Source organism: Strongylocentrotus purpuratus, unplaced genomic scaffold (assembly GCF_000002235.5).
Source record: "Strongylocentrotus purpuratus isolate Spur 01 unplaced genomic scaffold, Spur_5.0 spur5_scaffold_10, whole genome shotgun sequence".
NCBI lineage: Eukaryota > Metazoa > Echinodermata > Echinoidea > Camarodonta > Strongylocentrotidae > Strongylocentrotus > Strongylocentrotus purpuratus.
In genome coordinates, this window is record NW_022145595.1 from 26,771,073 (window position 1) to 26,915,251 (window position 144,179).

The 144,179-nt window shown below is 37.4% G+C and overlaps 1 protein-coding gene and 1 non-coding gene across 7 annotated transcripts; both read right to left on the bottom strand.

The window, feature by feature from the left end:
- Nucleotides 1–953: 953 nt before the first annotated feature.
- LOC756368 (protein eyes shut) lies at nucleotides 954–65,821 on the bottom strand. 6 transcript variants are annotated; one of them, XM_030979925.1, is made up of 12 exons: nucleotides 65,632–65,821; nucleotides 64,730–64,842; nucleotides 37,763–37,943; nucleotides 34,243–34,508; nucleotides 27,891–28,002; nucleotides 26,224–26,363; nucleotides 22,226–22,331; nucleotides 14,375–14,503; nucleotides 8,672–8,730; nucleotides 5,310–5,412; nucleotides 3,360–3,510; nucleotides 954–2,158 (listed from the first exon to the last, which is right to left on the bottom strand). In XM_030979925.1, the coding sequence occupies exons 1-12, from the start codon at nucleotides 65,787–65,789 to the stop codon at nucleotides 1,400–1,402; spliced, it is 2,277 nt and encodes a 758-aa protein (XP_030835785.1). In that variant the 5' UTR covers nucleotides 65,790–65,821; the 3' UTR covers nucleotides 954–1,399. The 6 variants fall into 6 exon arrangements, with proteins under 6 accessions (XP_030835785.1, XP_030835784.1, XP_030835786.1 ...); XM_030979924.1 differs by lacking the exon at nucleotides 8,672–8,730 and adding an exon at nucleotides 8,988–9,073; XM_030979926.1 differs by lacking the exon at nucleotides 8,672–8,730 and adding an exon at nucleotides 8,988–9,073 and having other exon boundaries at nucleotides 34,324–34,508; nucleotides 65,632–65,820.
- Nucleotides 65,822–138,993: 73,172 nt separating this feature from the next.
- Nucleotides 138,994–139,212, bottom strand: LOC115922016. Its single transcript, XR_004063277.1, has one exon. It is a non-coding gene; the product is annotated as a small nucleolar RNA U3 (small nucleolar RNA).
- Nucleotides 139,213–144,179: the final 4,967 nt, after the last annotated feature.

A 144,179-nucleotide genomic window follows, 5' to 3' on the forward strand; every position in this document is an offset into this window, starting at 1 on the left:
ATTTTTAGTATCGAAAAAGGCGTTGTTTTGAAATGTAACTAAGTACAAACCAAAACTCATCATCATCTCTGTGTACATGTTCAATGTTTTTTTCAATTTTTGTTTTTCCATAGTTGATAGTGGGTAGCCTTATCAAGGCTTGCAAGAGGCTTAGCTGACATTGCATCAAAATGATACAAACCTTGCATCCGATCAAAGGTTCATAATACTTCAACATTAGAGGTTCCTAAACGAAGAATCAATAACTTTTCTTGTTGAATACAATACAAATTGTCAAGTAGTACCAAATATTTAAATGACTGGATAGCAGATCTTAGAAATAAATAAACCCAACAAAACTTTAGGTAGCAAACCAAGCTACCCTGCAATCTATGAACAAGCCTCATTTACATCAGTTGCCAACGTTTGATTTCTGCAGTACTTCAAAATAATGAATAAAATCTTTTCAACATATCGTTTGTTCAGTGTCAGAAAGGCATTAACTCTGTGTATCAGTAGATGAGCTCCTCTAGTTCCAAACAGATGATACAAACAAATAGTTTACTAAGTTTGAATATTTGATAAGCTGAAACCAATAAAATCTTGTCAAATTACTTGCATGCTTATTATGATGGCTTTTACACAACATATCTTCACCTCAAGAAATATACAAAAAACATTGGCAAGTACAAAAGCTATCTTGAAATACCAATTCCAGACATATTTAATATGCAAGTAACATGATAATGATATCAGTTCCAACATGTCAACAAGTTTGGCCAAGATCAAAATGAATAAAACTTGTGATTATCAAATTGTTCTTTACATGGGATAGCAAATCCGAAGAAAGCTATTCACCTAGAAGCAGAGTTGAAACTACTGCTATAGACTGCATATTTTTCCAAAATAAGACTTTGATTTCTGCAATCGCACAAAACTGTGATTGAAAAAGCACCTGGGATGGGCGATTTTCTTTCTAACATAGATTTTTAGCACATACTTGAAATATAACAGTACATGCATAAAAACTGTAACAGATTTTGATGCAGAATAAGACAGAGAAACAATTGAAATGAGCTTTGAAACTGGAGTGTAACCATCGTCATATATCTATAGATAAATCTCAATGACTTCTGTAGATTTTTTGTTGCAACCTGAAATTCATTGATCACAAAAGTCTCACTGAATATCCTCATCGAGATGACTTGAATAGCTACTGACAAGACAGACAAAAACACAGTTTATGGTGCATTCTGGTGCACTCAAGTAATATCTTTCGTACAATGACAAGAAAATACGCCACTTGCTGCGGCAGAAAGTTATATAATAGCTGTGTAAAGATCAGAGACAATAAATAAGTTTTTATGATTATACAGTAAGTTATGTACAACATTTTGAGATAATAAGGTCTTTTCGTGCATTAAACAGCATGCGGTGGGCTACTCCTATCAATTTCATCTTCGTACCTGTTGCCATAGTAACCATCATTACTGTAGAGTTTGTTTGTAGGTGATTTACCCTGCAAGCTGAGCCCATCTTGGAATGGGTTTTCATGCAGGTTCACCTCATGAGGTGACATGTTCGAGGTCATGTGACCTCGCGGCGAGAGAGAGGGAGAGTCATCTTGTGCATAGGGGTTTGAGAAGTGGACGTTGGCATTCACCACGTCGGCACTGAAGTCTCTGTCGACGTTGTCATCGTAATCCTCGCTAGGTTGCGCCAGATGCTTCTCGATGGCCGAGATTTGAGGATTTGGCATATCGACCCCATCGTCTGGCTCCGAGGAGCACTCGCTCTCTCCATCACTACAAACTTCCTCCCTTGGTAACATGATGATGCTTGCATCCTCACAAGCCGCTGTATCGCCATGGTACTCTTCTATCCTATCCGCCGGTTCATTCATGGGTACCGCCTCATAGCCCAGCCTTCGCCGCTTCCCCGATACGGGACTCGACCCATTTGAACGGTGGCTTGATGCCGACCGATTTGAATGAATGCTCGCCTGAGATATTTTACGAGCGGAACCATTATGTATCGTTCTTGCAACCACTGGATTGGCTTGGACCGGTACACTGCTGTAACGCACATCCACAGAGTGACTCCTTTGGCTGGGCGTTGTGTGACCACTGCCCTCGCTCTCTACTCTCATGATAGCGGATGGAGCTGATGGTCGTCTTGGCTACGAGACGGAAAAGAGAAAACAAATGTGTGCATTAACACTTCTGAATCATCATGGATGGTGATTACCGTATTATTTGAATGAACTGGTAATGATTTGACATTGAATTTCAAATATCGATTTACACCATGATTGAATTGGATTGCATGGCAGCGCTTCAGCAAGAAGAGCTTAATGGAAAACGTTCTTACACCAGTCAATTCCATCCCTCACACTTGGACAAAACACTATTCTCATACCTAACCCAAACTAAATTCCAACTGCAACCATAACCATAGCCCTAACCTTACATGTATATCTTTGACGAAATGCCAGAGTATCAAACATAATCTTTGTTGAATGAAGACATTCTCAAAAATTCTTTAAAACTCTCTGCTTGATCTGTGTTGAATTACAAAAACTTCATTTGATCGTTAATGATTGATTTCCAATTCCAGCGCCTCAGTCAGAATACCTTCCAGACAATCACATCAGTGTAAAGAGTAACGATCAGAGTATATACAAACAAAAATTAGTCAAAGCATTTTGGTCATAATTTTTCCTCTCTAAAATGATGTAGATTCCTATTGTTTCTTTTATTCAGGATGAGGGATCTTTGCTGGAGAAAGAGAAAAATAAGTCCATAAAAAGTTTTTTTTCTTCATATTATGTCTGTTGAGAGCCAGGTGAATGTTAATTCCTATAGTTGGCAAAGTCATAACACTCTTCTGGATCTTAACAGATGATTGGTTCCAACTCATCCATCCTAAGCAGTAATTCTTATACACCCTGTTTTAAAGCCTGTCTGCACTAGTTTGGCCAGGAGGGACTAGACCTCCCTGCATAGTCACTGAGAGGTGATTATCTCATCAAATCAGCTCTCAATTAACATACCGGTAAGAACAAGGGGATCATGGAGCACCAACGGGTACAGCTTAGGTATTGTTTGCTTTATAGAGGGCGCAAGTAGCTACATGGAAAGAAGAAGAGGGGAAGATCTCGTAAAGGCTTTCTAGATGATGTAATCACAGAATGTGGAACAACAGGGTATGAAACGCTGAAACGGATGGCTCAAGACAGAGGAACTTGGAGAGACACTTGATATAAAATTTTGTTTGGGTCACTGAACCTGTCATAAACTGACAGATCACTATTGATGATGAAGTAGCTACAAGTAGTGCAGACAGGCTTTAAGATATCGTTGTTTCTTCTCCTGACTTACTTCCATTTCCAGTTCCTGTATAGTGTCCCTTGAGGTGATTCCAGCCTGGTTGTTAGTGTTCTGATGCAGAGGATGGCTGGCGTTGTAGCTGGGGGGTCGCAGAGGATTCCGACTTGTCTTGACCCTCTTACGCCTCTCTTCTTGATAATTCCTAGAGAAAACAAAGATCAAGGTTTGTTTGTTTGTTTTTATTTCCAAAATCCATATATACATAAAATTTCAAACATATAAAAACATTTCAAATGATAAGAAAGTAAGTAAATGTGTAAAGTATAGAACAAATGGTTGGATAGCCCATTTCAGGACCTGTTCTTCCATGGGGTCCAAAAGCAAGGTCATAGATGATGGCGCATTATAAATGGATTCTATTTCTATTACTTTTCCTGTCATAATCATGGGAATGTCTTAATAATACCCTCTTGTGCCTCTCCTTTTGAAATTTTGGATAACTTGTGAAAAAAATTGATAAAAGAGAGATGCAGAAACAAAATTATACTCCAACAGGAAAGAGGAAGCAGGAATAAAAAACAGAGGAGGCTAAAGATGAAGAGAAACCTACATGTACTTTCTCTTTGTATTTTCTGATGGTAGAGATACTAGAAAGGCATAAGATTCCTGCTGGACCCCTTGATGATGATATAAAGCTTACCTTGAGGTTTCATCTATCATTTCATATCAGTCTTTACACAATGTTAGTTACATACACCTTACAAGATCCCTACAATACAATCTCCATACATCATGCTTTATGGAGCACCTGCATGAACCATCCATCTTCATGCATCAATAGATTCACATCCAAATTCTGACTTCATGGCTTTCAAGTCATGAATACTAATTTTTTTAAATATATTTAAACAAAAAAAATGTAGTATTTCTAGTATATCGTCTGCTGGGAGCCAGAAGGGTATTAACCTATACTTTCACAAACAGTTACTGCCCTCTGGTTCTCAACAGACCATATGCCATAGTCAAACACCCACAAGAGCTGTGTCAGCCAGCCAGCATGGATACTCATGGATCTAAGAAAAGTCCAGTCCCTGTAATAATAATAATATGCCGTTCTTGTATAGGGCACATCACATTACGAGATAATAACTCTATGCGCTTCCACAGGACTTAGGATATTATAATCCGGGCTTTAGGTCGGATGTAGCTAGTTCTCCAAGGCAGTCCAGCATTAGTTACACATATTACTGTAAACATTATCCAGGTATGTATAGTTGGTATAACAAGCTCTACCCTGGTTATGCATCTATGTAGACACATAACCAGGGCCCGTTTCACAAAACTTGTCATCAGTGACAAATGACAGTCTAAGTTATAAGCTACTGAAATCCTTGCTTCTGATTGGTTATCAGCAGAGTTGTCACTGATTTTTGTCATTTGTCATTGAAAATAGGCTTTGTGAAACAGGACCCTGAATGGCACTTCTGAATCTATCCAGGTGATGGTCCCAGTGCGTTATGAAGCTGGACAACTCTGGAATTGAACTGGATCAGATTACATTGCTCCAGAAAATAGACATGCATGGAAATATGCAATGGTCATGAAACATGCACTGGAGGGGGACCGGACTGGTCTAGATCCCTCTTATTATTGGACGTGCCTTGGAGTGTGCTTAGGGACAGGACCAGTCCAGATTGCTCAAAACATTTCACACGCTTGGAGAGCCTTATGAGACTGCGTGAGACCGGACTGGTCTAGATCGCTCCTGTCATTGGATGTACTTGGAGTGCACTACGGGACTGGACTGGTCTAGATCACTCCTGCCATTGAACATGGGTTGGAGTGTGCTACAGGACTGGGCCGATTTAGATCGCTCCTGCCATTGAACATGGGTTGGAGTGTGCTACAGGACTGGGCCGGTCTAGATCGCTCCTGCCATTGGACATGGCTTGGAGTGCACTACAGGACTGGACTGGTCTAGATCGCACCTATCATACTCACTTGTTCTTGATGTAGATGAAGACTACCAGAAGAAGAACCAGGAGAAGACTGATGAAGATGACAGTCAACGTGATGATAACCTTCATAGAATTCTGCTCAATGCCTGGTTGAGGAGGTAAAATAATGGTTTAATCATCATAAACTAAAAAACTCCACCCACCCCATCCCTTGAACACCACTAGAGATCATCTTGAGAATCAGATTAAACCAAGAGACACATTATTGGGATGCTAAGGTTCAAATCACAATTATATTGGTTCTACAACACATTCTTAAGCAACAATTGCTCTCTGATAAAGTTCCAATGCTAACCATTTCCCCAACTTTTGGACCAAACACAATAACCAAACCCAAACCTTAACCTTAAACATAACCTAAAACCCAAATGGATATCCTATAGCACATGTTGTGTGAGCAAATTAACATGAAGTCAGCATAACTTCCTAACCATATTCATGAAGATCATTTCATACAGATAAAATACAAAAAGTACCATATAACAGTATGGGGGCAGTGACAACTTACAACACCTTTACTGATGAAGACATCTTCTGAAAAAGCCAAATATCTTGAGGCTCAATCAGTAAATTTTCTGAACATAGGAATGTCTTCAATCCACTGATGACAGTTATAGTTAATCTCAACATTCATAGGTTTCCAGCCCCTTGGCCGATACAGGGCATCAAGCCAAGAGGATTTGTTTCATTTCCCGCTCCTTTCCTTTATTGCGCTGACCCCTCTCTCCATGCCTCTAAACGGCCATCTGACCAAATATGTAGCCTTACAGTACATACGATGAGTAGGAACTGGTTTGATATTGGCCAGACAAGATTTTGTTTCAAGTTTTACTGACTGATTGAAGCAAAATATAGCTTTAGCATTGTATGAAGTATGTAATGACTGGTCAAGAGGGCTATTAAAAACTTATAATAAGAATTAGTCGAGTTTAACAGGGCTGATAGAAAAAGACTGTTCCTAAGAAGAAAAAACTTTCCTGAGCATATTTCCTTAGCCTCATTTAAATCTCCCTTAATGTCAAAATAATAGATCTTTGAAAGCTTGCCATCACTTTTATTGATATAAATTTAATGTCACATGTATGAGACAAATCTGTTGCTATCTTGCTTTTGCATCTGAAAGATTTACATCTGTTAAGAATTGGGGAAATGTTCAAAACAGTCCCCTACAAATAACATACCGAATACTCTTGACACTTTCTCTGTCTATAAATTATATATTTGAACTTGGCGAAATGCCTCACCCTCTCATGTTATTTCCCCTAGCTAAGTGTCCTTTGAAATCTTGCCCAAAATGTTAAAACATAAATTATCTAAAAGTTTGTTTGAGCTGCACTCACAACCCACATCACATCCCACTCTTGCCTGGCTGGGCATTTCTTTCTTTAAAAGAAATGTCAATGGAAACAGATTTCTGTTTACAGTCCTGAATGTTACCATAGTTATTCTTACAGCCATTCCCTCCCATTGGCCAATTAGAACAAGCTGAAAGTAGTAATAGAAATGTTTTTGTTGTATGAAATAAGGTATTGATATATTGATATATTTATATATATGAATTGAAATCCAGGAGTAAAACATATCAAAGCGAAGGCAAATTCCCAAATAAAATATTTATAGCTAAATTTGCCACATTGCTCATTCATTACCCACAATCCCCTTGTATTACCCATGATACTTGGTTGTACCCACAATACATCACCACTGACACAGACATTGAATAGAGCATGCTTACGACTGACTCCCTCTGTGTTCTACGACTGACATGCAATACCTACTGCCACAAGTAGGACTTGTACATCTAAGGAGATTAGGGTAAGGGGGGGGGGGTGTTGAAAGGGATAGAAGCTGATTAAATAGATGGGCTCTTTCTCGAGGAGGGGCACTTTGAAGATAGACAAAGCTGAAAGTGAAAAGGGGGGTTCAATATACACTGACTGAGTTGACTGTGATACACATTTATTCACCAAGTACCTTGTTTCTATACATCTAACACTGATTGTGAACTTTCTGGAATTTGTTGACTCTTTATGGATACTCTGCCAAAGTGGGAGGTGGGGTGTATTCAAGTGTCTTATGCATTCAATTATCTAAACAATTTAGGAGGTAATGTTTTAAGTATTGCGTTTATTTCTTCATAAATCCTCTTTTCAACTTTGAATTATATTTCAGATGAGTGAATATACTTTCTTTTTAAAAATTCCTAACAAAAACTGTTTGAAAGTGACTTCCAGAAGATGGTAAGGATGCTCTCCCATAAAAATTAACTCCTAAAAGTAGCATGACTTTCAAGAAACATAACATATTCTACTCCAAAACCAAAGTCACTTTTTCGGATGTGTCAAATCTTTCTCTATTTACCCTAAAACAAAATCCAAATTTAGTCCAATAATATGTACGATTTCTTTCATCTTTTGAAATGTATTGCTAAATGTCACCTCGTTTTATTGTGTGATGTAGACTTGTTTTGGTAAGTGCATGCATGAGAAATAGCAACATAATGCAACAGGCAAGATAGAGTTTGGTGAGATTGTGATGTCATAGGGTCAAAGGTCATGACATCTGTGTTTCAGATCTCATCCATGTAACCCTCCAAGTCACCTATACATGGATCTATACCCTTGGGACTGAAGGCGGTTTACAGCTGAATCATACATACAACAATGGTTTGCCCACAACTCGACCCATGTCTTCTCTTAGAAATTGTGAATTTAACTAAAGCTTTCAGCTTAAGATATGAACATATCGGCCAAAATTCATAAAAATGGTCAAAGTGTTAAAAGAAGATCAGTACCCTGATTTATGGAATGCCAAATGTAATCTCCCCATTTCATCCAAATTCTATATTTTTGTCTCAAAATATTCACGCAACATGATTGTAATCATGAAATAAAAATAAGCAATTTATTTGATTACATCAATTAATTTTTAATTTTGTTCCAGAATGATGTTCATTTGTACAGGATGATAAGGTTAACCCTTGGCACTTAAAACCTAAAAAAGAATTAATATATTTCAAATATTCTTTTGCTACTGACTGTTATTTGTGACATGTAGCTACCATAATTTATAATCTTTTTTCTCCTCTACTCCCCCAAAGAAAGTGTTGTTTCTTTTAGTCAAGTGTGGGTTTGTACAATTGATGGACGTATGATTCTCAGCAATAGATATATAGTCTACGGATGCTACTGACTGTACAACCTGTATGCACAATGGGGCACAAGTTAGCACAAGACAGAAAGGGTTGTAGAGAGAGATAGAGAGAGAAAGAGCCGCAGGTCACATGGTGCCGAAGGTCATCAGGCCAAAGGTCACGGGGGTCACAGGCGGGTGTTGCCTACTTACTGGTTACGTGTTGTGGCTTAATAAACTGACATCGGGGTCCGCCATAGTTTTGCAAACAACTGTACAAGAGATAATAAGTTCGGAAGGGGAGAGAGAACGAATATCGTCACATTACTCTTGTTAGTGCAAGTTTCAGTTAATACAACGTATACGAAAGAGGGCAGCAAACCAGCACAAATCACCAGCCATTTGCAAATGTCTCCTATAAACTTTGACGAGTCATTGAAAGTTTAAAAGGAAACACTTTGCGTGGCCGACTGTTTGCGCTGATTTACTCCCTGTGTCTTTCTTACGTGGATGCTTATCTCGTACTTACTCGGGTGGACTACAGGTGGCGCTTTGCTCGGATTATAATTATTAATATACTGGCAGCGAGAGGACCCACGGTAAAGGTCGGGACAGCTATACGAGGCGGGAAATAAAACAAAAAAAATAAAGAAGAGTGTGGACCACTTGCAGAGGAGGAGGAGGAGAAGGACGACAAACAGACGAACGAAGAAGAGATGGATAGACGAAACAGAGAACGGATGACACAAACAAGATGAGTAGAGAGAAGAGCACAGACAACGAGGGATGAGGAGTGGTGAGAGGGAGAAATAAAGAGAGAAAAGAAAGCAATATAACAATGTTTTTTTATGAGTTAAAACAAAAATAAATTATTGAGAACACCACAGAATCTCTGATTTTGGTTCACTTTCAAAAAATAGATTTGAGATTAAGATGGTCCATCAAAATAGTTATTTCGATATTTTGAACTAAAAATAATGGGGAAGATTTTGCTTTTATTCATCTGCCTGTTAACCCCACTAATGAACATTGATTATATCTTGTACTACATAGTCATAAAAACATTTTAAAAACGGACCTACATCATACATTTGAATTGTTAATTTCCATCCAATTCCAAATTTTGTGTGAGATTTTAACCATACAGCAATCCCAGTGAATACAGAATAAGATAACAATGCTTGTACTTTTGGACCATTAATATCATGATAATGGAATAATGAGATATTAATTCCTCTATTTCCCAGGAATAGCATTTTTATACATGAAACAAATGGAATGGATACACATTTTTGCAATGTTTCAAACATCTTGAATTCCAACTTGAAAACTTAATAAAAATGAGACAAAGCATGTAATGTTGCACACATTGTATTTTATGATTCAAAATGTGAAACAATGGTTTCTGATACAATATGGAAAACCTACTAATAAAATTCATGAATCCTGTGGTTATACAAAATGTCAACTTTGTTATAATGTTGATAATAGAGAGATTCAAATAAAATTTGGGATTGAAGAAACACTAGCTGTCTCTACATTAAGCAAGATATTACACATATACATTTAAAAAAAATACATATTCAAATAGCATTAATCATAGAAAAATGAATTAAAATTTTGAAAATATTAAATATCAAGATGGGAAATTTTAGCCCCTCATTAGCTTTTTAGGTAGAGCCTGCTTGTTAAATATATACACATAGAAGTGGATATATAAATATATATATATATATACATCATTCTCATTATTAGATATGTTAATGCATCTATACGTGTTATTCTAAATGCTACAGCAGCAATTAGTATTACTTGATGGTTCTGGAAAGTAAATGTACATAGAAGAATATATAAATGTATAATATATTGAAGGAAAAAGAGAAGAGAAGAGAAAGTGAGAAAGAAAGGAAGGATAAAGAGGGAGAATTAAAATTGGAAGAGAAAAAGAACAGTTTAAGAAACAGGAGATACATGAAGCTGTATCAAGGTTACGATTGATCAGCTGAAAGAGAAAGATATACATTGATATATTACATATATCAGGATATATATGAAAGTTGATATGTATACAGATGATGAATGAAATCATGCATGGAGTTATGAAGGCACTGTCATACTGGTAGCTGTAAAACACTTCAGCAAATTAACCCAAACTTGTTGATAAAACAAAATAATAATGCAAGATGTTGGCATTAAGCAGCATTGAAACTTTGCTAGCAAGACAGCAGGTAAAATGGCTACAGGTGGGGGAGTTAGAGGTGGGGAGTGGTGAAAGGGGAGGGGGAGAAAAAGGAGGGTGTGGCTCTTTGGGGACCACACAAAGCCACAAGGACATACCATTAGGCATATGGGTACAGGAAAAGGGAACGTTGTTACAATTCAATTTTTTGTATTGACATTGCAATAAGACAACAATGTTTACAGTACCTCTTAAATCATTTAAAATTTCATTGAAAACAAAAATAAAGTTGGGATGAAAACATTACATTTCAATAACTTAAAGTACAATAGATAATCTACTATCGATGGTGGAAACATCTTATTTACTTTCTTTTCTACAAATATCTATAACTTGATACATTAGTGAAAATGTCACTATATAAATTCATTACCGGTACATTTTTTGAAAGACAGACAATCTTTAATACAACTACATTGGACATTGCATCATAAAGTTCATTTGTTATTACTATAAGGATTAAATGATTACTAAGTGTTTTACGCTCTGAAAAGAATGCTAATATTTTCGAATGACATTCCATACAGAATGTAAGATCAAATAAGTTTGTACATTATGTCAAAATGAAATTGTTAAAGTCCCCTTTAGAGTCTCAATGTCTATATAACTATTCTAATTACCAATAGAAACATTCTTTACATGATACTGCTTAAATATCCAAAGAGGACATAAGATACTTTAAAATTAAACCATGTACTGGACATCAGTCCCGATTGTTATTACTTGGCATCTCTCTAGAGAGTGAATATCCTGTTTATAATTCTATAGCCAATTCTTCTTATCACATGATATCAATGTATAATGTCACAGTTTGTTTTCTTTTTTCAAACCAAATTTCAGAGTAGAATCTTCTTTAGTTTGTAAATTTCCACACTGATAATAATTTCAGGGATTATCACCAATGAAAAGTACATGACAGCCACATGAGTATATTTCATATGTTAAAACTGGCAATAGAAATAGTTTCTTTGGTATTTGTAGCTAAGAATGTTGCATACGGATCTGCTACCAACAAACAAATTTTTAAAAACATTATTTTATGACATCAAATTGTTTTATAAGGATCTTGTTGCAAAAAGGTAGAAAGAGATTGCAGATTTGGAGAATTTTCCCAAAATATCCCTTCAGACAATTAGAATCACAGCTTTTGTTGATGACTGTAGAACAATGTAATTCTGAAGGACTGCAATTGATTGTAATTCTTGAACTAGATGTAGTCACCTAAATAGCCAATCACATTCAAACCTTTTGAGTTATGTTGCTCCCTATTCATAAGTGACCTGTGATTGGTTCATTTGGTTATTCATTTTAACCAACAAAATTTCTGATTTGGGTGGGGTGCAACAAGGCCCTATAACATTACATTTTAATTGCCATATTTGGCTGATGGCACTTTGTAGATTGGAGTAGAGGGGTAATAGATGGGTAATAGAGGGGTAATAGAGGGTAGTAGGGGGTAAGAGAGGGGTGGTAGCAGGGTGTGGTAGGGGTATACAGCTGGTATCAGGTGAAATAATAGGCATAGGGAATGAAAGGAAGATATAAAGTGAACAGGTGAATGGTTTGAGATGGGAAAGGGAGGGTTATATCCCTACACCATTTAGAAGACTGAGATCCCATTGTGTTAAATTACACTCAACACACAAAGAGATAGCACCCAATTTGCTTTAAGCTATATCTTTTTAGATTTGAAAAAAAAAATGCAAAATGAAGACTATTTCATATATTTTGATCAGCAAAGAATCATCTTACATTTGCTTCTAACCTAGACTCAATTTTGAGGTTCTAACATTTTTCATTTAATGATATCTAAAGCTCATAATTCTTCTAAAATTCTAAATTTCTATAAATGATTTCTTACAAGAATTAAAGCATAAACAACTTTTCTTGAACTTTCTACTTTTTATAGTTTAAGAGTAATATATGTTTAAAATGTTCATAGCTTCTGAACGCATAGGGTACGTTGTTTTCTTTGCTTTTTAATGGGATGATTTTTTTTGGGGTCTTATTTACACAATCAAACACTACATTGCATATTGATAACATTAATTGAGTTACCAGTATACTCACGATAGATGCTGTACATATATCTTTTGACTTATCATAACATGATTATCGAGAGGCAATTTTCTCTATAATCGACTGAAAACAATAAATTTGTAAGGATTATTGGGCTGACCAACAGCTACAAGATTCAGTAGTCATTTCATTATTTTTAGTGTACATGCACTTACAATGCAAAATATTCTTGATCAAATTTAGTATACAAGCTGTCCATGATATAGGACTATAATATATATTGTGAGTGTGTGTGGATGGACTGTGACATAAATGCTTATTTTCAAACACATAATACTTGCAATTAGGGGTGGGTATGAGGAATTTCGGAAATAGGTAAGGGGTTGGGTAAGATTGGGTATGTTAAGAGTTTGTATCATTTTCTCACGGAAAAGATCCCACTGTAGCATTAACATAGAGGTTTGTCATCTCAACAAACTCCTAATATTGAACTGACTCTTGCTTTTATATAATGTATGAATGTCAACCAGATGGCAGATTTAACATATCCCATTTGATAAGCATATTTCTACTGATTCTTAAGCTCACCAACAATGATATTTTTATCTAGTAAAGAGTACCAAATAAATTTATAAACAGAAATGACTTTATGGACAAACCTATTATGAGCCAGAAAGAAGTTTCTATCTATACTTAGCTCATAGTTTCTCTAGCCATTCTCTACTTTGCTAAGTCTTTTTCTTTTGTATTAAAAAGAAGTATCTTTATTAAACAGAGAAATTGTATCTATTCTTGAGTATTAAAGCATCATATGGTTATGATGAAAATGTCCCTGATAGTGAAATGCATGTCAATAGATTTTTGATGATGATGATGATGATGATGATGATGATGGTGTCTGGTGTGCATGAGCTGTGAATGTATTTAATGATTGTTCCTTTGGTATCTGTATGTTAAGCTTGAGTAGGATGAGGAGGGAGGTCAGGAAAGGAGGGGTATAGAAGCTCCAAAGAGTCACCAAGAAGACAGAATCATCTAGGAGCTGGTCATGTCAACATATGTCAACTGCTCAAGAAGTAAAACAACAAATATTAGATTGTCTTTCCTTTTGTCTCAAATTGATGAGATTTTGGATTAAAACCTGTTTGTCCAAACCGATTCAAGATCCTTGCATCATAAAAATCAACTTGGCATGAATGAACCTTCATCTGTCTCTTTGGTGACGTTTTAAAGCTTCTTTAGAGGGGTAATGGGGAATGGTTGAAAGGGGTGTGACAGAGGTGGGCGGGGCACGGAACAGGTGTGTTACTGAACTGGTCCTTCACAGATAAACTAACAAATTAATGAGAATGATCCCATTATAGTTCACAGATTCACAATTAGGAATGTCAACAACTTTTCCACAATTCTTCAAGAGATGATTTGTATGTGAGGTGAGACATATTCTCATACAATGTTCGTAAAAATGTCACAATAATATATTTTGAAGTTAGACACCCATCACCTAGCAACCTTTCTATTCTACGTTTTATATTCATGAGAGCATTACAAGATGAAGCAAATATAACTGGTCTATATGGTTTTAGACTTATTTTTTGGTTTATTTAACACATTTTTGGTAAAAAATGGCCCACTTCAAAATGTCCTCAGCTACTCACATGCATCTGCGTTTGTCTCGTTTGACGGAATAACGACATGTTCCGTTATTGAGACAGTATCCTGCGTAGCATTTGTTCGGTTCAATCACGCTGCTTTCGCACCTTTGACCGCGCTTATTGTCCGGACACCTGTATTCATAAAGTGGGTTTGGTTTGATGGGAAGGGTAGGGTTGGTTGTGAGTTTCGTTTTCAAATCAAGAGGGGTATAGGGTTGTTACAAACATAGCAGGACAATCGGGGGAGGTTACAATCATTCACACTGACTCCTACAGGCATGACAATAAAGCAAACAGAAGCAGCAAAAACAAAAATATAATTTGAAGCACGGAACATCCATTTGAACTCAAACTGGATCACAATCAAATGACATAGATGGAGAATGCAACAACAAAGCCAAATGATGTCATTTACAGATGCCGATGGACAGACATGAATAGCGATTTGAGCAATACACAGCAGAACATAGGGCTGCAAACAACAAAGCAGGAATCTTACATTCAGTGAAGAAGTGATTATTAGAAAATACAATAGCAACAGGGTGAGATGTGTTCGACATGATGGTGGTTCAACAGAGTATTGGAACATGTTGTTCTTTGATTTTTCAACCACTAATATCTTCAAATAACTATGTTGCGGTTTATCTTCATTAAAAGCATACGTAACGTAAAGTACATTGATTAAACATAAGTTCTATAGAACTGATGGGCATTGTAGGAAATATTATAATATTTGCCAACATTCCATAACATCACTCCATAACTTCACAGTATAGAAAAAAGTATCTTCTTCGACAAATTTCCCTAAACAAATGGTCTCCTACCTTTCAAATCTATGATTACAAATCATCCACATCTTTTTTAAAACTGCATATAATACCTTCATCAACAACATTCGCACACTCCGACTAATTTTTGACACAATTACAGTGTATATTCCAAAGGGGTGTCCTTTTTTTTTAAAGACTTTATTTTTTGACATATATTGCTAAATGAAAATCCTTTTACAAAGTTTATATGACTTCTTCAACAAAATAACTCGCAAATTCTCTAAATCACAGAATCTAAAAAATCCCTTTAAAAGTGGAAACTTTACACCGATTCTGCATTTTAGCTTTAAGGTAAATCCCCGCTAATGCTGCCTAGTTGAGTATGTGCATCACACTCTGCAAACATACAGACGTGTTGGAGGGTAATTTCAAACACCTTTCTATGTCTGTTCAAACTCCTACTCCCCTCTTAAAGCAAAGGAGAAAGGGAGAGGAGGAGAGATAGAGAGAGGAGAGGGAGAGAAGGAGAGATAGAGAGAGGAGAGGGAGAGAAGGAGAGATAGAGAGAGGAGAGGGAGAGGAGTTTGATAGAGAGAGCAGAGAGAGAGGAGGAGAAGGAGAGGAGAGGAGGAGAGGAGAAGGAGAGGAGTTGGATAGAGAGCAGAGGGAGATGATAAGAGGGAGAGTAGGAGAAGGAGAGGAGGATAGGGAGAGGAGGAGGAGAAGGAGAGGAAAAGAGATAGAGAGGAGAGGGAGAGGAGTAGGACAGAGCGAGCAGAGAGAGGAGAAGAGGGAGAGGAGAGGAGGAGAAGGAGAGGAGGAGAAAGAGTGGAGGAGAGGGAGTGGAGTAGGATAGAGAGAGGAGGAGAGGGAGAGGAGTAGGACAGACGGTGCAACAGATTACCTCAAATAATAAGCTTGGCTGTAATAAAACCCGGCCTTCTCCATAAAATTGGATGATTGGCCGCCGGTTTCGCACCTAAAACGGCTGCCCTAATTGGTGATGCGGTAAAGATGCTAACATTACGGGTCCTCATTTCTCTCACTTTGAAAGCATCTTGTGTGGAAATTAAAGGGATAGTAGGTCAAGTAACCCAGAGTAAAGATCAAATCTACCTTCTAATAGGTTAAGTTCAAATATGTTTTTACAGGGAAGGACATTTCATTTACAAGCTATGAGGAATAGTAATTACAGAAAATTATCTCACATTTGTTTAAATTAGCTATTGTACTCTCAAAATGTCAAACCGTTGGTGGTAGTTTATATTCCTACAAAGTCTTATTTCCTTTGATATATAAAATCTCTCATATGAATCAGTACCAGTCATTCAAGAATAAACCTCTAAATTAAAAAAAATCCAACCTAGATATATGTCTCGTCGATCTAGGATTCCAACACCGGAGAAATATTCACATTTTCTTCATGGCCTTATAATCTTACAAATCCTATTGTTATCATCACATTGATTTCCTTTCAGTTTTATACCTTTATCTAAGACATCTTGGATTAAAGTCCATTTGCACCCATGATGAAATCAATGAAGAGTTAGACTGATGTATGAATGATTTTAATGCATGCAAGAGAATCAGGTGGAATACAAGAAAGAGATGATTTTACATTTTACAATCTGAATCTCAAGACGGATAATAGACAGATAAAACATAGAATAGAGCCGACAATAGGAAGGAAAGAAAGAAAACACAAACACGATGCCTCCTGCCCCTTTAACCTTACGCATAAATTTAAGAAAGTGGAAATAAAGGAATATGTAATATTTCCCAGTACAGCTTTTTTTGCGGCTATTAAAAACAACTGGTTTGGAATGGAAACCTTTGGACCAATTTTAGATAAAGGAAAACGAAAAACCCACCTCAAAACACAAAACTCAAGGATTTCACATAAACACTGAATTGCACGATCTTTATGTACTTTTTTCTCATTCGAATGTATTTAATTTAGATCTAATTAAAGTAGGAATATGATTAAATATATTCTATATCTATTATTTAAAATGTAGAATATGAGATCAGTTATCAAGTTAACTAAAAAACAGCTAATAATATCATATGACATAGAACTGGGGAGTGTTTCACAAAGACTAAGATCGACTTAAGCTAGACTTAAACTATGGCAGGGCATTCATGCCACTGTTTGCTCTAACCATTGTTGAAGAAAACAGTCTTAAATATAACTCAAGTATACAATGTAAGTACCTTTTTTTCTTCCACAATGAACAATCAATAAATTTAAATTCTGTAGATTTGTGACGTCCCTTGAGGGAGACCAATGGTGAGAGCAACCAGTGGCATGAAAGGCCTGCCATAGTTCAAGTCCAACTTAAGTCGATTTTAGTCTTTGAGAAACACCCCAGGTATATATTTTTTTTAAAAATCACTTCAAGAATTTCCAAAAGATCTTGTCAGCCATTTTAAATTCAAAATTCAAAATTTGTATTTGCATCAGTGTTTGAGTGAAATCCTCTCCTTAGTCCAAAGACATTTGTAACCATGGTAATGAGATGAAAAAGATATGAATGTGCCATGATCAACATATTCTCTCATTCATATATATATATAAGATGAAGTGCAGTATATACTTTATAAAATGTGAAACATAACAATGCCAGCAATAAAGAAATGCATTTAAATAACGTGATTCACAGTAATTCTTCAAAATATCCATAAAAACCACCATTTTCAGATACAAGCATAATGTGATAAATGTATGCATATAAATCATCAAAATCATACTTAATGCTTTCCTCAAATTGCCTCACATCATTTCCCTTTCAACTGAAAGAGTGTAAAAAGCTGAAATCTAGAATGTCACCATATACACAGCATACTATGCCAATACACAATGTATAATGCAGATATTGGGTAAAATTCAATGTTGTTCAAAATATTCAAAGCATGCAATGTAGTGCAAAGTGGTATATTTTCCTGACCAATAGCTATACCAGTTTTGTTTATATTTTTTAAATCCCACACGCACACACCCAAAGATAGATTTCACATAAAATAAGCTGCAATTGCAGAATAATCATAGTCATACATGCAAAGTTGAGCTCAAACTGATTAATATAATGTCATTTTTGACCACAGCACAATGAGAAGGATTACCATGCAATCAAATCATAGATGTTGTACGTTCACTGCAAACAAAATAAGCTTTTTCAAGACAGGAAAAGTTTTAAAGCTGCAGATAAGGTTGATTTAGATATCTCATGAACAATTGAATTAAGAAAGCATATATTTCTGCTTTGAAAATATATAATAACAAAATCTAGAGTAAATGAACACAACAAAATTAATTTCACTTTTATATATTTTGTTTCTTTCGGACATTGCTATAATTTTGAGAGGTATTACCTCAAGTAGGTAATTAATTGCTTGAGCACAATATGAAGATTGCTATTTAAGTTATTGACCATAAAGTACAATTCCACATTCAATTCATGGCATCATTTTATTTTGCAATATTTGAACCTGAGCAAAGAGGAAGTAAAAATGCAGCTATATCACGATGGGGGAACACATCCCAGCTTAGATTAAAGGTAAATGTTTATTACAATTTAATAACTATGTATAATTATACACTATTAAAGAGAGGAAATTTAAAAAGGAAATGTGTATAGGTACAGTATTTCACAGGTGAGGCTAAGAACAGCCTAACAACTGTTCTATACTTTGGGTGGATCATTTTTGCCAAGAATGAAGATATCTTAGCAACCTGATAAATTTTCTCCATTTTCAGGGAGGGGGGGGGGGGTCGAAAAGGTGGAGCAGGGAGGGGGAGGGGGTATACTGGTGTATAGTGGAAAGAGTGTGCAAGGCCTATACAATAATACAGTGCATGTGCAAGTTACCCTAGAAAGATGGTGATGTGAAAGGGTGCAGTTTATGAAATAATGATGGACATTAAAGGCAGTGAATGAGAGGGAGAGAGAGGGAAATAAAAAATCTCTCTCAAGGAAAAAATGAAGATGGAGGCCATAGTCTCCTATGATGTTTAACAAAATTGAAGTCAGGAACTTTGAGAGAAAAGTTTAATCTTATCCAACACAGAGCTAAAAGATTATCAATTCTGTTCAAGAGTCTTCCTGCCATCAAAGAGGTTTGGCGATCTTCATTCTTTCCCATAGTCCATAGATGTGGACAGACAATGTTATCATATCCCGTAGATAGCACACTGACTCACCTTCTTACACCAATGTCTCACTTATTATCACTGTTATCTTTAAAGAAATGAAAACAAGTTCCCGACCAGAGAGCAGCTCTAGCTCATCTCCTTGGACACTGCTTTGAATCCCTCCCTCCCACTCTCTTTCCCCAACCAATTACACTCGCGCTACCATTGTAATCCTGACATAGCGGCTCACTAATGTTGCAGTTTGTTTTGCTTTCCAGCCATCAAATCCCCAGCTCATCATCGCTCTCCATTTCCTCAATCGATGGGGGTGCTATGATAGTACATGACTCATATGTTAGGTGTCCTCATTTCAATAGCTGAGCTATTCTAAGAATTATTTCCCAATCCCTGTTTTGGGTCTTCATCTCTTGGCGTCATTTCTATATACATTCATTCATCACACTATACATTCAGTCCCTTGTCTGCTCCCATTTTTGATGATATCTCTCTTCTTACTTTCTGGTTTCTACTTTTACTCATTAAATCTCTCTCTCTCTCTCCCCCCACCCCCTGTACACTACCCCCTCGCTCTCTCTCTTCCCCCTCTCCCTGTCTCTCTCAGTCTCTCTCTCTCTCTCTGCTTTTTCTGTTTATTCCTCTTCCATACCTTTCTTCCTCATCTGTCTCTTTCTTCCTCTCTTTCTGTCCTGTTAACGCCATGGTTACTCATCTGTTTCTCTATTTTTACTCTCATTTTCTTTGTTTTTCTCTTAATGTCTCGTTATCTTTGATGGTTTGGTGGTCTGTTTTTCTCACTTCTCTTTCTCTTTTGCTCACTTACTCACTAATTTCTTCAAAATTTCTCAATTTGTCACTTATTTATCTGTCTCCATAAATCTCTGTAATCTCTCTTGCTTATAATCCTTTTCTTTATCTGCTTTCTTCCATCCTTCCTCCTCCACTTTTCTCTCTCTCTCTCTCTCTCTCTCTCTCTGTCTCTGTCTCTTTCTCTCTCCCTCTCTCCCTCCCTCTCTCTCTCTCTCTCTCTCTCTCTCTGTCTCTCTCTTTTCCTTCCCATCTCTAAGTGATCATATTTCTCATGTACATCATGCATCCCAGGAAACGAGATGCAAAGAGAAATTTGTTATTTTCCATTCTATTGTATATTTCACTTCCAGTTGCAAGTCATTACTGCCCATTGCTCTCTACTAGACCTATCTCCACTTGTAAGGCCTGTATTTGATAGGCTCAGATTCAATCATCTGGTCCAATTTAAGAGAAGAAAGATTGAATGAGGTGTAGAAACATCAGAGTTGTTTCCTTCCCTAATCATTATCTGAATATCACAATCTGTTCACTACTGAATTTTCTCATTACCATAGGTGTAATACATGAGCCACTTGATTCTCATAGGCAAGGGGTTAACAGTTAGGCTGCTGTTTCTCTCTCTCTCTCTCTCTCTCTCTCTCTCTCTTTCTTCTATCACTCTTCCCCCCTCTCGCTCTGTTTTTGTTCTCTCTCTCCTCCCCACTCTCTCTCTCTCTCTCTCTCTCTCTTTCTTTCTCTCTCTCTCTCTCTCTCTCTCTCTCTCTCTCTCTCTCTCTCTTCTCCCCCTCTCTCTCTCAAACAAAATTCCTTTTCATTAATGTACAGTTTGTGTTGCCTGAGATAATAACCGGTATAATCTACAATGTACCATGCAGAAGGGGCATTAATTCAATGTAAAATGATAAAAGTTAGCTTCCTCCTGGCTGCATGATGTACCTGGAGACTTAATACACCATTGAAACTGAACATTTTTTTCTTGGCCCATAAATTCAATCCCACAGGGTCTTCTCATTCACCTTTCTACCATTTCTATCCTAAAGCTGTAACTCAAAGCCCTGGTAATTGCCCCGCTACAAGAGAACTTCCCCTTGGAAAGGGTTCAGTTACCATGGTAACATTAGACAGGTGTTTCACCTTGATCTTGCTAATGGACGGATGAGGAAATACAATCTATATCTCTGAGCATCTTAGAAACACCCCCTCCCCTCCCCTCCATGCTATGCTAGCTTTTTTTTACAAGTTTCCTGCAATCAGAACATTTAAACTGCATATCCAGTCTCTAACATTGAGGAATCCGTTCCCTGTCAATTATTTTCCTCCTTTGCTGGAAAAGAATGAAATTTTCATCAATCTGTTGCTGTCAACCTTCTTGGAGGTAGTACATCTTTTACTTTACTTATCAGTGCCAACAGGTGCATAAATATGCATTTGACAGTGAAAGAATTTTTCAATGTCAGGGCTTGGGCAATTGGATCTCGCTTTCTTTCAATTTGGATGAGAATTGGAAGAAGTTTGTCCTATGGTGTGTTGACAGATGCTTATCACAGCCCCATCAATATATACTCATGTCATGAACATCACTACAGAGCACTGCACTCTAGATGATCCAAGGCCCTCTTCTTGCACAAGGAACTCTAAACAGTCCAAACATTACTCTAAATCAAGTCGAGATGTCATTCATTATATAACTTATCACTGCACAAGTTTGCAATTTCCACCCCTTAAATGTTATTTGGGGGGGGGGGATTATCAAAAAGGTGGTGATGATAGTAGCAATGTTAAGGTAGAGAGTATGGATTTATCTGTAATGGTATGATTGCACATGCACTAGTAGTCTTGTAACAGCACTCCCACATTCAACCCACGACATGCATTGGACCAATGGGAGAAGGGCATGCAATCTGGACTCTACCATGTTGATATCTAGGGTAGATAGCTGTATTCTGGAGGGAGGGGAAACAAACTCTGTTATAATGGATGGTCTATATTTTCATGCAGTTTTATTTTTCAGTGATATTGCAAGGTGATGAGGAATAAACAAAATAATGTTGGTGCTTAAGCCTTTCAAAAGAAAAATAATTACAGAATCAGAAAGGATTTTGTATTTTTGTTAGAATGACTTACTTGCAAGTTGGTCTATTGATCCCTACGAGTTGATGGCAGGTTCCTCCATTTAAACAGAAGTCCTTGTAGTCTTCATTGCAAGGTATTGTGTGGTTGTCACTCAAAACTGTAGATAAAAATATAAATGAAATGAAATATAGATTTTTTTTTTGTTAGTTTAAAAAAAAAAGAAGCTAATACCAGCCCTGACAACATAATATTCTAGAGCAAACCTAGTACATTTTTGTAATTACAGGACACTGCAACACATAACAAATAAGAATGGACAAGTGTACATATTATTTGCTCTCTATGTCATAGATGTCATTGGAATATTGGTGATATTTAACAATTGCTATTCATTAAGATGGAAAAGACTAGGAAAAAGCATTTAAGAGAAGGTTGAGTTCTGGGAAGAGGTGAAAATAATTTGTGAGCATTACTCATTCTTATTATGCAAGTGTGGAAGAACATCAGTTAAGACATGTTCCCTGAAAAGCATGGCTCTTCAAATGCCTTCATATTTTAAATATGCATGTAACATCGTAAAAATCGGGGGGGGGGGCGGCTTTTTACGCCACGTGTTCGTGTAGTCCCATATACATCTTTCTGTGCAAGTGTTTGTAACTTTACCAAGACTTGGCCAAATTTCGTATCATTTTGATGATTCCAGAACCTTGCAATACACACAAATTCTTATATGTTAGATGATCGACCTTTTCTGGTCGGTTCCACATCGTTTCTTTCACAATGCAATCGCATGACCAGAACTCAACTTCATCTTTAAGCGGTTTCATGTGCCAATACTGCATAATCTGTCCTTGCAGGTCTTTTGATTGTCTGCGTGTGCTTCAGAAATTCAGAAAAACCCATTGCTAAACACCATTCTAAAGAGGTTCTTTTCTTATACACAGGGTTTCCTTTATCTTGTTTATTACTTTTTTTTGAGACTTAATGCCTAGAGACCCTTATTGTTTTCATTGCCACACATCAATAAAAATCAGTTTACAAGTGTCTCTGGAAATGCTCTAGGCTAGCTCCTACACCAATCTCCACCACGTAGAGTATCAAGATGAAAAGAACCTGTCACTATCCCTCCTCTCCCCCATACTCCTCCTGAACCCTCCGGCTCATCAGCAGATGATACATAGATCGGAAGGGAAGAGATACCTAAACACCGGTGCAACATTACCATGGCGATCGTGATGGATGCCCGATAACTACCCAAGGCATGGTGGGTAATATGTACCCTCTAGCGAGAGATTCATCACAGAGTTAACATGTGAAGAACATGACAGAAGTAATCCATTGCATTCAAACTTATAATCTTTTTTATTCAATAATACCTGTTTACTGCATAGATTTAAACCGAGCGAAATATGCCATGAAAACTTGTAATATATATTTGAAGCCAAAAGGGCGGGAAGTTGTTACCATATATTTTAACACAAATTTAATGCCATTAAAGCCCCTCTAAAGTGTTTGGAGCTCCCAAAAATTTGATGGCAAAATTTCACTTAAATTGTATCAAAATGTGAAAGAGAATGTCATTTAAGACAATCTTCTGCAAGGATTTTCAAAAGAAATGTGTTTGGAGTCCAATACTGATGAAAGAATACAAAATGTAGATTTTCTGCGTACAACAGAAAACCCCAATGATGTTTTCTTTCATCAATATTTGTCTTCAAATACTTTTTTTTTTTTTTTACACCTTAGGTTACATACATTCTATGCTCTATTTTGGAAATATGAGTATAACCTGAGAGATATGATGAGAACATTTTCCTATAACAGGTTATGATCATTATTGTACTGAATATTTCAATATCTATAAAGCACTACATTTTCAATTTAAATTTTGTATAAACAAAGAATGTCCTTCCGCTGGTGGTGAATATCCTGAAGAATTTACATCTCCTAAAAAGACACTCCAATTTCCCACATATTGTGAGACTTTCTGAAACAATTACATCAGCTTTCTATTATTTCCTCAAGTATTATTAGATTGTACAAATCAAAATGGCTGCCTCTAATTCCAACGGTGGACTTGTACAATATACTTAAGCCTGTAGGCAGCAGGAGAATGACATGATACATCGATCTGTTGGTAAGCGGTTACCTGTACAGGGTTATTAGTGGTCATTCTGATTGAGAGTTTGATTACCACGGAAACGCAAGACCTCACGAGGAGGAGGGGCTAAGATACAAGAGTATCTCAATGCTCAACTGTGGTTTAGTACACTGCCACATAGCTTTGCACTAACATGCAATGTATCTCATAGATGTAAACTACTGTGAACAAGCAGCTCTATATTTTGATGTTTGAGGAAATTTAATAAAAATGTATAAATACATATAAAAAGAACTGCTGAAAATTTCATTATTTTGAAAGTATTCGAACATTGTGTCCTTAATTCATAACATGTTCTTGATGATAAATATTAATGCTACCATAAATAGCCATTAGTTCATTTATGTAATGCTCTTACAGACTGTATTGATACTAATTCACAGCATTTTACATTTTTTTATTCAATTCATTTACACACAATGCATTAACATTATTTGCTAGAATACTCATAACATCTAATAGAGTTAAAGTTTTCAGTACATGCATTTAAACAATAAAGCTTGGTTTTTAAAAACAAAGTGGATTCATTCAACTTTCCAAGCCTGTAAGGTGGTCAGGATTTATCTTTCATCTTCTTGACTTCACTCACTGGATTCCAAAGATAAGGCACTTCATTTGAGATCTGCGGTAGAAGCTCACTTCACAAAATATCTTTCATTACACACAAGAGCTGAGATCTTGCATGATATCACCACAAGTAATTGATTGAAGAAGGATTTCCCCCATTTTCTTTATCTTTTACTACTAAATGACACTTGAATATCCATAAATTAATCCAAGATAAACAAAACTCAGTTACTTTTACAATTCTAATGATTTTTTTTGAGGGGGAGGAGTGGGGTATAAAACACAATTTCATTGAAATCTTGTTTACCAACATACCAAATTCATAGAATACAAGTGATTATTTCAATTTCATACACCAATAAAGTCATGAACTATTCTGTTTGATCATGCCTATTTCCTACTTCTTCATTATCACATAAATAACTGGGCAAGATAAAGACAGTAGAGCCAAGAACAGAGAGTGCCAATTGTGAATTTCAGTTTGCATCATTACTATCGTTACAGTCCAGACAGAAATCAATGTTGAATTCAAGGAAGAGTTCTAATAGAGTTAATTTCCTATCCTCAATCGTGCAGGAATGTGCTTTTTCCTATTGTGAAAGCGGGATATTATGATAGCGCTTCCCTGGGAAAATTGCACATATCCTTAGCAAGGTATATTGAACAGGTCTGTCATCATAACATCAAACAACTGGATTTCGATCATTGCTCTCATTAATTTCTACTTATAGACTTGTTTGTTTCACATCCCATAAGAACCCCTCCCATCTCCCCACCAAGTGGTTAAGGCAGACTAGATGTTCAAGCAGAGTCAAGTTATTGTCAAAACGGACAATTATGCAGGCATGGCACGTTTTCAAATTTCGCAAGTGGTCCAGCTTTGCAAAATGTTCATGTCGCAAAATAATTGAATTACAACTGACAAAACTGAATTTTTTAAATTCATGAATGTTTCTTGAGAAGTTTCAGTTACAAATTAATTCTCATTTTACAGCATGATGTTAGATATGACTCTATTTCCTCTGCCTCAGATGCTCATTCTGACTACCGTAAAAGATCATGTATGCCATTTACTTTAATGGAAGAAACAGCAAAATCATATAACTTTTGAGGTTTTGAATGCCATGGATTTTAAGGTCACATACATGAACATGTTGTGCCTTCCATCAGCATGACTGTCACTGGGATGGGTTAGTGACTAAAATCCGGTAATAGACTGAAAACTGGTATCCCTAAAAATGTGTGTGATTGTGGGCAGGTCAGGCATTATTAATAAATGACAATTTTGGTCAAGTAAGTTCTGAATGGCTTTGTGTCTTACCTGAACATGTTAGTCCGGAGTAATTATCTTCACAGATACAGGTGCATTCATCAGGTGACAGATTTCCGTTAGCTCCGCAGTCTAGATCAGGACATCTTACCTCTATCTCACACAGCTCACCAGTAAAACCATACGGACATCTACAGACAGAAAGATCAAATCGAATGTGAGACGCTTTGATGTACTTCAAGAGCACAGAGTCAAACAAAAATCACAGGGATATAGGAGAAATACACAACAGTTTTATCATAATGGTATGATTACTTCAAATAATCATTTAAGATTCCTCATTTTTCAACTGTTTATAATTGGGGACACATGTCAGAGTCTCATTTATGTTAACATTTTGAAATATACATTCAGATGTTCTGATTTAAAGTTAAAATAAAAACTGGTATATTCAAAACTGGGACATAGATGTTATTGGTCTCCAGCCTCTCAAAACCAGCAAAATAATTTGCTTCACAATTTCTTTCGTTCCACTTAAAAGGTATTCTTATTTGAAAGACCAATTCCACAGCACATCAATATATCTCAATGTATAGTGCTTTCACTCTCTATGCTGAATGTTAGATAAGCATGTGGCAATGCTATCATAAATGGCTATTAGGAAAATTGTCAAGTATTTTACTAGTGTAAACTAAAAACAGATTAGAAAATAATTCCAATTTGGTTTTAATTTCCTGTTAATCTGTGCACAGGAAATGAAATAGCATAGCATATGAAATGGGAACACATGTCACAGATCGGGTAAATATTTTCGCTTGTTTACTTCAGCCAGTTTTTGCAAACAAGCTGGAAACATTCATTCTCTCGCTGGCTGGACTGAATTTGATTTTGTTTCAACGCACAAACAAATTGTGACGTTAGAAGACTCCCTCTATCTCTCTGAACAAGTCAATTCTAGGTTTCTATCTGAAGAAAAGGCTTTCTTGACTGAGTTATTGATTTTTTTGGAGAGGTTTGGTCGTTGGCTCCTATTTTCTAGCCATCATTCTTCATTTAGAGAGCAGGGTAAACTGACCCCACATGAACTTTCTTTAATCAATAGACCGAGCTGAGGAGGTTTTTAACAGCCGTCAATGAATGTCACTCTGGCTTTCTTTTTTTTCAATTTCCTTCTCAGACTGGAGGGATGGCGAATGATGAGATGAGAGCAGTAATACAATAAAACCATGGGGGTAGTGGTATAATTGAATACTGACATATAGCAACAGCCATATGAGACACACGCATCAATGTATTTACAAATCCTAAATCTTTGTACTAATATACTGAGGTACAGATAAATATACTGTATGTGTATGAGAGGTGAAAACACAACAAAGTCATGTAGACAATTAATAAATACATATAATAAGGAAAGTGACATTTGTATTGAAAGATAATATTTCATCATCATTTCAATATTAAAATTTATTTCTTTATATTTATTTCTTCTTCATCCCTCTATAAGTGACCTATATATCTTTCAATGTCTTGGACTTCCCACCCTTAATTTTTAAAAATTTCCTTCATTCAGTAACAAAATTATTTGACTTTTTTTCCCCACCTCATTTTCAAAAATCATGAGTCATCTGGTCTCTTTGTAGAATGAAACCCAAAACGAGTGAAAACAGGTTAAAGGTAGAAAGCACTTTCTCATCAAGACCCAAATGTAAACTTACAAGCAATTTAGCGAGGCTCTGCTCCCTGATTGGCCGTCTGTGTTTGGAAACGTTTCGCATGTCCCTCCGTTAAAGCAGTACGTCCCTTCTTGACACGACGCCACATCGTCATCTAAAACAAAGCAAACACGAGTCCAGAGTCAGTGGATGAAGACGGTACTTAGGTCTGATCAATACAGCTTTAGACCGCTAGGCAACAAGCAGGAAACAAACTTGACACAAAGTCTACCGAGAGCCAGAAGGCTGTTCACTCATATACCTTTACTTAGAGTCTATGTCCTTCTTGCGCTCAGCAACAGATGAAATTTCCCTTTTCTATGCCATCAAACGTATTAACACTTCTAAAAGGTAAACCTAGGCATGAAAATAGCTCCCACTTAAATAACCTTCACAATGAACTCACCTACATCTGTCTCAAATAGAAAAGAATCAAGACATTTTACATTGTATAAAATCAAATACTTGATTGGAATTCATAGCTTATAACACAGAAGACCCAGCATCCCAACAATAATAATTTAACAGTTGAGAGCCAAAAAGACGTTAAAGTCTGTGGTAAATTAGGGCTTCACACAAACTTTTTGGAAGGGAAGGGGTCCAGATTTTCATTAAAAAGGATACATGTATAATTTGTATATACTACAATCCAACCATTATCTGTCACATCTTAATATGTTTCCTATCGTCTGTCAGGAGCCAAAAGATCAAACAGTTCAGAAATATTTGAGTTAATACCCTTCTGTCTCTCAACAAACCCATCTACGTAAAGAACCAGGATGTTCCATATCATCTGCCGAAAGCCAGAAGGACATAAATATCTTTGTGAAAGAATTACCAATCTCCTGGCTTTCAACATTACTCCATTTCACAAGAGAAGTTCTAATAATTGACATTTATAAGCTACTGAAATCACTGCATTTGACAAGCTAGGAGAAAAATTGTCATAAATACATTGCAGTTGTTACATATATTGACGTCAAATTTCATGAAAACAGACGCAAGGTATGACTCAACTTGCTTCTTACACTAGAAACGACAAAGACGTTTTTCCAAATCATTCTGACTTAGCTTCTCTTTTGATCTGATATCTGAGATGGTATCTTAGTGACCAGTATGAATAGATACAAATGATTAGAATTTGACGTCACGATGAGGTGCCACTATATTCCTACACCCACTCCTTCTGATGTTAAAGGTAACGCACATTATTGATAAAAATCAAAGGGGAAAATCTCTTTACTTAGTTTTCTCATGGACACACCTATGAGGGAAAAACATAACCTCTAGAAGATTGGCTTCAGAATGCCTGAATTTTTAAGAGATGCAGTGTAGCTTCCTCAGGGACAAGTGGATTAATATATATATATATATATATATATATATATATATATCTGAAATATAAATAACTTTTGTTACAGCTGATTCATTCCCTTATATCTCAGTCACACAGTGAACCAGACTCCACATTCCACAACGATTAAAAATGGACAGTTTCTTGTTCATTTGATCCCAAACTGACGCCAAACTGGTTGCTCTTGTATGTGCGAATGGGGCATCAAGAATATCTCATGGATGAAATGGTTAAATCTTAAATTTCACAAGTTACATTTTATCAATGTTGATAAATTTCAAAATTATGTAAAAAGTAGGAGTTCAAAAAGAACATTAAAATTAAAATATTAGATGAAGGGCAACATATATTGTCGGGGTGAGATGAAAGCTTTCAAGATTTATTGATGCAGAAATATTTCCAATTTGGCTTCAGACTAACTAGATGAAGGAAAAAAGCACATAGAAAATCAGACCTACAATCTCCTTACCGACACTGTGTTGTACTTTTAAGAAACTAGAGAATCATACGGTATCCATGTGTCTAGTCATCTGCTTCAAACATGGACCTGATTTCTATCACAGATAGGTATATTTCAGAATTCTCATGAGACAGTTGCCATGGTAACAGCTCAAATGAAGTTGGAATATGAATGCGATTACGATCACATGATTGTAATTGAAGGACTTGTATTGAGCAGGGTTCCTTTTGTGAGTCATTTATGAAAGATTAAACTCAATAAACAGTTCTCCCTCTCCCTTAATTCTCTCTCTCTTTCTTGCATCAAGGTTACACAGGCAAAGGCTGACATATAAAAGATACATTCATCAGAAAAATAGGTATTTGCTGGAAAAAATGTACAATAAACATGAAATAGCTTGACAAGAAGTGTAGTTCGTGCACTGAAAATTTTCAAATTCATTGTGAAATACTGGAATATTTCATTTGAATTGTTTAGCTTGTAAGCTTGTCATAGAACTAAACAAACTTAAAATGGTATAACAAAGGAGTAATTGCAATGAATGGAATCATACAAAATTATCATATAGATATACCATACAGTAAAATTTCAGCAGTTTGATAGAATTTCTCCTTTAAAAATAGACATCAGATCTTCCCTTTAGAGCGATTAATCTGAATAATCAGAAACTTAAGGAGTTGATCAGAGATAAACATTCTGAAAGAGAGGAGACAATTAATACTCGTTTGATGTTTTTTAAGAGAAACATATGGGTCCACATGTATTTTATAAATCATAATCATTCCTCCTCCTTCCTCCTCCTTCCCTTCCTCTTCTTCCTCTCTTACTATCCTCCAGAACTATTGAATTACAAGTCCTTAATCTTTATTTCCTCTTACTGATACCAATTATTAGTGCCATATGATGTAATCAACGATGTACAGACTCCCCTAGAATGAACTGACTCATACGTCATAGGATTTATATACACACAGCATGTCAGGAATACCTGACATACCACCATCTATAGGGGGAAGTTACACAACATATTTGAAATCATCCCTTTCATTCTTCGCTCATGATACGTCCACCACTTTCATACCTATGCCTAAGCTAGGCTGAATCAGTTCTCATAAAATCAAAATCTGAATTGTAGGAACAGTTCCTGCAAAAGCTTGTGTGTTGACTTCCAGGTATTTTTTTTTTTTTTTTTTTTTTGGGGGGGGGGGGGTTATATTAGTGTAGTGTACTACTAATAATAATTGAGTTGTGAAGTTCTTTTTTCCCCTGAGGATATTCTGATAAGCTGCTCAAGCAGTCAATGAATTTCTTTCTCTTGGGTACACCTTCACCTGGGTAGAGAGTAGCAAATGCAGACTAACCATTAGTATCAAGCACACATTCAACACATCAATGCACATTGCACATCTATTGTGCAATACCAATATACGTACAAAACATTACTCCTTATCATGAATCAATCTGGATTAAACCCACAAAAAAAAACATAGATAACATCATTTTCAAAGACTGAATCTCCATTACTTAAGCACTCTACATAATTAATAACATTTTATGCATGCTCAACCGATGTATGTATGTATGTATGTATGAAAGAAGCACATTCAACCCGTAGATAAAAGGACTGTGGTTGAGTTCTCACTAGTCCTTTTTTTTTGGAAGGTTTCCCATTTGGCATACCATCACGATGCACAGGTCTACAACCTTCAGTCTCCTGGGAGATGGTTTGTGTTCCAGTCAGGAGCATCACGCAATATCTTCAAAGCACTTTCAGCTTGAGTTATCCCTTACAAGTCCTATCAAGTAGCTACATTGTCTGCACACACAGACTCTTAGTTGACATTAAAAGACAATTTCATTAAGTCTTGAGCAGAGCCTAACTTTGTCAGTCTTTTGTTGTGTCAGGAGCAGATACAGTACAGTGTCTATTGACTGCGGTCTCTGTATAGTCTCTTTGCTCAGAACTTCTGTTATGCATTACAATTAACAAGGGCTCATGTGCTTGCAAACGAGTAACCACATTTCAATCTTCTTGGTACTGCTGAGTATTTAAAAGAAAAATGATGGATACTAAATTTGAGATCTTAAATCATGATTACTCTTAATTCCTGACTGATCTCGTTTTCTCTTTTATTTCTGATAATTTTTTTTTATTATTTAAGGCAATTTAATTTGAGATTAGAATTGAAATCCCTGTTGATGAGAAACAATAAAAAAAAAATGAAAAAAATGAAAAGAATAAAATCATTCAGATTTGTATAACAATAATTATATAAGATATTTTGACTGGGTAATGCTTTAAACAGTTGAACAAATACAGATCCTAAAAACATAACAAATGCTAAATACCAATATTCTTTAAAATTATTCTTTCATGAAAGCTTTGTTGTAGATATCTAGCTAGAAAAATAAGTTCAAAGCAATTTCCTTGTACTCCCAAGTGTTGAACAATTTCATTAGATAAAATATGTCAAGATAAAAGTTCTTTGTTTGATGATTAATTGAATAACTTGAAATTCTATCACCACTTTCATATTCTGAAAAAGGTCACACAAACCAGTAGCAGCATCTGATGTGTTTAAATGTACATTCACCTTAAGAATGTTTGTCTGCCTGCGTCTCTCATTCTGACACATATTCATGTACACAATGAATGATATGCTGTTAGTTAAATCAGTATCGCTGAGAAACACACTGTGTCGCTTATTATCCCTGCTTGGTACCAATTACATCGGCATTGAATGGGAGCTGGAAATGCCCTTTAAACTTCTCAAGTTAGATGTCAATATTAAAGTCTGTATTCCTTATAATGATGGTTAAGTGAGGCTCTATGAGTCATCGCATTTTGCTCACGTAGTGCACTTTAATGCCAGCTTGAACTTCAAGTCCTATTTTAATTTCCTCTCTTTCTCTCACTCTTTCTCTCCCTTGTGGACGTTCTCTAATTTTGAACATAAAAATGACTTTGTCATCTTAAAATGCTACTGCTCGAAACAGTCATGTTAAATTCAACAGTGACAAATAGAGGTAGAATTAGGTTAATTACATTAAAATAGAAATTACTGACATGAACCATTCTCCTTTCTTTAAATCATTCTAAAAGGCAATTTGGTCCCAGTGTTAGAATTTAGCAAATGGCCATTTAAATTGCCCTGAAACACAAAATATTCATCAGATATGAGTCATAACATAAATACATGAATAAATCATAATTGCACAAATGAAGAAATAATAACTTTAAATTCAAATAAAACTGAATCTTAAAATCAAATTAAGAACAGAACATGAGTTCATTACATGAGAATCAACATCAATTTTGTTTCTAGTTTTAAAAGTGCAGACACAAATCACTTACAGCCATCAGCATTGACTACTGGTTACTTTTGGGTTAACGCTGCCTTGTGATTGGCTCATCTATGGGGTCATGTGACATTGTGTTATTAAGAAGAAAAGGAATGCTATAGATACAAGTAAAGAAGAAGTTAGAATCAGTATTGGAATTTAGACAGGTTAATGAATTAGCAATTGATGTTTATTTTGAGAGGCTTCATATTAAATAAATATTTGTTTGTATGGTTAATGGTGGAAAGCAATACAGAATGCTTCATTAAATGGAAAGCGTTCTGAATATATGTGGGGGAGGCATATCATGGTATTCATCTCAATGACAGTGTGACCTTTTATCTTTAACAAAAAAGTCTTTTCAATCGACGATTCCACAGATTCAGTTTCATTACTTTGTAGCACGTAATGAAATCAGCGAAGCAATTGATTAAAATTCTATCTTCCAATTTTTTTTTAAACATTACTGACATATAATGTCATTCAAAATTTCCAGCATGAAATAAAATGTTGATCAAATTAGAGGATATTGATATGCATTAAATGAACAAATTGTGTGTGAAATTAGACACATGAAAATTAATGTGGGCAATAAATGAACTTTGTTTAAAATACATGAATGTAAAGGTTAGCATAAGTGTATGAAGAACTGAAAAGTTAATTTTGAGGGGGTGGAGTTGTTAGTGGGAGGGTGGAAATGAAAGGAAGAATCTAAAAGCATTGGAGGTTACGTGACAATAAAGATTTCTGATGAATTGATGAATCAGTAGAGCTCTGTGATAACAAATCATATCATCTTTTCTTGACTGACTCTCTCTGTTCTTATAACTCTATAATCAAATCATGCTAACAAACAAAAGTGATATCCAACTTCTCGTCAAATATTTTGAAATGTTCAAAGATTTCATAATTAGTTTCCCCCCTTTTAAAAAGAATAAGACTTTGTTTTTGTTGTAAAATCTACATTTGTTTCTCTCTCAAAACATCTGACCAAGCAGGAAGCGCTATTGTTTTTAACTTGATATGATGCCAGATTCAAAATATTCATTACATTTCAATTTGATCTATCAGTCAAGAAAGTCATATGATATGCCAGCACATACTGATCATCAGTCACATGATTCAGAAACTGCTGTGTCACATGATAGATCACATGATTCAACCACATGACCCAATCACAAGCGTTAACTCAAGAGCACCTTGGTAGTCACTGCTGCTGCTGGAGCTGATGTCATTGTCAGATTCCTCCCCGACATCGACGACAGTGGAGGTGAACTCACTTGCACAGGTGCTGCCGCTGTAACCCTCGTCACACAAACAGGAACAGCTACCTCTGACCATGTTGCCATGGTCACCGCAGTTCAGTGTACAATTGTCTGGACTGATTGGCTGAGGGGTACGACCTGTAGGAAGTACTTCTGAACAACTTTGACCTTCAAAACCAGGGTTGCAGTTACAGAAACAGCTGAAAAGAAAATGAGAAACAAAAATCAATAGCGATGACTTCATGTTATTCCATAGTACATCTACCTAACTAAACTAGTAGTGCAACTGTTAAAAGGATAAAACATGACTTTCATTACAACAGTGTATTGTGTAAGAAAAACATCAGGCTGCTTGTTTAAAACATACAGGTAAAATATCATTTACATACTGTTGTACTTAATATATTCTCTTGAATGATCAGTATAGCCTTTGATATAATAGATGTTATTAGTATCTGGCAGGCGCGTACGCAGGATTTTTTCAAGGGGGGGTTTTAACATTTATAAATCGGGCCGAAAATTTCGCAACGACTCAGCCAGCCGCTGAATAAGCGGGGGGGGGGGGGGGGGGGGGTAAGAGGTCACTTTTTTTTCTTTTTTTTATTAAAAAAAAAAAATCCAAAAAGGGGGGTTTTTTAGGAAAATTTAGGGGGGTTTACACATATAAAAATACCAAAAGGGGGGTTTAACCCCCCCAAACACCCCCCCCCCCCTGTGTACGCGCCTGGTATCTGGTATGGTTTCTGATCGATTCTTGAGATAAGACATAAATAACATACAATGTGCTTGAAATAACAGGGAATACAATTTTTCTTTCTTATTTTGACTTGATTGTTATCGCTTTCATTTTCTCCTCACTTTATCCATTTTCTATCTCTTGTTCTAACTTTTTTATTGCCAAAGTAGCCAGTAATAACTTTGCAAGTTATGCTTCTTTGATTCATATTATCTTCCCCCATCTCTCTCTCTCTCTCTCTCTCTCTCTCTCTCTCTTTCTCTCTCTCTCTTCCCCCTCTCATTAGTCTATCATAACTTTACTTCCCCATCCTCTCACAATCTCGATCCATTGCTATATTCCTCCCTCCATCCATGTTTACACAACCAATAACAACACTGTGCCATCGTAATTGATAATTCCGATCAGATAACCATGCTCCTGACATGACACCATCCTTTTCATTAGACGATAATCAACCAGCAAATATGCACCCATTTCCCTCTTGACTTCAGAGGCAGATATGCCGCTGACAGTTGCGCAAATATCAGCAGCAACCCTAAACTTATGGCAAACAATAAACCCCAAATATGCTTGGATTACAACATTGATGGTGGGGTTAGATAAACAAAATGAAATTGAAAAAAAATCTTGTTACATCACAGACTGCCATGAAAATTTAATTGATTTCTCTCTTGGGGGAAGGTCAATGTATCATGAGCATCTGTATAAATGTGAAGAAATAACAGGTTATTTAACAGGATGCGATCAATAGCCGAATAGGATTCTCTAATGATATAAAAAGATAATTGATTTTCAAACTGAATCTTAATCATAAATGCAACTTACTTAGGGGAAACTTTATTATATGATGATTTTTAAACCATTGATATAAAGTTTCTATAGGCAAGGAGTAATTCAATCAGTTATTCCAAAGTGCAGAAATAAACATGCATTTTCCAATCACATTTCTACAAATGTGATATTTAATCCCTTAATTAACCTCTTGAATACTAGATTTGCGTATACCCAATAGGTTTGGTGCAGAAACGAATAAGTTCTGGTCGGCAATGGGTTAAAGAATAAATGGGATTATGGGGTACAAATGTTTCCATAGATATCCTCGCTACAGAATTGAATTAAATGGTTTATTTTTCTTTTTAATTAAGGCAATATCCTTTCATCTCTATTTAGACATTCATCACCTTTGGCAGTTTGGTAGCAATTATCCACTTATGTGTGGAGGGAGATCTGGGAGTTAACATGACACATTCATTTCATTCAGACACACAAACAAACACAACATAACTGAGGGGTTGATAATTTGTTTTTGAGACTGCAATTTTCAAAATATTTCCTGCTTGGAAAGAGGGGAATTTTGTGCAAGGCCAGACACATCAAAGTAGGTTTCTAGAATGAGATAGCTAGAACACAAATGTGTATCTTTTAACATGAATAATAGGGATCTCTCAAGGAAAAAGGATGTATCTTCATCCTCTTCCGTGTTCAGTAAATGACAGGGCACGTCATAATAATTATTCAGCATAATGGGGTTTTCAATTTTAGAAACTGGTAAAACAAAACTCCCTGTAACTAGATTCATATTTTTTTACACTGTATGTATATAACATAATAGATTTCAAATTAAAGGTAAAGACCAGTTATGGTCATCCGATTGCATTGTGAAAGAAACGTTGTGGAATCGATCAGAAAAGGTTGATCATCTAGCATCTAGCATCTGCAAGGTTCTGGAATCATCAAAATGATAAGAAATTTGGCCCATTCTTCGTAAAGTTACAAGCACTATACACAGAAAGATGTATATGGGACTACCCTATATCTCTCAAAGACCATGAGAGAAACAAATTTACCAAATATATGAATTAGTAGGCGGTTTCCCGGCAAATTTTTTATCATCATGTATTAGTCAAAACATATTCTTTCACATGATTGGTAATGAGAGCTTCCATTTCATTTTTTGAAATTGGGGCGTTACCTTGAAGTTTACAATTGATTATAAACCTTCCATGTAATTTCCATATCAGAATATACTCCACACCTTCCCCACGCCTTTCATCATTCAAGTTTTCTTAAGAGGCCATTTCTGGATCTGAAATAGAAATCATGACTTATGCCATTTTTAGTCAAGGACAGTAAAATAGACTTATAACAGCATCGATCAAGAGGGCTGGTGGAAGCAGTGTAGAGCCATTTCGAGAAGAAAATAATGATTTCTTTGTGACGAAATCGGAAAGAATGCTTGGCACGTTGCAGTGACGTCATTTGCACTTCTGTATATAAACCCAGCGCTGCATTATGCTATTGTATTCAATGCTCCACATCTCAAAAAGTACTGTCAGACCATAATGCATCAGCAGTGTAAATAAATCCCACTTACAATGTGCAGATCATTTGCCATTGCAGTTGAAGTGATTTCTTTTTACATCCTGACACAAACATTTGCAGTATGTTATATGCCAAAAATGGTCACAAGATTTCATATTTTGCCAAAAACATCTATATTGTTGGATATGCTGATGGTATCAACCTCTAATACCACCCAAAACAATTTCAAAAGCTTACTTTTTAGGGGTGAAATAAATGAATACATTGGGGTACGAATTGTTATCATCTTATTTTACACCAGAAACTTTAAATGTGGAGAACAAGAAGAGTGTTTAGCTTTCAACAGCATCAATTTAACATCATTGTGACTCTTAGAAGTAGACGGTTACTTACAGGATATCATCAAGGGTACCATTGGATCCACAATCTAGGTCGCATGGAGTGGGTGTGGTGGGCGGAGAGGGCGTGGTTGGATCTGGTATCTGACACAGGTCTCCGCTATAGCCTTCATCGCAATCACAACGACATTTCCTTGGATGACGCTCACCATGCATACATTTTATGGCACATATGCCTGTGAGAAAAATAATACAAGAAATGGAAAGGATTGTTAATTAAGAAATAGTACTGGAAATAAAGGTTTGAATATCTAAAAATAAACCTGTGAAAGGAAAGAAAAACCCTCTCCAAAATAATCATTATCAATAACAACAAAAACAATAAAAATTCTTGTCTTTTATGAACCACATGTATATTATTGATACAAAATGCTTTGACTGTTGGATACTCAATGCAACAAAATAAATGTCACAGCTGTTTGATTATAAAACAAAAAATTCAGAAGTAGAAAAAGGAGTCTTTTATGCAGTGCTTGAACTGCAAAGTTATCAATATAAATCAATGAACCTGTTAATATAATATACCAAAACAAAATTTACTTAACAGACCTCTTAAGAAAAAAAACAAGCCCACTGCCTTTCAGCAAGGCAACTTAAATACATTACAGCATCATACCACAAGCAGGTATGGGCCTCACAGATGCTTTATCAAACCAGAATTCATATCAACATTTCTGTTATCTATTTTCATTCATTAAAAAGGGAATGACCAATCATCAACTCATTGAGGAATTCATTTCAAATTCAGAATGGAAAATCAGTGACCAGGGCCCCATTTCACAAAACTTGTCATCAGTGACAAATGACAGTTTTTGTTATAAGCTAGTGAAATCCTTGCTTCTGATTGGTTATCGGCAGATTTGTCACTGATTTTTGTCGTCTGTCATTGAAAAAAAGCTTTGAGAAACAGGTCCCAGGAATTGGGTTAGCATGGAGAGCATAGAGATGCAGGGTCTGAAGTACTAGTGACACCTTAAAAGCATGTGTGGTGATGGACGACTGTAATCTATTGTAAGATTGCTGGTAGGGTAGGCAAAGCTTCAACATGGCGGATGGTTTGTGAAGACAGGTTGAAGTATGTCTCAACACCACCCTTATGAAGGCACTTAACCCTCTAGCCCAGAAATATCTGGTCTAACCAAATCTACAGTTTGTCATTTCACAAATTTCTTTCTGATTGTCAATAACATACATTGCTCTGCATTTGCAAGATGGTCTGCAGTCTCAGTCATCCCTAGCTTCTTCACTCCCTTTGTTTGTCCATATTGATGTACATTTACCTTCTTTTGAACACTTCTCTCTATCCCTCGTCTATTCTCTGTTATCTCTCTTTCACTCTTACACTTTCTCTCTCTCTCTCTCTCTCTCTTCATATTTTCTCTCCTGTTTTTCATTGTATTGCTTTTTTGTTCTTCCTCTCTCTTTCCTGTTGCCACTCTCATCATTTTGCCCTCTCTCTCTCTATTTATGATTATTCTTCTTTTCTCATTCTCTCTCCTTCCTTTTCATTCTCTCTCTCTCTTTCTCACAGTATCACTATACATCTATCTATCTACCTCTATCTCTCTCTATCTCTCTCTCTCTGCCTTTCTACATTATATTTCTCCCATCTCTCCTCCACCATCTCATTCTTATGACCATGCCAAACACCCATCAATTCTAAGCACTACTTGTGTCTGATTGCCTCCCCTGACCTGTGACCGCCATCCAAACACTACTCTAGCTCCCTCCGTCTTTCTTACACGCAGATGTACAACCGCTCAAATGTCTTTTATCTCTATTCCACATCCCATACCACTTAACAGAGATGTAACCGACCGCTGAGCGCTATAAGGGCACTAACTCTGTGTTAAAGTATATGAGTTATTGTCCTTCTTGCTTTCAGCCGATGATACATGCCATCAAAGTCTGCCACCATCTTATTTTTGAAATCCCTTTATGGTCGGGTATTTGGAGCGATTGCAATTCTCAATATAATACCTTTCAGCCTCTTCTCTTCTCGGGTCTATTTCCCTCAACCCTAGTACATACTGAGATGCAGACCTGTAGCCATATTTCCTATACAATGTTTTTCCAGTAATACTGGTACATTATCAGGGGTTTCTTTCATTCATCATTCAAAGGGTATATAATTTGTATGTAAATTTGGTAAAATCAAATCTGCAAAACAAAACAATTATTATTTTGCTAACAAATCCTAACAAACACTATGCATCACCTATAATAATCAGATTGATAAGAAAATGTAAACAGACCTGCACTTGAAATGCAGGCATTTTCATAATTATGACTTTAAAAAAAATGACTTGTGCAAGTACAAACAGGCCACCATGGTAAAGTACAGGATGCTATCAGCTGTTTAGAACCAGAAGGGAATTAGCTTGCATACTTCACCACCTACTAATTCATATATTTGGTAAATTTGTTTCTCTCATGGTCTGTGAGAGATATAGGGTAGTCCCATATACATCTTTCTGTGTATAGTGCTTGTAATTTTACAAAGAATGGGCCAAATTTCTTATCATTTTGATGATTCCAGAACCTTGCAGATGCTAGATGCTAGATGATCAACCTTTTCTGATCGATTCCACAACGTTTCTTTCACAATGCAATCGCATGACCATAACTGGTCTTTACCTTTAACACCTAACTGGATGTCACAGACATTATAACCTCTGTGTGTGTGTGTGTGTGAACAGTTTACCATGGTGATACCGAGTATAAAACGAGACCTGCGAGTGTGAATAGGTCTACTGTGGTGATGGGTAGTTTGAGACAAGTATTGCCTAGGACAGGGTGAGGAATGATTGTTTATACCAGGTCCATAGAGGCAGGCCTCTGTCTGCTACAGCCTAACCTCTATGGAGTATGGGTCTCATACAGTACACACCTCATTACACAGAGCCGTTATCTGTACACCACTACATCACTGATATAGATCATGTATTTAATCATATCGCACACATCTTCAAACAAAACGTCACTCTGTATTTCTAAAATAGTAGATCTGGAGAGGTGGATGGTATGTTGTTACTAAATAATAATGTGACTGATATAGAGACCATATAGGTTGCATGTATGGTGGTAGGATCTCATGTATCAAGTTCATAATTCACACAACAGATTACTTAATTTGTTAGCAGTCAGAAGGAAGTTCAAAATGTGTTAAACCTTTGCTTACTGGAATCGGGTTGTTCCCATGCTAAGCCATGCTAAGCCACGCTAAGCCAATGGGAATGACAGAATTCACTAGCCAAAGGGTTAAAAAAATATTTGAGATAACATCCTTCTGGCTTTCAACATATAATATTAGAAATACTTGTAACACTGGAAACAAAGAAATTGTATGGAATATATGAAATACAGTCTACTTTTATTGTGAAGTACTTAGCAATCATCACCACAAGTAAGAGGATACTGCCATATATCATCATCGGTAAGTTGTGAATATACAGTAAAGGTTGTAGATGTAGAAAATGTTGTAAGACAGGAAAATGGAAAGCATCATATTACTATTTCATATTCTTTCCCCCACATAATTTACAGAGATAAACCACAGCTCATATGTAGATCACAAAATACTCCCTGAATACCCATCACCTCCCCAACTCATGCTCACAATGTGATCTGGTGAGGTGGTGGAATATTGCACATCAAATTAGTGAAATTCAACCGATTTGAGGATGAAATTACAGCTAATATGCTCCCTTCCATAAAATCCTTCCTATCGCCTCTTAGAAAGCCTTAGCAAATATAACTATAGCATGATGTGCAAGCAATGCAGAGAGCACTTTAAAAGTGATGCTTCAAGGGCTATCCAAAGTCGATGATGAGAAGAGAAAGAGGAGCTCGAAAAAGGAATACAAATGATTTGTGAAGAGGAGAGAGGGGATCGTGAAAATTATTGAGTTGCTGCATCCACACTTAGGAACTGCAATAAAGTGCATGTCAAACTTTTACTTAATCATATTTGATTGAATAAAGATTTGAGTCTTGCTTTAGTGACCACCTGTATAGAAAAACCACCATGCAATCTAAAGATCAACAAAAGTTTTTTGTTTCCCCTGAACCATGTTTCTCCGTGGAACCTGCATTACTGTAAACTGTACACTGTTCTCTGTTTCTTTTAGTTTTCTTTTTTGTCTCTTTCTCGTTTCTCTCTTACTTATTTCTCTTTCTTTGAGAACTCTATATAGTACAGGTTGGTCTGTATTTCTTTATCTTTCATGGCAATGCTTAGTTCTGAAAGGTTTCCTGTCGATTTATAGCATACAATTCCACTACATTTGAACAGATGATTTTGTCTGCCCACTACTCATCATTGAGCAGTATCTCCTTAGGCCTGTCCTCATCAGCTCGAGATTGCAAAATAGCCTGCTATTTCTGATTTGGGAAATAATCCTGAAGTTACAAATCGCGTATTCATCAGCTCGAGACTTGACCTCAAAACTTTAAACTCGAGCTCGAGAAATTAGCACGAGATAATTTTCCTCACTGTTCTCACATAGTGCAAGTCTTCGGGCTGGTGAAAACGCACCGGACAAATATCAGGATATTTTGCAAACTAGCACAAGATATCTTAGGATGATTATCTCAACCAAATATCCCGCTAATTGCAACTTCGGGCTGATGAAGACGCAAATTCGATTTAATTTTGATCGAGATAGTTCAAATAGCGGGATATTTGGCAATCTCGAGCTGATGAGGACAGGCCTATTGAATACTGAAGTCCTGTAATCACATTCCTTGTAATGATTCCTGCACTATCCTGACAGAGCAGACTGTTTCCTATCACTCTCCTAATCTCTGCCTTGATTGAGTATGTCATAGCCTAGTTTAACCACCAGGCAAGCAGCCATACATGCAAGGGCACGCACAGATAGACTACCGCCTTCAGGCATGGGCGCTTGACGCATAGAATCGTAGGGTCAGAATGTCATCATTAGAAAAAAAGGTGGAATACGTGGGGATTGGAAATTCAGGTAATAGACTTTTAATTTGGACAGTCTTAATAGAATGGCATGTATGGCAATATCCTACTTGACATCCCGGAAATTGGATGTGTATGGTGGAAAATTTCATAAGTTATATAGCTTTCAAGCTTATTGAGTTTAATTGATTACATGATTATCAAGATTTAAAGGTAAAAAAGTATCATAGTACAACAAATCTGACATTACAGTTCTAATAGTGACCTAATAGTGACTCTATTGCATCTAAACCAGAATACATTATTCTGAGATATAATGTATTGTGCATCTTCAAAAGCCCTTATCAAATAAAATTATTGTGTAAACTTATGATTATTATAAATGAAAAATACTGTTCTTCCATGATTTGTGTAAGAGCGTAAGGAACGGAACAGTATGGGTCAAACACAGACCCATCCAAACTGGACAGACAGTCCTGATTTCAGGGCCAACAAGTTCATTTCAATGGTTTGAGATATTAAGATAAAAGTGTATAAGAAAGGCAAAGAGAGCTGAAAGATGACCAGAAAGGCATGGTTCTGTTAATAGAAAACCCGTTCTGCACAGATGAAAGGCACTATCCTAACCTATTCATATACATGCATATACAGTACATCTGTTTCCTATATTACTCATCCTAGTATATATGAACTCTCCATCCTCCTACAGAATTTAATTTAGATCACTTGCTTCACCAATTCTATTTTAGATTGGACTAGTGCAGTGATTTTGGTCATATATCCATTAAATTACCCCCAATATGTTGCCTAATTCATTTTCCTCCGTATAATGGCTTCAATTTATTCCAAAAGCTCCTTCATTCATGAATAAAAACAATTACACGGTTCTGCCGACATAAATCATTTGATAACACAGAATCACAACTGGTATTCCGAAGTATTGGAGCAAATCTGCAATTCGGTTTCATTTTCACTATGCCTGAAAGCACACTGTTGAATGAGTGTCTGAATTGATCTAAAGAATTTGATTGTTTTATCCTATCATTGGACAATTTCTGTTGATTGTGAAAATAGCTATATTTCAAATAGACTTCTATCATCACATACACTAAATGTTCCACATACCAGAAGCCTCCTATTGTTCAAACGATGTATGAGAAATGTTTGATTTAGACTTATAAATATAAATTAAACAAATTGTGGATGCTTTTACTGAAACTATAATACTTTTTTTTTTTAAATGTAACATTTAGACACAAAATACTGAATGCCGGGAATTGCTTATTTACTTTATAGTCTGTATAATGTATATCACCCTATTATATAATCATAATTTTATTTGATGTTTTTTTTTCTCTTCCTCTTACCACCTCTTGTTTCTTTTTTTCTTTTGCCAATGTCTTATTTAATTTTATTTTCTCATTGCATCTATCTCTCATTCCTCCATTTCTCTTTCTCTACCTTTCTAAATGTAAAAATCTCTTTTCTCTATCCTAAAACCCCACCCCCTCTCTCTCTCCTCCCTCTCCTCTCTCTCCCCCCCCCCCCCCCCCCTCTCTCTCTCTCTCTCTCTCCCGCCCTCCCTCCCTCCCGCCCTCCCTCCCTCCCGCCCTCCCTCCCTCCCTCCCTCCCTCCCTCCCCCTCTCTCTCTGTCTCTCTCTCTCCTCTCCTCTCTGTCTCTCTCTATCCCCCCTCTCTCTCTCTCTATCCCCCCTCTCTCTCTCTCTCTCTCTATCCCCCCCCCCCCTCTCTCTCTCTCTCTCTCTATCCCCCCCCCTCTCTCTCTCTCTCTCTCTCTCTTTCTTTACCCCCTCTCTTTCAGCTATCCATTCATATCAACTATCCAATCACCCCTTCACTTACAGGATTAACCAGACTTTGAAATTAAATTGAATTTAGCAATTAATTCTCTTTGGGGATGCGGCTCATCAGGATTCATATGAATTTAATCCAAATATTGAATCACTAAAAAACTCTTTGAAAATATTACGAGTCTCCTTGATAGTCTATTAGTCCTAATCCCTAACTGTGTATAGTTTAATACTGTAAAGATTTATGCTAATAAATGACTATATTGCCTGTTGAGAGCCAGAAGGGTGTTAACTCTGTGTTAAAGTATATGAGTTAAGGCCATTCTGGTTCCAAAAAGATAAAATATACGTTAGCACCTTTCTGTCTCTCAGAAGGAAACGTATAATTTAATACAGAGTTAACACCCTTCTCGCTCTGAACAGATGATATTCACTTGCCAGTCAGCAGCTGCCTTATTATGAATAACGTTGACCTATTCACAAGCCATCAATTTTATTCATCAGCTGGCAAACTGGTGTGACTCTTTTCAGAGTGACCTAAATATATGAACCAAAAACTGTTGAACTATTTATTCCTCCTCATAAGTGCATAAATATCATTCACATCTATATGGCATATTATCAAATATATTCTTCAAGGATTGTATTTGCATAAACTTTGCATAGTATTTTTTTCCTTTCCTGCTTTTTGTTAGTCTCTCTCTCCCTTTCTCCCCATCCCTATCATTCTTTTGCTCTCTCTCTCTCTCTTTCTCTATCTCTTTCTCTCTCTCTCCCTTTCTCCCCATCCCTATCATTATTTTGCTCTTTCTCTCTCTCTCTCTCTGTCGATATCCCCCCTCTCTAAACTCACTCTCACTCTCTCATTCCTTGCTCTCCTTCTTTTCAAAATTTTACACCACTAATCTACAGTAGATGTGGACATACTCCTACAAATAAAACTAAAATGAAGTTAATGATTCTAATATGAATCCACGCAAATTATAGTGCACTATTAGACTTTTCCAGTCTTTCCAAGAAAATAAAGCACCTTTAACCCATTGACTACTGAATGAATTCATTGCCATATGCTCAATAAAGGGGCCACTCGGTTTCAGTAGGCAATGAGTTAAAGAGACTAGACATTTTAAAGAATGAAGGACAGGAAGAGAAGGAGAGAAGATTGGAAGTTACAATGACAACAAACGGCGGCGGTGTAGGCTTAGCCATCAAGCTATTACAAGCATTCTTCATCTTCCAAATTACTCCAGGCTAATGACAGTGTATCCATGACACACATCTTTTGATCAAAGGCAGACGAAGAGAAACCTAGTCCCATCGTAAGCGTCTATCATTCCACTCTCAAGGAAAGTGTCAATTTCCAGGCTGTACCAATGCGCAGTAATTGCTGAGGGATCACAGGGTATATCTGTGTCGACACAGCCTCTTTTTCTCCACTTTCCTCGCTATTTGTATTGCTTCAAACTGTCTACAAGTGCCTCTTATCATAGCCTCTACCTTTGGGCAAGGGGGTTCCGATTAGACGAATGTTCTGGGGTAATTATCCCTACATATTGGTCTCCTTCTAGCAATGTTTGTTCTTCATCTCTGCCGTTCCGGTGAGATTACCTGCTCCAGTATACACACCGCTGCTTTCATAAGGGTGGCAATTGGATGCAAGTTTGTTCAGGTTTCGTCTCCTGCAATTTGGCTTAAAAGTGTTTTGATTGTTCAGAATGTTGGTTGGATGCTACAGGTAGAAACTCTCTTTAATTTGAACATGTACGGGTATACACATAAAGAAATACAATGCACAGAAAAGCAATTTAGTTCTTGAAAGCTCATAAGAGTCAAGGAGTTAAATTGACATGGAGAGAAGAAAAAAAAAATGTTTGCCACTTTGAGATAAAGATTGCTCACATGAACAAAAATCTATCTTTTCTTCTACGGGAATGGCCACAATGACAACATTTGATGTAAATTCATACTCACATTCAGTCCAATGGCAATGGGAGGGGAGGGGAGGGGAGGGGGGGGGCTTTGTAAAAAGGCTTAGAAGGAAATTTCTGTCTCTGTATTTGCCCCTGCGATAGATGAAATGCCCTCTTTTACTCCGGCCCCTCACATCACTCCTATATCTCCATTTTTTCCTCCACTCTTCGTTATTTTCCCTCTCCTTCATATTTTGTCATTTATTTGCCGATACAATTCATTCCCCACTGCAAGTTTAATAACTTGAGCTCATTTAAAGCAATTTAATATCACAGGAGACACACTTAATTATCACCTTAGGTATCTGAAACCACAAAATTGCAAGAACAAATATTACACTTCAAAAAAACATACAGACTTTACGACATCCAAACCAAGGTTTCCACCTTGTTTACCATGTCACAGTGACATGCTAGGAAGGACAGACAACTGAAACGTCTTTCCCAGATAGACAAATTAGACAGCAATTTACCCACGCAGATTTGATTAATTTTGGATGCAATCAGGGCTTCTAAAACGGCATCAACGACAAAACCGGAAAGGAGAGAGAAACTCTTTGTAGGTAAGGAGACAGGCTTAGAATTGGAGACTATACAGTGAAATAATAGATGTTAAATTGAGTTACCAATTTTGGGATTGAAGAAACACTAGCTGTCTCTACATTTGGATGGAATCAGATAATTGCTTAATGGACGAGCTGAGTGACGAGAGTAAGATTCTTCAAACTGCAAGTTCTACATCTAAGTTGATGAAGGGCCATATATATATATATATATATATATATACATGAATTACATTACAGAAATGCATTTTAGTTCTTTAAAAAGTGGAGAACTCAATAAAAAGAATGAATCAATTTTCCAGGAGTACACAAAAATGTTGTGGTTAGCACAATTTCACCACAGTAATTTTAAAAGGAAATGAATTTTCCAGCAATCCAAACATTGTGCCTTTGTTACACGACCTTGATAACAAAAATGCATTTTGGAATATAAAAAATTGACATTTTCATGTGTTTGAGTTTTAAAGAATAGTTATCTATTCAGAAAAGAAAAACAAAATGCTGGTAATCTACATCATGACCTATTTTGTTGACTGATAGGACTGTTCTGAATGTCTCCAGGTTCACATGGTGTTGACCGATTACCTTAAAAGCCATCGCCTACAAAAATAGAGTAACAACTTTCTTTATTACCGGCTGCCTTCCACTCCAATTACCCAGTCATTTGATAATGGAACAAGCTTTTTATTAAAACTCCCTCAACTCCGTGTCATTTAAGAGTATCATCCACATTGCCTACAGGTAGCATAAAGGGCAAAGCGGTTATCAACAGCTCTGCATGGGCAGTGTTTCAACTGACTGGATTTGGTGCATAATTAGGGTTGTACACCACGCAAGGCACACCTGGGCAACGGCAGTAGGAACATGCTTCTTACAAAGCATTGGGTGTAAGGTGATTTATGGGTAAATGTTGGAAGCGAGCACCTCTATTTTATACTGCAGCCGGTATTAATTCAATCACATAACATTCCTTGCGGCAGGTAGGGTTTAATCAGCCAAGCAATTACACCCTCTACCCTGGCGCTTGAAACCGTATCTTGACTGAAAAGCCCAGGAGAAACACCACTCAGATTGGGTTGGAAGACCGTCAATGTTTTTCTTCCTAATTAATCTTCTTGAAGCTATTTGATGAAAGTGCATAAAAAGACCCCTTCGTGCTTGAACATTGAGTCACATTAATTGTGGAGTGTGTGAGTAATGAAAAGGGATTAATAAATGATCATGTGCAATCTGGAACACTTCTTAATGTTCTTCAAGATTCTCTCTCTCTCCCTCAATTACTCAAACTCAATATCCTGAACCATAGCAGACCAACCTTTAAGTTACAGCTAGAACCTCCAACCTAAAATTGGACAAGTTTGGGATCACTGCAATTAATTGCAACTGGTATCCAATATCACATTTTATTAAACAGGCTCATGTTCAGTAAGTAAAATTGTTGTTATTACATAATAAAAGCATTGATGATCAGAAAAGAGAAGAAAAGAAAAGAAAAACTTCTGAAAAATGAAGTTGGAAACGTAATTGACTGCAGAGTGCATTTGGTAAGCTCTTTGAAATATAATTCAACAATCTTTCGAAGTTAAACAATGTGTTTGATGAACTCAGTGTGATAATAAACATTGGATTTCTTTTAGTAGATGTATTTGGCTGACTAGAGTTTGGCATCTTGGTATAGTTTCATGTGAATCTGAATCTGAGTCACCAGAAATATTCAGAGAACCAAATTACATGTGAATAATGGTGTAATGCCAGAGGTAAAAATACAATTTCAATGAAGTTAAATACATGAGTACATGAATAAGTCTCATTGTAAATTCATACAGCGAATCATTTCCTAAATTGAGCATGAATGGACGCATTCTTGTCTGGATATTGACGTGAATTCCATGTCAATATTTCAGTTAAATCCCCTGATTGAAACCTACACTCCCCTACACAACATGACACAGATGCCAGGACAATCAGGTTTACATGCGAGGAATTCCTTCCCGGGCCTCGAGGTATTATTAGAAGTCCAGCAGAAATTACCCTGCTGGACCGACCGACCGAAAGAAACGGAAGCGGTGCTGAGCGCTTGCTCTTGAGGTAAAGAGTGGTGCGTGCCATTTATACCGATAAGTTTAGAGATAAGGAATAATAGAAGGAAAGACCTGAGGATGAGTACAAAGCAAGCAGAAAGGGGGCATGGTTTTGCATACCAACATCGGTGAAAATGAGGGGTGATGGGTCATTGAAATAGCAACATGCGTCATCAGGGGTCTTTTCTTCTTGTGGAATCATCTAAAATCCTAATATCTACTCATGAATTTATTCATTTACTAATCAAAATGATATGTATTGTTTTTATACTTTTATTGTATTGTCTGATTTAGATGACAAAGCTATGGTTGTCTATTATATGCTTATTCATGGAAAGAGGTACAAATATCTGAGATTCCATCATTCCAGTAGAAGTACGATGACATGCACAATTTTAACATTGTTTACTGGTACATTCTATAATGTTAAAGGCCTACTCCAACACAGCATAATAACATTGTGTGCCTAGGAGAAGCGCAACAACAAGAATTTCTGGTCTTTATTTTTATTTGTTAGTTTTGTATGAAAGGGTAGAAAAGGGACAGAAATTGTCTGTATAAATGTAATCAAAGGCAGGTCATTGACAAAAGAATAAACATTTCCCTCTATCTATCAAGGTATCTTTTCCCAACTTGGAGCTCGATTCCAATATTTTTCTGCACATCTCTGTTTTATGCCATTTTGGTTCACTGTTGCAGTGTCATTCCACATAGGGCGCGTTCATGCTTGATTTTGACGGCCAGAATCACGCATCTGTTACGCGTTTAGTTTAAAACACGATGGCGTTCATGCTCTCTTTTGTAGAATAACCTAAAAACGGCGATCACGATCGCCGATCATAAACTCACAAAAAAGATGCGTTTACAATTTGTAAACGCGTCTAAATGGGGTCAACGCACTGACCTCTAGTGGGTCTACGTAGCATGCGCACACAGGTTTGCGAATCCAGCTGAAGGCCACCCAAGGAGAATTGCCTGGAGAAGTGAGCATGAACAGTGCACCGTGGAACTGCGATTACGATGAGCGTTTACGATGAGCGTTACAAATCGCTCATTCTGCCTTCAAAATCAAGCATGAACGCGCCCTTAGTGTCTTAATGTTCCCTCCCAGTTAATTCTTTTCCACTGGGTCTGGTACCTTCTACTTTTCCTTCTAACAAATCTTTCAAGAGACTCTGATGTCTTTTATGGCAGCCAAATTATTTTGCTTTTCTTCCTTTAATAATTCCTATCATGATATTATGTTTAAGCCCTGTCATATGCAATATTTCTCTGTTAGTTTTCATATCTTCTACTAGCAATGCATATTTTGTAGGGCTTTACGCTGGGCAGATGATGATACATAGCTCATCTTCAGTGTCTGTCTATTCCTTACAGTCTACTCTAAAAGCCCATACACCCCTGCTCAATCTAATGCCAGCTCATATCAGGTGAGTTTATATTACTCTTATCTGATCAGACCTCAATTTAGACCAGGTTATAAATACCTGGCCAAGAAGGAAACACTTGAAGGTCTATAAAGGTGAACCTGGTTGGGCCATCTTCCTTCTACACACCTCAAGTCTCATCCTGCACAAGGCAAGGAATGACTGGGCAAGCGTTGAGCATGCTCGGACACAGCAAGGAAATTTTTGTTTTCATTATTATTTTTCAACCTAAATCTATATCTATTTGCAGCTTTAAATTTCTAAAAGAGATGTACATGGCCTATACTTTATCTCAAAGATTTTATTCCTACTTCCAATGTCTTATCCTATATAAGTCAATGAAAGTCTGAGCAAGCATTGAACTTGCTCGTACACAGCAAAGAAATATTCTTTATGATATTTTAAAAACCTAAATCTACATATATTTGCACCTTCAATTCATTTCTATGATACATGGTGGCCTATACTTTATTTCAAAGAGTTTTTTCTAACATTCACGATTTTATCGTTACAAGTCAAGTAATGATCGACTTTCCATATGCAATAAGGAAGTGTTGAGAAGCTTGGAAATAATTTCTTTATAAAAAAAAACACCCTAGTAATTGTAATACTTGTAAGCCTACAGACTAATATCCTCTTTATTGCACCCTAAACCAAATAGAACATTTCCATATGGACTTGAAATTGTTCATTTGTGGGTAGAAACAAGACAAGGTCCTAAACACCTGTCTCTGATTGACAACCAATAGAAGAGAGGTCAAAAGAAGAGCAAAGCAATTCATCTAATTTTCTCATTCATTTCCAAGTCAAGGCTGAGAAGGTGAAGAGGAAAAAAGTCAAATGCTCTGAACTGAAGGTTAATCAGATGTAGATTTGAAGAGAAATGAGAAATAACAATTTCAGTAGTTTGTAATCAATAGAAGCAAGGGAATGGTGAAGGGGTGGATGGATGGAGTATTGGGGTGTGAGGCGAGTTCTTTATATCTACCAAGCCTTGTGGCAGGTGCATTGTATCTCCAAGGACATAGGAGGATGATGGAGAGAGGCGAGGAGAGGTGAAGAGAAGGTAAAAGAGGGGAAGAGGAGTAGAAGAGTAGGAGGGGAGGAGAGGAGAGGAAGGGGGAAAGGAGAGGAGAGGAAGGGGGAAAGGGGAGGAGAGGAGGGGAGGAGAGGAGGAGAGGAGGGGAGGAGAGGAGGGGAGGAGAGAAGGGGAGGAGAGGAGGAGAGGAGAGGAGAGGAGGGGAGGACATGAGGGGAGAGGAGGGGAGGACATGAGGGGAGAGGAGGGGAGGACATGAGGGGAGAGGAGGGGAGGACAGGAGGGGAGGACAGGAGGGAGGAGAGGAGGGGAGGAGAGAAGGGGAGGAGAGGAGGAGAGGAGAGGAGAGGAGAGGAGGGGAGGACATGAGGGGAGAGGAGGGGAGGACAGGAGGGGAGAGGAGAGGAGAGAGGAAATGAGGAGGAGAGAGGAAATGAGGAGGAGAGAGGAAATGAGGAGGAGAGGAGGAAGAAGGGAGAGGAGAGGAGAGGAAATGAAAGAAAGAGGAAATGAAAGGAGGAGAAGAGGAGGAGAAGAGGAGGAGAAGAGGAGGAGGGGAGGAGGAAGAGGAGGATGAGGAGAAAGAGGAGGAGGAGGAGGGGGTAAGGAGAGGTAGTTGAGGAGGAAGAAGAAGAGGAAGAAGAGGACAAATGGGAGAGGAGGAGAGTAGGGAGAAGACATGACAGGCAAGGGACAGATAGAGGAAAAAATTAGACAAATGAGAAAGAGGAAAGATAAGAGAGTGTGAAAAAAAATTGAAAGGAATGTGACAAGAGAGAAGAATGAATGAAAAATAGATGGATTGAGATAGATATGGTTTCAAGAAAACAAAAGATAAGGACACATATATTATTTTCTCATTGTTGGAAGAGAATAATTAAAAAACATCGCTGATTTGTTATTTCCTTATAAATTCAATCTCTCTGATATTCTCTGAATTTACCCTAAGACATGGATGCAGCTCTACTGCCACCTCTATATCTATTCCAAGTAAATCACCTCGGAGTTGTGTGTTTCATGAATCATAGAAGAATATCAATAACATCACAGCTCTGATGTATGAAAATTTATGGAAGAAAATCAATCTTATTTCATCATGCTATACACACAGCCGGTCAGCTATGAATCAGAAAACGACTTAATAATTCTTCCATTGGATAAACAACCCACAAGTAATTTCAGGCTTCGATTCTCACATTTTGTAGTTCAAGAAGAACAACACTATAGGGATGGCACAGCAGCATATTAATTGTATCTTCATTAACCATTAGACCATTTTCATAATGTAATCATATTTAATGCATAAATCTTTGCCATATGCCTCTTCACAAATTGTTTCATTCACCTGTTACAAATAATAGTATATCAATAGTCAGAATGCAAATTGTATACATGTTATGTTGTTAATTTGGACAAGGTATGCTTGTCCTACCTAGCAACAACTAATGTATGCAATTCGCATTCTGACTATAATATTATTTGTAACAGGTGAATGAAATAATTTGTGAAGAGGCACTTAACAAAGATTTGTGCATTTCATTTGATTACATTATGAAAATGGTCTATTATATCCAATCCATTTTTCTTATTTCATGAAAAACTTGTTTTAAAAAAATGTTAAATCATCAATGCAGTTATACTTAAATCACATGGCTATGCCATTATGAATGGATGCTTTCATTACAAAAAGTACACAGACACTTTATATTTTAAAAAATCGTAAAGAAAACAGTCAAATGTGATTAAAAGAGAGTATCATGCTGATTTTATTCATTTGTTATTGCTTTCTCCACCCTTTATGGAAGCAATGACATTTCTATATGATCGATAAACCAGATGGTTGAAGGAAGTGAAATTCATGGGTTATTAGTTTCAGAGATGATGAAAGGTGAACAAAAATAGACCAACTTAATGCACGGTAGTAAAGCATGTAATTATCATAATCGCTGAATGATCACGAATGGTCAAGGTCGGGTCTGGATCAATTTTCGGTAAATCTGGATACTACACCCTAAAAAAATACAACATGTTGATAGAACTTGATGCTAATGAGGAACTGTGCAAAATAATTAACTTATTAACAAATAAGATGCCAATAACGTCAGCTAATAAAGATGACATAACTGGGAAGTGAGTGTGACGTATGTCAGGTACTCCTCACGCCCGCCATAAGTGCGTTGACATTCAATACCAGCTGTTCCATGTGAGTAGCATCTTCTCTCATATTTTGAGGGGAAAAGTAGCTGTCAAAAACCGACTCTTCACTGCTCTCATGTTTCCAATTAGCAGCCAAGGCAATCATGGTTCCTCCTTCTTTATTGGTTGGGTAAAGAAATGGCAGGATATCCCGAGCAACATGCGGCCAGCCGGCTGAGATCGACGTTGGCTTCGTTTCTAAGCAGGCTCAGGTTTGAAGACGTGTGCACCAATTTTCACTTCATCTTCTTATAATACTGTTTGGATTGAGTTCTCTCTGCCAGAATTCAACAGTTTTTATATTTGATGTAATTAAAGGCCCATAAGTGATCAACTACCATGCAAAATGTTTTAAACAAAGAGCTATTGAGGGAGTCTGTGTGCAATGAGTTGACTTCAATTAATGCCTTTTCAAAAGCACGTATTTGATACTGAAATGTCATTGACATGGAAAGCCCTCACTTTTTTAAAAAGAAGGTATTCCCATCGCTCTCCCATCATGAATGAGGAGCAATCTTGGTATAAAATGACATTATCTCACTCTAGATACGTGAGGACATAGACCCCGTTCTCACTCACTTTGAAAGTGGTCTTAGTTAGACCGCTCCAGACCGCTCCAGAGGAACGGGTCTTGAGGAACGGTTTGCGAGCGTTCACACTCCGAGCAGTTTTTATGGCTCAAACCGCTCCACGAGTCAAAGTGGTCTTGTTGCTATGGCAGCTCAGGTAGGCGGGTCAATTTTTTCGCGCGCGGAATCCAAACCGTACATGTTTCGCACCGAAGGTCACTAGCTCACTTCCGTTCAAAGTACGCTTTCCGTTCACATTGCACGTTAGAGCGCTCTGGAGCGCTCTTAATAAGACCCGCTCCTCAAGACCACCTCGGAAGGTGGACTTCTGGAGCGGTCCAGAAGTCCGCTTCCTGGACCACTTTGAGCGTTCTCACTCACCTAAGAACCGCTCCTGAGGAGCGGGTCTTAGTTAGAGCGCTCCAGAGCGCTCCAACGAAGTGAGTGAGAACGGGGTCATACACTTGCTTTGCTTGAATTCTAAACTGAGTTTATGTGAACAAGCCTTGATGCATAGACATCTGACTCCTTAGTAATCAAGGAACATTCAAGAGGCTCAATTTAGGTTGGAATTGGTCTAAATATGAGATGATAAAGCATGTATATCTTTACTTTTCTTGCATAAAGGTTTTGTACTTGTTCACTCTCTCAAATATAACAATATTTCAAAATTGGAATTATCATGGGTACTCTCTTTCTTTTTTTCTTGTCAAATTGTAATATAAAAATAAATATTTGAATCTATCTCTAACCGTCTTACTAATTTCCCTTTCTCTCTATCGAACTTTCTTTCCCTCCATCTCTCACCCCTCTCTCTGTATACATGTTTCATTGTAAGAAAGCAGAATTACAATAATTAGGGGAAAGTGCAATTCTGAGGACTAAACATGAGATGAAAAAGGTAGAGAGAGAGAGAGAGAGAGAGAGAGAGAAAGAGAGAGTGCACATATTATATTGGCAACCTACATAACGTTACGTCTCTCTCTCTCGTCTCTCTCCTTTCAACGCAATCTTTGACTGAGCAACGTCCTTGGTGAGCTGATTCCCAAGCAAATTCAAGTTGAAAGGAAGTCAATATTTCTTGGGAACGTGTTCAACGTTACAACAAACAATCAGACACTTGAACAAACTAAACTCCCCCACTACATGCCAGTCGCCAGCAAGAGGAAATTCTAGCTGTGATTTTTCTCACGATACAATGAATATTGGAGTCTGTGCAATATTCTAATGATATTGCTTACACTTGCATCATTATTAAGTTTCTTTCAAACTAGAGATGAATAAAGTGCAACAGCACTGGAAAGAAAGCTAAGAATTGTTAAAATGAATATTTCTTGATATGACTAAATATTCTGAATTTTGTTTCAATATTGGTATGTTAGAATCAAAATTAGAATTGAAGCACTCACTGCAAATCATGAGTGATGTATGGAAAAGTGAAGGGGAACTGTGTAGGCATTTAAAACTTAATAAATCTCAGATCAAAATGCCTGTTGCAGAAACTCTCAGTGTGATACTTTTGATGACAATTTTTTTCATTTCTTCAACACAAAATACCTTTTTTCTCACAATTTCTCCAATCTTCTGCAATTCCTGAACTCTCTGAAAGTGCAGAAAATACCTAAAGCCAGGAATGTATTGAAATAAAATTTCTCATTCTAGGTTTCTAACATACAGGATGAAATCAATAGTTCTCATTGTGAAGGAGCCTTTATAATAGTATAAGAAGGGCTCCGGTATAGCTCGCACATCGATAAACAGTGAAGTAGTGCAGTACCTTCTAGTTACAAGCAGACAGAAGAGAGGAGGTGGATAAGGAGTGGAGAAATTGAGAGATAGAAAGGGATGGAAAGAGGGAGATTCAGATAGATAGGTAGAGTCAGAAGTATAGACAAAGAGGGGGAAGATGGAGAGAAAGAGAGAGAGAGAGAGAGAGGTAGAGGAAGACGGAGATAGAGAGAGAGAGAGAGAGAGAGAGAGAAAGAGAGAGAGAGAGAGAGAGGTAGAGGAAGACGGAGATAGAGAGAGAGAGAGAGAGAGAGAGAGAAAGAGAGAGAGAGAGAGAGAGGTAGAGGAAGACGGAGATAGAGAGAGAGAGAGAGAGAGAAAGAGAGAGAGGTAGAGGAAGACGGAGATAGAGAGAGAGAGAGAGAAAGAGAGAGAGGTAGAGGAAGACGGAGATAGAGAGAGAGAGAGAGAGAAAGAGAGAGAGGTAGAGGAAGACGGAGATGGAGATAGAGAGAGATAGAGAGAGAGAGAGGGAGAGAGAGAGAGAGGTAGAGGAAGACGGAGATAGATAGAGAGAGAGAGAGAGAGAGAGAGAGGGGGAGCAAAAGGAGAAAAGAGAAACAAAAATACAGAGGAGACAATGAGGAAGAGAAAGAGACAGCTAGAAATATATATGTCAGTCTGTGTGCAGCCAGAAGGGCGTTAACTATATGTAAAAGCATATGAGGTGAAGTCCTTCTAGCCCCGAACAGATGATAAGGAGTTAGAGAAAGGAGAGACAGACAGGGTATACATAAGAACTCTAATATTGAGTAAAAGTGAGATTTCCCCAAAACAATTAAATTTGTTCTTATATTTCTTGAGCTCTTACTCTTTAGTTTCTCGAGCTCTTTGTAGCTTTCCAGGGTTCATATGATCTCCACTCCCCTGCATTCTTCTTTATGACAGTATCATGAACAACTGCACATAAAATTTCTACCATTTTCACCGAAGTGCTCTTCAAAAATCAGCCGCAGTCTTTGATGTAGTGGTATTCAAGTGTTGGACCAAATGGGTCCTTTGGATGGGGTAGGGATGATATAAGGTGAAATGAATACTCATTGAATACTCTTTCTAGAGTAGGCTAAGTGGCATCACACCCACTGTCCGAATTTCCTCCCCTTAAAATGATATCCTCCATCTCTCATCACTTCGCTGGCAGCTAGCCTACCTGAGCATCTCAGCTCAGGTGATGTGGGGATAGGAAACATTCATAATTTATCTCGGCTGTCATCGTCTCCGGGAGACGTAACCTGTAATCTTGTATATATGTGTGTTGTGTTGGTGAGGATTCTTACAGACGCGTATCAATCAGATCTAATTATTGAAGTTTGATACAGAACTAGAAGTGTCGTAGTCAAGTTAAGCACTTGACTTGAAATTAAAAGGTTGTGGTTCGATCCTAAACATGGCACTAATGTCCTTTGGCAAGGCATAAATCTACATTTGTGACTCAATACCCAAGAGAAATGTGGGGACCTGCTAGGATGACGAAAGCCTTTGAATTTGCCTATGCCCTCACGGTGGCCATATGGTAGGAATTCTGCCCAGGGAGTGGAGATAGTGCACATTGTGTGTGAATGAATCTGATGACTGGGGTAATAATATCTGTAAAGTGCTAAGAGACAGTATTCTGTATTAAGCACTATATAAATCCAGGTTATTATTATTATTATTACATCATATGTGCGCAATCAGCTCTGTGGAGACCCTGCTATACAGTAGTAGTCAAAATCAAGTAATCCCTCTCTCACGGGGGGTAATTACCAAGTTTATTGTGAGGAATTTTGTGGAAGTTTCACTATCAAGTTTGTAGGAATACACAGTCAAAAAATATGCAAACTCTGAGAATAAAATATTTCTACAAGTATAGCTGAACATGTAATGAGCAATATTTGATTCCCTGGTGCAATCGGTTCCTGCACATCTTTTGGTATAAGGATATCTATGTATATTACTATATATAGACATTTGTAATTCTATTGTTCACACCAATTCGATAAGACCAGATGTCAATCATTAATTTTGATTGATAATCTTTTAAAATACGATGCCCTCCTAAGTACAGAGTGAGGGATACAAGTATATAGCTAGGATGTGCAACATTAATTCTGTTGAAAAGCTGATGCATGCACATGTAAAATATCAGAGGTAACCCCCCCCCCACCCACCCACCCACTCACACACACCCAAAGGGCATATGTTTTCTTGTGTCCCTGCTGTCCATTTGAAGTGACGAAATGTTTAAATTGACTACTCACCATTATCTGTGTACTCCTCTCCAACAAAGATGTATCTAAGATACCAGTTGGTTGTCAAGGTGATAACAAGGAAGATGAGAGCACCGATGATGCAGATGATGATAAAGGAATAAACAAAGAATGGTAGACAACGTTGCCAGAACGTCCTAGGCATCTTCTCTTCCTCCAATCGAATCTCATCAACATCCGATGTCACGGCACTCGCCATTTCAAAAAAGTTTTCCTTGCACCGTCCGACTGCGAGTCTTTATTCTACCGTCTACGATGAAACACTTTTTGATGTTCCTTTGGTGTTTATCGCTGCTCTTTATCTCGTCTGGTTTGTTCTGTCACACTTTCTCAGAGTTGATGGTATTTGATGTGACTGCTTTATTCAAATGACAAACTCTTACAATCAACAGACGGATCATCCGATTGGCAAAGCCTTTGTGAAGGCTCGGCTAATCTTTTGATCCAAACAAGAAATGTAACCTTATACAGACAGGGATGTTTACAGTTTTAAAAGAAATGTAAAACCATCGACTGCCCAAGCAAAGACTTCATCACAATAAATACAACATAGTTGCATTGGCTATTATGCATACAGCAGACAGTGTAGAATTGAAGAAGAGGACATGAAGTCAACACTGCGATGTTACCACTGATTCTAAGATGTCTGATGTGTCTAAAGGTTGGGCCTAGACTGGTTACCGATCTCTCTCTCTTGGTGTGCTTTACAACGTGTCTCTGATAGACATCATACCAACTTTATATCAAATATTGCAAACTAATCTTTATCCCTCCAGCTACAGAATGGCTAGAAGCAAAATCACTCCAAATTCCTCTAAATTCCTCAAAACAAATATATCATGTGTAGCACTGGAGCCTTCCAATATCACACGACCTATGGTAACCTGGAGAGAAATTACAGATAATCCAAAGAGCAACAGTAGTTCACACTTGATTTTACCTCCAAAAACTGAGAATGAAATATTGTAATATTCCAAGAAAACAGAGGTACAGCAACAACTAAACCGATTTGCACGACATGAAATAAGGAGCTATTTCCACCATCTGTTGTGTAGGCCTCAATTTACATTTGCTCACTAGATTTAATCTTGTTTCCTTGCGTACACATACAAATTGACACAATTTGGTCAGTGTAACGTGTAGAGGTTCTTCCCTTGTGACCAAGTTAGTTAGGTGAGGATGAACAATGTCACGATCAGAGGCCTTGATGAATCCACGCCCTTCACTCTGCGCCCTTCACTCTGCGCCCTTCACTCTGGGCCCTTCACTCCACACTCCAATAACAAGGCACATCACACCCTCATGCACCCATTTTCTGGTCCAATCCTCGTCTCTCCTCGTTTTACCGATGGTTCCAGCATGCCTAATTACTGAGTGAACCCGTCATACACAGACAGCTGATCAAGGCAAAGACAGCGATGCTGAACACCTCAAACTGGCCGTTGCAAGATGGTGGTCGGGAAACTTGAAAAGGTAGAAGAGGCAATCAGGCCGGGATTGGATGGCACATTGGTCTCAATGTTCAATCTTCCTCGAATTTCAGCCGAGAATTCAGTTGCATGGCTTCACATGGAATCATTAGAGTAATGAGGATCAAAGAGGAATAATGGATGGACAGTAATGAAAGTCAGTCCAAAGATTTCAAACTACTGTTTGGTTCAAATGAAAACTGAAAGTACATCACATCACATGACAGCAGAAGGGCTTGAAGGTCATAACAGTCCATTAAACTCATTAACTCAGTAGGTTTCCACTAATCGAAGTGATTTTGAAATGATGCAACTCGCATGACATCATTTTCAAACTGATCATTATTCACAAGTTTCTCATAAATTGAAGCTCCCCCTTCCGTACCAATCCTCCCGAGTGTAAATTTGTTGTTCCTGTTATGTAACTGGGTAAATATTGAACAAAACCTGCAATTATTACCAGCGAAGGGAATGGAAGATGAAATGCAGTATGAAATGAGAGCCTCTCCGCCTCTCTCTCTCCGAACAATGCCCTCAATTTGCAGCTGTTTACGAAGAGTCTACTCCTCAGAATGCTATGTTTCCATGGCAATGCTCAATAGCCATTTTTTCATCATGCGTACACCAAAAATCTGACATATATGGCTTCCGAATGTATCCTTGCTATCAATTAAACTGAAAATATTCTGATTCACATTCTTGAAGGAGACAGACCAGCGCAGACAAAAGGTAGAGAGAAATATCAACTCAGCTAGAGGCTAGCGATCAACACGAGCATGTAGAAGGAGAGCCGGTGTGTTCAGTTACAAGGGTAATTAAATACAACTCACAGCGTGAATCTAGTTAGCCTTATTATCCAAAGAGTTTATTCAAGAACTTAAATATCAGGCATCCACTCTGGGGATAACTCAAGTCCAAAGTTCAACATGGAATAATAACAGTTCACAGGGTGGTATGTACAATTAGGAGAAGCAAGATTGAAGCAAGGCGTCAACTCTTTGCATCATATTCCAACATAGAGAGCATTATGATAGGCCTGTCCTCATCAGCTCGAGTTTGCCAGATAACCCGCTATTTTAACTATCCCGATCAAAATTAGCCAGTTGATTTGCATCTTCATCAGCCTGCAGTTGCAATTAACGGGCTATTTGGTCAAGAAAATATCCTTAGAAATTTTGGTCTTGTTTCCAAAATATACGCTATTTGGGAAATAGCAGTCTAATTTGCGCCTGTCCGAGCTAGTTTGTGATGAGCGTATCAGTCTGGTAAAGAAGCAATTTCGAGCTCCGGGATAAAATCCACAGTCTGAAAATAGCGGGTCATTTGGCAAACTTGAGCTGATGATGATAGGCCTATTGTTTGAGTTCATACTCTCATCAAACGTTGATTCCAAAGGAATGCACTTCAACACACGTTTGATTTCATTGTCTACCCCAGCCAACCAACCAGCCATACGGCACTCCATCAAAAGACTCTATAATCATATAAAATAAATTGATATTCTCTCATGGTTCACGCCTCACCGCGTTTGCCTGCAATTTTCAAAATTACTCCCATCAAAAGGAATCACTAAAATGTGAGATGGAAAAGAGGGTCGATGTCTAAGTGATTTATGCTCCCATCCATCAAACAATTTAGAACGAACGGATCATTAAATTCTCACTTCTACTGATATTTGTCAGAATTCCAAACATTCACTTTAACAAGTTGCAGGCCTGCATTGTGAAAGCAGGATGAAGGAAGTTAAAGCTTCCCTTATGAGAGATGGAATAAACATTCAAAAGTCACATAATCAATATACTTTCACTTTTATATATCTCCCTATCCATGGTAAATTTTACTACTTCAGCTCTAATGCTGAAATCAATTAACCATTTGCACTTTTTCATGATTTCTATGATTTATATTATAAATTCAATTTCCTCCGGTGAATCAATGACAAGGCAATTAAACTTCCTGAAAGGAAATCGTTGTTTAATCAATGAAAATTGGTTGTGGTTATCTAGTTTGTGGTTTCTGGTATTAAAAGTCATTAAAAGGGAGCAGAGTGAAAAATGGCACAAAAGATCATTTAACAACCAATGACGTGACACATTTTGAATCAAAAATAGCTTTATATCATTGAATGTATGATAAAGGGGCATCAAATTTTCAATGTAAAGAGAGAGAAGAAGAAAAAAAAAACCTCAGTCCCCCCCCCCCCCCCCCCCCCCCTCTACATTAGAATATATAATTTTTGAAGCACACACAATTTTCAAGAATTAAGAAAACACAAAGAAAGGTACATGTAAAATTACTGTTTATATTAACAATTTGAAGCTGGACAATTTCTAAAATTAACAAGTTAAAAATTCATAGCAGCCAAATACCTACAAAATGTAAATTTAATAACTAAATATGAATTAGTTTTTAGTTTTGACAAGGGCAACACATATTTCATAATATGGAATGATTTTCAGTTGTAATCTAATTTAAAAATATAAATTGTCCCTTTAAAAAAAAATGAACAATGAATATGACATACATTAAAATGCTCGGTTGCACAATCATTCCACAATGCTACACTCTCACGAACTGGATGGAGCCAGAGGTTTACTTTCCAATACAAGAAAAGTGTGATATGAAAACAAAGAAACTCCCACAACCTGTTCCAACAAACATTCGAAGCCTGAGAAACATAACAACATGTGGATTCACACTTCAAATGAACTGATGTACACCAAGAAATATTTCATCCAAACACACTTGGAGGGGATGACAATCAAAAAAAAATATCCTTCTACCCGGTAATTGTCTTCCGATTCCAAAGTCCTACACCACTCAGCCACACGTGGGTCATGTCACAAGTTTGAAAGCAATGATGCAACAACTAAACACAGATATAGAGACAGGTATGATGAGACAATATCAATGTCTTGAAACAAATGCAATAAAGAAGCGGTTGCCATAGCAATATCACTGCCTATAAAGATACTAATGCTTGAATTCCTCACTTTATAAATGACATAATAAAATGAATTCTCTGAACCAGAAGAGGTAAGGCATAGAAGATTTGAGATGATGAAGGTGGTGGTGGTGGTGTATACCAGTTGCCAAGAAAGCTATGGTTGCCGTGGTTCACGAGGATGCCAGCTCCAGCATCGTCATTTAAGTGGGAGGATGCACGGCTTATCACAGCTAAGGTAGAACTAGCCAATCAGAGCACAGCCTTGTATGCTCACCTACCAAGCACTGAGTTTACATTAAAGTGCGAGCACTGTGTATCTACCATCCATCCATCCATCCATCCTCCTGCATCTCTCCCTTCTCTTCTGGCTTCTGATTTTCTCTAGTCTACCTCTTCCCTATTTTTTCTTTCTCTTCTATAAAAATAATACATACCCTATCGAAAGTGAAAAATGAAATAGATGAATTATATATCGACCGAAAGCTTATAAGCCACAGATTACAATCATATCAATTATATGTTATTTTAGTGTCTGCCTCTCTCTCTCTCTCTCTGTCTGTCTGTCTGTCTGTCTGTCTCTCTCTCTCTCTCTCTCTCCCCCCTCTATGTCTATCTCACTCTCTGTCTCTTCCCCTATCTCTCTCTCTCTCTCTCTCCCTCTCTGTCCATCTCACTCTCTCTCTTCCTTTCTCTCTCTCTCTCTCACTTTCTCACCCTCTCTCCCTCTCTCTCTCTAACTCTCTCTGACTCTCTCTCTCGTCCTCTCAGTCAATTTCACTGCTTGTTTCTCTTCCCATCTACATTTATAACTCATCCTTTGTGTCTCCTTTATTTGCCCTCTTCTTTCTGCTCACACCCTTTCCTTCCTATTCCTTTACTCTTCTTCTCGTGACCACTCATCAAGGACATCCCATGATACCACTTTGTCCTATTCAATTCATCTACACACCACTCATATAAAGTCATTAGACATGTTTAATAGGCTTTGTCTTCCAGTGAGAGGCATATTAAGGCATTTACACAATGTTAAGATGATGCATGTTTTGCCCTTCTGTCTCTCAAGACGTGATACAGTGTTTCCTCATTAGAGCTTCTCAACGGACCAGAGAATAGCCTGTATCTCTAAATTATGATTCATTCATTAGGCCCATTGTTCAGTAATCATATAATCAGCTTGGAATCCAAATAAACAAACTAATATGTATCATATCATACAAAGTCCATTCAAACAGTAGCAAGTGGGTTTTTAGTGATAACTATAAACTTCCCGTTATCAAAATGCATACTAATTATAATGTGATCTACACAGCATTGTGATATCTTGTCTACCACCACATACATACCTGACCCCTCCCCCCCCCCCCCCCCAATTTTATTTTTTCTTTCTTTTTCTTTCTATCTCCCCTACCTCCCTCCTTCTCTCTCTCTTTCCACACTCTCTTCTTTTCTCATGTTCTTTCCCTCCCCTTCCCCCTCTCCTTTCACCTCTCCCTCCCCCTCTCCCTCATTCATCTCACTCTGCCCCATTCTCTCTCTATCTCCCTATTTCAAAATGTTATTTTGCATTCACATCCAATCTTGTACTTGAGCATGTTGTGAGGGGGGCGTTAAGAACCTAAAACCATCTACAACACACACAATTCCACCCCCCCACACCCTTCCTTGAAAATCCAAGCAACTGTATTCAAAGTATAGTAGCTGACTACCTGTCAGAATATAATTTATACAAAATTATACCCCAGGCAACTACTCGTATAGTCTAAGTATTACAATTCATTAGAATAAAAAACTCTGTATCTTAAAACTCAAACATAGTTATAGTAACCAACCTCAAATATAGTTATAATAGGCAAACAAATATTTGTATTTTTGGGATTAAATATATTAAATATTATATTAAATATATTTCATGAAGTGACTTACTTAATATTGAGCTTGCAATGATAGGAGGATCCACTTTATTTGTTAGCACACAGGTATATGTTCCTTCATGGAGAGTTTTATCAAGGTTTCTGATCGACAGCTTTACATTACGCCTGCAAAGAAATAAAAACAATTCAAGGATTGATGAGTAGGACGAGGAAGAAGAAGAGAATCAAGTTGGTAACAATACTGATAGAGATTATGAAAAATTGACAGAGGAAGACAAGTATAAGGACAATCAAGGGAGAAATGAAAGTAATATACAATTAAATCAAAATGAGTTCTAATTCCACTTTTGATGTTATTTCTACATATCCTAATTGTAATCCACTAGCTGGGGCATGGCTAGATCATTAAGAATGGGAAGGAGTGGGACATAGTTTGTTGAAAAGTTGGCTGAAAAATATTTTATTACACACAAATGCAGGCAAAAAGGGTCATCAAGTTTTTGAAATTTGCTTTCAAGATTACAACATTTCCTATTTTTGCTAACAGAAAATTAGATAACTATGTCTGAGATAACTTGATCTATGAAACTGTCTCCAAAGGGTGAACAACTGAAATGGTGCACTTAGTTTCACACCTTTCCACTAACAGTCTTACAAAGGCATTTGAGCCCATGTACTACAATATGGGATGAGACAGAAAAATTCCCAAAAGGAGGAAGATTAAATGGGGGTCCAGGGTGTTCAGGTTAGGGATAGGGTTAGAAAAAAACATGGAAAAAATTGGAAAAAATAAAAAAAAATGTCTTGAAATCTCAAAATCAGCGGAGGAATCTCATCCCTGTATGATAAATGTATATTTGTCTGTTTGGAGCCGGAAGGGCATTAACTCATAGACTTTAACACAGAGTTAACGGCCTTCTGCCTCTAAACAGGTGGTATCATCTGAGTACTTACTTGGAAGGTTTAATCTTGAGCCTTGGTATGTCATTATCCTGTAATCTCCTCCCATCTCTCTCCCAATAAATAAGGGGCATCGGTGTACCCTTCCCTGCACAGGTGAGGAGTAATCTCTCACCCTCCCCCATGGTCTTGGATTTTAATTTCTTGGTCATCACGGGACGATCACCTGGATAAAAGAAAAAGGAGAAGAACATAATTATAATTCAAATGTAAAATAAACTACACAGAAAAGTACAACATATACATATATCTTGTAAGAAATAAGCAACATAAGTGTTCATTTGATTGTGTTTCTTTTCAGCATGTTTACAAGATTTTTAGTGTGATCTATTCGCAGAGTATACATAATTATTTATGTGAATATCATATGACATGTCATAACTGGTAGTCACTTTCATAAAGAAACTAAAAAGAAGCTTCAAATCTAACAAACTGGGAATTTAAGATAATATCTGTACATCTTCAGCCTCCACTAATACAAAACAGAACAATACTATCTCACATAATTCACTCAGGCCCTGCTACCTATTGATCATGCTACTGATTCAGGAAGGAAATACAACCACAACCTGTAATAGAACAGCTCCCTCTAGAGATGAAATACCATACATGGAGGCAGAAGGTACCAGTGCAAATGGTAAGCTACAAAGTGCGGTCGTGAAAGAGGCATGTCTTAATTCTAGTTATTGTTCACCAGTTAAATTAATTAACACTTTGAGATAAATTGGGTTTGATTTTGAAACATGATTACAACTGTTAATCCCACTTCATCCGTTAGTGAATCTGTGCCCATTACTTTTGTTCCTCATAATTTAATTATTTTGTTTTGTTTTTGGGGTCTCCCTTTCCTCTTCAACTTGCTTGTATTGTTTCTCTTATTTAGTGTGTCTGTCTGTGTTTCTGTCTATATCAGTTGGCTCCTAAATTCAAGCTTATGGAAATAAAAGTAGTCGATAGTCAGTGGGTTGACATTTGATAGCAGTCAACAATCCCTTTAAACTTAAGCATAAAGTGAAAAGACCTATTAAAGAAACCAAGTTCAAGCCCTGCTGATCCTCCCAACTCTTAAATACAGTCTGCTCTAGTTTCCTGAATACAAATATCTAGGAAATCCCTCATGGCGAAGAGAAACTTAGTGAACATGTCAAGACTCTTTCCTATCGGAAGGATATCTCAACCATCATACAATCCTGATCACTTGGAATAATTCCACAAGGGACTTCCAGATTTAAAACCACAGACAAACTAATTTCCTGAAAATCATATTTCAATTAATTACTGTCACGGCCATTCAGCAGAGAATCAAAAAGTTCACTTCATGAATAAGTTTCATAAAGTGAAAGTCCATATAACAATTAAGAGTAAATCTATTTAATCATATACTCATTACATTTCTTTCTAATTCAGTATTAATAGATGCTATTCTCAAGTTGAATGATCATGGGAGATTTAAAACTTTGGAAGAAGGTACGGTAGCCATGAAGCACATGAACAGGTGAAGCTCCCAACCCCTGGTAGCAAAGTATGCCAAGATCAAAAGCTGTCTGCTGCCATCATGTGTTCAGCAGGTGCACAGGAACACAGGTGTACAGAGCACCCCTTCTGTTTCCATTTTCAACCAAGAATGTTTCATGATCCAAATATCTTACGAGTCTATAAAAGTATCACTGATGTACTTTGTCTATCATTTGCCTTTTAAGGGAGATGTCATTTTGAAAAATACACCAGTGTTTTTAAAAGAAAGGACACGCTTTTACGTCTTGTGCATCCCAGTGTTTGCAAGGAATATGACCATCTTGAACAGATCATGCACAAGTAGAATGAAGATATTATTATTGCCTGTTTGAAACCAGGGCCCCGTCTTACAAAGAGTTACGATTGATCCAAATCAATCGCAAGTCCTCCAATCAATCGTAAGCTTGCAGTCTCCTATCTCTTATGTACATTGTTGCGAATGATATCAACTCTTTGTAAGACTGGGTCCAGAAGGGTGTTCACTCATATGCTTTGACACATCCTTCTTCTGACTCTATATACCGGTAGACACTATTTCTTATTTTGCTAAAGATATAGAATATATTTTGATAGAGATGATGGTTCCAAGAGAGAGATACATATACCGGTATATATTCATCCTTTGAAAGAGGATACAAACCACTGGAATCTGAAGTACACTGAACACAGCTACTTAGAACAGAGACTCTCATGAATATTCATTTGAAATGCACATCAATCCCCGGATACAAAGTGGTTACAAGTGGTTAGGAAATATCCATCTCTGTTCTGACAGTCTGAATGAAACGTACAATTATACTGTCACTGTATATTAAATTATAATCCGTAAAATAAGTGTTTGTACACATCTTCCGGTACCTAATGTAATGTTGATATACATTGCGTTATCACTGGTCAGTAATAGATCTCAATTATTGAAGGTTCCAGATAAACTCTAAACCTTCTACATGCTTAGAAGCTAAGATCCACGGCTCCATAGCTACAAAGAGGGCCTTTATAAAGTTACTAGAAATTGTATATATCATCTGAAGAACCTATAATAGAGGGATCTATTTCTAGATGAAGCACTTTGAAAAATTTCTCTCTCAAGTTTGAGTGCAGACAGAAATGAGCTAGCATCATATATGGCTATACAAACGTATATAGAAACAATATTATTGCAATGTCTGAACAAGCCATTCCAGATGAGACACTTAAGACGGTTGAAGCTCTTGAGTTTAGTGCATTCTGATTGAGCTACTTGCAGTTTCACATAAGGCTATATGAACATATAAGGAAACAATATTATTGCACTGTCTGAACAAGCCATAGAGTGGAATCTAATTCCAGATGAGATACTTAAAGACAGTTGAAGCTCTTGAGTTTTAGTGTTCACATTCAGACTGAGCTACATGTAGTTTCACATAAGGTTATACGAACATATATGGAAACGATAATATTTGCAATATCTAAACAAATCATTGAGTGACGTCTATTTTTATATGAAACACCTGGGCTGCTGAAGCTCTTGAGTTTTACTGCAGTCAGATATGAGCTAGTATCATATATGGCTTTACAAACATATATGGAAACAATGTTATTTTTGAAATCTGAACAGACCACCGTGTGAAATCTATTTCTAGATGAAACACTTTACAGCTCCCTCTTAAGTTTGAGTGGAGTCAAATATCTTCCGGTTTGGAATATAACACCACTAAGATATCAATAGTAACGATGATGAATTTATTGCCATAAAATACGGCCCAAGGAATTCATACCCTTATATAAATATTCATCTAGACAAGTACCGGACACTTCTGCGGTTAAGATAAATGCACTTCAAAACTGTTATTTCTCCATACAGATGGAAGGGGGACATTCCAACACCCATGCAGATCAAATAAATCTCCTTTTAAACAAATGGTTCTATTTTCTATTTTTTTATTGCTTAAATCTGCAATTTACGAGAAGTAACATTCCTCATCTCTTTGAACAGTTGAAAAATTGTGTAACAAATGAAATATTTAATATTAAAGAACAATTAAAAAAAGGAGATGGTGCAACAATTATGATGATATTCTATTAGGACTTGTTCCTTTTTCACAACTTTTTCTTGCCAAATTAAATAATAATCAAATTTATATCAATTTAACACTTCAGAGCTAGAAACGCATTAGTAAGTACATTGTAAATACCCCTCTGGCTCCACACTGACAAACTACTAATTTTTGCATAGCATTTTCACACTTATTACAGCACATCTTTATCAAAGAGTTGAATCTCGTGTCGGGTCAGCTACCTGAATTGCTCACGAGAGATCCGCTTACATATGAATGGCTGGTGCAAACACAGACTGGGCTATAAATATGTCACAAATCATTTTTATAGGTCATAATTCTATGGGAATGTATCGGAAATATCTGAGCCAGCATGAGGCTTGGAATTCACTGACATGGTTTCTACGTCAATCTATTGATGCAATCCAAACAGACCTGAGTGGGTTCGCCAACAACCAAGACCTGTCAAAAATGTGCAACATTTCTACAAGACGTAAAGAGCTATTTTTGAATCGTCGTCGTCGGTATCGGATGACTTAGATTCCTGTGAGAGGCCTGGGAATAACCACGTGTCCAGAGTTTTCACTCTGCGTTTCCTTCACCAATTTCAACTTAAATCAACAATCTAATGTCTTTAAAGAAAGACTTGAAGAGGTGGAAGACCTTTCCCCCCAAATCAAGTGAGTCACTCACTCTCTAGGGCTCTAGGGGTCTGTACTGTAATAGACTACTATCCTGTTGTATAGACCCAGTACACACGAGTATTGTCTAACAGATAGGCTTGTGGCCTTGGTGAAAAGGATGAAAGTGTTTTGTGTATAAGTGTCAAAATCTGAGTTTATAATGGTACACCCAAGGTCAAAAAGATGAAAGAGAAAAAAAGATAATAAGGAAGAAAAGGAGGATGAACAGGAGGACCAGAAATATATCACCTCTTTGTAAAATGAAATGGTTTAACACCCTTTGGGCTCTTGGCTAATAGTATTTCTAGATGACAATTGATATTTGTATGGGATATGCAGAAATTAAGGATTAAGGAAAATCTGGAAAATGTATCACTTTTAAGAAAATATGTACTAAAAGTATTCATAGAAGGGAGAGGGAAAAAAGGAGAAAAAACATCAACAAAGACAAAATTCAGTTTAAAAATAAGATTATACAAGTAAGAACCTATATTTCCTAATGATCTAATCAATTTCTAAAAGCTAAGGGGTGGGGGTAATAAAGAGGTAAGGTTTGACACTGATTAAGTCAATGATGAAAATGTCTATGAATAAAAGAGAATATGAGTATTCAAGGAATAGTCCAACCTTAGCGGGATGGACAATTTTGCTCTCGGGCAGAACCGAGGTTTCGCTTTCAGCAAGTCACAGTGGGTTCTATGATAAGCCATCTGCGCAAGTCTTGACACTTTATGGAGGAAATGAGGCCAATTGATCCCAGGAAGTGGCTAGGTACAGCAGGAGTTTCTTCCGAAAAACCAGAGAACTAAACCCTCCCTACCCTAGGGATATATGCTATCATATTCCGGATTCAAATATAATAACGAAACTCATCACTTGACCTTGTATTCTCATTATATGATTATGCATAAACATATTCTATGATAAAAGCAATTTTTTAATATCACTCAGTAGGATTTTGTGGCTTATTAAATACAGGAAAATGAAAACAATGTTAATATCCTGTCCGATTAAAAGCACACGGATGCATTAAATTTGATTTGGTTAAATTTTATCATTGGACAATTTTACAAGGCCACTGAATGGTCAGTGAATTAAAGCACAGAGAATGACTACCTACTCCTTTTGCTGATTTTTTTAAAAGCAAATTGAAATTTGGCAGAGGTATGCCTGATATAGCAATATCAAATACATGCTCTGTACATACTGGTGTATACTTTCAACAGGGAAAGCTTCTTACAGAGTACTCTCACAAAACAGCTTAAGTGAACGGTTCCTTCGCTATATACACATCTGGTCTGAGGCATCTCAAATTAGATTACATTTGCGAACTTCTTCGGTATTTGACTGATTGAGAAAACATACCCATGTACTTAGTGAAATATAGAATGACCGAGCAAGATATCTATAAAAAGAAGAACCGGATGGTACAGCCCATGACGTACTAGTTGATGAGTAAATAACTACAAATGCACAAACAAAATAAACTGCAGAGAGCATCACCAGAAAGCGAAGCCATATCAATTATTATTCAATTTATATTCAGAAACATTGCATGAAAATGTGCAGGGGCTACAGTACATATATTTAGACCTCCGGTTCTCAAACATGTGTCTTCATAAAAAGTCTTCATAAAATTCTAGGCCTATAAAGTTCTTCATACAGCGATGCTAAAACACATTTTGTTACAATTTGTTGTTCAAAGTTTCACAAAACAATAGTTTTTCATGTAGATAAAGACTATGTACAAAACTTCAAGCATTTTCCCTTGTTACATTAATTTACCCCCTCCCCCTAGACTAGGGGGGGGGGGGGAGGGGGGAAGAGATCAATCTAAAATCTAAAATAACTTTGTGTTCAACTATAATAAGACCTTTGACATGAACACTTAATTTCTGGCACTGAGCAACAGAATTTAACCTAGAATGATTCTAGACACACAAGTTTACTCAGACAGCTTGATTTCCCACTGCTTCGTTAGTCCCATTCATTCAATTAATTGATGTAGTTTCTCAATCAGCAGTCCAATTAATAAACCAGCAGAAGTATCTCTCAACCTCCTAATTGATAGGGTCTTGCCTACTCTCGCTTCTTCAAGGAGGTGATATTTCCTGTTCCTGGTGAGGAAATTAGACTAACATTTTCAGCCTTTACCAAAGCATATCAAATATAAGCAGTATTACATCATGATATGTCTACTATAGGCCAAGGTGACATTGTGGCTTTTACTGATCCTCACTCCAACTTGACCAAGATTTAGACATTGGGAGAGCAGGGGGGGGGGAGTAGTTTCCCTGTACACTTCCCTTTTTCTCATTTTTCAAGCCCCCCCCCCCCCCCCCAAAAAAAAGGGGGGGCATAGAGGAGAGAGCAATCACCATATCATCCACTGGCTATGCAAATACTCCAAATTCAGATCTATGAAATACGTTAAGGCTCTAGATTTTCATTGACAACATACATTGATTATCACTCAAGTCTTTTCATTCTTTTTGGAGTGGGATGGGATGGGGATGGGATAGGGATGGGGTTGGGATGAGGGTAGAAACCTGTACCTTATTAATAATAATAATAATAATAATAATAATATTTAGCTTTTATACAGCGCTTAATACAATGTCTCTAAGCACTTTACAAATATACTATTACCCCGGTCTTTGGATTCAGTGCTTGCCCGCACACAATGTGTGCACAATCTCCACTCCCTGGGGAGCATTCTAGCCATGCATTACTTGACGCTCAAAAACTGTTTGACCAACAATGACGGTCGCATCCTACCAGGTACCCATTTAACACCTGGAATGAAACATATCATTAATCTTTTATTTGGGCATTAATTCCCTAGGTTTAGGAGGTTTCCATGACTATCTGTAAGTTTTCCCCTATATATAGAACTGGAAGAGTAAACGCATGTGCTATCTGTCAGGCTAAGTATGTACTGCATACATCTTCTTATAATTGAAGAGTAATGGATAGCTTGCATCAGACACTCATGGCTTATGAATGACTACAAAACATGTTTGCTCGTTGCAAGCTCTGCAAACCATCCAAGCTCTTCAAACTTCTGAGAGTGAACAGGTGAAATGAAGAGGAGGAGAAGGAGGAGAGTGGATGAGGAGAGTGGATGAGAAGGAGGATAGGTAGGGGTAAGAAGGTAGGGGTAAGAGGAGAGGAGAAAAGAGGGAGAGGAGAGGAGAGGAGAGGAGAGGAGAGGAGAGGAGAGGAGAGGAGAGGAGAGACAGAAGCAAGGTTGGATAATCGAAGAGGGATGGGAGAGAGGACAAGAGAGCATGATGAGGAGGAGGAAGAGGAGGGAGAGGAGGAGGAGGGAGAGGAAGAGAAAAGAGATGAGTAGAGGATAGGGGAGGGCACAAAAGGAGACGAATGGAGAGGAAAGAGAGAAAAGGAAAAAGTAGAGAGAGAGAGAGAGAAGAGCAAAGTGAAAGTTGGAAGAAAGGAGAGAGAAGAGTGAAGTGAGAGTAAGAGAGAGTCAGAGAGAGAGAGAATCAGAGAGAGAGAGAGAGAGAGAGAATCAGAGAGAATCACAGAGAGAGAGAGAGAGAGAGAGAAGGGGGGAGAGACGAGGAGTAGATGAATGCAGGTGTCTTGGATGAGGAGGTTGTACTTTCCAGGTGTTTGCATCTCAAGAGCATCTCCCTTTCATCCCTCAAGACAGCCTGCATCTGAACTTGTAAAGCACCACAGTGGTATGCATGTTACATGTACATGTATGTAGAGAACTAATTGAGGACTGGCCGAACCCCCTTGCCTCCTCCACCTCCGATCAATCAACATGATGCAGGCTTACAGAGAGGGGTGTCTAGGGTAACTTTATGACATTAATAACAAGAATCATTATCAAGGGTGTATTCAAGGCATATGTACACTGTATCATTTAGGGTGGTAATACATCTCCCTACTGTAATGTCTATTAAGGCCAAAACAAATGTTTCAGTCATACTTGTACAGCAAGTAACATCAATTTGGCTCTTAAGAAATGATAAATTTCTGCATTTCATGTGAAATCAAGCCTCCATAAAGGGATCTCTCGTTGAATACATATGTTTGTTATATTTTCAAGTTACCTTGCAATTTCTTTATTTGTATTTTGTTTGCAAATCGAGCTAATAGTTTACAAAATCAACTCTGTGCATTTGTATGGTACATGTATTTTGGACAGCAAGTATCTTGCGGTTGGATTTGGTATTAGTAGAATGAATGAGGAATTTATGACAAATTTTGATCAACATCGTGAAAAGGATACCCACTGAAAAAGAATATATTCAGATAAGGGGAAATTGTGACAGCTACACTGTGCCTCTCTCTTTCTCTCGTTACCCTTTACATGATTCACCACATCATCCAGTGTTTAATTACCAAGACACCCAGGAGCAGCGATCCCCGGTGATCAAGGATGTCAGAATTAATGATTAAAACAAACCACCTGCGAAGAGGAAAGCATGAATTCCCCAACGAGGAAGGAAAGACTAACACCAAACACTTCCTCTTGGACTAAGGACTGAACTTGATCAGACTGGAAGTGAAACGTTAGGAGTAAACAAACATATCGGATGTGAGATACATTCACAAACATGCTAAGTATTCAGACACCACCTCTCCCTAGGAAGCAGCAGATAATGTTTACTGCTACCATCATTGTTTGAGCTTCAGTGTTTCCTTTCAATGTACTTTGTGCATGATGGTGAGTTCATGGACAGCTTGTATGACAATATCAGGGTGAACCTTCCTTAAAGAGAAAGAGTTCAAGTTACTAGGAAATGCCCTTTTGATCTAATGTCATGCACCGGACAGGCTTTTCTGTATAATTCCATGTTGAAAAACAATTCTACGAAAGATTCAGTAGCAATCATTCTGAATAGTCTTATTTCTTATAATTAATTCATTTTAATTTAATATAAATGTGTTTATTACTAGACTGGCAGATTATTTGGAATGTCCATTCCACCTACATCGCACAGTGAACAATGATCAGCGATGACAATTGACATCGTAAAAGATCTATAAAGTTCAAACTTTCTATAACTTCGGAAGAGCCTGACAACATGGATATCCCCATCAGCCATGGAGCCATCAGATGAATTAGGTTATAATTAGAGGATTTTTCTTTCTGATTTATAGCATGAACTCCTCTCTCTGAGTCTCTGAGTCAGGTCTACATGCTGGGATACATGCTGTGAAGATGACTAAACCAATTCTCAACTTCCGAAGGTATCATCCACTTTCTGATGTCTACCTGGAATGGGTTGAGGAACAATGTGATGACTGAATTCTTCCAATTCTGGAATTTATAAACAAACTTGAACTTTCAAATTAAACAAGTGGCTCATCTGCTATCTGCAATACATGTAGAAATATCTTACAGTCCAGATAGATAGCCACAAACAAATATTGACACTGATATTTGATGAAGATACCAAGTGCAGGAAAGTCTTCTCTTCACTTTCTTCTTTAAAACCTACATATAGGTAACTCCTATTAGTAGATGAGCAATATATCGATTGTACAATGTGTCCCTAAGTGACTTCGCTGACTCATCCATTATTAGGGATGATAGTGAGAGTTTTGAAAAAAAGAAGATTTAAGTTAAAGTTGAACAAAAAAAGGGTTTTTAAAGATCCGAGTGAAGCTTGCGCACGTCGTTCAAGCAAGTCATGAAAAAAAAACACCTCACCCCCTAAATTTAAACCAGATTTTCATCGATCTCAGGGACTACCCAATTTTGTAGGGAAAAAAATCATGATAATGAAATTTAAAAGAATTTTGATTATAAAAATATTTAAAAATCAGGGAAAATCGGGGGGGGGGGGGGGAATAGGGAAACCTATTTTAATCTGGAAATGCCTGCATTATGTTTGATTTGATAAAGGTGAGACTTTCTCACAGATGTGACAGAAGAAGGTGCAACATGATCTTGCTCCAATTTGAAACTTCTGATAGATCTCACCATGATCTTACCAAGATTGTATGATTAATTAACCTTCCCAAACGCACCCTGTTGGAAAGTATGTAGATGAAAGAAATTATTGATAAATCCTCTCTCCAAGCAAGAAAAATACAGAAATTAAATCATACCATAATCTGACATTGTTAATGAAGCAAATCAAGACCCATCTTGTATTATTCCACGTAATTAAGGAACCATCAGACAGTGCAGTGCCAGAATGACCTAAATCATGGCGTCTGAGAAATCATATTATCATCGTTAGAAGCTGTAGGGGCACTGAAAACAAGGATGTAGGCTAAGTTGTGCAAGGACACATAATTTGATTACAAAGACAATACTGGTCTTCACTGGCAATTAATCATCAAATTAGCCATCAATGGTAACAGGTCATTATGGTCCTATTAAAGGAGCTACTAAGGAATCTAGGTACTGGCTGTTCCTCCTTCAAAGTATAAACTGTCTATATTTACTCAACAATATCTCATCAATCTGATTTCGCTGTACTTTAAGAAGCAGGGGCGGATCTAGCTTTTTGCCAGGGGGGGGGGGGGGGGTTGACCAAAAAAAAATTCTGAAAAACGCACTGTTTTACCGTTTTACTTTTTTTTTCTTTCCACCTGGCCGCCCAAGGGGGGGGGGGGGGTCAAACTGCCGAAACACCCCCTAGATCCGCCCCTAAGAAGAGATTTATGATAGGGATGCTGAGAATGACTAAAGGCAGATCACAAAGCTTGGAACCTTCAAATGTACGTCCTCTCTGATGGAAGGAAATATCTACAACTTGACTCCTCAGAAAAACAATCACACAAAGCCATTTGAACCCCAATATATTCTAAAGACAGACATTGTTCTACAATCATACTTTGTATAGTTACATCATGTTACATTCATGTTCCTTCTATATTTCAATGAATGCAGGTCAATAAGGGTCTGGCTTACATGCACTTCAACTGCTGGAGCCAGAAGGGTATTAATCTCACATACTTTAAACAAACAATATCTTCAGCAGACACCCTGATCATGATAGATTAATGTAAGGAAAGCCAATACCATACCCTCTTTAGAGAACCAGCATTAACTCTCTGTGTAAAAGTATATGAGTAAGAGATACACGATGGCTCAGTGGCAGAGCAGTGGTTTCGTAACTGGGAGGTCCCGGGTTCAAAATCAAGTCGAAGCCCTCATGCCCTTTGGTAAGGCATTATCCTCATTACCACGACCCTTGGAGAGGGCTTAAAGCCATCAGTCCCCTGGTTGCTTACTCACAAGCACATGCATGCCTTCTTAAAGTCAGGTAAAACAAACAAACAAACAAACATCCTTCTGGCTCATTGTAGATGACATTCTCACACAACATCTACATTTTGCAAAGCCAGTAATTAACACTTAGCAAATAATACATCGCATGGTGTATTATGTCATAGCAAAAGAGAAAAAGCAATGGTCCAGAGCCAGAGGCCATTCAGGAACGAGGGAGGGAGGACGTTGGCACCAACAAACCTACATGAAGTCTTGAAGAAAACAAATCTCCTTTCCCCCATTCATGACTCAGAGCTTCAAGGAAAGAAGACAATTTCAGGCTCATTTCTTGAACTTTTCTAACCTACAATCTTGTGGAGTCCAGCAGAAAAATGCCTGATTACAAATAAATTTTTCAATCAGAGACGAAAGGTGAAAGATCTCGAGTGTGCTGGACTGAGGTCGTTTGACCGGTGTTCTCGTTAAGCAGGAACACTTAAATGAGCTATTTCTGGAAAGGCTCTGGCGCAAGAGAGAGAAAGAGAGAGGGGGGAGAGGGGGGAAGGGAGAGGGAGAGGGGGAGAGAGAGAGAGGGGGAGGGAGGGAGAGAGAGGGGGAGGGAGAGAGAGAGGGGGGAGGTTGAAAGAGAGGGGGGGAGAGAGAGAGACTGGGGGAGGGAGAGAGAGGGATAGAAAGAGAGTGGGAGAGAGAGAGAGACAGAGAGACAGAGAGAGAGAGAGAGAGAGAGAGAGAGAGAGAGAACATATGGTTTGTTGAGAGTCAGAAGGGCGTTAACTCTGAAATTAAAGTATATGAGTTCACACTCCTGGCACCAAACAGATCTATTGACTGCAGTGAAATGGTATGATCATACTAATGACAAATTTAGCCAAACCTAAATTCCAAGAAGTGTGAATAAACTAATGCTTACAATCTCAATGTGACGTACAACAAACACATTTATTGGCAACTCACAGACAGAAGGGTGTTGGCTTGTTGTTGAACACAGGGTTAATGCCCTAATATTTTTATTGGAAGGGAAGTTTGGTAAATCACTGCCCAAAACAAATTAAATAGCTGGTTTTTATCATACTCTCAATCCATACAACATATTCATAGGAAATAGTTTATTTGAAACTTGAGGAAGTAAAATGTTGATACCATATAGGGACATGAATGTATATCCGTGTAATTCACAAGTGTATAATCTGTAATTATACACACGCCCTGAATAAGACTCGTCACATTCGTCACATTGCTATCTCGGTAAGATGTGGAGTTAACAGTTACTTCCATTCAGGGACAAGATTTGTTGTACTTCAGACCAAAATCTGAATCAAGGTAACACTTTATCTAAAATATTTACAGGATTGCATCAATATTACTTTTTCCTTGGTTGCCGCAATAGAGTTTGTTCAGGTATACATTAGCTCATGAATCCATGCAGATTCATTGCATTGTGCTAATCAGAGGGTATGACTCATCCAGGTTTTTAAACATTATTTTTGATCAGTTGCCGATTTTATCTTACCCTTCCTATTCTGATCCCTTCTTTCTCTCCCCTCCCTCTCCCCAATCTCTCTCACTCTCTCTCTTTCTCTCACTCTCTCTCCCCCCTCTCTCATTCTCTCTCTCTCTCTCTATCTATCTATCTCATTCTCTATCTATCTCTCTCTACCTCTTTCTCAAGACTTCATTAATCTCATACCCACCATCAGACTCTTCCCCACCACTTCCTAAAGCATCACAGATATAATCTCTAGCTCCCTCTGAACCCTTTTATTCCTTCCCCCATTGCTTCGCCTTGCCCTGTCCCCTCTTGCTCACACACCCCTCCCCCTCCCTCCCTCTCTTTCTTTATATGTATCCCCTAGTCCCTCCCTTCTCTCTCCCACTCTTTCCCTAATGTCATCCTTTTCCTTATCCCTTCTCCGGCCTGCCTCTAATTATTACCAAAGTTAAGTTTTTTTTTCCTTTGCTTCAAAACCCCTTGCCCATTAAGCTGTATATCATCCACCCCCCCTCTCCCCCCCCCCCCCAACCCCCTCCCCACCCCCTATCCAACCTACTTGCGTTCCACATTTCACTGGGGATATCCCCACTAGTTCCTCTGGTGGCCACTCACATCCAACCCTCCTCCTAGCACCCATCACATTACCCCCTTCAAGAAGATACCCATCTGCAGATCCCTTTCTCCTCTCACAACTCTTGTTTTACCATCAGCCAACAAAATATAATCCTTCCCTTTTCCTGATTCAATAAGCCACTCAACTCCCAGCTCTAACTTCTTAAAGGTTTGGAGTAGCAGCGGCAGGCAGGCCGGCCGAGAGGATGAATTTACAATGCACATTACAAGCCACACTGTAAGTGATCTATTTTGATGAAAACACTTCAATGAAGCCTTCCTTCTGGAGTTACACACTAAAATACAAAACAGGAGCAGTGACAAGATTTGATATCAATATTGAAAGGATCTATTACAGGATGCAAGAAACAGAACCAACGTGTTAAGTGACTAACTTCAACAAGTATTTGTTAAGGTGCTTTAATACAGTTAGATGTTTGTTATTATACAGTATATAAATAACCATATGGATGGCAATGGATGCTTCTACCGTTTCAGTGAGATCTCTTGAATTTTTTCTCAGATTTATGGATTTGATAAAGTTGTGATTTTGTATCATTTTGCAAAACTCCATGAACTGTTCACATTTTATAAACACATTTATTGTATTAAAGTTGGTTAAAACATTAAAAGAGAAACTATCAACATTGAAACAAGAATATCTACAAACACATCATAGCATGCAGTATTAAAGAATGAATCTGCATACTGGTCAGCATTTTTCTCCTCTGCTCATACTGTACGAAACAAAAAGTATCCCTTTAAGAAGTTAAACATCCTCAAATTGACATCTGATGTTAAGTGGCTTTGACAGCACATTGTTCCCTAGATACTAGACTCCTAACTTCAGCTCAACCTGAGTAGCTCATTTCACCTGTATGCCATCACTATAGAGGTGAAATATATTGAGATATGGATAAATATAGTACACTCTATACTTGCATTGAACATGTAGTGATCCAAAAAGGTTAACAATTTGAGGATAAATAATAAAAGTTAAATGGAAAACAGTTACTCCCCTACCAGGAAATTATGATTTTTATTTTTTACAATAGAGGCCCCAACACAATATGAAATACAATATACGGGTGTAGGTTTCTTTTGCCTTTGATAGAACACAAACCGTTAATGGCAGATTATGAAGCACAAAATAAATTTGCAATATTTAGAGAATTTTTCCCTGTCCATGGTATGTCCATATCTAGACCGTCTTAACAGTTTTAGATGTTTTTGCACAGTCTGAAATAGACACCAAGTTTCAATCAATTTCCAACTATGAATTTTGTTCTATATAATATTTGCAACTGTGGTTCAGGTCCCTTGTATTGCAAATAATCCATGATCAGATAAAGAGCTCCAGTAAACTCAAGACGATTTCAATTAAGTCCAGATTCTAAAAGGCAGACCAATCATTAATCATTGCTTAGTTCTTCATGACAATAATTCCCACTGTAACATGCCCAGAATCCATCATAGGTGTCTAAACGAAAAGCAGGTCATGGTGACAAGACATCACATCCTTTTGGTGTCTTCTTCCTTCAAATTGTTAGATTTATTTGTTGATCTTTCCTTCCTATTCTGATCCTATATCTGATAGTCCATTGAACAGGATCTCATGGTAACCAACGTCTACCTTACATCAGGTAAAGCTACAAGTAGTGGCATTAAACAAATCTTCTTCTCTTCACATTTCATTTTTTTTTCCTTTTCATTCCTAGTTAAAAGCTGTTGAAATTTTGTTGTAATTACTCAGGGTAGTCACACCAGTATCATAACGCTCTTCTTGTGAGTCCTGCAATTATTATTACCCTAGCATTGCTATTGGTACACCTATTACTACACCTGGGCCATGAGGGAGGGGGGGGCAAATATGGGCAAAATACCTTGTCAAAGGATGTATATAAGCACCAAGCAAGGATCACACCTGGAACCTCGTGTATAAAAGTCAAAAAGCCTTCTCTAACCATGATAATAGTAATGATAGTAATGGTGGCTTCTCATATAGCACACATGTCCATCACATCATGACTCTCCTGGTGCTCCAACATTATTACCCCGATCATAGCTGGCAGCCATACATGTATGTAGCACTCTTGCATATTGGGTACCCAATATACAGCGTGTCCACACACAAAACAATTTATCCCGAAACTCTATAACGATACGTCGTATAAAGAATCATCGTATAAATTCCAGGATGTCCACACACAAGAAACGTCGTCACTAAAGAATCATCGTATAAAATGCCCCCTGTCCACACACAACTTTTTCCGTGATTCTTTATAGAGTTTCGCGATAGTGATAAGAGGTCTGGTCTCATTTCGCTCGAGGTCACGTTAAGCCCCGCCCAGTTAGTTACACTAGTTACACTCCCCCAGGGGGTCCCCCTGTCCACACACAACATTTCCGTGATTAGGCGTGATTCTTTATAGAGTTTCAGTTCGAAACGATGCCCAAACCTGCGTTTCGTTAGACTAGTTTCGTTATACGACGTATCGTTAGTGAGCGTCCACACCTACAATTTTGGTCGTAAAACTATCGCGAAACGGTATCACTATCGCGAAACGGTATAGCTAATCATGATTAGTCGCGGAAAATGTTGTGTGTGGACAGGGGGATACTGGGTAGAGAGTAACAAAAGCAGATTAATGTCTTGCCAAATGATGTTAGTGATGGACTGGGATTTGAACCCCCAACTCTTGGATTGAGAGTCAAGTGAATAAACCACTATACCACAACACCTCACAGTGCTTTCAAATTGAGATGATGATACACATTTCAATAGAAGTACCAGTATTGTATTGGATTGCTGCAGATTTTCACAATACTATTGCCCTTTTCGGTAGACAGGCTCATAAAAATGGGGAAGGATACATCATTGCATCTTCATCACAAAACAGTAATGACCTATAAAATGTTGCACAAGGCGTTTGTTTACACTATGATTTCCCCAAGACAAATTTAGACTGTAATCTTTGACAAATATGAGGAACCTAATTTTTAATTGCAATGCACATTCCTTCATGATATTTTCTTTCTTTACGACATCTTCTTGCGTAAGACAATTGCTACCACATTCCTCCCTCCATCAGCTACTATATTCGGCACAAACCATTGAATAAGTATTTTAAAAACATTTCTTTCATGACTGGCAAAAAACTACCTGACCACATTAACCTTTGAAGTATTCTTATCCAAGACAGCTTCCTAGAGAGGAAGTTTACAGAACTTTGATCTAACACCTAGACATTCATCTACTTGAAGCTTATCGCAGGGTAAACAACATTTTATGATGCTTAGGAATTTTAATATCGTCTGTTAAGAGCATAAAGGGTGTTAAATCTGTGCTTATGTACATGATGTAATGCCCTTCTGCCTCTGAACAGATGATGTGGTTCCATAATGTCTACTCAGTAGACCTGTCCTCATCAGCTCGAGGTTGTAAAATAGCCCGCTAATTATGATTTGGGAAATAATTCCGAAGTTACAAATCACGTCTTCATCAGCTCGGTACTTGACCTCAAAACTTTAAACTTTAAACTTTTATCTCAACCAAGTATTCTGCTAATTGCAACTTTGGGCTGATGAAGACGCAAAAAATAACTGGATAATTTGCGATCGGGATAGTTCAAATAGCAGGATATTTGGCAATCTCGAGCTGATGAAAACAGGCCTTATGTCTACTCCATAAAGGCACACCTTGAGTTGACATACTTAAAATAACTGTATGGAATTTTCTGCCATCTATCAATTCCTGATTAAGAAAGAATGTAAATGATATATGAAGTTGCCTTTATTTCTTTGTAAGGTAAACAGAAGTGGGGACACAAATAGAGGGTTCTAATCTCTTGACCCATTTTTAGCCATTCTTGTGGCAGGTGAAGAATGTCAAAGGAAAATGAATTCCCTGTGGTCATATCCTTCCTGGACTATTGTAAGGTCAATATCCCGACTTCAAAACTAAACCAAGGATATGATTCCATATTAGAGGTATTAAATCTTAAGGAAATAAAATAGTTTGAAATCAATTCCAGCTCTTGGAAGGTTATACAACTGTAGGTGAAAATAACAGAAAAGGGGAAAAGGAGAAGTTTTAAAGGGAAATCCACTGACAAATCTACCAATTTGAGATTTGCATAGACTTTGTGATCTCATATTTCAAACATTTATAACTTCCTTACTGTTGGTCCGATTCATTTCAAACTTTGCCATCCTGTTTCTGTTTTTTCTCTGCTTTCATAAAACCAACTTATTGCAAGGGGTGGAGTGCCCTTTGATGTATTCATCAAATAATTTGCAGTTATAGGGCATATAAATATAATTTCCTTCATTTTGTGGGTTTTTCCACTTTCTTTTCTTTTTTGTCTCTCTTCACTATACATACAATATAGTGGTTCATCCCACTGACTTCAGCTGTTCAGCATAAACAATTTATAGTTTGAATTACTGCTCAGCACTTATGTCCTTTTGCAAGACATTCATCCATCTTTGCTGCTCTCCACCCAGGATACCTAATCTACTTGAGTGCAATATACGGCTTCTAAGCTATACCCAAAGTAATAATTTTAGAGCAAAAAAGGGCATCTTTTCTCTCCCTTCTTGCCTCTTCACCACTCTTACATGTATTTTCTTTCTCTCCCTATCTGCCACCCCTTCCACTAAACCCTTTCACCCTAAACCTTACTCTTACACCTGTCTAGGGTTTAATCTCTCCAGATCTTAGGCCCCAGACAGAGTCTTTAATTAGAGTTTGTTAACCGTACACTCAATGTCTGGAGCTAAGACTGGCGCCCAGTTATCGTCGCTGCCCACAAGAAGGCCTTTACTGCCATTGATAATACATAGCCCATACAGCCTTATTGCGGGGAGCCGATGTTATAATCTTAAAACACATGCATAGTAACAATTAAACAAAAGTAAATTGTGCCAGCTGCATTTTCTATGTAGGTGTACAATACAAGAAGGCAATATTTTGACTAGGCTACACTGGAGATTAAAGCCAGTCTAGGGTGTCGGAATTAGGACAAACATTTTGATGGCAAAATTGCACTGTATCATAATGTGAAAGAGGACGTCATTTAAGACAAATTTCGGCAGATTTTCAAAACAAATGTGTTTTTTTAAAGTCAAATATCGATGGAAGAATTAAAATGTTAGGTTTTCTGCGTACAACAGAAAAGCCAAATTATGTATTCTTTTATCAATATTTGTCTGCAAACCCTTTTTTTGTTTGGGGGGGGGGGGATCTTTGCAGAATTGTGTCTCAAATGATCTTTCACATTATGATACAATTTAAGCGAAGTTTTCCATTTTTCCATACCAAATTCGGGGCTCCCAACACTTTAGAGGGGCTTTAAGACAGTGGCCTTGTGACCCCCACCCCCCCCCCCCCCTCTGCCCCCATTATTAGCTCACTTGTCATTGTGAGCAGCTTGGGCGGCAATGTGCCAAGGCTTATAAACATTTCTCATTAATTAACTGACTAATGAACACGTTTCCTGCTGCCCGATGATTAATCTACATTTCAACAAATGTCATACCTGTATTTCATTTTAAAGATAAAGTTGAGTCCTGATCATGTGATTACATTTGGAAGGAAACTTCATGAAGCACTTTGGAATCATTGATTATGTGGTAAATTACAATTGTCGTAGGCTGTGATGTTTCGGAGTACTGGTATCCAAAATTATTTTAAAAATCGACACAATCTTCCTGAACATCACATGTACTACACACAGAAGTCTGTGCATGGGACAACAAATACATATGGCATAAATGTTCGGTCCAAACTGTTCAGCTATTTCTCATCACATTTCAAATACGATGACTGTCTTAAAGAGCAATCTTTTCCAGGGGACATTTCTTCTATGATATTCTTCCAAACGGATGGAAAACAGAACGAAATGCTGAATGATTTGTCATCTTTACCAGAGGTGAACCTTCTCTTTAAGTAACGTGAGCATACATTTACATGGATGTAATTAAATCTAAATGTCAATACAGGTACAAGTATCATCCTAATTATAGATACATCTATCTGAGATGTTTGTATACAATGTGCATGTATGTATATCTTCAATGTATACAGAGTCACTTCAAGCAAAGTTGTTCGAGGTGAACCGGAACAGGATCTGATCTATCAAAATGGTAAATGTATACATGATCAAATATAGGCCTGCTGACCACTTACTAAACAGAATAATTCTTTACGTGAGTAAACGATGCAAATAATAATGTGAAAACAACAAGCCTAACAATTCCTTTAAATCTTTTCTTATTTCATTAATTCTTTAAACTACATTTCTGGATATGTTACGAATTTGAATAACTGAGCTTTAATATGCAAGTTATTTTTCTCAAAGTAAAACATTTTCCAAATCAATTTTATTTTTTCAACATGATGATTGTTACTGAGATACCAGTGACTACATTTGTAATTGATTTTCAAAAGCTCATCAAAAAATACTTTAACCTGCCAGTACATTTTGCATCAAATATTATTATTAGCTACCGTACCGTATATTTCATTGAATTGCTATTTAAATGTTCATAGTGCTTACAATCAAAGAATCAAATAGAGTAGCTGTATATTCAGTGCAGACACTGATTCAAAGAAGAATTTCAAATCTCTGGCAGTCAAAAAATGGGGCCCATACTCCACGTTTCTATTATATTAGAGACTTCCAGTAGAACGCAGTCTAAATGAACCACTTGAGGCTGTGGTACCAACCCAACAAGATTAACCAATCAAGATCTGACTATTACCTCAGCTTTCTACCAATTCAATGGCAGATTTACCCAAATGAATCCCGTACCAGTGTAGAGCCATTGCTATACAGCCATAATTTATTACCGAAATGAGATATTTCGATGAGTAAATCAGCTAAAAGGGGTCTAATTTAAATGTGGATTTTCCCCTCATTTTGATGAGATGACGACTAGTAAATGGCCTTGGATTAGCGGGTATTATCATAGGCCTACTGACCTGGTATAGCTATATATCATGCAATATTATGGAGCTTATTTTCATAATTTATTTATATTCATTCATTGAATGTCTGTGATGTTTGGTTATTTGCCCCTATATACGCAGCTGTACTGTACATTTATATCAAGCTGCAGTATTCACATACATCAACAAAGTACACATTTTCTTTGTAAAATAGACATTTTTGGTGTAAAATTAAAATTTTTGGTATAAAATAGAGGGGGAAAAGTGTGATAATTACCAACCTTGAGGCGCTTTAAAAGAAAAGATTTGCTAAACATTAAAAAAAATGTAGGCATAACTAAAAATAGATCTAGTTTCATGGAACAGCTTAGGCCGTATACCAAATGACCACTCCAAATGACAAATTTAATTTCTGTAAATTGTGTGATGTAAAACCTATAAGTTATCATCATCATTATTATTCATTAAAGTCAGCATTTTTCCTCTTACAAGCGGTTACTGACATTCATTCCATGATGAAACTCCCTGCACCCTCCTCATTCAGACTAACCTTACAAGGCTTACATAAAGCTGCTAAGTCCATGATAAAGCAATTAAAATACTAAAAAACTGTACAAATGTTCAAACATGATGGCAAATGTATAGAAATAGTACCATCATTCTTATCGATTGAATGAGCTACCTCTGAAAAAATTGTAAAAGAAACTGACTTTATCATGCACTGCCTATATCAACTTGATCATCAAGGCTCGTCTCAAAATGAACAAACTTGCACAATCACCGCCAAGTTGTGAAATTAGCTCATATTATGTTTGCTGGGAAGGAGAGGTTTTAGAACGGGAGATTGTCTCTAGAGAATCTTTGACATTTGCCTTGCCGCTGGTGACTTCCCTTGCAGGGGTTGCTTCAAAGACTATTTGCCTTGCTTGTCTTTCTTGACAAGGTTTAGCTCTGAAACCTATTCAGACAAATTAAATCATCAAGTGATTCATCAATGATGTAGCGGGTAGGCTGGCACATAATTTACTAAAATATCATATCTTTTATAACTCATTGGAAGGAAGAACTAATCAATGATTATGTCAAAAAATTAATAACTCAATTGACCAGATGTACAGGATTTAATTTTGGTATAAAAATGCACATTGTGTAAAGTCTAGGAAGAATTACAATGGGTTCTGTATCCAGGTGGTAAAATATATGAGCAAAATGTTTGAGAAGTAAATGTCTTTCTGGCCTGGATGTAGGCTAACATACAAATAGATCTATCAAGTTTCATGAGACACTGATATTTGCAGTAGAGAAATTCTGATACCCCTTCCATTTCCATAATTCATGTTTTAAATCAATAAGAATAATTTCCAGCCCATCCTCATAAATATTCCGTCTAACATCCATCGCTGCCGGTTGTTGCTCTTAAAAGTGGCATCTCTCGCTTCCCTATGAATGAATGCATAGTCTGCATTCCACTGTGGTAGGATGGGAGCCCTTGTCCGTAAACACATACCGCTTGCTCGTAAAACTTCTCTTCCGTGCCACACCGCCGCGGCCGTGCGTGCAGGTCTCGGCAACCTATCAGATGACTTTCTGTACTTGATGATCGCTGCCCCGAAACATGATGAAAACAGTGTTTCCTTATTGAGACATCAACTAAAAACTCTTTACATTCCTTGAGAGGGTCGTAAATCAGGGGGCGCAAAAATAGAGCACGGTACGGCCCATTTATCAGCTCCAACACTTATATATACATAGGCGATCGCTGATGACGTTGAGACGGATATTCAACTAAAAGAAAACTTAACGGGGATCGTGTTAGAACTTGAGTTTGTGCAACACTAAAGATTAAACAGGTTGACATTGATTGGTGAAATTAAGTTTGTCAAATAGTTTGGGGCATCCAGCATCTACAAATTTGGATATAAAAAACAGCTGAAATATGGTAGCTTTAATTTCAACAAATAACAACATTCAGTTTTGTGCCACATTTGTATTTCTGCTTCTTTTAACTTCTTTAAACTTGCTCAGTCATACATATAGACCAAGGGGTAGAAGTCATACACATTCCATCACAAAGTTTAAAGGCATTCTGCAAGTGAAAAAGTTTGGGGAAATGAAACTAGTAGTTTTAGTAGAATACCTTGCCATTGTAATACCATCACAACTAGAAGAACAATTTCAAAGGAATTCCATCACATTGTCACCAGCCATATACATACATGTTGGGGCGCGTTCATGCTTGATTTTGAAGGCAGAATGAGCGATTTGTAACGCTCATCGTAAACGCTCATCGTAATCGCAGTTCCACGATGCACTGTTCATGCTCACTTCTCCAGGCAATTCTCCTTGGGTGGCCTTCAGCTGGATTCGCAAACCTGTGTGCGCATGCTACGTAGACCCACGAGAGGTCAGTGCGTTGACCCCATTTAAACGCGTTTACAAATTGTAAACGCATCTTTTTGTGAGTTTACGATCGGCGATCGTGATCGCCGTTTTTCGGTGATTCTACAAAAGTGAGCATGAACGCAAGCGTGTTTTAAACTAAACGCGTAACAGATGCCTGATTCTGGCCGTCAAAATCAAGCATGAACGCGCCCTAAGTTATCTTGCTTTCAATGCACCTTTGAGCTGTTTTTGGTCATGTCTTTCTCCAAATTTAGACAGTACCTTTAAGTGAGAGTAAAGAGTTAGGGTGAGCAGACATAAACGTCACTTTGGCATTTATGAGATGGGCAGGGCAAAATAGTCTGTAGTAAACTTGCGGGTGGAATGTTATGTTTCCATTATAGAATGACCTAGATAAACAGTTGGCAACCGTTCTAATTAAAAGGAAGGGATGAATTAAGAATGGGGAACATTTGACAAATTTTGCTCATAATGAAGTACATATTGTATAAAGGACAAACAGGAATTGTTTAAATGGTAGGAAAAGACAAAGGAAAATAATAGTGTAAAAGAAATTAATTTTGTCCTGGCTCACATTCACTTGCTGGACCTGGGTCGAGAGAGGCAGTTTTGCATTGACGTCCAGTCTGATGACATTAGTGCTGGGCTGTGATCTGGACCCTTAACCTCACAATTGTGAGTCAAGTAAATGAACCACTATACCATGACACTCCTGTAGTGATTGAACCTATAGAAGACAATATTTTGGCAAGCAATACCTGCATCCTGTGTAGGCCTATCCAATCGAAATGAATCGTTTCCACCTCCTGTCATCCTTAGTAATCCCTAAGCCCTTAGGTTTTATTTGGCAATTGTTCTCCTGGTGATACATTGGGGCCCAGTTGAACTGATTTGTTTTGTTTCATCTGTTTGAAGCCAGAAGGCAATTAACTCTGCATAGAAATGTTTGAACATTCTTTTGGCACTAAACAGGTAAATTTGTCTTAATTTCATCATGATGGTGAGGGCTGCTTTCATCTGGAAAGTTTGAGTATACTGAAAGATTCAGGACAAAAGGGGTTACTTTGAATCAATTAGCCCCATTCACGTATTCACGTATGGAGAAAATCAACTTGATTTTGTTTATATTTCACTTCGACTGATATTTGATGTGACACACACAATCACATCTGTTCATAAAAACACTCTATTACAGTAATGCAAATGTATCACAATTTTTCAAATAATATTCTGTAAAGTAAAATTCTGTAAAGTAAAATTCTGTAAATGGTTTTAAAATTCATTCTTCTGAACGACCCTACTAAACGAGTTTAAACTGGTCAAGAGAGCAATATCAAAGATGGAGATGGAGATAGAGATGGAGACCTAAGGTCTGAGATGTAACAGCTGATGTAATGAACTTAGCATTAGCTTGAGATGAAATCAATCAAACATCTGCTCAACGAGGAAGGGTCAATATCAAAGTTAAAATAAGATCTTTAAAAGTGAGATCTGTGCAGTGATATCCAGCTGTCTTCAAACATATCAAACTATAGGAAATGTCCAAGAGTAAATACCGTATGTAACATTATAAAATTCATTAATTTACAGAAGCTCTTTGGGGGATTTTTTTTTCAGAAGGTATAGTGTGCAAGAGTAGACTCTTTAAGTGGCAATTCTATTTTGTCCCATACTGTTTAAAGTTTTCACAGGTTTTTTTTTAGCTTCTCAGAGCTACATGTATGTGCATTATTTTGATTTTAAACAAACACATCATAATTTTAAGTACAGGAGATGTATTATAATTATGTTACAGATATAAACATGAGAAACAATAATTTGTTACCAGTAAATTAGGGCAAGTACTTGAAAGTTATGGAAGCATACTCTTTTGTGACATCTAGAGATTTTCTGAGCTTTCACCAAACTACAGACATTGGGTGAAGGTCTGAAAGATAAAACTTTTAAAAGCAATTTTATGATCCAGGCACATCGATGTTGGTAGATAAAAACTTGATATCAGAAAGATGTAAAATTGTTGACAAAATGATGATTTTTTTTTGATTTTCTTAAAACCACAAAAGGGCATGACAGGACAAGTACTCTAAACTAATGAAAGCATCTTATCTTTTTGACACCTAGATTTTCTGAACTTTCGCCAAGCTTTCCCCCACACACTGTGTAAGAGATTAAATTTTGATAGCGTTTTCATGATACAAGGGACATGGATGTCAAAGATATCTCTTTTATCAGAGAGTCCTGGAGTGTATTATCGCTTGTGCGTCACCCTGTCAAATATCAAGCTGGAATATTGGTGTTGATCATGTGCTGCTTGATGGAAACTTTTATGACTACTTGGGAATATCTGGAGAATTAAATAGATGAAAGGAGACAGTACTAAAAAATCTCCTCCTTCTCGTCTTCCTCCTCCTACACAGGACATCCTTGCAGTGCTCATACTTGTACCTCTGTTTGCACATTCTGCTCCTTCTCTTGAGCAGTTGAACATTTGAACCCAAGTTCTTGGCCACACCATTAATAATTCTTGACATTCTTTACAGGTAACCCTAAACATATCAACACCATATCCTTCCATCAGGTTCAATTTAAATCAACGTCCTGCTGTAATTCAGTCCAGTTATCGTCCAGTCAAAATATTAACGCACCCCGTTTCGCCGGCGTCAATTAGCAGCTTTTTCGCACCGCTTGCGTAGAGCAGTAATTGTTTCACACCTCGACTGGACGGCTCTATTGGCACTCTATCCTCAAGCACGCCATTTACGTTGCGCCCCAATTACATGAACGGTTGGCCATGTATTGATACCCACCTTGCTGCCCACCGAGGCGGGTGCTGGGACTGTATTAGCACCCCAACGCGGGAGAATTCTCTCCATGAAAATTGTCACTGCATGAATGGTGTTATTTTAGTAATTACTTGATGTTGGGCTATGTTTAGCGAGGCTCACCATGATATTTAACCTTCCATGACCCTAAAGACAGCTACCCTGGATACCAGAGGTCATAAGAAGGTTTGAATGTTACATGTTACTCAACAGAGGAGAGCAACATGATATCAATCTCATCACATTTCTCTCTGCCTTTGGATCGCAAATGTATCAGGAGAGCTACTACATGTATGCCTCAGGCATGGATATATACATGCACAACTGCAAAATATGAATACCTTCGTGGTCAATATTATTATAGCTTGCTCACTGAATATCATTGAGACAACCACTATTAATGAAATGACACAGAATGCTACTTAAAACATGTTTACCAGGGTTTGGCATTTTACTGTAGTTGATTGAATCTGCAGCTACCTAGAGTTTAAGCTGAAATGTAAATACCCCCACCCCCCCCTCCATCTGATAGGCCTTACTAATAACACAACTGTCAAGAAGACAAAGTGGAAATTAAAGTGGGAAGAACTCCAGAAGTGTACCTACAGGCTGGGCATCATCACTATCTGTGAAAAAGATAGGCCATAAAAGTTTTAAGTTTTTTTAAGTTTGTAGTTTGAAGACTTCCAGTAACATTGCATTTGTCATCAACATGGTATCCTTTGAGACACACAGACCTGGAGTTTATCATTCACATGTGAAAGACTATCTCATCACAATGGTATCATGAAGCTGCATTGACACAGGGTTTAAAGTTCAAATGTGAACACCACCCAGCTATCACTGAATTTGTCAGTTATGACGGATGGGTCCCGAGTGACCTTATCACACTCCAAACATCATGGAGGTCTTACCTCTCCTGAAGAGGAGTGCAGAGCAAGCAATTGATCTAACCTTTGACCTCTTCACTTGACCCTCAACTTGACCTCTAGTTGGCGGTGCCCTTGGTGCCCTTCTAGGGTAGTGATAGGGTTACTGTCCCATGAGATAGTCTTATCAGGCTAGTCACATCATACCGAGGAGAGATTGATGGCTGGCGGTGGCTGCGGTTCTTACTCCCGAGATAATCAATATGTTTCATATCTCAAAGAAAAGCAAAAAATAAAGCTTGAGATGTGGCCGGCGAAAAGAGAAACACCGTGATGCAATATGAAGTAGTGTCATAGATAAGATTTTCAGGATTTTGAAGATTTTTTCTACTAAAATGGTAAAGCATGATATGTGAATGCCATCAATCAACACAGAAATTGGACGAGTTGTCACCAAGAGGATAAAGGCATATCACAAAATATTGATTTTCTCTGAGAGTAGATACATTCTTTTCTTATGGAATTCCTGTGGCACAATGTCACCATATATTGATGTTTGCCAAAAATGTTTAATTTCACATTTTGGAAATGGAAATTGGTCCTATAAAAATCAATAATTGACATTTTTCACAAATTTGTAACTTTACATATCAAACTGACAAATTGATCTTGTAGATGATAAACAAAATAAAGTCATCTCATAAATAAGTTCATTCTTTCCTATGCAATCCATGTTGCCCTTAAAATAACAAAACTATATAACAGAAAGAACGAACATATTTCCAGTTGGGAGTCTTCAGGAATAAAATTGACCTTCTAGTTTTTACTGGAACATGTTATCAGTCTGAGTGCAATCTGTATGTTTCATCACTATATCTTGAAATGACTCCTGAGCCCTCACAGACTGTTTGGTATCAATACAAAATCAAACTTTCACGTGATGGTAGCTGTTATGTTTCAAAAAATGTCATTATGACAATTTAGTTATTCACTTCAAGGTTGAGTTTCAGATTAATGATCCACGATTCTACTTTTATGACAGTAGGATGGAATTAATCAATTGATGAAGCTCTCTCCTTTGTAATACTCTGTTGCTGAGAGCCAGAAGGGCATTAAACTCTAGCGAGAAGTCTACCAGATAGTGCTCTTTTGGTTCTCAATAGACCAGACAAGCCTTCAAAACAGGAACTGAGACTTCCAGAATGCTTAAAAATTCACCTTGATAAATCACCAAACATTGGCACACAGTCACAAACAATGTAGATTGCATAATAAAACTGCAATACTTGATGTAACGGTCTGTTCAGACTGGAATTAATTCAGTACAAACTCATAGAAAGAAACGTTGTATAGAGAATTATCGTGTAGAGAAAGGAGATAACAACATCATATTATACTATGAAGACACTGGTTGTGAAGAGGTCATATGGCATGACAGCTGGCCAATCATTAGTGTGGGCTCACGATTAGCGCCACCCAGTTTGAATACAGTAAGACATTCAGACGAGAATGGGACCCAGATTCTTCATCGAGTTTTCATTCGATATAACCCTCAAACATACATTTCACTGCACATCATTTTGTTATGTGTTTTCTGATGGGATGTTTTTATAGTTATACGATGTTCAGAGTAGACTGAGAAAGAACTATTGATATCTTATTTGTTTAATAATAATAATAATAATAATAATAATGATAATGACATACCATACTTATATATAATGGAGAGAAGGATAGGAAAAGAGAGAGAACAGAGAAGAGTGAGATACGGAAATACAGTACACCTGTATATTGAGCGTAAGTTATGAATTAATTAAACAGAATTGTTTTAAAACGTTCAGCTAAACAATGAATTTTGGTTGTCCGAACAGGTGAAAGACCCCTAACAGATGAAAGACCTCATTCTTTCATGACCTTGTATGACCTCAGGTAAATTGAAACATACCCATTAACCATACCGGTAGCTTTCAGTTAAAAGACTAGTAGAAGGAAAATACTGTAAAACAGGTACCTCTGTCTGGCCTTAGATAGTACTTTTCCTGTTGTCTGTCTTTGTTTTTGTAGGAACAGACAGACAAACAAACACAGACACAGACAGAGGAAATACATATCATGTTCATCTCACGTCTCTGTAACATTTCCTTGTATTGAATTCAGTACTAAAGGTTCTTTATGGGAAATGGAAAGTCTATGTCAAACTGAACTAACTCCTCATCATGCTCACTTCAACTGAAAATAAACTTCAACATTCTGGCAATGCCTATTGTGGCATTTTAAACTTTATTCAATTTTATTATTATCCTCCTTTTGATGATTCATTTCCTATGAATTCATATGGAATTGTGATATGACTTATTATGTTACATACATCTGTGGTTTTATGATATTATTATAACATTTGCTTTGTTTAACCTTTGTTAAACAAGCAATGTCGTCTCTATTCAGCATGTTTTCTTTCTAAATAAACCATCTAAATTCATTTAATTTCAATTCAATTCAATTCAATTCAATTCAATTCAATTCAATTCAAAGCAACAGGATAGAAACAAGTAGCCTACATTTACCCTGGAAATGATTTCCACATGATATAGATGTATTTATGCATGGATAATGGAGCAGTAATACACAGATGTCTTAGCATGTCATTTAACAGCTATTCACAGCATTTTTCTCCCACTCACTGGATCAAGTGAATTTGGCGATTTTCATCCTGTCAAAATATGCCTGCATCAATCACCAGGATAATCATAGACGAATCTCTCACTCATCTCCATTTCTCTCTCTCCACCCCTCTCTCTCTCTCTCTCTCTCTCTCTCTCTCTCTCTCTCTTACCTTTCTACCTCTTTCTCCACCCCTCCCCTCTCTCATAACCCCAAACTGTTTTCCCGCTCTCTCTTTTTTGCTGTTTATTTCCATTTCTCCTAAATCGCATATTGTACTTATGTACACTTTTTTACACTCTTTCTTCCCCCCCCCTTTTTCTCTCTTTCTCTCTCTTTCTTTCTCTACCTCTATCTCTCTCTTTCTATCTCTATCTCTATCTCTATCTCTATCTCTATCTCTATCTCTATCTCTATCTCTATCTCTATCTCTATCTCTATCTCTATCTCTATCTCTATCTCTCTCTCTCTCTCTCTCTCTCTCTCTCTCTCTCTCTCTTTCTCTCACCATGAACCTACTTCGGAGTAGGTCCTTGTTCTCACCCAGACCAGACACAATTTTTTTTCTTCATTTTTTCCATCTTTTACATACCCCATTCCCATCAGTACTATAAGCCTGCAACATCATCAAACATAGCAAAAACTCCTTGCTTATCCTTTTTAACAATTTATAGACACAGTTAAATGATGTTCTATACATGAAAGCAAATTGAGCCTCAATCCGCGCAGCAGAAAGTCACATATAGGAAAATCATTAAAAACATTAGATCAAACTTATACTGCTTGATTAAAATTCCTCTTTTTTTTCTATCTCGATGAAATCTCCATCTTGTGTATGACATAGAAAGAGATTCAGGTAAACATGTTATTACATTCCACTATATCCTGAATAGTGATCAGTGATTAATCAACATAAAACCACTTGTCATCCTAGCCTTGCAAAGAACAGGTACAGAACAGGCACGGAACAGATATTAATCAAATTCACAGCGTACCACTGTACTTTCTCTCAAACCAAACTGGACAATTATTGATTTGCCAAACAAGCATAGCTTCTCCACTGGGGGCAGGCGATATGACAAGTGCATATGAGAAATTGGACATTGGGGAGCTGCGATCAAGCCTGATGGATGCGTTTCAGAGAAAGGTTTCCAAACTATTAGCAGGAAAATCCTTCTTTTGGCAGTGAGCGCAGAAAGAGTGGTTTATCTGCTGACAGGCATGAAACGCAATCTGATGGAATACACCCTAGCAATACTAGCTATGAAATGAATACATGTACATGTTGTACTATAAAGTATAATGGATACTCATATGCCAGGATTTCTTTTCTAGCCCCTACTATCAAATCCTTTGCTCAACAATGTATGGTTCATATACAGGTGAAGAAGACAGTCTTGACAGGTGATAAGAGTCTCGACAGGGGATGACAGGTGTAACAGATAGCTAGATTCATGGTGACAGGTCATGTCCACTCAACTCATACCTTATCCTAGATAATTAACTGACCCTGTAATTGTTTAAAGGTAGGTTTATTCAGAACAATCACACTAACAATAGGCCCCCAAAAATATGGGGAAGATATTCAGAAAAAACACAGAGAAAGAGAGACTCAGAGGGTAATATTTCTTTTCAAGACTATTATTCTTCATATGTATAGAATAATTACTGGGTGTTTCATGAAATGTTAGGTATGCCTACATGATGACTTGCTTTGACAGGAGAACTTACCCTGATAGAGCTACTCCCCCCCCCCCCCCTCATCTTCTCTCTTTCTCATCCTCCTTCACTCTTGAGATAAATGAGAACCTTCCATATCTCCTCCAGCCAAGGTCCAAAGAAAATTGTTGATTTATTCCCTTCTTCTCCAATAACCATTGGTGAATTTTAGATGAATAAGTACCCCTCTCCTTATTCTCACCCCTTTACCACCCCCTTCTCTCTCCTCCTCTCTCCCTAACTCCTATTTTATTCCTTCCAACAAGGTAACTGTTCAGGAGTTTTGATCATTGATGGAAGCTTGAGTGGCTCCTCGTCCTTTAATTTCCATCCACTCCTCTTTGCTCTTCTCTTCCTTCTCCTCACGCCACTCCTCCTCTCCTTCCCCATCCTTAGACCCTCTCACTTCGTTTCCTCTCCCTTTCCCAACCTCTCTCCTCCCCCTCCCAACCTTCTTCTGCCACGGGCCACTGACAAGTTGAAGAAGGATGGAAGACATGAGTATTTCCTCCTCTCCTTTCCTATCTCTGCTCTCCCTTTCTCTCTCCTTCCCTACTTCTTTCCATCTCCTCTTCCCTATCTCCTCCCCCTTCCCCACCCCACCTCCTTCCATCATGGCCATTGATGAGTTGAAGAAGGATGGAAGACATGAGTATTTCCTCCTCTCCTTTCCTATACATTCCTCTCTCCTTCCCCTCTTCTTTCCATCTCCTCTTCCCTTTCCCCTCCCCCTTCCCCTCCCCACCTCCTTCCGTCATGGCCATTGATGAGTTGAAGATGGATGGAAGACATATTTTTGACAGGGGTAACATTGACCTTTGCATAGTGAAGAGTAACATACCTGTGCCACTGGTTCCCACACCCATCACATACCTGCCCAGTCTGCTTCTAATGTCACATCTTGGTGGCATCTTATCATGCTCATGTCATCAGCTGAGAGCCAGAAGGGTGTTAAAGGTAAAGATCAGTTTTGGAAACGCCCCCTCTCCAAAAAAATGATATGGAAACTCTTATTACCAATCATGTGAAAGAATATGTTTTGACTCATACGTGATGATACAAATTTTGCCGAGAAACCGCCTACTAATTGATATATTTGGTAAATTATTATATCTATTTTGACCTGATAGATATCGCGCACGTGTCACGCACGTGTCGCGTAGTCCCATATACACCTTTCTGCGTACAGTGCTTGTAACTTTACCAAGACTGGGCCAAATTTCTTATCATTTTGATGATTCCAGAACCTTGAAGTACACAACAAGTACACAACAATCGCATGACCAGAGCTGGTCTTTATCTTTGACTCTGTGTACATGTAGGATGTGAGTTAAGGCCCTTACGGCTCTCAGCACACAATACACACTTGTGTACAACATCTCATGAGGTTTGTCCTTCTTCCTTCAATAATATCAAGAATTCATGCATATAAAAAAACTAAGTCACTGAAATTACATTGTAGTTATAACTACTCTATTTGACATAACAGTATCATCTGAAATACATTACCGTGCAGACATCAAGTGGGTATTTTACAATATTTATTATTTACAAAATAAATGAAAAGAAGAACCAAATCACTCTGTGGTTTCAGAAGCGGTGTAGAGTAATACCGCAACACATTTTCAGCTCCAGTTAGAAAGGCAATGTTATGGATGGCATGAAATATTTTCAATAGAAGTTATTTGTCCACAAACAACCATCATTAAAATACCAGCATGTGTATTTGATTTATTACATTATTGAATAGCACTCAAGCTGAAAAAAATCATTTAAATTCTTATGTAAAAATATGATCCCATTTCAGGACAATTAATTGCCAATATTTTGTGGTTTGATAGATTTTAATTCAGAGTACTGAAGAATGATGCTCAGAAAGGATAACATTTTATATGCACTGCATAATGTGACCATTATTTATGTTACCTTGCAGTGTTTTAAAGGGAAAGATGAAGTTGCATATATATTGCTTTCTCAATATACTGCAGATCTTTTGAACGGATAGGTGCACTGAAATTTTAAATTGGCAACATTTTAAAAACATTGTTTATCTATGGTATGCTTTGAGTTAACCATAAAAATAGAAAATGTACAAACATTGCAATTCAACTGGACTCTGATTATGCAATACTACTGGTGGAGTTTCAGTCCAGAGATGATTTTGGGGGTAATATTTATGCGTAGTTACCTTATAATTATTATTAGCAACTTATTATGAAAATCCAGAATTCATGAAAAAAATACATGGTTTTTGTCTGCAGTGTAAATGCTCTTATTTGCTTTCTCTCTAACACCCTATATCCAGCATCTCTTGGCTGGATCTACGCTGGAGATATATTGAAGAATGTTTTCTAGATCACCCATGTGGCAGGTCACTTTACCAGATTTTAGAATCATCAACGAAGATAGAGTTATCACGAAGTAGCGTCAAACACCATGTTCTAACAACGAGGGCCTATATTTATCTCACAGGATATAGAGAGTATGCAGAGGAGAAATCGGCAGCTGAATATTACAAGTATGCAATGCAAAATTCATTGGGTGATATACACAAATGTAGTGTCACACATATCTCCTCAATTTCATGAAACAAACATTTGTATCAGAAGCTGATGAGAATATGAAAAAAATGCAAACTATGTCATAAATAGTTACATTTGTGTCCCTTACCAGAATCTGAGTCAATAAAACCACATAAATTAGTTATTTTGATCAATCAATGACTTAAATCTGTAACAACAAAAAATGACTAAAATTAATTATTTTGACCAAGATCCTGTTCTAATAAATAATGGTCACGGACATCTCCTGGAAGTGACAAATCATTTTTAATGTTGACATCAAGACTTTGTCGCAGTGTACATTATCATGTTTTTGTTGTTGATTAATATCCTACATGTACATGTATGTCAATTAACTATGTTTAGATGATGATGAAATATTTCAAACCATTTGCTTTCCTAATGAATCATAAACTGAAATCCTGATGAAACATCATCTAATGAATACAAAATTCATCATCAAAATGGGAAAGGATTGATTCTAATGAGGGAATCTTTCTTGTGTTGAGAGCCAGAAAGGTCTTAATCCTTGTATTAACCCTTTGACTACTGAATTGTCTCATTCCCATAGAATTTAACACAGGAAATACCCAGTTCACAGAGCTAATGGGTTAAAAGTTTTGAATTAACGCCCTTCTGGCTCTCATAAGACACTTCATGATCTCTCAAAGCCATTGAAAATATAACATGTGTATAATCCATGTATTTTAATATCTTAAAGCCCCTCTAAAGTGTTGGGAGCCCCAAATTCGCCCAAAAATTGATGGCAAATTTTCACTTAAATTCTATCATAATGTGAAAGAGAATATCATTTACACTTCTGCAAAAAACATTTCCCCAAAAAAATGTGTTTGAAGACAAATATTGATAAAAGAATACAAAATTTGGGTTTTCTGTTATACATGTATGCAGAAAACCTAAATTTTGTATTCTTTCATCAATATTCGACTTTGGTAACTCTTATGTACTAATAGCTAAGCTTTCTTTTTGGTTGGGGTATCTGAAATGTGGGATGATGTTTTTGGCATGATCGCGGGTAACCTCATGTCCTAGCGATGCAGCCAAATGCCATGAAGTGAAGAATAAATGTCAGGAGACAGATATAGTGTTTCCGTCAACACCCAAACCAGCTAAGTTTGCCTTGATCTTCTCTGACCAGCCTCAAAATCATTGGCTGTACGTCTCACTCATTCACATCTGCTTAAAAGTCGTATTATTACTTTAGCTAAATATGTGGAAAATTTCAGGGTAAAATATGTTTCTTAGTCTGTTTGTGTTGGCCCTAAATTTACAAATGCGCTTCGTAGTAACTTCTATCTGCTGTAAATCTCTTGGAAAGTATCGTATTGAATTGTCAAAAATCTCCTCTTGTTTAAAGCCAAGATCATATTACCAATCAAAGCAAAGATGAAATAGGTGTAGGATGCACGTCAGCGCTGTAGTTGAGTCAACAGTTTGAAACACTTGATCTGAAATGTGAAGGTTTGGGGTTCAAGTCCCAAGGTCCAAACACCATACAGATGTCCTTTGATGAGACATTAATCTTAGTTTGCCACTCTTCACCCTGGTGACGCAAACGGATACCTAGTCAAATGAAACTTCTTTAATGCCTTGAGTGGTATTAGGGTAGTCCAGCTAAAGCTAAATTGATATCAGACTGCCAAAAACATCTAGTGGGTTCTGGATATGGTTGCAACCAAAGAAGCCGATATCACAATCAATACTTTTAATAAACTCCTGACAAATCTCTTGTAAAGTGCATCAAATCTTGTTTGTGTTTGAGTAGCTAATGGAATCCCTTTAACTTGTTCTCTCATCATCTAATAAGGTGCGAGATGCACACACTTGTCAGGAGCACTTCAATGCTCTAATCAATACATGCCCCCAACAGATGATGATAATGCACTTTGCATCTACATAAATCCCCCCTTGCCCGGGGACAGAAAATGATATCTTTTCCCTCAGATTACATATTTTATCGCTTATCCATCTCCCCTCTCGGCGATGATCAGTAGATTGGAAATGGCAATTACCTCTTTGCCAACGTCTAATAAATTAGGGTATCTAATGCACAGAGATCTGTCAATGCGTGTGTACAGGTAGGACTACATGGATTGCGGTGTGTGGTTTAGTAAGCGTCACTTGGTTGAGAAGTATATGTGCAGTGATGGATGAAAGGTTGTTTAGAATTGTGTCAATGTGAAATTGAATTTTATTTATTAATGAAGTTAAAAAAAGAGCAAAGAAATAGATCAATAAGAAGCAATGAATCAAATTAGCAGCAGACAAAGAGAAATGAACAGAAAAGAGAGAATATTAAATTTGAATAGAAAATTTGAAAACAACTTTCAAATTTACATGTGTACCACTTAAGTAACAATTCAATTACAAATTATATTATTTATAGCATGTAACGGATTCAATTAGCAAATTAAAAAGACAAAAATACTGGTCACACTATGAAAGGGGGAGAGAATTCGTACAGCAATATATTTGAATTCCTTTCTGAATTCAAAGTCACGACTTCACTCCATTTGCTTCACTGACCTCTTTAGAAACAGATTTGCTAAATGAGTACGTCCATGATGTTCCGAGACTAAATCAATTATTTCATGTTAATCCTTCAGACTGCGTTCTAATGGCTCTTGACAGTGGGAGTCCTACTTGGTTTCTCTGTCAAGGACTCTGCCCTACTTTAAGTGCTAACCTCTTAAGATCCGTTCACACACGGCACCTGTTTACTAACCTTAAGTTATTGAAAATTAACTTTGCATTGCCAATGCCCCTGTCCCAATCAAAGAAAATTAACTGAATTTCAAGATAGTGCCTAGTTTGTTTAGGTGATTTAACTGAAGAACAGATCACAAAGACTTTCGAACGTTCAACATGAGGCAATTTCAATGGCCCAGAGTATCACCTATTGAAACATGCAATTATGTCAATGCCAAATTACAAACCGGTAATAGTAACATGATTTCCATGGAAAATCACCCTTTACTTGATTTCTTGAAAGTATTTAAGATCATGCTCTAGATAGACCGGTCTACAACATATTCAACGTTTGGGCATACTTTCTCAAAACAGAGGTTGTTCTTGTACATTTGTAGGCCTGAAAGCTTGTTGATGGTTGCCCAACATAGCAACAAATAATAATTTCAGACTGGACTCCACATAACTTGTCACTTTGCCCCCAGAAAATAAACATCCATACAATAAATATGTTATAAAGTGGGTCTATTTGGAAGTGCCAAAGTGCCTAAAGAATCAAACTCCTACAGTTTCTAATACTTTCTATCATCAATAGAAATATCCTTGCAGCAATTAAAGAAATGTCTGGCAGCCAGAAGGGTGTTAACCCTACACTTTATTACAGGATATGTGTTAACACTCTACTGGCTCTCGATCATTAGATGATATTGAACCTTCTACAATTTCTTGTCAACTGTCCTAATTGCATCGTAATAAGATGTCTTCACAAACAAGGCCGCTTTTGAAAAGCCATGTCTGTATCTTCAGAGGCATTACAGGTTACGTTACATCTCATGCTCCACATCTATCCTCCAGACTGACAAGTCTTATCCCCCTGTTCAGACCACCAATATTTATTGTACAGCTCTGTATGAAAACCATATACGATAAGTAATTAATATTCTCTAGTCTGAACTTCGTAAAATGCAATAATGCTTTAAAGCCCGTCTACACTAGTTTGGCCAGTGGGGATTAGACCTCCCTGCAAGGTCACTGACAGGTGGTTATCTCATCAACTCAGCTCTCAATTAACATAAGAAAATGGGGATCATGGGGGACCAACAGGCACCGTTTGCTATATATAGAGGGCGCAAGTAGCCATAAGTAGTGCAGAGGGGCTTTAAGAAATCTTCAATTGAAATGGATGCTTGAGCATTATCTTGAACAAAAGCTTGGTAATGAATCAGAGTCTGTTCTCGTCTAAACATTGCTTTGTATGAAAAACTGTATATATTAAACTGGGCAGGGCTTATCATAAATGCACGCTGATGATTCACCAGCTGTCCCGTCAGCTGAACTCTTCAAAACTAGTTACTTTGTGTAACATTCCTTTATAAGATGTAGTTATTCAGCATGTACTCCTCTATCGCTGTTATAAATTATGGTTTATTCTACAAAGTTTCTTTGTAAATAATAATAATAATAATAATAAGGGTTTACAAAGCACTTAATAGGTTAATATCTCTGAGTGCTGAACAGATATTATTACTTCTGTCATTGGATTCATTCACAATTCACAATGTGCACCATCTCCACTCCCAGGGGAGTATTCCTACCATACGGTCACGATGAGGGCAGATGGCATTTACTAACACAAAGGCTTCCGTCATCCTACCATGTCCCCATTTCTCCTGGGTATGGAGTGGCAAATGTAGATTAATGCCTTGCCTTATACACCAGTTCATACACATTATCTCCAGTCCGAACAGGGCTTTTACTTCATGATGATGGTATGATAGATGCTACTCAATGACATACTACACCAAGCCACCTGCCTCGTCATTAGGCCCAGTGCAATGTACTCCCTCAGTCTGATAAAACACTCTCTCCCTCAGCCACCAAAGTATATTTGTAAGATATCTATCTCTCTCTAAAGAATGTCATGCAACACTCATTATGACCCAGGAGTATTCATGTACTTTGGGTTTGTGATCAATGTGTTGACACTCCATGCACTTTACACAGCGGCGACATGTCAGTAACTTGCAAACCACAAAAGCTGAGCTTACTCAGATTCATACTTAATCAAATTGATTATGAAATTGAGTTAAAAAGAATTGAACTGAAATTGAAATGATTTTAAATCATTTTCACAATACAAAGAAATGAAAACAAAGCGCTGATGTCTATTTTGATGGAGAAATTTCATATGATTAACAAATTGTACGTTAAAGATATATGGTTGACACCTTATATTATACATTGGTAGTTTGAAAAAAACTTAGATAATTTGCCCCCAAATTCCATTGTACAATGTAAGTACTACCGGTAGTGAAACACAAAAAAAGGAGTGTGTGTTACTGTAGTTATTCAGATAAACATTTCTACCAATGATTTTTTTATGGTACCGGTATATCCTCTAAAATGTTCATTGTATCGCACAAAAAGCTACACCTCCACCATAAATAACGCTTCATTTCATTCTGCAATATTTCTTCTCAAAATAATATCTACCCACCCAAATCATGATACCTACTAAAGCACAGTGATCTGTCACAAAGAAAAATATGATATCTCTACTCCCTAAATTATGATTGAGAAGGGAAATGTTTTTGCAGCCTGTTTACAGATCTTAAATCTCCCCCATCCTTTGCCCGCTTTCGGCTGGCTCCCAAGAACACATAATGGAAATTTATGAATTCAGCAGCCGGACAAATTTGGCTCCCTTTTCTCCGTCATTCAGCCGAATATCAGATCGGATCGGCCACGGGGCTTTTACCTCAAATTGCAAATTTGCTCGCTTTATTGTGGCGCATTTGTGATCTTGTACAAGATAGGACCTATGGTCCCAAAGGCAAAATACTTTTAAAGGCACTGTAGAGTTTTAGCGGAGGGTGTTAAATTTGAATAAACGTAAGAAATAATAGGATAATTCCATTTTTGATTCAGGAATTCTTTTCGAGATTAATTAAATGAAAGAAAAAATAAGAATCATTTTGTTGCTGTTTCCCCGGGAAATATCATATCTGTAAACATGACAATAATGGTACTGAGCACCAAAATAGGCACCAGGTATCATCTCAAAGCGCAGGTCTGATCCATGAATTGATATAACAGGTTACTAAGATACATATACCAGCATTCAAGATAGTCAAAATTCTAAAATTCTGGTAATAAAGAATATTCATGCATGTTCATGTATTACTACAGACTCCTATGAAATCAAAACTCTAGGTAAACATGTTTCCAGTCATACAGACAAGTTATCATCTGGAAAATTTGAACGTTGACATTTTTAGATTCTTTATAAAACTGATATAACTCTTGTACATTCTCATATATATTTCTCTCTTTCATCAAGCAAATTTCAAAATATATTACTTTAAAATGTAACTGTACATACATGTTTATATAGTTTCTCTGTGATAAAAGAAAGGTCAATACAGTTCAATTGTCATTATCAGGAAAAGGTCTTTTACAATAATATCAAGCAGCAGAGATACAGGGAGAGAATGAGAGAGAGAGAGAGAGAGAGAGAGAGAGAGAGAGAGAGGGGGGAGAGGAGATAGATATTGGAATAAAAATAGACAAAAAATAGACAAAAAAGGATGTATCCATGATGCTTTGTGAATGGGGGAAGAAGACTTTCCGCTGCGGCATATTCATAAATCCCTAATTCATTGAAATTAATCGGGCATTGCACCAAAACTGAGTACTTTATGATAATGATGGATGGTATAAGGCCTGCAGGTATAGCGGGGGAACCCTGGCAGATTCTGACTGGTGTCTCCTTCCCAACCCTGATCACATGCACTGGCACCATTCAGTGCGATCTAGACCGATCCCATTGGTCATGACAGGCATCATACAGAATTACATGTACTCGATTGTTGCCATGACAAGAAATAGACAAAATAGTAATTCTTATCCTTATTTCTTTGAGGGGGAGGGGTGTCTTGTCATTGTTATATGAGTCTTGTTTACTCTTTATTTCAAAAATCCCAAATTTGAATCTTGGAAGGGTCTGAATGGAGCTAATGGCCATAACATGTGAATGGGATAATTATCAGGCCGAAATGCAGGCCTTCTTACTTGTATGAATGATTGTGTACATGTAGATAGTCATGTATCATGAGGAAGGGGGCAATAACCTATATGTATTTGTAACACTACTGTAAGTGCATTATATCTATGGGGAAAATAAATACATATTTCATTCTTAACTAGAATTTTCTGTATGATTATTTCTCTCTTTAAATTCTTCCTTGCTCTGTTCTTCTTTCATTCTCTTCCTCGATTAACTTTAACTTTTATGCAATGTGATTGACTTCTATATTATTATCTTTACATTTTCCAATTTTCCAATTTCGCAATGTCTCTATCTTTTCTCGTTTTGATCACTACCCTAAAGGTCCTTTAATATCAAACAAAATTCTTCTTCACAAATTCATGTATTGCACTTCTTTCACCAACGCATCTCTGACATCAAACATAAATTACAACACACAGACTTCATTGTCTGTAAAACCAAATCCATACTTTATAAATCACCTGTCAATGTGTGATGATAAATGGGTAAGATTTTATCTTTGTATTCATGTATTACTCATAGCAGGGCAATGACCTATTTTCCACTTGCGACATCAGACAGGGGGGAACATATTTGATTGTGACTTTTCTGCAATTGTTAATACAAAACAACATCACATCATTCTTTGTATAAGTTAAAGCAAGATTTCATTAACAAAACCAGTTATTTAATTTTACATTATTGGTTTTTAGGCCTAACATTTCCAATTCTTTTGAAACTGAGATTTTGTGCTTCTAGAATTTGGTTACATGTACATGTAGGAGTACAAAATAAAAAGTTGACCCCATTATAACAAAATTTTAAAAAATTGCTAAATTCCACCAAACCTTTACAGTTTGGCAGGATGTATTTTATACAGGGATCAGTGAAATAGGGGTAAATGTATCTAAAAGCACTAACCAATACTAAAACCTAATAAACCACCTATTAAAATAAACATTCACAGCTTTTTTTTCCTTCCGGTAAAAAAAAGAAGCATTCCGATTTTCCACACTGTAGAAATGCTCTGAATGTCTACATCAGAATACTCAATATCAAGGGCTATACAGGTACACTTCACATTCCATTAGAATGCACTTTGATCAGGGCTATATTGACATATCTATTGTTCAATCTGAATACACAAGGGAAGTATAAATCAAATTCTCCACTTGGAAATAAACCAGAATAAAAATATAAGGCAATAGGATCCATAAATCACCATTTCCCTACATCAAGCTGTTACACAACCCTTTTCAAACAGAATTTTTATTCTGTATATATACTATTATTTATACCTCATTAAAGATCATTTGGAACTCATTTAAATTCTAGATTATATCAATAATAACATAATAAGTTGTCTGTTTGGAGCCAGAAGGGCATTGACTCATATGCTTTAACACAGCCTTAATACCCTTCTTGCTTTAAATATACATAGAGCTCAATATACTACTCAGTACTATAAGTATAAGTACATGTAATGTCCCAAATATTTAACCTGTTTGGTCAACTTTGAACAATAAATGCTTTTTTTTTTAAAGTCATACTGCTGAGTGCTGTATGTGCCAGACACTGCTGGTATGTGTACACAATAGAAATTATATCTATGTAGGTTTTAGTATTCTGTTTAGCGAAACATTATACCAGAGCACAGATATTCTGGAGGGGAAAAAAGATTTACACAAGTTTAGTGTCCCTCAGAGTCAGACATAAGAAAAGCTTGTATTGTTGAGCAATTGTTATGAACACATTGTTATGTCGCAATGAAGCATTGAATATCCCCGCCCCACTTTAAGAACGTCTTGTATTGTAAAGCAACTGCAAGAATAACATTGTCATGTCGCAATGCAACATTATATTCCCATCAGCCCCACTTCTACATGCAGCATGCATAGCTTCATGATGATGTAATACAAGACAAATGGAGGGCCACAAATAGGGGAAGTACACTTCGGCCAAGTATTTGATGATGATTGCATGGGGGGTTTATACAATTTGAATTGTACATAGAGCTGTGATGGGCACAAGACAAGCATTTTCAGGGCCATGCAGGAAATTACTTAAGGTAACAAAAACTTGCTGCAGCCTACAGAAACAACACCTAAAAATGAACAATGTACAATTTACCGGTAACAACAGCAAAAAGACAAGTGAATGGTCTTTTTTTTGACAGGTACTGTAAAAAAAATATTCAAACAAATGTGATGGTAATTAAACCCATGACAAAATTCTTTTGGTTGAATAAAGTGTTATAGAAACTAGAATGTTAGACTTGCGCAACTGTTGCATTAAACATAACGTTCAAAATTGGTATCGATTTAGAGAGGAATTCCATTTTAATGATGTTTCAGAAATATACAATATCCACATTCTTATTCGACTCCAAATATATTTTCCATTGCTCTCAACAAAAAGAGTTCCCTCACTCATGGGCTGAACATGATAAAGTAAACACTATTTTTATGAATATTCCCACGGTTTTCTTACATAGCACTTGCAATGACAAAGTAAGCTTAACGAGGCGTATCTATGGGCACAAAAGAAACCCATTCTAGCCGATCCTTTGAGAGGGGATGCATGCAGTCAATGAACTATTATACTTGTGCAATCTCCCAAATCAGGAAACTTGGCTTGGCAAAACAAGAAAAGGTTTAATCTAGCTTGATTTATTAAAGGCGCTAAGAACACTTGTGACCCAATAAGAAATGAAAGAGTGACTGGGAGGAAACAAAAACAATGTATTGCTTTGATTTCACACAGCATGAAGCAGAACAGTCATACATGTAGTCAAATGCATACGTTTTGATCCAAGTCGAAAGCATTCCCACATATTACATCACACACAAGAAATATTGTACAACCAAGTTGTGTTCTGTAACACAGCCTCTTGATCTCCTCATTCTTGCACAAGGCCCAAGAATACATCTACATGTATAGAATTCCTTTTTAATTTTTTGGGAAAACCATGTGTGTCTGATCTTCAGCTGTCAAATGTATTCTATAACCTTGATTACACTTCATCTGTTTGGAGCCAGAAGTCATTTCATTAAAAAATGTAATGCCCTTCTGGCTTCGGCTAAAGAGTATCACTCTCCTCTGATCTTTCATATAGTAAGACATAATGAGAGAACACAGCATCCAAAGCATAAATGTGTCTGAGTGTTTAAAACTAAAAATGAACTGTACAGCTAGAAAGATATTTCATGCAGATTATACTCAATGTACCCAATCCACCCCTCACTCATATCATCAGTGAAGGTAAATATAAGAAATCAAATGCAGGGGATTCCTTTCTAGATTGGTTGAGGAAACCATCCTCCTGCGGGGGCTGCTGGCTGAGGCCTGTTGCCTGTCTCGTATTCTTAGACCTCCTACGCCAAAAACGCTTCCACCAATTTCCTGGCTTTGGCTGTACTCAATTTCCTCCAATCTGGTTTCCAATCACTTTATCAACCCACAGATTTTAATACATGAGCCCTTTCTAACTCTTCATAAGATGTGATAACATTCTTGTGCCTCATTATTCTGTATTTAAAAGAATAACTGAATAACTTAAAATGTAAATTTGTTTGCACTCCATGGAGTCCATGCTCATCTTTACAGTGAAATGTATCATTCTTATTAATTGTTAAATCATTTCCCCTAAAATATCACAATCACAAGGAATTTGAAGAAATTAACTCAAAGGGCAATTTATTTACCATATTGTTTTGCCTTTACGAATCATGTTCTGATGATATAGTATTTGCAAATATCAAAAGATGATGCACACGGAAATTGCCTTACACATGTAGGTTAATTTTTTCAAGAAATCTTTGAGATCTTGCTTTTCCTTGTACTCCTTCTTTTCTTCTGCTTGCATCTACATCTACAGCTCTCAGGTTTGCTTCTTGTATCACTACTCCATTTAGTGTTTCTTTGATTTGTTTGTAAACATCACACTTCAAGAAGCCACCAACTCACGCATGCACTACATATACTTCCTTACAAGCCATTTGAATTACATCACATCACGTTGGAAATGTCTTGCAATAGCCCACGTCACATCTACATGTACATGTACTTTTCTTTATTAAAGAAGGTAAACAGTTCCACAAATTACATTTCGGAAGTCCTCCTCCTTAGATGCGAAGATGAGCTCCGCCGATCTCCGTTCCAATTTACAAACAGATCTTCTTTTGAGCACGCAGGAATGTCTAGAGGGATGGCAACCTAGTTAACGATGCCCCGGCCATTCCAAACGGTCAAAGGTCAATGTCAAACCCGTTATATGACAGGAACACTTTAATAGTAGAGTCATTTGGTAAGATGCAACTTTTCCTCTTCTAATAATCAACAATTTTGTTTTCATGTTTTCAAGGTTTGTTATTTTTTGACATTTCCAAATTCCATAATTTTGTTCCTTGGAGAAAACATCCATAGAGAATGCAAACATGCCTTGAGAATGTATTTGATGTACAAATGTCATTGCTTGGCTTGGACTTGAATTGAATGATTGAGTATCAAAATAAAATCCTTTATAGATATCTGATTAAATAAGCTTCCTAAAAACAAATACATACAAACAACAATAACAAAGGAGGTCATTTTGGGTCGCACTCACACATTCCAATAAGATGTAAGCTTTTTGTGATAGATAACCAAAAAATAAAATATACTTTGGAAACCAAAAAAAAAAGATCATGTACAACTAGTACATGTTTGTACCAGTAACCAATTTTGTTTTAATTGTGATTAAAGTATTTGTATTTGTCATGCTTATTGATATAAATTGTGTTATTTGATTAAACCCAATGGTTGAATGTTTATTCATATGTTACAGCTGATATGCCATTGTTTTCTAATCAATAAGTGTCTAAATTGTTGAGATATCAAATAGGTCTGTGCATGTATGCATACAGGTACTGCAACAAGGTTTAGAGATATTGTGTGATCCCTCTAGGACCTACATGAATAATTAATATGAATCTGAATCTTCAAACCTCCTATATTTTTATTCATATCTATTTACCTGTACATGTATATAGTAATTAGAGTTGGGCATGCGAGTTAGGCCTTCGATGAGCTAGTAAAGGGAAGAGGCTGATCTAGCCAAAAGTTATAGCCTGAAGATGATTCCAGACCATTTATTGTCAGACTGCGGATATACTTGAAGCAACTGTCAGGACGACTTATAAACCAAGGACAAAAACAGATTGACGAAAACCAGGAGGGGTCTTCGGTTTGAAATCTCTTACAGGTGAAACATTCTTTACTTTGTTTGTCTAGGGTCTGTGTTTGTCTAGGGAAAAGAAGACAACGCATCATGGAGTCACTGCAAAATGTAGACTCGAAATTCCATTGAAAAGGATTTTTTTTTTAAAGTTAATAAACTAAAGTCAGTATACAAATGAGATCAGCAATGGAAGAGATAAAAAGTCAGAACTGGTTTAAGAAACATAGTTTTCAGCACTGTATCAAAATTTTAACACCCTCCCCTCTTCTTCCTTTGTAGACTCCTGTGCAAAGGTTATGCAGGAGCCAGTTACAGGGTGCCTCAACAAATCAAAGAGTCAGTGGAGGGTCTTTTGGTGACATCTTAAATAAGATCAGCAAAGGAAGAGATAAAAGGTCAGTACAGGTTTAAGAAACATATTTTTCAGCACTGTATCAAATCTTGAACACCCTCCCCTTTTCTTCCTCTGTAGACTCCAGTCAAAAGGTTGTGCAGGAGTCAGCTATAGGGTGCCTCAACAAATCAAAGAGTCAGTGAAGGGTCTTTTAGTGACATCTCAAATGAGATCAGAAAAGGAAGAGATGAAAGGTCAGAACTGGTTTAAGAAACATATTTTTCAGCACTGTATGAATCTTGAACACCCTCCCCTCTTCTTCCTCTGTAGACTCATGTGCGAAGGTTACGCAGGAGTCAGCTACAGGGTGCCTCACAAATCAGAGACGGGTAATCACAGCACAAACCTGCCCCTACATGTAGTTCATTGCACACAATCTGCCACGTAGTAACCTTATCACAGGACAGCACTATTTGATGAGCTTGTTTTTAAGGTATAGAACACACTTAAAGTACAAATACACCACAGTGTAGATGCATAGAGCCTTGATGTCAATGCACACTGCAGGCATATCTAGTCAATATAGTCTACTTACAATGTATTGTCAAATCAGACTACAGAGTGTGTAAAAATAACAACAATCATGACCAGGATTCCCATAAATCCCATCAAATGGGGGAAAAACTATCATGAACTAAACTGAATTTGATGATTTTCAGTGCAAACATTTATCATTCTACTTACAGAAAACTCATTTAATTAGCTGTGCATCCAGTCAAATAGACTATCTGAATCTTTAAATCTTTAAGGTAAAAACATGCCTTTTATCAAAACATGCGAGTCAATATCACTCATCTCATATACAGGTTTTCACTCTGTTAGCATTAGTTTCATCCACTAACTAATGAAATAAATTAAAAAGTAGATAGCACTAAGGATGAATGTTTGAATGTCCATGTTTAACACTAACAGCGAACATGTACATATAATTTGATTATGACATATTTTCTATTGACTCCAGTAAGAGTTACATGTATCTCATGCTTGGGGTTCTATGGTTAGAAGGTTTGCAGGGCCCCTTAAAATAAAGACTAGACTTGACATGCTTGACATCTTACATTAATTCTACATCATGGTCTTCATCAATGTCTACCCATCAATCTTCTTTGAAAAGAGAGAAGATGAAATACATGTATAGCAATGTCTTACGATGGTGATGAGGTTTGCACAGCTTCACAATTCATTATACAGACTCTCTCTCTCTCTCTCTCTCTCTCTCTCTCTCTCTCCCCCCCCCCCCCTTCCTTCTCTCTCTCCCTCTCTCTCTCTCTCTCTCTCTCTCCTTCCCTCTCTATCTATCTATCTCTCTCTCTCTCCCTCTCTCTCTCTCTCTCTGTCGATGGATGGACCTTCTCTATGATATATGATATGAAGAACTACATCGTACATGTGTATGTACGGTATGTATCAATGCAAGGCAAGCCAGTAAATGTAGACAACACTTGAATTGGTTTTAAAGGGGGTACATACATGTAACATAGTTCAGCAAGTAATGGAAGTGAACAAAATACATTCATCTGAATACAAGATTGAACTTTAGAAAATAGTTGAAATATCATTAAATAGCATTCAGCGAAGATGCATTAAATTTAATCTAGCTATTACATCAAAAATATGGTGGTAAAAGTATGAAATAACAGGTTTATTGTGTATTCTATACTAGTATACAAGATAATTTGGTCATAAATTTGCATGATGAGGTTTAAGAATGGAGCAACAATAACAACAAAAATTAAGACACTACCACTTTTTGACACAGCCTGTACCTCGCCCCAAGACAAAAATAAGTGGACCATTATGTCAACTCTCGTTTCTGTGCAAGTCCATTTCGGACGGCCAAATACAGGCCTGGATGGTTTGAAGAACCGCGGCACGGCATCTCCCTGGACGCTCGACGTCGACGCACAGAAGACGAAAATGTGCCGCCTCTGGCGGTGGTTAATTAAGGCCCGTCGCTTGTGTCACCAAATTAATGAAGATATTCCGTGAGGCTGGCTTGCAGAGGGCGAACGTCGGAGGAGGAGTGGTAACATTAGAAGTACTGTACATCAATCTCAGATAGTCGGCACCATCTAGGAATACTTTGACTTGAATTACGTAGCACTGCATGGCATGGCAGGCCAGAGAAGGAGTTCAGGGTAGTGCTTTTTCAGGGGACGTATACTGATTGAAAATTGAATACCCTGCATGAATCCTACCAATAAAAGCTGAAATATATCTGTTCAGGGCAAGAGGAGCAGTAACCCTGTGTTGAATAATGAGTTAATGAATGACCTTCTGGCTCTGAATAGATGAAATATGTCTTTGAAATCATAACCAGTTACCCATCACATTTGAAAACATGATTCCTAAAATCCTAGATGACACATGGCATTCAATGAGCCAGATTATAATCAAATCAGTTTGTTTATATTAAGAAAATATTAAAATCCCGATATGGTGTTCACTGTTCAATGTGCATCAAAAATTAACTCAACTCAGCATTTTGATAGAAATTTGCAGAACTTGCCCCTGTACAAATTTCAGTGCCCTATTTTTTTGTTTTAAAGGAATTATGGGTGAAGGCAATGAGCAGCATATTTGCATCCTGTCTCTTCACAACTTGGAGTTACTGGGCATGTATTTTTGAAAGGATCACATCATTGATTTCTTTGAAAATGCTACCATGCGAATCTCCACATTGTACTCCTTTCATGTGCCTTTCATTTGACTTTGTAATGAAAGTTTTCTTTCTCTATTTAAATATTCAAACAAATACATCTTGAGAGTGTCGTCATCACTTGTCACAAATAATCGTCCCTGTTGGTGGTAAAAACAATTGCTCTGAATGAAGGTGGATTTAAATGCTGGATTTGGATGCTGGATAAAGCCCCTGATCTCAATTTTGTTCACAATCAACTGTGGATAGTCTTCTTGAATAGCCCTTGTTCTGTCATTGAAGAAGACAATTGGAGGCCTCACAACTAATACATGCATAAATTATCATATGTACTTTTGTCATTGAGATTTGGATTGAAGCTTTAGGGTCTCTAATGCATGGACCCCTTCTCAAATGTTGGAATGGGAATGGGAATGGGAGGGAGGGAGGGGGGGGGGGTCCAACGTTAGAATTGAGGCCCGTTTGTTTCTATTCTACTTTCTAGCTATATTATTTGCACCTTTATGGTCACTCACGCGTACATCTGTAATAACAAAATATCATTACTAATCATGACTGCACATCCATCAGTACCCAAAAAACAAAAGAAATGATAGAAATAATGCCTTGGTTCCACCATGGACATAACACACACAAACTGTAAAAATGTGAGCTTTTTTCTCAATAACTTTTAGGCACCTGACAAAAATATGGATTTGAGCTAAAGGTTTACTTCCTTTATTGACTAGTACATGTAGGTGTACAGCATTTGTATAACCATAATTATTAATGTAAACATGTTAAAATGTCAATGTTGGATAGACAATCATATGTAGCCAAAAGATATTCATTTTAGTGGCATTGTTCATCACACAAAAACTTTCACAGAAAGTCTGAACGATAGACTGAGAAACATATACAAAGAGACCTTCAAAAGATTTCTTATATCAACATATTGAGATGATGCCTAGAGTTGAACGCACTCTACATCAGGACACCAATTTGTGTTATGGAGCAACCTTACAAAATAACTTCTCCCAAATGGGGAATGAAAATGTACTTGAATCTGACAACATTCCGAGCATATTTGAGTTGCACTGGCTGGCTGTCTGGTCTGGACGGTGTCCTATTTGCACAGCATGCTGACAAAGCAGACTCCAAGCAGGTGTTCTGATTGGGATAGGGCTAAGGACAAGGACATGCTATTGGCTTTGGGAAGGGTAGGAATACCATAAAGGGGTTTGGGAGGGGTAAGGGGTGGGAGGGGTAAGGGGTGGGAGGGGTAAGGGGTGGGAGGGGTAAGTGTTGGGAGGGGTAAGGGGGTTAGAGGGGTGGGGTACTACATAGCAGGTGTCACCATTAGGGCTAAGGACAAGGACATTCTAGTGGCTTTGGGAGGGGTAGTAATACCATCAAGGGGTTTGGGAGGGGTAAGGGGTGGGAGGGGTGGGAGGGGTGGGAGGGGTGGGAGTGGTGGGAGGGGTTAGGGGTGGGAGGGGTAAGTGGTTAGAGAGGAGAGGTGTACAGCAGGTGTCACCATTGGTATAGGGCTAAAGACAAGGTCATTCTTTTGGCTTTGGGTGGGGTATGGGTGAGATCAAGAGATTTGGGATGGGTAGGGGTGCGAGGGGTGGAATCCAGGGGGTTGGATGGGATAGGGGGATAAACTTTGTAAACCAGGTGTCCTTATCTTATCTATTCTAAGGACAAGGTCAGTCTTCTTGGCTTTGGGGGGAGGGGTAGGGTGAGAAGGGAGGGGCAAAGCACATGTACAATGTAGGTGTTCTGATTGGGATAGGGCCAATGACAAGAGCATTCTGTTGGCTTTGGGTAAGGTAGGAGTGAAATCAAACAGGTTTAGGTGGGGCAAAGAGTGAGAGGGGTGGGGTCCTGGGGTTAGTGTGGGGGTAAGGGTTAAGAGGGGAGGGGTAAAGCAGGTGTCCTGATTGTGATAGGGTGTTCTATTGACTTTGGATGGTGTGGATGAGAGGGCTGGGATTCCAGGCTTTGGGTGTGATAGAGGTGAGAGGGGCAGGGACATACAGGAGCGGCAGCATTGAAAGTTATTAGCTGGTTCAACTGATTCATTGCATTGGAGTTCCGGGCTTGAAAATACACAAATGCACCCACTCAAGAAGAAATAATGAGGTCGGCAGCATGACTATTGGTACAGTATATGTAACACTCTAGGCCCGTCTTCACTATCTCGAGATTGCCAAATATCCAGCTATTTGAACTATCCCGATCGCAAACTATCCAGCTATTTGCGTCTTCATTAGAACGAAGTAGCAAATTAGCTGGATAGTTGGTCGGGATAATATCCCAAGATATCTCGGTCTAGTTTGCAAAATATCCCACTATTTCCGAACTAGCGGGATAGTTTGCGACCGTCTTCATTAGACCGAAGTCCGGAGTCAAATATCCCGATCCCATCATGCACAAAGATTTCCGGTTCGCACATGCGATCTATACCGCTCAGCGCGCTAGTACAACCACTGACCTCGAGTAAGCACGGAAAACCGCAAACTAGACTGAGATATCTTGGGATATTATCCCGACCAACTATCCTGCTAATTTGCTACTTCGTTCTAATGAAGACGCAAATTAGCTGGATAGTTTGCGATCGGGATAGTTCAAATAGCTGGATATTTGGCAATCTCGAGATAGTGCAGACACGCCTTCTGTGTACAAACCGGGCGGAGTTTCTTTTATAAATAAGTTGGAGAAGAGGAACATTGAGAGAAGGTGTGTACTTGTATGACACACCACAATGGAGAAATTTCTGTAAGGTAAAACACGGGAGGGGCCTGGCTATGAGAAAAAGGGAATATTAAAAGACGACAATGGTAAAAAAAAAATTAAAAAAAATTATTAAAAAAAAAAAAATTTAAAAAAAGATATCACAGGCCAGTTTATGATGGAGTTTTAATTGAGTGTAGTGAGGTACAAAATGAAAATTGAAGTCTGGAAGTATCTGTTCTACAACATATGCTTTGGTGACAACTGCTACACAGTTAGTTTCCTCCACAAACTTAATTCTCAACTACAGTACTTTAAATGTGCTTTAACACTAACCTTAACCCTAAACCTTAGAGCCTTAACCCCAAATAGCAACCCTGTACCTTTGACAAAATAAAGCCTGTAACGATTGTGACCATGCAGAACATTATGTCTGAGCACTGCTTGGGAAAGTTAGAAGATATACCGTACATTATCTGCCAGAAGCTCTCAACAGATGAAATATGTAAATTGAAGAAAAAAATCAGTTTATTACTATTTGTCAAAGGCTGCATTCCAGCTTGACTGAACAAAGAGGCCAGTAAATTACTATTCCTATCACTTTCGTTTCTTCTACCAATTAGGATGAAAAGCTGAATTCAATATGTCAACGGTCGTAATAACAAAGGAATGACATCTTTAAAGAACCAGCAGGACTCTTGATATGACACAATTATTTTGCTCATTTTTTTCTCTCTTCTCAGTCTTCCGTCTATCAGTATCATGTACTTTAATATTCAGTTGAAATTCACTTGGGATACAGAGTTACACAAGTCAACAACAAATATGCAGGTCAAGGAGTAATTCAATAAATTCAAGTACATTTCTCTTAAATACAATGTCTTTAATACTGAAAGCCAGAACGATATTAAGTCTATAAAAATGAATTGATTTAAAGCCCTTCTAGCTCTGGTTCTGAGTACTCAAGGTACACAACTTGTTCCAAACATTAGACATGCTTCTTGTATTAGCCTACACATTTTACACACTGTATACTCTCCAACACTGATTGCCCGAAGTGCAACCTCCATTTCAGAATTGATGCCATTTGGTCCGTCGACTTGAATCTGTATTCTGATACGAGTTATTAGCTCAAAGGAACATTTATTTGAGAGGGAAATCCGTTTGTAGGTTCCCATATCAGAGTATTCAATTGACTGCACCTGTCCAGTGCGATTCAAACGACCGGGGATATTACTCCCGTCAATGGTGGGGGCGAGGAGCTTCCCGCCTCATCTACAATATGAAGGACTACATGTCACTGTACACTGGAATTGATGTTAGAACATGTTGAACCACCCACAGGTACATGCCATCTGCTATGTAAGAGCCAGAACTACTGGCCAGAAGGGCGGTAACTCATCATAATCATTTAGCATAGAGTCAATGACTTTCTGATTTTCAACAGATGATGAAGTAAAAATGGCAGAAAGGGGGTAGATCCCAATTTATGAAGGGAGGGGGGGGGGGCGGGGGCAAATAAGGAAAAATATCTGATTGAACTGATAAGAAAGTATCACATTTTTGTGGTAACTTTTTGGAGGGAAATTGTCAAATTGAACAGAGTGGGCACAATTTTCTTGTGTATGTTTATATATATTGCCTTCAAAAATGGAGGCATGAGCCAGTTGTGGCATAAAGACAAAACTTTTAATATTTTTCATGATAAGTCCAGATACAAAAAGTTAGTAATACCCCAGTACATACACTGAAACATATACATGTACAGTACATGTAGATGTAGATGCATTTCAACGGTTATGCTACTGTATGAATATTGGAATCTGAATTGGATTTACTTCCTAATGTAGGGTAGAATTGGCTGTAAGGATATACGGTCTCATGTACCGGTATGTATGATAGGCCAATTATACCAGTTCATGAATAATTCAAGCTTTAGGCTTACAACCTCAACATTTTGTTTGCATGCCTCGAGTCTGCTTCCTTACAACATGCACAGCATAGCGGCATACACACGTTCAGTTTTCTGTTCACACATTCTTAAATGTCATTCCATGTATGACTCTGAAAACAATGTTTAATGAGAGCCAAAGGGGCGTTAACACCGTGATAACATTATGCATTAATGCCCTATTGCATCTCAGATGATAGAAAATATCACTCTTCCGATTAAAATGGCTTCATGAAGCATAAACAAATCAGTCTTTATCACCAATATTTGCTGCACCCATTTTGCAGAAAATGAACTGTTGTATCTCAAAGTGAAATTTCTTATCTGTTTTTCACCCTGGACAAAGAAAATCATCACCGATGTATACCAAGTCTGTTTTCCTTCACTTTCTACAAGATACCGTTAAGTGGTTACCTGGTAGGGGGCCAGCTGCACCCCTACAAGAGTCAGTGATTAGATAAAGATACCTATTCACACCCATCAAAGGATCACATTGTACCCCTCGCTGCTAGGGCCAGACAGCGCAAGAAATCTAGCTATCCTATTCATGTCAACCTTTAAAGAAGGCAAGCACTGTTATGGAAGGTTATTAAAACCCCTCTATCAAGCCCAACCTTCTTAACTGCCCAGTGAGGCTCTCTGAGGCTCTCTGGGGCTCTCTCCAACCAGGCGTCAATTTGTCCTCGTTAATAGACACTTTGTTGTCCCTGCTACCTGCTCTACGCACTGAGTTGCACTCCTGGCTTCCTGCAAATGATCCCTACTGCTGCGAGCAAAAAGGGAATAAACTCCTTGTAAAAGTATGAGTTAACATCCTTTTGGATCCCTAATACTTAAAGATAATATCATCTTTTTTTCCCCTCTCCTGCCTAAAAAAACGATTACCAATTTTCTAGGATGCTGTGCGAGTGCATAGTTGAAGAGAGTAATTTATGGTTAGACCCTGTATGCCTAACAACATCGGTGGTGGCTTTGTTGTAAAATAGCACTTCTTGGCAAAGTTGTTATCCTAACGCTCCTTTTAGAATAGCAGGTGGTAGACCACGGTGAGATGAGAAATGATTTCAAAGAATGCAGACACACCGATGACATCAATTTGATAACCACAATTTCAAATTCAGTTACCCACATTTCAATAAGATTCACAAAGTAAACTGCATCAATCTGAATCCTGAAGTGCAGAGTGGTTGGTTGTGGGTGTACATAGGGACAAACAAAGCAGCAGGTACCAACTTTCATTCCTATTTTCTACTTTTTCTTCTCTCTTTTTGTGGGTCTGTGCCCTGTGGGAATACATGTATAATGTTTACCACATGTACATGTACTACATGTAGGTAATATTAATCATCACTTTCAGGTATGTGTGATCTCACTTACAAAGTAATGATCTCATTTTATATTAACAAAACCATTTTCTCTCAAAATTTGTATTAAAAATGTATTCAAAAGACAAACAATGATTGGCAAAACAATATGGTATAGATGTAGATAATCTTCCATGAAAATTGCTTTCAAAGAGAGGGGTCAATCATCTCTGAGTCCAGCCCATCCTAATTTCTAAATAACAGGTTGCCTGACAATGCTTACATAATTATTAGTAATTTTGGAGGTTACTTCTGGAAAACCTGCAACTTTTAATTCTCATGAATATGAACTTTAAATTTGGAAGGCACATGATTCCTTTGATTCTTCACAAATGTACATAATGTACAGTGTAGGTCTACTTTCCCATTTTGCTTTGTGGAATGGACCACTGGACGACCAATAGCAACCATTTTGGTTTCATTTTCTTTCTTTCATTTCCCTTGCAATCAGGGCGGCAAACCTGATGAGAGATAAACCGTAGCATGCCCCAGGGGTCTAATTCATACGTTGCATATCACTTGCCTGAATGATTTTTATGAATGAACGGAAAACATGAAAAGGGTTATCGCCCTAATGAATTTTAGATCATTATGAAGACTTACAAAAGTATATCATGCAAGGTCCACATGCAGAGATACTGGTAATTGTATGTCCTCGATTTTATGCACTTATCAAGTTTCCCACAAGTCTCTCTCATACACTCAATACTCCCAAATAATTTGATGTAAGCATGGAATGTTTTAAGCTGTATTATTGATTTTTCTCTTGATTATTGTTGCAAATTGAAAATGTTTAACTCCGGCCACATGCAGAGTAATTGAATAACTTGTCCTTAGATCGACTGTTCTCTATTCAAACCTCCCTCAACAATGATTCCATATTGAGCAGTATAATCACAGACCTTTGTGATAAATTCACTCCAAACGGTATTAAGTTTACAGATCAACATAAGAAGAGGTTATTTCTATGAATATTGATATTCCCACAAAAGACAGATGTTACATTTATGGAACCTTTGGATATAGGATACATTGGATTTTCTTTAAATTCTAATTAAATAAACTGAATTCCACCAGAGTAATGAAAGATTATTTCGTTTAAATCCAGAGTTACATGTAGAATTGTAATTTAACTTACCAGTAACTTGAATATTCAATTTGTAGTAATTCTTTAAATTTCAAGAGATCTTTCAGAAGTTTCTGGAGCTATAAGTCAATCAGTGTGAAGCTCTCAAACTTCCTTATATTCTTCTTTAATCCGATTTAGGCCAAGGTAGCAGATCTCCACTGTACCTGCATTGTAATTACATGTTCAGGAACATTGCACTTGCAGGCTTTTCATTGATCTAATTCCAGCAGTCTTTTTTTTTGCGGTCGGCCGCTTCTCGATATTCATGACAAAACCACAAGCGAGTGAAATAAGGAACTAGGGTCGATCTGAGGAAGACTTTGGAGTCAGACAATATGGGTCTGGGCCAGTGAAATGGTTAGGAAAGCCGCTTTAAAGCTTCAAGTTGATTTCATTCTGATCCTTCAGAGATTCCCTGACAAATCCCCTCACACCAAGAAACACAAGAACGTGAGATATGCTAATCCCTCGCACATCAGAGCATTCAGCCGGGTTAAAGACTCGAGATGACAGCGGGGGACAGAGCGTGTAAAAATCCTGGATACTACATATAGCTCTGAGCTTCATTATTCATACATTTATATCAATTTACATATATATAGAGGCAGATGAGTGGTGTGCATGCATGTTCTGCTTTAATAGTGGTGCAATGGTACATACATGTAGAGCACACTAGTACAAGATGATCGTTAAAAAAACTTCTGATTTGTGCTTCTGACAGATACAGTATGTATGAATGAATAGACCTTTGTATTGCTTCATTTTCTTGACAATTAATCAAGATGTACAGTACATGTATTTACAATTTACATATGGCTTCTTTTTCTGTTTCCAAATGGTGACCTTAACAGACAGGTTTGACTGTACAAGTATTTAATCAAATGACTCCGTCCCCCCCCCCCCCCCCTTCCCCTCAATTCACCAATGCAGTAGCAGTAATGAAGTGGATGGCAAACTTCTTCAAGGATATGGGATGGTAATTATCTCGTTATTGGATTACCTGGACAAGATTCTTTCAATTAATTTGAAAAGACATTTGCATCTTGCAAGGCTTCTCTTCCATTTAATTTATCCCATTCAGTGATGTACAAATGTAGGTTGTGAATTTTGCTCAAATAGATTTCAACGGTATCCGAGACACTTGTAATTTAGAAGAAATATTTTCACATTTCTTATCAAAATTCAAAGCAAAATCTACAGTGACGCTTGACACAGTGGAAATGTGTTAGAAATGAATCAAAAAATTAAATTTCTGCACCAACAAAATGGGTATAGAAAGTACATGCTATATTTACAGCTGTTGACACTTGATACATTATTGCAATATGTTAGAATGCAATAAACACAGGTTTTCTATTGAAACATCTGGTTCTATGCATTCATAAATCACACTAAGCCTGTCTTTGGCTTTGAGTTCGCCAAATGACCCGCTTTTTTATTATCCCGATCAAAAATTATCCAGTTAATTCGCGTCCTCGTCTGCCCGCAGATGCAATCAGCGGAATATTTGGTCAAGAAAATATCCCCAAAAATCTTTTTCTTGTTTCTGCTATTATTTGGGAAATAGCGGGCTGATTTGCGACCGTCCGAGCTAGTTTGTGATGAGCGTTTCGGTCTGGTGAAGACGCAATTTCGAGCTTCGGGACAATATCCAGTCAGAAAATAGCGGGTTTATTTGGCAAACTTGAGCTGTTGGAAACGGGCCTTTTTAGCTTAATTCGGGGGAAATAATTCACATCTCTCTATCTCTCTCTCTGATCACCCAAAACTAATTGATAACCAAATGACAAACCCACATGTGTGTCCCCATCAAATTATTACCCGACAACAACAAATCACATGTATTACAACATGGATGTGTACTTTGCGCATTTGGCCAAGCAATTCTGGACGGACCCGACCCGTAGTAATTAATGGCTACCGTAGGAAGGAGGATGGGCTGGTTTGGTCGTCAGGGGGTTACTTGCTTGGCAGGAGTGAGGAGGGCTGGTTTTGAAGACTTCTGGCATGGATACGGAGCAGCAGCGGAAGCTAGTCTTTACCACGCTCATCCCCTTCCCTTTATTCGTTGCAACATGTCTAGCCAATGTACATCAAAGCCCTTCACTGGAAGAAGGTGGATTTCACACAATTCACCAACATGTAAAGATACACGTTGATATTAAAATCAAAGAAATCATAATTTCACAAAAGCCTAATTTCTTATCATCATAATTTTAACCTAATAAAATATTTGATCAGTATTCCTTGTTAAAATGTCTTTCTTTATCACTCACGTATCTATAGAGGTTTTTTTTATCATAAACAACTCTTGTTGAGGAATTTACTAATGAGAAATTACTAAAACGCAACAGATTTAATGAAGCTAAATGTACATACTGGTACATATCTAAATCTATCTTAATATTCTGGATTTAGTTGCTTATATCTCTGTTGTCTCTCAATGGTTTACACATGTATCTTGATCTTCAGATTAAAGCCTGCCTATAAACATGTAAATATCCACTCCCTGGGGAACTTCATTCAACATTCAACAATGCCATTGAGATGTACATGTACAATGTAGATTGCATGATATCCAGTTTTCAACCTTTTCAATACTTTTTTTCAAACTATGTATTCTTTTAACGGGTGTTAACGCACCCCTCAATGTTTCCAACAACTCCTCCCAGAAGGAGCTTGTTGTACGAGGTGTTGACAGGCCGTCCATGCCATAGGATCTGTCCTATATCCAAGCCTTTCTCAGCTCACCTAATCCTGTGTGGTATTTAACCAAGCTCAAAGCCTAAAAAGAAAATTCAATGTATCGACCACAAGGCCCTCAATGACAGCTCTGTCAAGTTCTTGACATTGTAGAATGTCATTGTCGATCCATGGCCCTAATTTCTTGGTAAGGCGATAGAACGGTTTACTTAAGGTTTGGCATATTTGAAATTGAAGGTGCAAATACTTCTTTGGTTCATCTGGGCAGGATTAACCTAAAAACTTTGTCCTACATACAAATGTCAATATTTGAAAAGGATAATCGGTTCCTGAATAAATCAACACCAAGTCTTTGACTAGCCTAAAATACAAATTTTATGAAACTAAACATGCACATTCTATGAATTTGGGTTTTAACAAAAATCAAACTTTGTGATATAGAACAACATACAAGTAGTTTGCATTGGTCTTGCATTTCATCTGTTACTGGGATGTTTGTATATTATATATCAATATATGATTCAAGAAAAATGAAATTGGCAGGTTAAAATTTTCTTTAGGGTTTCAAATTGCATGTATTTAGGCCTATTTTAATCACTAACGCTTCGATTTTATGCAACACCCCAGGGGGAAGGTGGTCTCTTGTTTTGTCTTGGGTCAGCAAATCGCACAAAACACAATTTTTAAACAAATATTGGTGATCTTTTAGGTCTATAGTATACATTTAAAAGGTCTAATAGAGCCATTTTGACCATTGAAGCTGTATGCTTGCCTGTGTAAACATTCCAATACTGGTTTCAGGAAGCTGTAACTAAAGGTTTTACTTTCTCCGCTCTAGCATTGTCAAAGGCATTCAAAATCTGGTATTTTTTTCATTTTACACACATAATTCTGGACAACCAATCTGAACTTGGGGATTTGACATTTCAATCGATCTCCGATGGGAATATGTCCCAAATCTGTTCATTATAGATTTGACCACTAATGGAAAATTACTTTTCTGACCAGTATCCCAAGAATGAAGTGATACATGACAAGCGTATGCCTGAATAATATTCCATTCCTTTTCTTTCTAATATTTTCTGCTTCAATGGAACAGACAGACTGTGCATCACAAGTGTATTCACCTGATGTGCTTACACTGCTTGCATGTATACTCCACTCTCTAAGCTCTCTCTCTTGTTTTCTTCTTCCAATCAGGAAGGCAAATAGGGCTTCTATTCCAAAGAGGGGGATCTCATTTTCCGATTCCATTAGACTTAATGCTGTTTCCCGGATTAGCCAATTGGAAGCATAGAAAGGTCAGAGATGTATTCAGAAGCATTCTAATGTCCCGTCCTTTTGGCTTGTGATCAGAATCAAAAGCATCTGGGAAAAGGTACATGTAGGAAGGACAGATGGGGTCGTTTTTGATAAATGGAATGTCATCATATTGCAAATGTAAACAGAACACTTCAATTGATGTTTTCTTTTGCTTGGGTTGTAGGGTATCTGTGGTAACCTATCCATATTTGCCCTCCTTTGTCTGGGGTAGACACACAAATCATAAGTCAATATAAATGAAAATTCTTTGTGCACAACTGCACATAGTGGTGAAAAGCTATTTCAAACATTTCCCTTTTAGTATTCATCTATTTGGGGATATTGAAATTCAAACAGTGGGTTACATGTAGTTTTATTATATTGACAAAATTAATCTACAAAAGAATCACTAATATGCCCATGCAAAGTACATTTCTTTGTTTCAAAAGTACTGTACATGTATGTATTCTATTTTACAATGCATACAGCAGGTACTGTACTTATCGTGATTCGTGAGGTACAGTACAATGTTAAAGTATTTTTATATGTAACACAAACTTTGTCCCAATACAAATCAATACTATAATCTACATCATATTTGGACAATACTGATTATGTTTTATATTTTTCAGGAGGTGATCATATCAAAAATACTATTTGCACATTGATCTTGTACAACACAGGTTGTAAAATCAACCTGCTACTGCCAACGCACCTGTACGACATGTTTGGATACCGGTACCGGTATCTAAAGAGCAGTGTGGAGTTTGACTCATATGCATCCACTGACGACAAGGCTGCGTGTTTATATTCTGGGGATATCCACACAAGAATGGGAAGGATTTGTATTCCTGGGTATATCCATCAAAACGCCAAGCACCATCGCAACAAAACGTCAATAAACATCAATGTGCATGCACGTGAACATAACATCATCAGGGGGATTCTCAATTCAACTGCGTCAGGTCCTGCTTTTTTTATCCAAAGATGAAAGCGATATTGATTTCTTTTTCAAGCAAACTAATTTAATTTGATACAGCGTAAGAGAGAAAAGTCACACTTGCAAGTCTTGTTCTAGGGTCAAATAAAAATGTTAATTTAGATGATCGTATTACCCATCAACCTTGCACTTCAAATATCAATATATTTCCATCTGAGGGGTTAGTCGTTTCTCAAGTCTTACACTAATGGTAGTGTTTTACAGTTGCTATGCGTTTGTCATTATGTAAACCAAGAAGCCTACTACTACAGTGTACATGATGGGACAAAATATTTCTGTTAACAAAAAGTGCATACAGGTAGGATGTACACACCCACTTCTTTTACATAAAAGAAGTGGGTGTGTACAATCAAACCTGTTACATTTATTTATACAGAGTGTAATGTCAACATAATGATGTATAAAGGTCACCTAATCATACAAAGTGAACATTTTGTTACTCCTTTTACAGGTAGAAACTAGAAAGCAAAACTTTAGCCACTTACTTAGTTAGGTAAGCTCTACAAATGAAAATTTTGCCCCATGATTTTACAGGTAAAAAACACTTATTAACCCTGCATATTTGAACTTGGGTAGACTTTCTGTGTTGGTCAAGTCTTTTGTCTTCTCGGTTTCGTTTTTTCTGGGACGCACTGTACAGGTGCACAACTAGATACTAGTTTAAAGGCCCACTGCACTACTTGTAGCTACTTGCGCCCTCTATGTAACAAACAATGCCTAATCGGTGACCATTGGTCCCCCATGATCCTCTTTTTCTTATGTTAACTGAGAGCTGAGTTGATGAGATAACCACCTGTCCAGTGACCTTGCAGGGCAGTCTAATCCCTCCTGTAAACTACGGCAGATAAGCTTTAAACCCTAAATGTCCCTCTTCTTAATAACAGGTGAGGAATTAAATCAGACACTAAGTTGAGCTCATTACTGGTCAAGCTTAGATTAATCATTCCTACCTGGTAAAACTTCATTAGAAACGACTGTCTGTTTGGAGCCAGAAGGACATTAACTCAATATCAGATGATGACTTAAAACGCCCTTCTGCATGGCTCTAAAAACACGTAACCACACTTGATGAGATCTTAATGAAAGAGCACTCTCACAGTACTTTGAACACTTGAAGTGTGATTTAAAAGTAATTAAATTGCAAATCAAAGTTGTTATTATGTCCTGTAATCCTGTTTAGTATTAAATAGATAAAATAAAATCAAGGACATCACCAGTATTAGTCTGTTACCCATTGGATAAATCTGTGATGAATTTGTAATGATATACTAGAGAACAGTTGATTGAAATTGAATTCTAAATTCTAAATTTTTAATAGAACAATAATTCCAAGTTACATAAAATATCACAAGTTCCTTTGATGTACCTGTATATGGTAATGAGTCTCTGATTTGATTTAGGTTTCATAATAATGGCTATTTAATAATGAAATTGACCTGATCCCCAGGGGCTGATCTAGCATTAATACCAACTTCCAAATTTCTAAAAATAGAATCACTTTAGACCACAATCTGGAAATAAACCCAAACATCAAAGAATTACAAATTACCTGACTGGGACAGAAAGAATACAGGCATACCTGCTCTTTTAAGTCCATTGTAGAGTACCTGGGCACCAGCCTTAAGAATAATAGATGTTATTCAGAGCAATCAGGTGCTCATGATTACTTTCAGGGCAGGCTTAATGCTTCATTCAAATCCCTTTTGTTATGATCTATTTACATTTACATTGTAAGAACCTTTTCAGAGTGAGGGCAGTGGTTTTCAAAGCAAAGCCACATCATGAGGGTAGTACAGATATCAATGGAGGAGTGTGAATTTAATTGGGTAATTGAGAGTTTTCACCAAGGAATTCCATTGGGAATCAATGTTTTCTTTGAAGGTGTGAGTCTACAACTGTACACAACCAATTTGGTACAAATGTAACTTGCACCGGGAGTTTGGATATTTCAATATAATGTTTTTAATACTATGTTTTTAATACTACATGTATGATTTACAGTACATGCTTCTCTATACTTTTAAGGATTATGCATTCCTTTGACACTTTCACTTTCAATTCACAAACCAAAAGAAATAATGTAAAGAGATGCATTTATATGGATATATTGCTCTTTTATAGCAAAAGTGATAATTTAACTTAAAAATTCTTTGGTCGAAGGTACAATGTAGGTTGATCAAAAAGTTATCAAAGTATTCAACAACAACAAAAGAATTCAATAAACCAGATCTGCATTTTAAGTAATTAATGTGAATTGAGATTTTATAGAAATACTGACATACGATGTACATGTAGATCTAGAGCAGCAATCAGGGAATGCACCTTTAAAAGATTATGAAGACCTACAGTACCATTTCATTGTGTATTGTGGGTCTTCATGATCATTACATCATGTATAGAGTGATCATCAGTGATGTGTTCCCTGGTATTAGGTTTACCAACAAAAATGAAAGAAAGCAGGAAGGCATGGAAACGAGCATGCCAGACAGTATTAGTGCCTGACATCAGAGCAGGACAATCAGATGAATGAAGAGTTTACCTTTCTGCTCAAAGCAGCCATAATACAATCACAGCGGTATCTAAAGAGATCCTATCTTTTATTTGTAATAGGGGCATGAGTGGACACGTCCAGAGCGGAAATATTTGGCTTGACTGAATACATAATGGTGTCCAATGCCCAATGTGACCCGGGGAGGATGGAATGTAAGAGCATACATGCTTTGTGACAAGACTGAAGAGGGCTTTGATATGATGCACCATGTGCCTGGCTCTTCAGGCCCCTTTGTACACATGTGCCCTGAGCTTGTTAGAAAGTCATTTGTCTTCATATACAATCAGTCAGAAAGAGATGAAAGGAAATACCATACCTCCCTGTCAGAAACAGGGTGCACATACAAGCCATGGGGTACATTCAGAGAGCAGAAATAGAACATTCTGTGCATGAGTGCTTAGTGGGAGGAAATCCCCTTTCTGTATAGGTGCATGCAGTCATGTGGCAAAAAAAAAGTTACATAAGATCTATTGTTCAGCAAAAACTTTCCCTGTTAACGTAAAGACAATCAATCAGACTGGGAGCCAACTACATGTACCTACATTGCACAGTATTAAACATTATCATCAATCTATGTGATTAGTTGGTGCCCCCTTCTACCATTTACAGAATGGATGCAGAAGTGCAACTTACAGGTGCATCACAAAATGGATTATATTTTGCTTTCAATTCATTGCATTGCTAGGCAACAAGGAAACAGAATCAATTGCATCATATGAACTGTTGTTGATGCAATCACATTATTGATTATGTAATAATACAACCAAGAAATTAGAAGCCATACTTTCAAATCCCATACGACTTGAAAAGCCTTTACCTCTATATTTAGCAACTCACTACATCAATGGTTGTATTGAATGAACAAGGTACATTCTCAAATCATCTTCAGAAATTCATGAAAGGGTACATCACTGCACCTCTCAAACTACATCAGAAATTTGATGTTTTAGTAGATGCCCAGAAATGTGGGGGAAAAGGGTAAATTTCTGTCAGTCGTACCAAGGTTTATTTATTTGTCTTTTATCAATTCAGACATTTAATAACAATGTATTCAACATACTTTGCATATTAACTAGTTAGAACTTAGAAGTTGGAGTATACAACGTGACCAATGTTTCTCTGTGAAATATTACAGATTAATAACATGATTTCACATGTACTTTGCTCCAAACTAGAATTCTTGTGTATTACTATGAGGTCTACACTACAGTGTAAGTATTGGGATTGATACTCAATACCATATACCAGGCGATCCTGCTTTTGTTGCCAACAATCAAGAAACGGGAGGCCAGCGCTGGCGGCCCACAAATGAACCTAGCACCCGAAGTTAATCGAGCACGCGTGCTTACAGTATCGGCTAGCCAAAGGGCATCAATAACAATTCACCGATAAATGAAAATATTCGCTCAACAAGCACGCTCAAAGTACTCGTTTCAACAGCTGAAAAGACAGGAATAACCACAGAGTAAGCTGTTTTCGTGATTTCGCCATGATATACTACAGAACTGAGGTGGAAGATGGAGGATTAAGATATCGGGAGCACTCTTTCATCACTTACCATCTTTGACCACTTTTCGAACAGTCCGCTTGCTTGTTCTCGACGATTCTTCCGGATTCGCCATCAATTTATAAACTCCTTCGTCACTCGTCTCATTGATAAATAGTAAATAAGTTGTATTCAATGAAAATGATGAAACTGGACCGGTACATGGGTCCTCCGAAGCAAACCCTCTCAGCTGAATATCTGATACTCTTGAAGGAAACTGTCCCTTCATTGTTTTCCTCTCCACGAAGGCCGTAGATCCAACGAGAGTCCCTTCCACCACTATCGCAGACCTGTAGGCCTTCAAGTCGGTGGGCTCCTCGAGGGGATCACAACTCCACGAACACTGCATGAATATTCCAGTAAAAGTCACCAGGCATGCGGTGAATACCCTCCGTTGAAATGAAGTTCTACCCATCATGGCTTAGTCAATAATAATCCTGAGTATGTCCAAAAGAAAAATAGAATGTGATCTCAAAGAAAGGTTTTAAATGAATATCCTTTTGACAAAATTCTCTGTGCCGCAAAGTCACAGTCCACACGCTGTCAGATTGTTGTCTGAAGTAACGTTACGGGAACACGTCGCTACACAACCCAACGATTTGTACGGCGCGCGCTAGCGGCCGACCTGCACTAGCTCGTACATAATACACTGAACCACTCTACGGACACAGCGGCAGCTTTCATGTGGCTGTAATAAAACCCGGAAGTATATGACGTCACATAAACTTTGGACAAATCGAATGCAAATAAGAAAGAGCTCAGCGGCACATTCCTAAAATTGGGGAAAGGTTATTGTTTTTTGGTACACTTTAATTTGTTAAATTACTTTCATGACAAACATGAAGAGGATAGATTTCTCTTTGATAAGCTGAGGAATACAGATATAATCAAATCTTGTAAATTTGATGTTTTTGTGATTTTTGTAACTCAATAATAAAAGGGGGACTGGTCGAAATGGAGCCTGTGTTGAATACATTTTAGATGTAAATTTTATTTAATATAATTATGTCACATTCTCAAGAAACATAGACCTAAATTGGGAAAAATCGTTTTTTGTTCACATACTGAAATAATTACAAAGTTGGTAATGGTATAATGCGATGTATCTTGGCTTAAATAGAAACAAAAATCATTACCATTTTGGTTTAGATACGGATAAAGATTTGTTATGCTTTGTATCCTTCACTATTAGCGTATACAAAATAAAGGGGAAAAGGGAATAATAGGTATCACTATGGAAATGTTGTCCTAGTATACCTATAAAGCATTAACATGAATGCAGGACCGTATGATCTCTACATCTGAATACTGGACTAAATCAAATAATAACTATAATCTGTAATATACACCCGAAATGTGAGTTGGGTAAGAATTCAATTCCAATATAGGTTAAACCTTCAGTATTAGTACTCTGACATTATTTATTTTAAAACATTGCATGATGCTTATTAATATCAAAGGGACGAGTGAAATGTGTTTCTTGTAAGACAAATTATAATACACACTCTGTAATACCATTCCATTTCTTATGAAACCACTTTGCACTTCTACAGTTTCCGCTGCATTCGTGTGTCGGTCAAAGGTTCTTCCAAAAATAAACATAATTCGTTCCGTTCAATGGTTATCAAACATCCGAATAGATACGACACGGAAACCACGTAAATGCAAGGCGGCAAGAGCTTTGAAAATAGCGTTTGTCGGACTATTGGCAGGCAGGCAGGCGGGACAGGCATGTATAGACATTCTTCCATCCCACCCACTCATGTTTGTATTGGTCTTTTTCTTTCTTTCCTAAATAAACGATTGTAGTTGGGAAGATGACAGACGGGTGATTGAGATGATTTAATGACGTACATAAAGACAAATAGAATTTATTCCGAGATGTAGGCCTACCTTTGATATTCAGGGGCAAGTGTTTTAAATAGGAGGTGGGAGCAACCTCGCTTCAGTACACAACACCGAGATCAACAAACAAAGCCTTCCTAATTGTGCTTTTGTTTTCAGAATTATTTGGTCCCCTTTAAAAAAAAAAGAAACACTGGATCCACCCTGCCTCAATTCCTACCTGTCGAGTATCAGACCACCAGTTTTTTTTATTACTTTCAACCCCAACCCCCCCCCCCCTCTCTCTCTCTCTCTCTCTCTCTCTCCATCCATCGCTCCACCCTTGCTGCATACACAAAAAGTTTGTTCTTATGGCGAATGTACTTTTTTCCCTCTTTTTTCATTATCATTGTTTTCCCGATAGTGCTTTCCTGAAAACTGCATAAAGTGATGCAAATCTTACCCAAAAGTCATTTTGAACAAAAGTCTTAATTTCAAAAAGCATAAAACGTTTATATGAATGGAATAACACCAGTAATGGATCAAACATGCCGCTTTTTCTCGAGCACTTTTGAAGGAAGTTATTTTGTCATGACGTCATACAAGTTGAACGCCAAACATTGGTCTGCAGACACAGACTTTATTTAGATACTTTCACACAATTTAATCTAGTCTTGAGCTCTGTCTAACTTTGTCCTCAGACAATCGATGTGTCAAGTAGCCATCAATTATCATACAGGCCTATGGTGTATGCAGTCTACATAGTCTCACAATTCAGACACTCTATTACTCTTCATGACTTCAAAGGGTCTGCGTCTACAAACTAGCCGCACACTTTTCTTCTTGTGGGTGAACACCGCAAAGATGTTGTTGATAAAGATGATTGATGCCCGTGTATGTGTGTCTTCATTGCAATCAGACTCATCATCACAGAAATATTTACTTTTGCTCATTGAAGGAACTGATACACCGTACACCCGATGCGTGTAGCAGGAGGTCACGTGATCATTCAGCTGTCCGATACCAGCTGCAGGAATGACGGTTACCATGGTGACGGCGATGACTATCATCCCAGCGATGGTGTTTGATGAAACTAGAATCAATTGAGATGATTGGTCTGGTTCTATCTTTGGTGACAATAGTAATTTAGTTAATGATGTGGTGGTAGACTCAGTAATGTTAGATAAAAAAAAAGAAGAAGAAATGTTCGCTATCCTCACCAACACTACCACGATCTTCATCCCAAACCACGAACCACTCTACATCATCAACATCCTCCTCCCCCTCCTCCTCATCATCACCAACATAAATCATAATGTTTGATTTCTGGGGTCATGAGATGAGGAGGAGGAAGCTACATTCTTCCGCCGTCTCTATGCTGTCTGGAATGTTGCCAAATGTTCCCAATATATTGATTCGTCCAATTAAAGTTACAAATTGGCATTGACATTGTACTCCAAAAAATACATAGCACAGTAAAAATTAAAAGTTGCAGTAATTCAAGCAACCATAATGATCTTGTTATGGTTACCGTTGCTACTGTTGTTTTTATTGTTGGTAATGAAGGCACTATTGTCTGACAATAATAATGGCGATCGTTATGATGATGGTGATAACAGTGCTGATGATGATGATGGTGGTGGTGTTGATGGTGTTAATGATAATGATATTGATGTTGATGTTGATGGTGGTGGTGATGGTGAAGACGATGATGATAATGATGACGATGGCGGTGGAGGTGGTGATGGTAACGGCAATAAGAGGTGATAATGATTAAAGAGGCGTTTGCGGTGGTTGGTTAAATCAAGGAGTTAAACATGACTTGTGTTCAGCAGATGAAAAAGTTTTATTTAGTTACAAAAGTATATCTATTCCTAGCTTCCTTTTCGTAATCCACTCCCACAATTTTTTTTTTCCTGCCTACGCATTTACTCTCTATAAATTGAAACAAAATAAAAGAGGAATGTTCTTTTTTTTTCCCGTCCAGTTGCATTCGTCTGCCAATCACCCCTATTAATACACGAACGCGCCGGGGTATCGTGTGACGTAATATGAAATGAGTATGACGAAAACCTTTCAAATGACTTGCACAAATATAATCTCTATTCTCTTCTGATATTTACCTTCCCACTCTAAAAAAGATCGATTATTCGTGAGACTCATTGACGAGAAATGCCGATGTGTTTGCAACAAACTATTTATACTCTTCCTTCGGAGCTCCTGCAGGGAGTCAGAGAAAGTTGAATGTCATGAATTCGCAAGGTCAGATAATGTCGAAGGCGAGGTTCATTAATGTTAAAGAATACATGAGTATAGCTGAAGTATTTGAAAGTACGAAAACACATTCGAAGAAATTTCATTTAAAGATCTCGTAGAAGGAGATGAGCGCGACAAGAATCACAACAAAAGACCATAACAGACAGTGAGAAATGGTAAAACAGGAAAAATAAGGTCATCTTTCAAGGAGCTCCCCTTCAGTTCAGTTTTCGAATTCAAATTCTGCAAGTATCCCCTCTCTTTTCTGTCTATACCCCCCCCCCCCCCCCTCCTCCCTCTCTCTCTCTCTCTCTCTCTCTCTCTCTCTCTCTCTCTCTCTCCCTCTCTCTCTCTGTCTCTGTCTCTCTCTTTCTCTCTCTCTCTCTCTCTCTCTCTCCACTGTTTCATTTTTCTTTTCCATTATTAAAGCTATATCCACATTGTCTTTCCATCTAGCATGAGGACAAACATTTCGCCAGGATTTTCATCCAAGAAATAAAAATGGTTCGCACATTTCATCCTCAAATACCACGCTATCCTCCGATCGGAAACTTACGTGTGAACTCAATTTATCCGGATGAAAGAGAATGCGAGTTCGCGTCATTGAAGTTGGGTCTATCACGTCATTCTGAACCCAATGTCCAAACACCATAAGTATTGTTGTCGCTCAGACCCAGTGGTGCACCATTTAGTCTTATTATAGTCCAACTGAGACAAATATATACACCAGGAATACTATTTCACGTCATAATATCACCTTCATAATTGCTTGATATTTGTTTAGCTACAGGATATCCAAGTACATAAACGGTGTCCGTTACAGGCATATTTAGCTGACAAGTTTTTATAGTTCACATGATTATAGCTAATGTGTTGTATTATTTTAGAACTGCATGGTGATTTCTTGAGCGTATTTACAAATCATATACCAAATATTGCCTTGTTTTTGTTCACATTATTCCCACTTTGTAAAACCGGTATACCCACCCCTGATATAAGAGCCCCTCCAGAACTCGATCAATTAACGCTACAGTCTTGTCCTTACCTCACATTCTTGTTGTATATTATGTCATCACGATTCTACAATTCCATTAATGAAACAAACAAATAAATCCACACAAATTAATTAGAATTGGATATTTCGGTAAAGTTGATTCATGTTGAATTCAAAGACTACAATGGTTATCTACTCGTGTGATGTAGTTAACGCATATACAAATTAAGAATGAACCATATTCAGCTATTATGCTCATGACCTAATTATACTACCCGTATCAATAATCTGGCGATAATTCGATTTCACATTACAATAACCTCCACGAGATCCATTGAGTGAACTTTCCCATTATTGTGTGAGGGATCGATCTATACGATTAGACGTCATCAATTACATGTCATAGTGAGTATTGATTTGGTATTTATATCCCTTGGTGTGAAATATTGTGAATATTGCTTATCAGTCTTCATTGCACATTAGATCTCGTAACATTGTAGAGCGAGGTTCCATCTCTTTATATACAGCCATGGCAATATACTTTGTAATGACTTATAAATGAAATAAAATGAATTTCCACTTCTTTTTTCATTCACTTCCTTCTTATTTTTATTCTTCATCTTCTTCTTCTTCTTTTACATTTTCTCGTTTTTCTCCTCCTCCTCCTCCTTCTTGTTTTGGTTCTTGTTGTTGCTCTTGCTCTTCTTTCTTATTCTTCCTCTTCTCCTTCTTCCTGTTCTTCAGCTTCTTATAATTCCATATCTCCTCCTCAGTCAGTTTTTATTTTTTATATATTCCCCCGGCTTTCTTTCCTAAATTATTATATACCTGAATTTAATTAATTTCCCTTGCTGTTCTTCTTCTTCATTATGTTCATCTCGTTCTTTCCTTTAGTATCTGTCGCTGTCTAAGTTCTAACTTCATTTAATTCCTCCATTGAATATTTCGCTATACCAAACTTTCTTTTCCTTCAGACTAGACAAATCACATCAAAAAGATATCAGGCTTCCGCCAAAATCCTCTTATTTCCGTTTAAAAAGTCGTAATCTAGCTCTGATTTTCCCCTCAGACTTGAGAGGTCATTTAGGTACTTAAATTTGAACTTCTTGCAGAGCGATGTGGGTCAATATTATCTCGAAGTCGGTTAATAATAATAATAATACATGAGATTTATATAGCGCCATTATCCATTTTAATTAAATGCTCAAGGCGCTTCAAAATATTAGGGTGGTTAATACACACATGAAGGTGAAATAGTACGTAATTTTTTAAGGACACTTTGATGAATGAAGAAATGGCCATTGAAATCAATGTCATGACGCGATATAGAATAAAAACATAGAAAATTAGTTTGAAAACATGTTTTTAAACATCTCAACGCGAAAAACACACCCACAGGTATGTTGTTTATGATGAGGTCGTTTGAAAAACTGCCCATGCCTTTGCATAATACAAATAAATAGACGTGATAAATACATCCAGTTAGAAAATATTTTTGCGATGTGTTTATAAGCAATATGTCGTTTGTTCTAAGGAAACGCAGGTTTCATGGACAAGAACAACACTTTGATCAAAGTGATGATGTTGATTGAATGTAACAGTATCTCACTGCTTTTGCCTTTTTTTTAAATGGAGTTTAAAAATGGAAATGATTACAAATTGTTATTTTTGTTTCCGGCCCATAGATGCTGAAGTAATACTGTTTATAATACAATTTCATAAAGGGTAGGGGATGGGGAGTGTTGCGAGGTGAGAGAAATAAAGGAAGGACGACGGGGGGGGGGGGGGGGGGGGGGGGTGGGGTAGAGGAGAAATTTATAAAGAAAGAGATATTGTACTGAGAAATCGGAGAGAGAGAAACATAACTGACAGAGAGAGAGAGGGGGAAGGGGGAACCAGGGGGTGCAGCCATCGAAGAGGGTACATGCTATGGTCGTTTAAAAGCAAATTGTCATAATAGGTGATTCCCTGGGTAGTTGACATTCGCTCACGTATTCGCTCACGTATCGCACTATTCTATGTCTTCAATCTGCTCGCTGTCACACAGACTACATTACGAGGAGGGGCAACAACAAAATCTCATGTAATTTGAAAATAAGACGCTTGCAAATTTCGTTTACATCATGGAAATATTATCGAGATTCCAGGAAAAAGAGGAGAAATATGCCATAAAAATATGCCCACGCAGTGGCGTAGCGTTGGTTCATGTATTCACGAGGTGTGGAGGAGGAGGGGGCAACATTATTATGCCCGCCTCATTGTCACTGTTGTACCTCTGCTGCCTATATTTTTCCTTTCAATTTAACAGAAAGTAACAAAAATCCACGTAATGCTTTCACATGAGCTTTTTTTGTTTTTTAATTAAAGCCAATATTATGAAATGTGATTGCGTTCACATTTCATACAATGAATGAGTTTCTTTCCGATATATATTATCTACATATTACTCATTAAAACGTCATGCAGCTTTAAACCGGCGAATAAAAGAAAGGTACTTGCAGACTTCTACCCGCGTAATTCGTTCTTTTTCAGTTTTATAGGAACAGCCCAAATAGGCTCGGCATAGATCGCGCTAAACATGGCTGTATTATTATGACTTGATCAATGAAAGAAATAGAATGGAATGAAATGTCAACACTATGTGAACGATGAGGGTCTCTGGGGGCACGCACGGTCGAATTGGCGCGAAACGTGCGTGACAGATTCCTCAACAAATTCGTATGTCATCGTTATCATCGTCAGGCTCGTAGGGTAGTCTCAGCTCACAGACCGGTATAACTCTCTTAATTAAGGACGATAGTATTTTGTAACCCATAATGTAATTGATTAAAAGAGGAAAAGTAGTGAAATAAAAAAGAAAAGTGATATCGTACACCATGAAAATTGATACGGAGGAAGGACAAACTACGTGGCTCATAATCTTTAATTTTGGTAAATTGACAATAACAAAAAGAAGAAGAAATAAATAAATCACATCTTGGACCTTCACTTGATCAAATTAAGAGTTGGATTCATTAGATGTCGACCCAGTTGTGCGGGGCTTGGGGCTGCAGCCCCACCTACCCCCGGTTTATTTTTGAAATTCCCAATAAGCGTGCAGTCTGCACCTCATACTAGATACACACTACTATAAATTATTTCCTATCAACCATTCCTCAAATTCATAAAATATTGAAATTTAAATAGCTTTGTTACAGAAAAAAAAACTGTCATTCCGTCACAAACAAATATAACATTGAGTATTTCACTAATTTAGTGATTGGCTTATGGCTGATAATTTTTTTTAATAAATTCAATACGTCTCGTATTATATTCCTCATTCAAGGTAGAAAGCTCTCTGGAAATGCCATTCCGTACCGTTTGTAATCGACCATTTTGGTCTTCACGCTGGAGATTTTGTAGCAATGTACTATCTTACTTTTCATTTCATTAAAAATCTAACCACTCAGAATGCGTTTCCCTCCTCCTATTCCTCGCAAAGGAAGAAGAGGAACGGTCATCAATGACGACGAGCGAGTTATCGAGAAGATAACACTCGAAGTCCGCTTCGCGCTCAGAGGGAAACGCTACGACTCTTCATCGTGGTTAGGTGTGGGGACACTAGTGTGTCGTAAGAGAACGATACATACTATAGAAATGATCCCTAAAAGTATGATCTTAATTTATTAAAACAACTTAGGAAATATATATCGAAGAATTAAACACAATAAAATATGGTTAGTAACAAATATTTTCCTGAGAAATACTGAATCGAGGGACGGTAAAAGACATTTATACTTTATTAAAGAGTTATAACTTATTTCACAATAATGAGTCAAAAGTACTATTCTTTTTTACTGGCCTGGATTTGTTTCTTCTAAGATTAGGTTAAAGTGAAATCTTTGGTAGATGTTTGAAAGAGCTGGAAGAAAACAGCTGTATGATGAATATTCATTAACTAATGATCATTCAAATTTGTTTTGAAAGTAACCGTCTGGATTGTGCAAGCAATTTGGGAAAGCTTAGGTCGATTGATTTTTTGTAAAAATGTTAAGGGTAAAAATTTCGGAGGTAAGAATAATTGTCGCCTGTATATAATATTATACCTGTATGCTAGTTATATGTCAACTGAGACAAAGGTAACAAAATGGTTGTCGCTTTTCAACATGTGCGTGTCGTAACTAGCCTTAATGAGATGCCATATAAATTCGATTTCCTTTGTCGTATTTGAATGATTTTGAAAGTACCTATAGATTAAAAAACAGGGTTAAATATTCCTACTGATCCTAAAGAATGCGCACTTTTAGAGCTCTTTGTGTGAGACGGAACGAGAAGAAAAACTGTGAAGTTTACTGGCTTGCTCGGCACGATACTTTCATTTTCATTAAAAGGTCTCCCACTTAGCTCCTTGATGAAGACCACCTTCAGAAAACAAAGAGAAAGGGTTTTACAATGGATTCATCTGCAGCTCATTCACGTGTTTCAACACTTTATTATTCTCAGGAATTTGTGGGTAACACAAATGTGACAAAAGGCGAGACTTTGCACAAACTATGACCACTTTCGATTTAACCTCAAAAATGCCTCAAACCGTGCTAATATCTCCGGATTGTGAGCAATGTCACTTCGGCACGATGAGGGCGTGGGCGTTGAGACGGTAGACGAACGTCGCGTCACCGTGGGAGACCTTAATCATTCCAACACCCTCCCACCCGCACCCCCTTAATACCTTTCTTGGTTTGTTCTTGTTTGGCAATCAGTCACAGTTGACTATTTTTGCCACACACTATTTTATGACATATTTATTTGAAATATTTATTTTCTTATTTTCAAGCTATTTTTATATTTAATTTTGTGTTTAATTATTGTTGTTCAACTCTTTCTCTATTTACTCTTAGTGACTGTCTGCCCTCTTTTCTCCCTCTCCGTCACCCCCTCTATCTCCCACTCTTACTCCCTTCTCTAACTCTCTTCCCCTCTCTCCCTCTTCCTCTCTATCCCCCCCCCCCCTCTCTCTCTCTCTCTCTCTCTCTTTCTTCGCTCTCTTACTCTCACTTCACTCTTTTCTCTCCTTTCTTCCAACTTTCACTTTGCTCTCTCTCTCTCTCTCTCTCTCTCTCTCTCTCTCTCTCTCTCTCTCTCTCTCTCTCTCTTTCCTCCTCCTTCCCCACCTCTCCTTCTCCTCCACCCCTTCATCCCTTCCCCTGTTTCCCCTTCTCCTCTTCCTCCACCCCCGCTCTCTCTTATTCTCTCCCTTTTCTCTCTATCTTTACACCCTTTCTTCCTCTTTGTAACTCCATCTCTCTGCCTCTCTATCTACCCTCCTCCACATGTCTTGATAATAAAGTTATTACAATCTAGGGGCAAAGTTTATCCAATCAATGTCTGAGGTCGTGTGATGAAGGTAGCTGCTCTATTCTAAACATAGCCTCCCAGCCTATCGACTATAGCCAATGGCGTAGCCCCCTCATGGGCGTTTCTCAGCTCAAGTTTAGAAAAAAATACAATATAATCATACGTTGAGTTCTTGTATTACGGATATTCGTGTTACCGCATACGTAAGCATAATATTTTTGTCTGCATTTTTTAGTCGCAAAATCCAATCCATTGTATCTATTTCTCATATGGGAGAAAATAGTGTTACATAATTAGGTGAGGGATAAAACAAAGAAGGGTTTATATAAGGATCTTCATGGTGCAAATGGAGCAAAATAGAATGATATATATATATATATATATATATATATATATATATATATATATATATATATATAGAGGGAAGGAATGTTTTGTTTGCGTGGTTCAATCTTAGGTGCCGTATTGCAATTACATCCAGTATAACTTTTACGTATTCACTATCGAAAATTGGGGTGGGGCGGGTTGGATGGGGTGGGGGTTGCACCCCTGGCCTGTTTCCTTTTGTGGCTACCCAAATGTCCTTCCCTCTCCCCAATGATTCATCCACCGCACTATTCTCGTCCTTACCTTATTTTTCCATCATTTTGTTTCTTGGTATAATGTCTGACAGCTAACTGACCGAGAATGGGGCTGGAAGGCAAGTCAACGTACGAGGAAACATTACCGGACGTGGGGTTTGGCGGGAAAGGCCGAAGGGGAGGGGGGAAATAGAGGTGATGACAAGACTGTCTGGTCTGGTCACGTGTGTCGTTCGTTCAGAGCCGTTATCAGAATCATCATGGTCATTATCATGGGGTTATCTATATGAGAGAGTCAGGGAGAGAGACAGGTGTCATCGTAGGTGAAAATGAACGGAGAATGTCAAACAGGGAATACGCCAAGACACATGAATGTGAATTATATTGACATGGCAAAGAATACTATACTCAAGTTTCAAAATTCAAAATCCATATTATACAGACATGTGCATTCTTTCTATCGGGAGAGCGGAGATGTTGCACATTTGTTCGGATATGATACAGTTTACTTATCAAACAACCGACTGAAATTGTGTTAGTTGTTTTGGTGGTGGTTTGGGGTGGTATCGGAACTTATTTTGAAGATATTTGCCACCACCCTCCCCCCTAAGATCCTCATATCTAAAATTTGTCGACAGGTATAATATTAAAATTGAGGGATAAATGTGTTATACCCCACCCCTCCTATCTTACCCTCTCTGTAACACGTGTACCCCTCCTACCCTCTCGCCTTTTGGACTAGCATAATTTAGATGACGAAAAGGAAGGAGAAAGCTAGGTGAGAAAGGAAACGGAAATATCAAAGTACAAGTGAAGGTCTGGAGAAAAATAGAACAGATGGAAAGCAATTCGGATATGGTTGTCTCAAACGAAGAGAATCTTTCTCAATAATAATAATAATAATAATATTTAATTTTTATATAGCACAAATACAAATGTTTCTAAGCGCTTTACAAATATACTAATAATTAGTGTAGGAAATTACAATGGATTAAAATAAAGATATGGGGCAATTTTTCAGAAATATTGACCTCACAAACAATTTGTTTGCAAGCTAACATATAATAGATTTACAAAAGCAGGTCGCCTGCGGTAGGGGGGGGTGGGGTTAAAGTGATGAAATTAAAACAGACCGAGGAGAGACAGTATTTTTATCATTCTCACCCACATTTCTAAGTATTTTACATGTCACGTGACTTACAGTAATTTGAGAATGTTACATTTCCTAGACCCTCTTGTGCCAAGCTTTAGAGGGCTCGGGGGATGTGCCCCTTATCGAATAAAGAATAAATAAGTAGTAAAAATAAGAGAGGGGCGGAGGAAGAGAGAAAATGAGAGAGAGAGAGAGAGAGAGAGAGAGAGAAAGAGAGAGAGAGAGAGAGAAAGAAGAAGAAGAGTACTTAAACCCCTACCACAATCGTCTTTTTCGTTTTCGGGGGGGGGGGTGTTTGTTCGTCTGTTTTTTTTTCTTTCACGTACCCAATACGCCATGCCCATCGTTGTACCCGATCTCGTCTTGTCACAACTGAATGATTTAATTTGATTATAAAATCACAAGTGCCCTATATTGGTTGACCTTTGAGGTTTTAATGTCATGTCTATTATAGTATTAAAACTTATCGACGCACCATCTTAGCTTTCAAAAATGTTCCTAAAGCAAATTTATAGCAATGACGTATTCCAAACATGATTTACATGGGGTATATATACATCAGAGTACCAACATTATCCTTGAGTTGAATTTTCACATGTTTTCGCTATCGTGTAATTATTCATGATTCTCTTACACTTATTGTCACATCAGATATTTACCATTCTTTTACTACTCTTCATACATGAGCTTACTTTGTTTTAAAGCGTCGGTGTTTTTACAGAGTTTCTTAAACTTTCACCCTCTTTTAGCCCCCACCCATCGAATACATCAGCAATCTTAGAGCTCCTAAAACATTTTTAACCTTGATGAATGTAAATGTCATGCCCTTATCGAATCAAGTTTGGTAGATATCTTAAAAACATTCAATTATTTACAAACCAATGCTTCCTTTACCGAAAGGTGAGATGTTTGAAGGTGATCCGGTTGTGGGTAAGATGTGAGAGGACTTTGCATGAATTTACATTCTTTCAGGCGTAAATAAACGAATGTCCTTGAACAAACAACATGTAAATAGAAAACGGTCATTTATTTGGGAAGTACAAATGAAGAGAATTCAACGCTATTTGACATTTAAGCCTACACCGTGAGCTAACATACATGTATACTGTAAACTTGACATTAGCCGGTTTTTCTTTTACATTTGTTTTTGAAGATTTTAACAAAATTCGATTGGTTCTTTATGGCAATGCTGATGAAGACAACGCAGTATTTATGCTAATTGGGTTAACAGCTTTCATTTTATGAAAATTGGTATCTGATTAGTTTATAATATCTGGATTAACACTTTTACTTGCATTCATCAAAAAGTGGTGCTGGTTTTCAGGTTCTATTGACAATTAAGTTTTCTTACTTTCGCTTCTAGAGAAGAAGGGACTTAATATAATTACCAGTTCCATCTTCTAAATTGATCTTTTCCCTGGGAATTTCAGTAATTGCTTGTGGTATCAAAACCTTGAATAGCAGTAGAGGTTAAACATATCGATATATACCATTTCGAATTCGGCATTTGGAGAAAAGAACTATATAACAATGAAAGGCCTATTCGAGACAGGCCTAT

Coding starts and splice junctions, on each gene's coding strand:
- LOC756368 (XM_030979924.1), bottom strand. CDS start 65,789: ATGACCAAGAAATTAAAATCCAAGACCATGGGGGAGGGTGAGAGATTA. Junction 37,944..64,729: donor CATTGCAAGCTCAATATTAA/GTAAGTCACTTC, acceptor TTTTTCTCACAG/GCATATGTGCCATAAAATGT. Junction 28,003..34,242: donor CAGCAGCAGTGACTACCAAG/GTGCTCTTGAGT, acceptor GCTTTGTTTTAG/ATGACGATGTGGCGTCGTGT.